Below are 120,312 nucleotides of genomic sequence, written 5' to 3' on the forward strand. Positions count from 1 at the left end.
CAAAGCAATTTTTTCAAGGGTAAAAATGTTGACTCTGGTGGTCCTGGTCAAGTTAGGTAGCTACATTCTGTCTACCTACATTTCCACAGAACGTTTAGTATTATATTTCATTTCCCTGATTTAAATTGTTGTGTAAGTGGGGTGAACTATAAAATAGCAAGTGCCTTCCACCCCCGAAGTGGCTGAAATGGTTCATTATATATCCACAAGAATGGATTACTCCCATTGTCATTATTTGATTCCACCAGAGGTCACTAGCAAGCTGTGCCCTGTTTCTCTGCTAGAGACACAGGCCCCTTAGGGGCCCCTACTGTCTTCTCCATGGCACCGGGAGGAAAAGCATCATTGGACCATCAGAGATATGACTAACTAAGGTGCCACAAGTACTCCTTTTCTTTTTGTGAATACAGACTAACACGGCTGTTACTCTGAAACCAGAGATATGACTAAGTCATATAAGCGGCATCCAAGTAATCCCACTGCACCACCAACAAAACAGTGAGGCCAGGTTCCTACAGGGAAATAACAGACATAGCACTATAAAGATGGGATAATTTATCCTGCTGAAATTGTAGAGCTTTCCCATAGAAGGTCACTGGCAGGTATCACTCACAAGCAGAAAAATGGAGGGTATTTTTACAAAGGAAAAAAAGTCTCATGCATAAAGTTTCTTTACCAATGAGTACATGGAGTGTACATAATAGCTAAGACAGTCCTACTTGGATGACTATAAAGGCAACTTCTAGATGACTGTTGCTTCAACATCGTGGTGGCAAACTGATTAAAAAAGACAGAACTGAGTTGGCTGTTGCCCAGGTCTTCACAGCTCCTACATAACAATGCAGGGTGAGAAGGAGTTAACAGGGGGTGTAAAATAGAAAAACCTAATAGTGACCAAATACTATGAACTTTGTTATATCCTTTGCATCTGCTGAAAGGGGACATAACCCTCCATGTTTCTGAATTTAAGTCAACCGATAATTGTTAAGAGGAAAAAATTCTTGGGGTTTGTTTATCCCCAAAATGCCTACTGTAGAGTTTGTTGCACCTCTTCTAAAGCACTGCAGGTGAAAATATACTAGACTAGATGGACTACTAGTCTGATGCAGAATGCTGATTCCCATGTTCCTACTTGGATCCCTTCTTCAGAATAGTGATTTCTGATTTTCAAATAGATTCTCCAGTTGCATAAATCAGTCCTGTTATACTTTGAGACTTCTATATGTTGGGAGCTGAAATTGAATGCCATTTTTAAGGTGTAATATTAGGTCAGCATGTTATTAGGTGTTTTTTTAAAATTCCTCCATAATAAGAATGTTACTCAGGTTAGTAGTGTAATGCAAGAAGTATCTCACCATATGGCTTGAATGATAGCACAATGCTGGGGGGCAAGCTGGGGACCTATGGAGGTGACAGGCATCTTCTAAGGGAAAGTGTGTAATGAATGTACTCTATGACCACATTGCCACAGGACTTAATTCAAGCTTTCATTAATAGATTCTGGCCTTCTTGGGTATGAAAATCTGACTCAAGGGTGGGACTTTGAAGAGCACCTCAGGGACTCAGGAGCACAAGTCCCACTGAAAGTCAGTGTGGGCACTTAGGCACTTTTGAAAGTCTCACCCCAAGTGTAAGTCAAGGCAGTGCAATCTTCCTGGCTCTACAAACGGCTTGAAATACTGGAGCTGAATTCACCCATTAATCATACTGGCAAATTAACATGGACAACTTAAAATATTAGCATTAGCTCTTGCATTGCTGCTGGGATGCAGAGAGGGTGGAACCGAGCGTTGTTGCAGAGAAGGAGGTGAAAAGGGAAGAAAGGAGGAGAGACAAAAAGCCAGGACAAAGGGAAAGACGCAGAATAAGAAAGATGTTCAAGTAATAGGAACACAGGGCAGAAATAGCAGTGGTCTAGAAGGGGAGCAGACTTTTCCCACTGAGTGATACTGAATGCAACAATATAGTACTTAACAATAATAAATAACGATAAAGACTTACAGGTGTGATTTTCACAGTCACTTAGGGAATTCAGATGACGATTTCTAAAGGGATTTGGGTATCCAGTTCCCATTAAAAACTGGGTGTCCAAAATCTTTAGACACCTTGGAAAGTCTCATATTAATAATGTAGCTCCTGCATAAAGACCAGATTCTAACCTTGATGTTTGTGCAAACCTCACATTGACAGCAGTGGGAGCAATGCTGTGGATTAAGGTTAGCATGTACTCCTCAATATGTAACCCAGGAACTGCAATTAAAAGTAGTATTTGGCCTTTTCCACAGAAGTTTGATGCTTCTGCAATTGCTCATTGCTACACTTTGGTTGGTTGGTTTTTTGCACTTTTAAAGTAAAAATAATGAAAGAACATATGGAATGACAATGATCAGTTTGCTAGAGACCCAAATGGAAAAAGAAATCAGCTTGCTTGAAAAAAGACATTTCTTTCTCTTCTCTTCTTCTCCTTCATCAGAGTGGATGGCTTCACAAAGCAGGAAAGAAATGCTTCCTGAAAGACAAGCCATAGTCAAATGCTCAGCTTACCATCTTCAAAACTTATGGAAGATCCTGTGCATCGGAAGCGTACCTTGGAAGAAGACATTTAGGGATTGTCTATACTCAAACTGGAACTGAAATAACTAAGTCAGTTTTAAGACACCCTTAATCTACAGGAAATGCGTCTACATACAGACTTGCTCTGAAATGAGTACAGATGTGTATTAAAATTGACTTAATTATTTCAGTGAGACAAGGTGGGTGAGAAAGTATCTTTTAATTGTACCACCTTCTGTTGGTGAAAGAGACAAGCTTTCAAGCTACACAGAGTTCTTCTTCATGTCTCTTTCAGCAATAGATATAAAAGATATTACCTCATCCACCTTGTCTCCCTCATATCCTAGGACCAAATGCAAACAATGGAAGATATTTGATTATTTCAGTTCCAGTTTGTGCGTAGACAAGCACTTACTTTTGGAGCCCCAGTGGGAAAAATAAAGGAAACTTGGCTCCAAACAAGATAGCCAGCAAATATTTAGATATGCTCAGGATCCTACTAACCTAGAAGATCTGAAACCCATGAGGCAGAATCACTTACCTCATGCAAATAATAACAGGAAAAACTCAATGACGTTCATCATTTTCTTTTAAAATGTCAAACAAAGAATGCAAGACTGATAGCCCAGCAACGTTGCTGCTGCCATCTGTCAGCAACTCATTTAATCAATGGAGACATTCCTTCTAATAATACTCCAGACTCCATTTAATTTCCATTACATCATTGTTTTCTCTTGGTAAAACTACACACTGCTTACGTCTACCAAAAATACTTTAAGAATGAGATTTCCCTCTCATTCTCCATTTTGCATCTTTCTCCTACAATTTATACTTTTAGTTTCACAGAGTTTAATGTGTATCTTTTGGGTGAGAGCTTTAAAACTAAAGTCCTGTCTGCACTATATGGATCCTGAAGATCCCATGGCACATTTATTTTTGAGTAGCAATTTGCGCGAGATTGCTTGGCTAGGATTCCACCCATGCGCTCTTCTCAAGGTGTGCTGGTTACCTAGCACCTTTCCTTCCCTCCTAAGGTGGCGGCATTTCAGGGATACTCTCTAAATGTGCAGTATTACTATTTTTGACACGTCTTCTATTCTTGTGTTCTGAGATTCTCCCCCCTACCATTTACACACCTTCTTTACCCTAACACCAGGAATCCAAGTTAAACTAAAGTCTACATCAAGAAGAAAAATAACTCTAGGCTGAAAATAATAAAAGAAAATAATCTATTTGCTGTTTTGGCATTTCAGGCTTTGGTGGCTTGTGTGAAAGCAAATAAAACAATCTCCTTATTATCTGAAGCATGGTAGGTTGTTCCCGTCAGGAGATGAGCAGTGGATGACTGGTATGACGATTGGAATGATGGCTTCTCTTGAAAGGTTATCAGCCTCTTCAATTACTTGCCCTGTATGAAATGGATGCGAAGCAAGGGATGAGCAAAAGCAATAATGGATCTTGATTGTGTGGGTGATATCCTCTAATACACAAACAGTCTAAAATATGAGGCTAAATATAGGAGGAATCTAAATATAGGTCAGAAGGGATGGATGGCAGAGAAGGAATTAGAATAAGCAAAAAACAAACAAACAAGAAAGCCAAATTGAAACAGATGTATTATTCATTGAAAAACAGCTTTTATGATGAATTCAGGACTTCTTATCCATTCTGACCTTATCCAAATAGTTATAATTTCTTCTGGAGAATTGAGTCACATGACTGCAATTCCCAACTTCGATAGCCAAACTTATAAGTAGCCTACTTATCAGCCATGGATTTTTCAGTGTTTAATCCAGTAATTAAAGAGTCAATTATCTCCCATTATATAGACACAGATTAAACTGGATTCCACATATAGCTGCTGTGTTCCCACTTGCTAGCACACAGGTAGTTAATATGTGGACCGTAGGCCAAATCCAGACCACCAGACGCTTTTGGTTGATAATCAGCTGAACATGAGCTCCCAGTACAATGCTACAGCCAAAGGGCATTATTCTGGGGGAGCTCTCTGGCCTGTGCTGTACAGGAGGTCAGACTAGATGACCACAATGGTCCCTTCTGACCTTGGATTCTATGATTCAGCCTCAGCAGATCACCAGATCATAGATTGTAAAGCCAGAAAGGCCCATTAGATTGTCTAGTCTCACCTTCTGTATATCTCAGCCCATTGACTTTCAGCCATTTAACTCTGCATTGAGCCCAATAACTTGTGTTTGGTTAAAGCATGTCTTCCAGAAAGACATCCAGTCTTCATGTGAAGCAGTAGGTTGGCAGTGCTGGGGTTTAAGAGCTTGTCCCAAATGATGCTGTTCAACGGATGTCAAGTGCATGATGACTGGTATAATGTGTCTTATAAAAGCTGTGTGCTGGTCTCCATTATGGCTCTGGCTGGACTTGGTGAAAGATGCCCAAGGAACACAGTGACGTTAGCTTTGTATCAGTGTCTCTTAGAGGTGAACAATTCCCCTCCCCTCCACTCCACCCCCCCCCCCCCGAGTTTTGGCAAAGTTTTGTATTTTAAGTAGTTTTTAAAAGAGGGGTCTGGCTGCCCATTAAGAATGATTGGTTTTAGATTACTTACTGTACAGCATGCAGTCCACAGGGAAGGAGTGCTTAAATTATTAATCACTAGGAATACATTTTTTTTTCCTGTGGCATAATTTTATTGTTGTATAACTTCATACCATTGCAGCTTTAGATACCTTCTATTTTCAGTTTCCCAGGAATCAACTCCATCCTTCATTTTTCTAGAAGGTGCTCCCTGAACTCCACATTTTGAATGCCTTCTCATTCTTAAAGTTCAGCAAGGCTTAGAAGATCTGAACCTTTCAGACTGCAGGTAGAATTGGTGTATGACTTTGGGTCGTGTTTTTCTTCTTCACAGTAAGTCCTTAATACTGAAGGAAGCAGAAAAAGCAGATTTTTTTTTTCTCAGCACCATTGAAGCTGCCCACAGCTCCCAGATGGACAGTTGCAGACATCATCAGTCACCATCAACCGAATACACTCTATCACATAACAGCACTGACATCCTGAATAGCTCAGGAAGCCTAAAGGTAGGGTGGGGAGAGAAAGCATTTCAGGATAGTTTGATCTTTGTCATTAAGATCTTTACCTTTTCCCTGCTTTATATGCCCTAGGAGGAGCACTTTGGTTTGTTTTTTTTTTTTTTACTGTATGCAAAAGTGTGTTGTGCAAGGCAAGAAAGCCTTTGGTGGCAAAGGCCTAGTTACAAGTGCTGTGTGAACTGTAAGGTCCTGGAAAATCCCCTTTTCGATGCCAGAGCCGGACTTGGAACAAACCCAGGTTTTTGCAGCAGCCACAGTAAAGGGCTTTTGGAGTTTAGTTAGCAGGGTGCAGATACACAGATAGTATAGACATGTTCAATAAAGCTGAGAGACCACTTGAATTCAAGAAGCTTACCGTAGCCCACAACACTTGATTAACTGCTATAAGATTCTGTGAAGACGACAATTTTCATGTGCATGCCGGGGGGGGATGGCTTAGCAGGCTAAGCCACAGGTTTGCAGTGTCCTGCTCCCAACAACATCCATCCTTCCTGAGCTATTAGCATCTATGCTATTTACTGGATGGGGATTTCTGGAGGAGACCTTTTAAAATAAGAGACATTCTAGCTGTTTTGCCAAAAAATTAAAGGCCTTATTACCCCCCACTCTCACTGAAGTCACTGAAAACTACATCCCATGAAGTGAGCTGTAGCTCACGAAAGCTTATGCTCAAATAAATTTGTTAGTCTCTAAGGTGCCACAAGTCCTCCTTTTCTTTTTGCGGATACAGACTAACACGGCTGCTACTCTGAAACCTGAAAACTACAAGTACTAATTGATCATGAAAGCAGGTCTTGTTCCACACCAGCATGCTTCTTCTCATCTCTACTATCTCTATCTCTATCTCTACTATCTCATGGTAGTGAGATTCTTTTCTTTGTGGCCACAGGTCAGCTCTCTGTTCAGCAAAGAAACTGTTTCAGCTGCAAACTGCCATCTGGGATGGAGAGTGTTGCTGCTCCATTGCCATCAGCATCAACTTGGCATTTACCCCTTCAGCTCTGAACTGATCTGGGACCTTCCACAAAACCAGTAAGTCTACAGCTGTTGGTTCCTTTCCAGGCCCCAAAAGCCAGCCCTGGCTTGCTGTGAATAACCCATGCTCTTTGGAGAAGATCAGCAAGAAGCCTTCAACCCTAGTCATGGGTTTGCATCAGTTACATTTCCAAGGTTTTTGCGGGGGGAGGTATGAAAACTCAGATTATTTTTTACATTTCTAGGTTCCTCAAATGAGGAGCTCTCACAGCTGTGGGTGTGCAAAGACTTTCAACAAAAGTATTGATATTTCTGCAGGGTAGCATCTTTGCCCGAAGATTTCTCTACTCCCAGCGTTGAACAGCGCACCATGCATTTTCAGATATTACATTTACAAGATCAACTTAGATGAAAATGTACCAATTTCCTTTTCTTCCCACATCTTCCTCGTCCTTATTGCTGGCTAAGGCCGTGGCACCTGTTATATGCACAACCCAGAATAACTTTGTGTGGGTTCATTATTGTGAACAAAAGTCAGTCATCACTGAATCTCTTCTTAGTGATCACAAAACAACATTAATTTCCCCTCCATCACTATTCAGGATTTGGGTTAGAACCAAGAATGCTGTAAATATTATGGAGGATTTGTTTCTCTGGATGTCATATACAGTAAACGCTGTAACAGTTGCTCCCTGGTGATATGAACTGGACTCTTCCTGACCTTCTGATTGTACTGCTGCTCCGTGCATGTTAAACTTGGGGCAAACTCTGTTGCAAGGTAAGTGCCTGAGCTGCTCCATAATAAATTTGCTTCAAGTCAGGGTGGCCATGTGATGTTGATGAAACCACAAATTCTTCTGTAGAGTCTCACAGACCTGATCAGTCCTTAGTCACACCAGACGGATCACCAATAATGGAGCTGAATAATGAGTTGTGGGTCAAAAATATTGTGTGTGAAAACAAAATTTGGAATATAAGATGAATTAAAAGTACAAGTTTAGTGCCAAACATCACTCTAATTACATTAAATAAAAAGCAGACTTTATTTTGAACTTATTGGTAGAGCTGGAGGGGGAAAAAATTTTCATCTCATGAAAATTTTCAAGGTTTCAAAAAAGTGTCCCATTCTACATCAGGATGACACAGAGTTGTGGGGTTTTTGAGGAGTGGAGGGCAGAGGAGAGTGTGGGAAGGGAGTGAAAGGAGAGGTGGCACAAGAGAGAGAAATAGTCTGCTGGTTAAAGCATGCACCTAGGATGTAGGAGACCCAGCTTGAAGTACCTACTCTGCCTGACTCAGAAGAAAGACTTGAACCTGCCTGTCCCCTGTACCACTAGGTTCTTGGCTATATGGGGGCAGGTCTCTCTCAGTCTTTCCTGTTGGAGCTGTTCCACTGTGTATAAATAATTAAATATTCTCTGGGTCAGACCCACCCCAGAATAACCTATAGCCCAGTATATTCAAAACCAGAGAGAGAGAGAGAGAGACTGTAAACCACTCACCCAGACCCGGGAGACACAGGTTCAAGTTCTAACGCCACCTGAGTCAGAGCAGAGTCTTGCACCTAGGTCTCACACAGCCCATGGGAGTGCCCTGACCACCAGGCTATAAGGCAGCTCACTCTGGTTCCAACTTGGACCCGAGAAATTTTCCAGATGAAAGTTTCATCAAAACTGATAACGCTTCCACAAAAGTTTTGTGTTTGATGACTCAGCAGGGTTTTTTTGGTGGGGGGTAGGGAGAAAAATTTGTTGAAAATTTCCACGCCAGCTCTACTGATTTAGGATGTTTACATAAATCATTGTTCATGGATCCTCTACTGCACTATAGTAAGTCTGTGTTTAATGCAGAGTTGAAGTTACTATCCTGCAGAGTGCAGGTCTAAGGGCCATGCGAGTGGGGATGGGAAGAGGGGAAAGGAAAGAGAAGGAAGTAGGTGCATGGTTGACTATGTGCATGGAGAGCAGTTGTGGGAGAATCAAGCTACATGAGCTAGTTTTGCATTTAACTCTGAAAGTGGAGAGGTCCATAGTCATTCTTATTTCTTTCAGGAGCAAGTTCCATAGTCTACGTCAGGCTCCCGTGAAAATTCTGTCTATGTCTCCCTGTTAGACTGACAGTTCTAGGGTAGATATATGTCACTGGAACCGTAAGAGTTCAACATCACAGAAAGAGATGACCTCAGGCAGCTAGGGCTGAATAGATGAATCAATTTGAAGATCAGGAAAGAAAGACCTTGAACTGGACTCTATATTTAATAGGGAGCTGTAGTGAGCCAGTGTGGTTCCCCACCACCCTGGAGAGGGACGAGCCCATCCAGAGGCTGGGGTGGGCGGAGCTAGGGAGCTCTGAGCCCACCCCTCAGAGGGTCAGGCGGCAACCCAGAAGTATAAAGGCTCGCCCTCAGAGCTCACTGGAGGGCCAGACGCTGGGGAGGCCAGACGCCTCCAGGGAAGCCCCTGTAGCCCAAGGTGCATACCAGGACTGGCCTGACCTGCCTTGTGCCTGCTATCCGGAGGAGTTGCTGGACCTGCCGCTCACCTGAGGAACCCATGGTGCTGGACCCCCTGGAAGACACCACCGTGACTCAGGGGGAGTCAGGAAGTAGCCTGGGGGCAGCCAACCCTAGTCTGGCTGCAGCACCGCCAGAGCCCACGTCAGTGTGTTGTGGCCAGGAACCCCACTGACACAACAGCGGGTCTTCTACCGCTGCTAGGGCCCCGGGCTGGGATGCAGTGGAGTGGGAGAGCCTGCGTCCCTCCTGCCACCCAACTCAGGCTCACTACTGTTTGTACTGTCACTGCTCAGCCCTGCCTGAGGGCCTGAGCTCCTGACTCAGTACTGCCCCGCCCTGACCCAGGGCTGGGGTTTACTACTGTTTATATTGCTACTGCTATCGTATTATTGCGCAGCCCCTGCCTGAGTCATTGTTGCCCCGCATTGACCTAGGGCCCCAGCATAACTGTACTTATTTTCTGCCTCCACAAGAGCCGCCAGGGAAGACTTCTGCGGCTGAACTAATTCCCCAATCCTCAGCTGTGTGTAGTGAGCCGGTGTGGCTCCCCGCTGCCCCGGAGAGGGTTGAGCCCTGGCTAGCCCCTTTACAGGAGCCATTAGGGCACTGGGGTGTGGTGTTGAGGGTGACTTATATTACTAGGTAAACTGCTGCATTTTGTACTAGTTGGAGCTTTTTCCAGGTCTAATGGCTTCATTCCTAGACTGCAGTTTCAGGTCATGAATGCATAAGTCAGCTGGCCAAATCTGTATCTCCCAAGGTAGGTTGTTCTGGCCTGTTGCAAGTGGAATCTTTCTGGAGCCTGGCTGTTTGAGTGTCCAAAAGCACTCAGGAGTTGAGAAAGATGCAGAGGCTATGAATGGATAATAGTTTCATAAACAGGATACTTCATATAAGATAGGGGACAGATCTGAGCCCTGTAGGTCAGAAGGGATGCGAGTGAGGGGATAGGAGTGCTTGGCATGGTGACATAAAACCCTTCTGGTCTGCATCACTTTCTATCCCATTTATAATGGTTCCAGGTATCAATGAAGAGTAAACATCTTCATTGATCTAACTATTCATAATGACTGCTCAGTCTTTCCTTAGAGGATACTGGAAGCTCAGAGCCCATTAGCATACTGCACATGAGAAGTTTAGATTATTTTTACCTGCACATAATACTTGACACTTCTTCTTTTCATCCTGGAATGTCTTTGCAGACACAGAGAATAATACAGAATCACCATTCATACCTACCCATGGCTTGTTCTGTCATTAAGCCCAGCCTGGTCACATCCCTACTTATAATGTCCCATCATCTAGTCAGTGGTTGGCCTCTAAGTCAGACTGAGTTGTTTTGTTTGCTTTATTTTCTTTGGTATCCTATCATCTGTTTGTCTTCTGCTGTGTCCCCACCCACATAGTATTTTCAATTGTAGCCAATACCAAGCTCTGGTTTCAGACTCTACTCTCCTTCTAACTTCTTCATTTGTCTTAAAATCATTCCTCTTTACATCTGCCATCTTTTAGAGAACTCTCATCTCTACTGCCTTCAGCCTTCTGATGCAGGTCTATCCACACCACAGACTAATACCATTTGTACACCAGTCTGATAAATTTTCACTTTGGTACCAAATATAATGTTTCTTATCAGTCATAATTTTGTCCATTTCTGTGCAGCACTTGTAGCTAAAGCATATCTTTTAATCTCATTCTTAGGGCCCTACCAAATTCACAGCAACAACATGTCACAGATGATGAAATTTGGTCTCCACCCATGAAATCTGGTCTTTTGTGTGCTTTTACCCAATACTATACAGATTTCATGGGGGAGACCAGGGTTCTCAAATTGGGGATCCTGATCCAAAAGGGAGTTGTAGGGGGGGTCACAAGGTTATTTTAGGGGGCTTTTGCAGTATTGCCACCCTTACTTCTGTGCTGCCTTCAGAGCTGGGTGGCCGGAGAGCAGCAGCTGTTGATTGGGTGCCCTGCTCTGAAGGCAGCACCCCACCAGCAGCAGCGCAGAAGGAGGGGTGGCAACACCCTACCAGGCCACCCTTACTTCTGCGCTGCTGCTGGCAGCGGCTCTGCCTTCAGAGCTGGGCTCCCGGCCCGCAGCTGCTGCTCTCCAGCTGCCCAGCTCTGAAGGGAGCACTGTCGCCAGCAGCCACGCAGAAGTAGGGTAGCAGTAACGCAACCCCCCCTACAATAACCTTGTGACACCGACCACACAACTCCTTGTTGGGTCAGGACCCCTACAATTACAACACAGTAAAATTTCAGATTTAAATAGCTGAAATCATGAAATATATTTTTAAAATCCTATGACTGTGAAATTGACCAAAATGGACCATGAATTTGGTAGGCCCCTACTCATTCTTCATGGAATTGCAGGCACTGATCAAGCTCCTGAGGTACACGTAAAATTCTACTTGTTCTGCTTCACCACTGCTCTATTTCAACACTTTATCTATTGTCTCTTTTTCAAGATGCAACCACTCAGGCCTGGTCTACACTGGGTGTGAATAACGTAGCTGAAGTCGACGTACTTAGATCTACTTACCATGGTGTCTTCACTGCAGTGAGTCGACGGCTGACGCTTTCCTGTCGACTTCGTCTGCGCCTCTCGCCCTGGTGGAGTACTGGAGTTGACGGGAGAGCGCTTGACGGTCGATTTATCGTGTCTAGACTAGACGCGATAAATCGACCCCCGCTGGATCGATCGCTGCCCATTGATCCAGCGGACAATGTAGACAAGCCCTTAGTCTTCACATTTATTGTAAGTCCAATTTTCCAAAATAGTGAACAGTATCGGCATTAATTCAAATGTGTGCCAGTTATCTGTGTAAACTAAAGAGCTTAACTCTAGATCATCCAATTCCATGCTCTTCTACTCATCTAACATTCTGAATGTCCAGTTTAAGAACAAGATGAAAAGTGATGGTGATTCCATGCCAACTTGCCTTGCAGCAAACTTTGACTTGAACCAGCCAGTTAATTTTCCATCATTTCTTATGGCACTACAGGAGTCTTCATACACAGTTGTTATAATTGCAGTTATCTTATCTGGAACTCCTGTGATTTCACTACTTTTCATATTTCTTTCCTCTACAGCAAATCAGATGTCTTTGTGAATTTGATGAAAACTGCAAACATCTTTAGCTCCCTATTCTTGCTCCCCTCCCTCTGCTCCTCCCCGCAAATCAACTGTCAGAGAGTGAATATCTGATCAATGCAACTTCAGTCTGGTCTGAAGCCACATTGTTCCTCACCTACTACTTCCTCTAAAATTTGCTTTAATCTGTTGATAATCTTAATTTTAATTAAAGTAATTAAGTTAAAGAAAAAAAAATATGTGCAACTGAAGCCAAATTTGATCGTGATAAGTTAATGGATATCTGTGAGGGAGGCATACAAGGTGACGTGTGGAGGGCGTTTTCAGGCCATTAATCTGTGATGACAGCAAATGAATTTAATATGTTGTTATAATGCTTGGCCTTCTGATTTACTTTGTCTAGTTGGGTATCGCAACCCCCCATAGCTTCAAACCCACATTCACCCACAAACTTCAAAACTTCATGTCCATTTCCTCCAAGCCATTAGTCTATTTAAAATGCTAGTCAACACCCACCCCTAGGACACACAACTATTGTCTTCACTCTACTTTGACAAGAAGCCATTCACTATAACTATGTTTCCTACTGCTTCACTGGTCCAGAAACTACAACATTTAATCTTTGAAGAGAAAGCTGTCAGACACAGGTATATGTCTGTGTCAAAACATTAAAAATCAGACTTTCAAGACAGAGATCAGCACTCAAAGTCAGGCTGAGTTCTCTCAAAAGTCTGTCCTTGAATTTGTGTGCTGGGATCTCTTGAAAATCTGGCCCAAATTCTTTTGAAGATCTATAAGGATGCAGCTGTTCAAGCTACGAAGCTGTTCAAAAGGGAAAGCAATGAAGTGGAGTTGATCTGTCTGGTCACGATCAGAAAAGCTTCATGCCTCAGAACCATACCTCTAACTAACAGAGGTTAGGGAGAAGCTCTCCACATGAACAAATTATTCCTTAATGGTTTACTGCAAAGTTCTTTCACCTTCTTTTCCAGGGTTTCATGTTGGCCATGGATGGAGACCGAATATTGAACTAGATAGATCCATGGTCTAATCCAGCGTGGGAATGGGGAGTTAGGCACTAAATACCTTAGAGGATCTGAGCCTAAGTGACCAGCTGGCACACCCTTGGGAATGTGAAAGGCATCTTTGAGCCTGACCACCTTTGGTGATCACTGCACATTTGGAGGTCAGAATTAATAAAAGGTCTCTCTTGTTGCAGCTCAGCTGCCCTCCTTGTCTCAGACGACTTACCGTCGGTTGCCTTTTCTGCTGCAGGCTGTTTTAGTGCTCCCTTCTGTTGGTTCAATGCGTGATGAAGCCAGCTGTCAAAATGATACTGTTGTGTTCTCTCCAACCTTAACTGGAAGTATTTATTTTGAGGCGGTGTGAAATAACAGTGGCACCAGATAGACGGCCAAAGTGTTCCCCTTTGCCCTCTAAGAAGATTTTTAGATCGATAGTAGCATGGGCAACAAACAAAAAATAATTGCTTGGCATATTGGATCTCTGCTTCCTATTTTGGAACTTACAGCTGCTAAGCATTTGGGAGGCAGAGAGAAATCTAAGAGTTACATACAGTGCAAAGCAAATCAGATTCACAGTGTTTAGTGCACAAGAGGGAGAAAATGATTTATTTAATTTATTTATTGTAGAACATCTCAAGAAGCAATATAGAAACATGATAGCTTGGAGTGGGTTGGCTGTTCAATTTGTCAAGTTTCCCCACCTCTCCTCCACAGGATACATAAATGCACACCTGGGAGCCCTCATTCAGTGATGGGGGACCAAGTTGGTTGTTCAGGACAATCCATTAAATTGTAAGCACATTACTGTGACAGGACAGACTTCACATTGCCAACATGTTGAAGGAGGAACAGGTGCTGGTAGGCAGCATAGAGACTAGCAGATTGCCAGACATTCAGAAGTAGGGCTTCACTCCTTTTCCTCTGCAAGCAAAGGACGCCCTCTTCCCATCCGTGGTGAGATGAACATCCCCCACAAGGCCTGGAAGGGTTAAGATGGCTCAGACTTCACCTGGAGAAGGAGACAGGGAGCAGGGATTGAAGTAGAACAGGCCCAGCTGAGGAGGAAGAGGTGGGGCCTATATAAGATAGGAAGGTGCCACTAGAAGGGAGCTGAAGTCACACCCTGGAAGGATGGATCTGTGCTGAGGACTACAGAGGCAGTCCATCTTTAATCCCTGAGAGGAAGAAGTTGGGAGGCTAGCAAACCCAGAGATGGGAAGCCAGGAAGACAGGAGAAGGCTCAGGGAAGGAGCAGCAAAGTACAACAGTACAGGCCTTAGCTGCTAACTGGAGGGTCCCTAAGCTGGAACCTGGAGTAAAGGGCAGGCCTGGGTTCCTCTACCAGCCACTGGGGATGTGGCACAGATGAGGCAGAGGACAGTAGACTGCCTGCGACGATTTGTGCTGAAAATACTTTGATACCCTGGAAGTGGGGGAGGGGTATATCTGGTGACCTGGACAGAGAGCCAAGTCATGAAGAGGAGGTTGCAGTCCCTGGAGTGAGGGGTCTACAGGGTGAGAGGATAACAAGAGAGTCACCACCGGGGAGGGTGCAATGCCTGGCTGGAATTAATTCCCCAGGATGGCCCGAAGGAGATGCCACCAGCAGTGAGTGAACCCTCTGAGACCACCCCAAAGGGAAACCAGGATACCTATGAAGCAAGTAAATAATCACTCCTTATAACCAAGTATCACTTTCACTAGCTGGCTACCCAGTGAAACTGAAGTGTGTCCACGTATGCAAGTGCACTTTAAATCCATTTACCTGCCCACCGTGGGTGCTTTCCTTTTCAGCACCAGGAAGTAGCCCCTTTGCCTCAGGACCTGAGCCCACCACCTCAACAAGGAACAAAACGATAACCAACCCACTGTGTCACCCACGTCCTCATGAACGACTCATTCCTTTCACGTACTGTCACTGCACTGTAGGCTTGTGGTAACCAAACGCCAACTGCCCTGGACGGACGCATGGAAGGCTCACAGATTAATACTGGTGTGTTGCTCATCCCCCAACATTTTCACTGCTAATCAAACCTGGTGCCAGAAGCCCTGGCTGCTATTTTATCTCCCTCTGCATCATTAAAATGAATGGTAGCCTTAAGAAGAGGGTAGTTTCTATTGACAAGTGCATGGTAAAAAAGAAGTATAGCTACTAAGCAAAGTTAGATACAGTGTCCATACACCATGGCTGGGCTCCTTTTGCTCATTCTGATTCATTCATTAGTGCAATTAAATGTTCTGTGTGGTTTAAAAAAACATGCACAAAGCAAAGAACTAGTACAAGAAAAGCCTCAAGCAGACTGTAAGCCAGCCAAGATTCTTAGATTCTCTATGACAGTCTACTGTACTGAGAGCAGAGCAGCACATACCACTCAGAAGGAAGGGCACATTTGCGGAACACTGAAATACAAGTAGAACCCACTTCTCTCTAGACATCTCCATCTGCTGGAGCAATAAGTGCAAGGAGAACACTGCATGCTATTTGTGGCCTACTGCTAGCAAGGGTCTGCCATCTGCTGAGCTGAACATCTGTGCTCACAACCTTCAAAGTAAAGCAGTCATCCATCCTCTCCCACAGCCTACATTCGCTTCAGAATATACTGACATATTAGCTTATGAAGGGCTGTGACAGTTCTGGTAATGCATAGTTAGGAGCAAACAATCAAGACTGCAGAATATCAAATTATAACTGACCAATAGATCCAGGCCTATGGAGCCTGGTGAAAACAAACACTTTTCATAGTCACAGCTTCTAACTAAGGAGCCAAAAAAGTTAGCTTGCCCTGAACGCTAAAGGGGCCTAGCCAAAATAGTACTTTCATAAAACAAAGGATGCTGGCAAGCAGAGTTCCACCCCTCAGAACACATTTCTTTCACAGGCTGCTGAGGTAATTGCTTAATTTACTGCAGCTGGCCTACTCTGGCACTTGAGGCATGCAGCTGTTTTCTTTTCCTGCTATGGGAGAGTGTTAACTCCCCTGCCAACCTCTGGGGCCTAGGCACAAATGTCTGTAGAATGTGTTCGTATCTCTCCATTCAGTACACTTAGCTACACAGTCCATTTATGCAATGGTGCAATGCTAATGGCTTCTTTGATTAGTACTGTTCACTACAAAGAGCGAGAGAGCTTTCCATGCTACTCCAGGAGTCCTCTTCAACTTTGATGGACTATGTATTTAGTATGTGCTAGTTCTCTTTGCTACAAGCTTCTTAGTTCTCCAAGGCATTGCCTCATAGTTAGGTTCTTTCTAGTGGATGACTTTGTGTGATTTCTCTTCAGAGCACATCAGCATCATTCCTTAATTGCCCAGAGAAAATGCCGCAGAGATTGGAGGTTCAAAACTGACATACTTGCTGGGCTAGGACCCAGAAGAGTTGTGTTCTATTCCTGGTGCTGCCACTGGCCTGCTGGGTGACTTTGGATAAGTCCCCTCACCTCTTCGTGCCTCAGTTTCTCCATTTATAAAATGGAGATGATAGTGACCTCTCTTTGAAATCTACTGATGGAAAGCGCTATGTAGCACCTAGGCATTAATATTAAATAGTGGGGGAGCTGCACATCAGTATTGAGTTGCAAGTACAAATCTAGGGCAGGGGCAGAAGGAAGGGAGCTTGTAAGGGTCTTACTGTGATGTCTGTGTCCTTCATCTTAAAACACCTGGCTCAAGACAGTGCTCTCTGACCCTCGAGTTTTATCAGCCCTAACGTCACGCTTGTGATTTTAAGGGGACAAACAAAACCCTCTTACTTTGTTATGAACTCTAGAACATGCAGAGATTAAGGGAGACCAATGGTTCAAGCCCTGTTTGCTCCAGAGTATACTGTGTTCAAAAGGAGCAGAGCAGGGACAACGAGCGGGTGATAAATTAAAGCAGAACATCTTTTTTTTTTTTTTTTTTAATTAGTGGAAGTATCTGCATTTTCCAAGCCTGCTACAAGAAAATAAAAAATTGGAAACCAGCACAGCCACTGCATGCCCCAATCTGCAATGCAAAGTACAAAAGGAAGGGATAATAGGAATGCAGTTCTAAAAAAACTCTGAAACACAAAGGCCTCTGGGGACTTTTTAAAATGACTTGTATGGGTGTGAGTTTAGAGCAGGTGTAAGATGCCAGAAAGGTGCCAGTCAATTAGACAGCTGGAGTGGGAGGTAGAGCCCCAGGAGTCTCCACCCACGGGGATGACAATGACCTTCCCCTCAAAGGAGGGCAGAGGCCAAAACAACATGGAGTTCAACTAAGTCCTGGGGACAAACAAAAGAGATAATTGGAAATGGAGTGGGGTCATAAGATTTAGAACAAGGTAACCAGAGCGACATCGAGTAGAGAACCGTGGACAGAAAGATGCCAACCTAAGTACCCTGGAGACTTTAGTTTATGTATTCACCAGACAGGTACACCATGGACAGCAGCAAGGGAAGTTTCCCCAAACATGTGTCTCAGCCCTGATCTGGAGGGGCCAACCATATGTAGGGAGAAGAGGGCATGTCACTCTCTGTCTATTCAGTCCTATTCCTCACTGCTTAATTTACCCATATGTGTTCCTGCTAGGATGTGACCAGAGTTCTCCTAGGGAACTGGACTGTGACCCACTGAAGTATATGGAAACAGACCCCGAGAAAGCGCTATCAGGGTGAAAGCCATCCTTTGCTATTGATGTAAGTTGGGGTTAAGCTAACAGCATAGCAGGGTGAGCATCTACCTCCTAGTAACAAGCCCAAAGACATCTCATCCCCCTTATTCTGACAGTTTTAAAGGTGTAGAATTTATTTTTATCCAGGTGTAGAATTTATTTTTATTAAGCCCCTTTTCTTCTCTCCTACCCAGAAATCTGATGGGAAAGACATTTCCCTAGTTTACTTTGAAACATCAAGCAGTCTGTTCTAGTGGTTAGACCAGGGGACTGCAGCCCTGCCATAGATTTGCTATTTGATCTCAGCCAAGTCACGTTAACTCCTCTGTGCTTTGATTTCCCAGCTGGTAAAATGGGGGTAATACCGACTTAATTGGAAAGTTGTGAGGCTTCATTCATGAATGCTGTAAAAAACTTTGAGGTTCTTGGGTATGAGCAAAAGAGGGGGGCAGAGAAACAGACTTGCCCACATGTAGAGGGCTTGTGAGCCAGTGTTTATAGTTACTGGACACCACCACTGGATTTATTCACCAGGAGCTAAAATTAAAACAGGACAAGCTTCCCTACAGGCAGGTATTGGGGGTTTACTTAATTAATATTTTCAGGGTGTGGAGAGAGGGAGTGGAAGTGGCAGAGGATGTTGCAGACTTTCACTTGCAACTATTAAAATGTGTCTTGCTGGCAGCTTCAGGTGGGGGAAAAATATGAATCCCACCCAAAGTGATTTATCATGATGACACATCCCAAGGCTACGCTCAGCACGTGCCACTTAGTGCACACACAAAAATGAGGTGAGAGAGACAGAAATGTGGCAGAGCCCGAAAACAAAAAACCCCTTTGCATTGCTGATTCCTTCAGAAATGACAATGTGCCCCCACAATTAATAAATATCTCTCTCCCTAGGAAACGTGCTCAGAGCTCGAAGAGGAGCTGTCAATTCACTCCTCTTTCAGGTGGCTCATTCATTTATTTTGGCAAATTTGCATTCATTTTTGTTTTGTTTCTCATTATCTGCCTGCTCCTCCTTCAGCATCTTCTTTCTAAAACCACCATGGTGAAATTAGGATATCAGTCATTTCCATGGCAACAGTCTGTGATGTCATACATGTGGTTTTGGATGGATTCTGATCTCAGCCAAGAAAAGGAGAGCCAAGAAGACAAGAAGTTACTTTTGCACACAGAAGAATCTTGCTTTTGCTTGGAGGCAGCTTGGTCCAAGACGGAACATGCTGAGTGCTGGAATCGGCAGCCCATACCTGTGTGCTGATAACATGGGCACCACAGACCATCTTGCAGACCACGTGGACCATGCGATAGCGATCTCAGCTTTAATTCTTTAAAAGTGAGGCTGGGTGAGGGTCATGACTTTCAGTGACACAAATTGTGACTATCTGAAGTTTTTCATCTACAGTCACAATTTGTGTCTCATAGACTTTAAGGTCAGAAGGGATAATTGTGATCATCTTCTCTGACCTCCTGCACACTGCAGGCCACAGAACCTCACTCACCCACCCCTGAAATAGATCCCATCACCTCTGGCTGAGTTACTGAAGTCCTCAAATCATGGTTTAAAGACTTCAAGTTACAGAGAATTCACCATTTACACTAGTTTAAACCTGCACGTGACCCGTGCCCCATGTCATCTCATTCACCCTGCTACTGAGCAAGTGCTTAATTCGTAATGAAAGAGAGTGCCAGGGCTCCAGTAATTTTTTTTACTTTTCATAACTGACACGGCAAGTCCAGAGGTGCTGGAGCTGAGCCCTGGCACAAATTAAGCACTGTTCTGAGCAAAACTCCTCAATGAATTTTAAAAAACATGGCACTCTCTGTATGATGTGGCCAGTTTAATGGGGTATGGGTTTAGCAATGGCTTTAAACAATTAGTTAATTATTAAGGGTGAGATTTTCAAAACCTTAAATGACTTCAGAACACAAGTACCATTTTAAAAAACAAAAGGATTTGTGTTCTTAAGCTATTTAGGCCCAGATCCTCAATGGTGTTTGGATGTCTATCTTTCATTTCCCATTCAATGGGAGTTAGACACTTAAATGCCTTTGAGGATTTTCATTTTTGAAAATCCCACTTTAAATTATTTAAAATCATTTTGATTGCAAAGGATGTTTACCAGGCTTTTACATGATTTCCCATAACAGTTTAATGCTGTGTGCCATTATAGACTGCAAGCTATTTGGGACAAGGACTGTCTTTTTATTACATGTTTGGACAGTGCCTAGCCCAATAGGGCCCTTATAAGAACCCTTAAGCACTATAGTAATAGAAATGCAAAATAAAAATAACTTTCAAAACAATAGTTGTCACTTTTGCATTTTACCTATAACTTTCCCCACTTTTTGCTATGATAAGCAATCAGCCATAATGACCAGAGAGCTAATAAAGCTGCTTGTATGGTAGGTGTATCTTTTTTCTATGTAGAGCTGGATAGAAAATGGTTTTTTTTCCCCCCACCTGGAAAATTTCAACAAAAATGAAAAAACAATCACTGGAAAATAATCTATGGAAAATTTTGACTTTTCATTGAAAAAGCAAAAACCAAAACTTTTTGTCCAAAAACTGAAACATTTTTTGGTTTTCAGGTTTTGGGGTTTTTATGATAAATTGAAAATTTGTGAAGAAAACAGACACTTTCCATAAAAAAATTCATTTAGGCCCAGGTCCACAAAGGAATTTGGGTGTTGTTATGTCCAGTGTCACAATACCTAATTTTTAAGGGCCTAGCAAATCACAGGAACAACACTGTGATCCACAAAGTCTGAGTTAGGTGCTTAGCCTTCCTATACAGTGAATGGGGAGAGAGGTGCCTAAGGGCAGGTCTTCACAACCTGCTGGATCGTTGGGTAGTGATTGATCTATCGGGGATCGATTTATCGCGTCTCGTCTAGAACGCACTCCCCGTCGACTCTGGAACTCCAGGTTGTGAGAGGCGGAAGCGGAGTTGATGGGGGAGCGGCAGCAGTCGACTCGCTGCTGTCCTCACGGCCAGGTAAGTCGACCTAAGATACGCCGACTTCAGCTACACTAGTTGCTGAAGTTGCATACCTTAGGTCGAACACACCCCCACCCACCCCCGTAGACCAGGGCTAAGAATGCAATCCACAAAAGCCAGTGTGCTAGGCAGGGAGCCACCTAAAGTAGCCTATGCGAGATGCCAAGAAGAGGGATGTGTCCTAAACCCCACTGCTCCCAGAGCTCGGTGCTTCTATCCCAGCCACAGGGAGGTGCCTATCTCTGCTAGCAATCCACAAATGGGAACCCCTCTCCTGGACTCAGGCAGCTTCAGCATTTAAGTAATTTTTTGTGAGAATGAATTAGGTGCCTACTTCATTCTATGTGAAACAGCCAGAGGAGGACGCACTGGCCTTCACCTTATAACATTTAGCCCCGTAGTAGAGTACTTACCTGGGATGTAGGAGAGTGAGGGAAGTCCTCTTTCTGCATGATGGGGAGAACAGATGTGAACTTGGGTCTCACACACCCTGCGCGTGCTTACTCTAACCACTGAGCTGAGGGATACTCTGATGTGGGGTTCCCGAATCCCTACAGGTGAAGGTATTCCACTTTGCCTAAATAACTGTACTAGAGAGGGTTTAAAGACTAGACAAGGCCTGGGTTGTACTTTCCATGAGAGAACAAATTCATAGAAGTAGTGTTCAGTATCCCTCCCCAAAAAACCTGAGGAGTCAAATTCTGCTCTCAGTTACACTGGTGTAAATCTACAGTAACTCCACTGATTTAACTGGACTGATTCCCAGTTGGAACAATTTTAAGAGCAAAATCTGGCCCCATGGTGAATTTTTGTGGCTTGTTAGCAATCCGCCCTGGTGCCAATCTTTCAGTTCCCTTGAGAAAGCTGGGGAAAGGGTAGGGAGGATAGAAAAGGTTTAAACACGTATTTCTTTCTCTACTGGTTCATTTGATAATTACAGTGAGGTCAGGCACTTTATTGCTCCAGAAATTAGAGAGTTTCTCCTTCCGGAGATGACTGATGCTGAAAGGCAAAGCAGAGTGAAGAGTTGCTTTCACAGCAAACTCCTTTCCTATGCAGAGAGGAAGTTTCCTAAGGGACATTACAGTGCAAAACAAAAGACCATCAAGATAAGAAGTAATAGGAAGGGGATTTGACTTTGCTTCTAGTTCACAGGATGAAAGTGGAACAAAACACATAAATTAACCCAGAAAATTAGCACTGTGTTAGGGAAAGAGCTGCTTCTTGAATATTCTGCCTACCTGTTTTCATACTATTTTAATTGGGAGCATAATAATATCTCCTTTTGTGTCAAATAATATGTGATGGATAAGATAAAAACCAAGACCTAGTTCTTCTAATAAATACATTTATTTAAAAGCATCTAAGAAACCTTTTAAATAAAGGGGAGAGGGATAGCTCAGTGGTTTGAGCATTGGCCTGCTAAACGCAGGGTTGTGAGCTTAATCCTTGAGGGGGCCGTTTAGGGATCTGGGGCAAAAATTGGGAATTGGCCCTGCTTTCAGTAGGGTGTTGGACTAGGTCTAGGCAGAGCTTTCCTGGAGTAAACTATGCTAAGCCGTGTTAGGTGTGCAGGCAGAGTGGCTGAAGCATTAATGCACTGAACTTATGTAGTGTCAATCACATGAGGAATTCAAAGACATTCGGCCAAATGCTAGTTGACCAAAGCAGCCCCATTGACTTTAACAGGAGAACGATCAGGGCCCATGGGCTCCAATGTGATTAATTACTTGAATAGGGTGAGTAGGGTTTGCCCTTGTTTCTCATAATACACCTCTGTGGTAGGTAAATATTATAGCTGGGAGAAACATAGGCACAGACAGGTTAATTATCTCACATAAGGCGCACAGCAAATTGATGATAGAGTCAGCTATAGAACCCAGGAGTCCTGACTCCCGCCCTCCTGCTCTAACTGCTAGAAAAACACTTCGCTCATGGGTGTGAATTTCCTCTCTTTCTCTCATTTGGCTGGGTGAACATTAATGATCATGGATGCACTCTTTGTAATTTCCTCCCCTCACTTCTCCTCCTTTCCACATCCTTTATTAGGTGGTGGACTGAGCGAGACTCCCTTTGATGCAGCTTCTCCACCAACTGGCGGAGTTGCTGCATTGAGGTGTACCCTGCCAGGGGGATGAATACACCAGAGCGGAACTGAATCCAAGTCTCTTGCATGTTAGTAAAGACCATAGCCATAGGGACATTGGGCTAGCCTGCAAAGGGATTTACTTGCCAAGTTAAATATGTTTTGTGTCAGGAGGGTTGGCCTAACTAGGATTAATTATATAAGAACATCAAGTGGAGCCATGGGAACCCCAGCAGAGGAGATTCTCAAGGACCTTTCTTTCATTACACTTGTTTCTCTTCCCATTTTTAATCGCTGAAAACCCTGTGGTGCAGAGCAGTGAAGTGACTTGCTAAAGGTCCTATAGGTAATCTGTGGCAGAGCCAAGAATAGACACCAGGCCCCTCGAGTCCCTGTCCTAACGACTGAACCACACAGTCTATCATATGGCACCATCCCACGCTGAGAGAGCCCATCATTGTATCTGAACCCAGCAGGAGGTTCAGGCTTAGCTGCATGAGCTCTGTGGCCTACGGGTTGCTCCCCTAATCTCCTTCTTAACTGTTAAATGACACAAACATGCGAAGTAGCTGGTTTTTTTGAGAGTGCAGCTGGCTATTTATAAACTCTTCTCACCCCTTTTTTTCAGACCCTCCCGGTTGTTTATTATTATAATTAGACATGGGCTCAAGAATGCCAAATACAGATCATGTTTTCAACCCTCCCCCATTATATTGTTTTATTGCATTGTTTTTCAGTACACCAAGCTTTACTGTTAGGTAAGGGGGCCCTTCGGCAATAAAATCATTGTTGTGACCCGTGTATATTCTAATTTGAAAATCACCTATTGTTTACCTCACAGCAAGAAAAGGCTCCAAGGGAGCCAATGCATTACCTGGTCTACCCCACTGGTTCTCAGCCAGGGTTACACGTACTGCTGGGGGTACACAGAGGTCTTCCAGGGGTTACACCAACTCCTCTAGATATTTGCCTAGTTTTACAACAGGCTATGTAAAAAGCACTAGCAAAGTCAGTACGAACTAAAATTACAAAGACAACGATTTGTTTATACTACTATACACTGAAATGTAAGTACAGTATTTATATTCCAACTGATTTATTTTATAATTATATGGTAAACGTGAGAAAGTCAGCTTTTTTTCAGTAATAGTGTGCTTGTGACACTTTTGTATTTTTATGTCTGATTTTGTAAGTTTTTAAAAGTGAGGTGAAACTTGGGGGTACACAAGACAAATCAGATGCCTGAGAAGGGGTACAGTAGTCTGGAAAGTTTGAGAGCCCCTTGTCTACCCTATAATTCCTTACTGGCTTGGGCACGTTTGGCTCAGTGATCTGAAGTGATCATTATGCTGTGCTGTAGAACCATGAAATGTGTCCACTGTGTGGGCAGGGTTTATAAGGTAAACTGATTATTTCATCCCATCTGGTATGCAGGCTGTAAAAGTGGCTCAAATACTTACGCACCTAACAGGTTCCTGTTAAGAGTTTCAGCAGCTACATGGTTCCAGGACGGAAATGATGTCCAATATGACACTAGATAACATCTGCATTAATGCACTTGGTCTTTTCTCCAGTTTGTCAGAGACTAGGACAGCAGAATTGAAGAAGCAGACTATAGGTTAGAGATGAGCAATAGGCTCATCTCTACAGCTGCAATTAACAGTCTTTCCTTCAGCTTCTCCTATGTGATTCTAAGAAGGGCTGCATTTTCCTCCTGCTGATGAAGGTTGATTAGCAGTCAGGTGGGGAGAGACTCTGGGGATGGCACAACACATTAATTAAATCACTTCTACCAGCTAAGTGGTGACACTGTGATTTATAGCAGAGCTAACTCAACAAGACATTGGCATTTGCTGGGCACCAAGAAGAGGAACAGCCAAGCCAGGAAGCAGGTGGGACTGGGGGATTGTACACTTTACAAAAAAGTGGGGGGATGTTAATACATGCTGCTGATGGGGGGTATTTTCAGAGCGGTTCAGGAAGACCTGAAGGGCTGCAAGTGGAGGATCAGAAACTCTGCCTTGCCCATACAGAAAATGTTTTAGTATGCACCAACAGCTGGTTTTTTTTTAAATTCTTTAATTTAATCATATGATAACCTATATTTATAAGCCACTTTTCATCCTGAAATATCCCAAAGTGCTTTATAAATTATAGACCGTATATGAAGGAATCACTGTGACTGCTGCCTTCAGACGAAATAGCAGGAATTTTTGAAAGGCAGAGTGTATGTCAGAGCAGGAGTATGGGCCAATGTCTGGGAACCAGGAGTTCTGGCTTCTATTCCCAGCTCTGCTGCAGACTCCTTGTGTAAGTTAGCTCAACTCTGTGTTTGTTTCTCCATCTGCAAAAGAGGAGTTAATGTTACTTAACTTTTGCATTAGGCTTTGAAATTCTCAGTAGGTATTAAAGAGAGAAGACACACAGCATGAGAGATTTAGGGTGGACATTAAGAAAAATTTCCTACCTGTAGGGTAGTTAAACACTGGAACAAATTACCTGTGGAGGCTGTGGAATCTCCATCACTGGAGGTTTTAAGAACAGGTTTGTTAGACAAACACCTGTCAAGCATGGTCTAGATAATACTTAGTCCTGCCTCAATGTAGGGGACTCAACTAGCTGACCTGTTGAGGTCCCTTCCAGTCCTACATTTCTATGATTCTATGACAAGGCTCAAGGAAACTTTGCCTCTATCCAGCTTCTATTTTGTTGAGGATTTCAATATTCTAAGGTACCAATTTAAGCAATCTGTCAGCTAGGAAACTCTGCTTTCTGGTAATAGAGCTGTGACTTGTTCTTTATGAAACCAGGTGAAATTCCTGTATCTGTATAATGGAGATATTTACTTGCTTTTGAAAATACTTTGAGATCCTTGGGTGGAAGGTGTAATAAGTGCAAAGCATTACTATTACTACGAGCAGTACTTCAAGATCATTTTAGTATGCATCTTTGCGTTGGTAATTCTTTGATTTTTGTTTCTCCTTAGAAGCTTTTAGTAAACATTTTAAAGCAGTGTGGGTATTAAGCCCAACCCTCCCCTCCCCCTTTTTAAAAAGAGATATCTCTTGTATACATAAAAGGGAAAAAAGTAATAATGGATTATCCCGTCATTACATTGTTTGAGGAGCGAGCAGGTGAACTTTAAGTTAAGAATGCGTTGTAAGTTTGTGAAGCTTTTCTAACTCAGTCTGTGACCATGGCAGAAGCCAGAAGCTAAGAGAGGGTCAGGCTTGGTCACTAGGTCAATGGGAGACAATGAAGGAAAACATTCAGTGGGAGATATTGGTCCCTCTTAGTCAATAGTATCCATATTATTAACTGGTGTTGCACCAATGCCTAGAAGCCTCATTCATTATTGGGATGACGCTGTGCTAGGTACTGTACATGCACATAATGAAAAGATGGTTGCTGGTGCAACTGATTCACAATCTAAGAAAGAAAGAACCTATCCCCCTGCACAGTGATCAGTGGGAAGGAGATCCCAGCTACAAGAAAGCCAAGGGTGTTCCTCATTGTTTGTGGTCACTAAAGATTTCACAATTCTCTTCACATAAGGAGATGTGTATGACTCATTGTTCTGGCCATCTTGTGAATTAGGTTATTATACTTTGCTGATCTAACTTCAACTTTCCATTTCAGCTGAAGACAATATTTTCTGTTTTTGTCCTAAATGGTTTGTTGTGTGCTATTCACGTAATTGCCACGTTTCTTCAGAGGTGATTGCTTTTTACCAATAGATGAAATGGTTTGAAGTAGTAATAACTTGCATTTCTTGTATCTCCCCTATCCAAGGATCACACAACGCTCTATAGACAATAAATTGATCCTCCTCAGCATTCACTTTAGGAAAACGCTATAGCCACGCAGAAATGTGGGTCATAGAAGAAGCCTGTGGTACAACAAAGACTAGAACTCAGGTTTTCTGCAGTGCTTTACTAGCAAATTCCTCCTTCACGTTGTAAAGTTTGTAAAGTGCGTTGGGGCCTTCCGCATGACAAGCGCTCTATACATATAAAAGATGATTTAACTCTGGATTAACTGGATGGCTGGCCTAGTTTTAAATGGATCCATATGCATCTCCTTTTCATCATGACAATAAATTTCCAGCACGGTGAGCAGGGGGTTAGCCGCATGACTCCCATTAACGTTAACTTTATTTCGGTAATGAGGTGATAGATGCAGTACAATCACTGAAGCTCACATAATCACAGCGATGAGACAAAAGCAAGCTGCAATAAATACTGTTCAGGATGATGACACTGACAACACTGATAGATTACACTGAGGATGGCAAAACCGGTGTCAGTGGCAAAATGATGGAGCGAGGTTGAAGATCATGCTTCAGTGTGCAATAATAAAGGATTATAAGGGACAGTAATATACTGCATTAGCATAGCTATGAAGGACAAGGACACTAGTCATAGGACAGGATGCAGTCAGCGAGAATACTCAGCAGTCTAGGCTCCCATGAAAGTCACTAGAAATAGAGAGTTTACAAGATTGGGCCCTTACAGATAATTCAGGGAAGATAATGAGGAATTACACAGGGATCACCCTGGGGATGTTGTGATGAAAGCTACGTCTACCAACTACAGCTGCACAGCTACAGTGCCGTAGCATGGATGTTTCCTATGTCAACAGAAGGTGTTTTTCCTTCGATGTAGTTGATGCATCTCTCCGTGAGGTGGTAACTAGGTCAACGGAAGGCTCCTTAAATGCCGTCGACTTAGTCCTGTCTACAGCGAGGGTCAGTTCGACTTAACTACAGTACTCAGAGTGCAAAATTTTTCATAGCCTTGAGCAACATAGCTAGGTCAACCTATGGTTTAAGTGTAGACTAGGCCAAAGCCAACAGTAGGGAGAGAACTGTAGGAGTGGGGGGGACAACGATGGTGTGGGAAGTAGGAGGGAACCATGTTACCATTGCAGCTCTGTTACTTTACATAATAAGAGTTTTCCACCTACAACTAGAGTTGGAAAGATTTGAGGGAAATTAGCAGATCCATTAGCATACAACTCCTTCCCTCCAGCACAAAACCAAAAATAAAGCATCCATTGTTAAGTGAAATTGACTGGAAGGAACAGTTAGATATGTTGCACTTGCAGACAACTTAAGGGGCCCTTTGTCAGTTGTTAGTTAATAAAAATAGTTGTGAATTATTATGATCTCATGTGATGACTGTAGGCTATTTTATTGTTAAAAATCACAGTCATAAAATGAAACCCTAAAGTTAGGCTTCTAAATAAATGTCCTCATTTTTCAGAAGTGCTGAGCACCCATTGACTGTAATGGGAACTGCTGAGAGAAAATAAGTGAGAGTGCTTATTTAAATAGCTAAATATTAACTTAAAAGCATAAATTGTCAATTTATGTAGATCATAAAAATTCCAACCAAAGAATACAAGATCCTGGGTGCCTTTGACAGTAAATTTAAGAAACACAAGTTGAGTCAAGTTAAAAAAAAGTTAACTTTAGCCGTCATTTTTTGATTATGTAACAACTAGCGTCTAATGTGTTTGGTTTTTTGTTTCATTTTTTTTGCTTTTAAAAAAGAGAATTTAAAAATTCTATAAAGAAACCACATATCTTAGAATAAAACATCCTGTCAAAATATATAATAGTCCATTCAAGCTGCAATATAACTACTGTAGACAGTGCAGTATGATGCAGCACAAAACCCATTTTACAACTCCCTTTGAAGTGCTCTGGTAACTCCTAAAACTGCTTAATGTCTTACATAAAGTATACCTGACCTGGACTGACCAAAGCATAAACTACTTGATTTTATTTTAGTGTCTGGAGTCACCAAATGTGGGGACTCTTTGGAGAAGCCAATCTGCTCTAGCCTGTCTTTAGCGAGCCTCTGATTTTAACACTATAGCTACTATATCTGAGACACATTCATGACATGAACAAGGTGTCTTTCACTTCACTTGGATTTAGCGTCTTGGGGGAAAACGCTTGAGGATGGGAGCTGAATTGTTTCCACACTGGTGCTGCTCAACACTGAAGCTACATGGCCTGTCCCATCATGTCCTTGATCTTGGGACACAATGTTTTTTGTTCTGCCATCCCTATTTGCTGCGCTATCCATTGCCACTACAGATACTCAAGCATAGCATGGAGAGACCTGATCAATATTTCTTTGTTGTGCAGCTCTGTATTAACTACATCTCACTTTCCTTTTGACAGTGACACAGATCACATGCTGCTGCTGCAACCATCATGAGAAACAAGCAAAAGCATATTCATTATGTTAAAAGCGACAGAGCACGCAAACCTCACCCTGACTTGGTTACCTGAAAATCAACATCTCCATCTGATTAAGCAACTACCAGCCAGTCGCTTTCCCCCTCGAACCTTGATGTGGCATGGTTGTGACAAGTGCACACAGTGGGACATCAAAAACATTTCATCTGTGCTCACAAATAGCTTAGTTTGTTTTAATGACCTTGTCCCTTGCAGAGTTTCTATCACGAACCTTAGTTTTCAGGAATGAATCTCTCAGCTGTTTGAAATGGGATCAAGCTGAAAACGATGCCAGGGAGAATCCCAGTTCAGTTTAAAACCTTCATCCCCCTACCCAACCAAAACACTCATTAAATTAGCCCTAAATCCTGTCTTCTGGATTTGGCCCTTGATGGGTCAAATTTGTTTAAGTCATTTTTTTGAGTTGTAGGACCCGAAGACCTATTATTAGGGTCAGAAAAGTGACTTTGTGTAAGTGACAGCTTATTTAACAGATCTGCTCCTGGTGCGTGTTCCAACGATCTTCTTATTGAATGACAATTTAATTTATTCCTATTAGCCCTACTGAATCAGCACAGAGCTGAGAGAGGAAGCTGGGTTTTAACTTCATTAATCTGCAGAACTAACTTAGGTCTCAGTGGTGTCACCTCTTATAATCTTATTGTGAGTCTTATGATAGTTAGTGTTTCTCCTAAAGCCCCAGTTTCTGGAATTAGATCATTACCTGACACACCCAGCTTTCCTTTAAGAAAAAGATTGTAGACCTCATAGTTGCAGAGGAAAGCTTGAAACTGTGAACCTTAAATGTTCCAACGTCAAAATGCAAATAAAAATAAATATTAAAAAAAAATCTTATGATTTAAGTCAATCTCATGAGTTTTTGACTCATGATTGACTGTTCAGGTGTGTATATAAAGTCTGCTGCAGTTTCCACGGTACACATCTGATGAAGTGAGCTGTGGCTCACGAAAGCTCATGCTCAAATAAATTGGTTAGTCTCTAAGGTGCCACAAGTACTCCTTTTCTTTTTGCGAATACAGACTAACACGGCTGTTCCTCTGAAACCTGTTCAGGTTCAGTAATACTGAGCTGGATTTTAGTCTGGCTCATGTATCAGCAGAATTGTTAACTCATTTCCAATTGCAGAACCTTTATGATGGGTGATTACGCATGGTCCAGAAAGATCCTTGCTTGACTCTCCAATCCCAGTTTGGGTTTGCAGGACAGGCAGTTCAAAAAAGCATCTTTCTACTTGTACACTGAGAAAGACTTGCTCTGGAGTCACCAGAGACACAGAAATCACAAACCCTCTTGATATTCTTAAAAAATAACTTTTCAACCTAAAGCTGCAGTTATAAGGAAGTGAGCTAGCTCCAGGTCAATTGTTTGTAAAGCTCTAACCCCAAAAGAGCGTTTCAATTGATCATTCGCAAGGATTTAGTTCATGTCTCATTACTGAGTCCTTTCACCATTTAAAAAAATATTGAAATAGTCAAGTGTCAAGAGGCACTACTGAGCCCACATAGTACTTTGCCCCCCCCCCATGTCTTATTCCCCTTACAAACAAACAACATGCAATAAACTGTGCTGGCATTGAGCCAGGATCTCATAACCAGTGGCCCTTCTCTTTCTTTAGCTATCTAGAGGTCCTCAGTAAGATGCAGAAAGAATAGGACCTATTGACCCGGAAAAAATAAGCGTAAACCCTTTGGGGCAGGGTCCATCTTTTTGTTGTATGTCTATACAGGGCTAAACCAGACAATCTCTACGCAAAAGAATAAATGGACACAAATCTGACATCAGGAATCATAACATTCAAAAACCGGTAGGAGAACACTTCAACCTCTCTGGCCACTCAGTAAAAGATATGAGGGTGGCCATTTTGCAACAGAAAAGCTTCAAAAACAGACTCCAACGAGAAACTGCTGAGCTTGAATTAATATGCAAACTAGATACCATTAACTTGGGTTTGAATAGAGACTGGGAGTGGTTGGGTTATTACACATATTGAATCTATTTCCCTAAGTTAAGTATCCTCACACCTTCTTGTCAACTGTCTAAACGGGCCATCTTGATTATCACGACAAAAGTTTTTTTTTCTCCTGCTGATAATAGCTGATCTTAACTAATTAGCCTCTCACAGTTTGTATGGCAACTTCCAACTTATCTGCATGTGTGTGTGTGTATATTATATATATATCTTACTATATGTTCCATTCTATGCATCCGATGAAGTGGGCTGTAGCCCACGAAAGCTTATGCTCTGATAAATTTGTTAGTCTCTAAGGTGCCACAAGTCCTCCTGTTCTTTTTACAGGGCTGAGGGGCTCCCAGGGTCGACAGAAGTACAAATACTAAGATCCACATTCTGCATCCCATCCTACCTCAGAGCACTGGTGGCTGAGCCGTTGCTTGCCTGAAAATACCATGGACTGTCTGGGTGCTGACAGGTTCTGTAGATACGACAACATGATGCTTTTGCATCCCACCCTCAAAAGCATAGGTGGGTGGAGGAAGCCAGTTCAAAACCACTGTGCTTTCAGTGCTGGCGTGTACTGCCTGTGACACCAGATCTAAGATCAAAGGCGGGAGGAGCTTAAAGCAAAGAGAAAGAAGGTGCAGCCCAGCTCCCCATCTCAAAAGCAGAAGGGAGCCCTCCATCCTTCCCCTATCTTGGAAGAACAGAGCTCCCCTCGTGCAGTCAGAGCCCCCTCTCCTGTTTCAATCCTCTAACAGTAGAGGAAATACCCGATAAGTGGGGGTGGGGAGAGGTATAGAGCCTGAAGGAAAGGCAAAGAATCCAGAAAGGAGACAGTGGAAATGGTGATGGTGGGTGTCAGGTAATGAAGGAAATAAAGGAATGGAAAGAGCTGGAGCAGACGCACAGCACTCCAGTGTTCTGGAATGGGAGAGGACCTCACAGGGCTTGCCTAGGCCCAGAGTTGCACCTTTTTAAAGGCGTGATTTTAAACCGCTTTAATTACACGGGTGCACAAGGCCCTCTGTGTGCCCGCTTGTTTCGGTTAAAACCGAGCTTATGGGGGTTTAGCTTAAACTCCACTAGAAGCAGGTTTAAACTGACTTTAAATAAGCCCCTCTTAGAGCAGAATAAGAGCGTCCCTGCCGGGGTTTGCGCCAATTTAAGTGTGTGTGTGTGTGGACAAGGCCTCAGGCAACCATGACGTGGAAGGGGGCTGCATCTCTGAACCCTCCTTTTGCCAGTCTGAGCCCTGAGTATACGGATACACAAGTGGGTGGAGGGGACTTGAAAACCAAAAGGACGCTCAGAACTCACCCACTGTCCTGAGGCAGGTGATAGCTGGGGGAAAAGAGGGGGGCTTTGCTCTCCCGTCCCCTCCTAGCAGCTGCTTTTCTCAGATACCAGGGTGTCACCCTTCTTCTGTAGCTGCTTCTGTCCCGGGGTCCAGGGCTGGGGAGCGCTGAGTACGTCTCCACTCTCCCTTGCTACCCCACTCGGTTGTGTGGAAAGGGGCAGCTGAGGGGTTGTCCCCTCCCCGCCATTTGTCTTTGCACTAGGGCAGGAGAGAATTTTCTCAGCGGTTCTCCCGCTCCCTGAGGCTGGCTGCCCCCTTCTCGATGAGGCTCCTGGAGAGGGGAAGCAGGTCTCAGCAGCCTACCCACAGTGACAGTGTGGGGGCAGAGGGGCAAGAAAAACGCGGGAAGGCTGCCACCAACGCTTGACCATCATTGGTCAGAACAGGAGCTGGGGGCGGGACTCTTGCTGGTACATCTCACTGGAATTTGAGCGCGTCCGCTCTCAGCTTTACTCCTGGAGCTGCGTTCCTGTGACGACTCCTCCAGCCCTGCCCGACCAGACAGTTCTGACCAGCGTTCGCTGCACCGAATCCGCACAGGACTTGCAGTTGCTCTGCAAAAGCAAATCAACAGACTGGCTCGGTACTGCGGATTCAGTCCTTGCTACCTCCATGCACACAGGTCAAGTCAAGGAGACTTTGTGGGCATGACAAGCTCGAAGAGACAGTTATACTGGCAGTTATCCATCAGAAGTAAGTAAGATCGCCTCGGAAAGTTACTCATTGTCTGTTTGGGGCTTGATCGGAGGGGTACATTTGTCATTGCTGAGCTGTTGGCAGTTTGCTGTGTAGTGCGATACCATCTCTTTTGTTTCTCCCAGGGTCAGGTACTTTTCTTTATTACAGTGGTTGTGAATTAGGCTGCCTCAAACCAGTGACTTCTCTAGTTGACACACTCTGTATGACAACACCTAAGCATGAGGGTGAAATGTTAAAAACCCAAGCAGCCTTAACTTTTTGGGGGTTTTGTGGGTTTGTTTGCCCTTTGACTGCAGTACTGTTGAAGAACAAGAGTTGGCAATACAGGAGGAATTGCACATTTCCTTGAGGAACATGGATCACCTTTGTCCCCTGCACTCAGAAAGCGTTTCTGTTTTTTGCCAAGTGAAGTTTTGTCTCAATAGCTCAAAGGGACACATGCCAGACTTCATCCTGAATGGGAGAATGCTACTTAAGTCTTATAGTAACCTCTGCTGGCTGATCAATGGTGTTACATTGGTGTTAGCCTCAGCCTGCCTTCCTGGCAGTTGATCTCAACAAAAACTGATCAAAGTAAAGAGGGGGTGAAGAAAGTAAGAGGTGTGTTGAATTGATTACTCATAACTGCCATGGACTTTTTAAAAGATATGGGGATTTCAAGTTTATATATTATGCAAACTATGAACTGTCCATCCAAGTATGAACGAGTTTACTTGCTGGGATGACAGAGCCATGTAAATTACTACAAAGGGGCCCTGAAAATGTGATTTGGACACATTAATACATTTGAAATAGGATGTAATTTTCCAACCTCCATACAGAGTGGCAGTCTACACAGTTGGAAGCTTCATTTTTCATGCCGTGTGTGGATCAGGACTGTGTATTTGCAGAACAGTTTGGGCTACCCAGACAGTCTTCCAGGAAGTTATACCCTCCCTTATCACCCTCTTATCAGAGTGTTGCACTCTCTACTTATAAATCTACACAAGAGCTAGGTATAATTTGTATTAAAATAAGACCACGAGCACCATCTGAAATGAAGGCCAATAGTACTAGGCACTGTACATAGATGGAGTCCTTGCCCGAAAGAGTTTACAATCTAAATAGAAAAGGGACACAAAACGGGGAGGGGAAACAGAGAGATGAAGTGACTTACCCAGGGTCACACAGCAGATCAGTGACAGGGCTGGAAATAAAACCCAGGTCCCTTGGCTCTCACTTCAGTGCTCTATCTGCTGGTCATACGGACTGCACCTTGTGGTAAAAAATATTTATTGTATGTGAGGAGAGCTGGGCCCAATCTGAAACTCCCACAAAACTGGCAGAAGATCAGATATGATCTGTCTCTACAACTAGCTATCCGCAATCTCAGCTATGTGCATCACATACATCCAAAAATACTTTGGATCTCCTTTCTGCTGCTCAGTCCCATCTGTAACAGTAATGTGTGGTCTTCCCTGTACACAAGAAATTCTGCTTTCTCAAACCACGTCGTGCTTGCTATCTGGTTTTCCTTTTCAAACAGCAGGCTCTCAACAGCCAGGGAGAAAGTGTGCCACATTACCCACTCCTCTCCCCTCTGCAACCTTCATATTACAGTTTGCACCAGAGATATCCAAGCTACCGCAAGTGTCCTTCATTTTAAAGCCATTTTAATCATCCTTGAAAAAAATTCATATTTCCAACCTAGCTGAAGCTGTGGTTTAAAAACTACACTAGCTGCCAAGTGAGTCAGACCAGTGCAGTGTTAGAAAGCACAATATATAGAGTGCAGGTTGCTAAGAGCCAGAAGCGTGTGGTTGGGAGTCCTTAGTAATGAGAGACAGAAACCAACACCATTTTGCCTTCTGCTTTCCCTTCATCTCCAGCAGATAAGGCTGTGGGTTGTTGTTTTTTTCTTTTTCGCCGCCTACAGTAGTTTCCCACTGATATAATGGGAATGCACAGGGCCCTTTTATAAGACTCCCACAATTTACTGAACTTGTTAACCCCTTGGAGATTACTCATTAGGGGAGAAGGGATTCTCCTCCCCACAATTTGCCAAGATTGAGAAAAAGTATCAATCCTGCATGCAAATTTGATAAAGGAAATTGGCATGATTAGACTGGAACTGAAGGAGCAAAACAATTAGCCCACCACAAAACAAATCCATGGGCTAATTACGTAAAAAGCTCAGAGTCAGCAAAAAGAAGACAGAAGGCAAAGAGAGGGTAGAAGGTTGTCAGAAGTAAAAGGATATTAGCAGTTGCTGTATCTAGTGCTTTATAGTCAAAGCTTTTCAATTCTTTAATCCTATGACCACATGTTAACTACTGCAAGGGTCCAGAGCCTAAAAACTTATCAATAAGGGAAGTGAAGTGATAAATTTGCACTGTAATATAGTCAAAATACCTAAGAGACTCCGCGAGATTGAGAGGCGAGAATGCTAAAGCCATGGTCATCCAATGTTCAGTGAGGGTCCCAAGCCAGACTCTGCATTTGCCCATTCACCGTTTCACTCTATTAAGCTCAGAAAAAAAAGAGGTCCCATGCTTCTCTTCAGCCCTGGTCCCTGCACAGTTTTTACACTACCCTTTTCCAAGTCATCACGAGCTGAGGATTTGCAGGAAAGGAATCGTGCACAAGCTCTTCTAAGCACAGGACAAGTTTTCCAGGAATCTTAACTCTGCTCAGCTGATTGCTTTGACAGGTAGAATCACTAGATGTCATATAATGCAGCTGTCACTTTCATAACCAACATATAAAATTTAGTCACGTGGTAATAAGTTGATACTTCGAATGGAAGAAGGATACGTTTCTGGCATGTATTACTATACCCCACTGCAGGAATCTTCTGTTGGCACTCAGCTACCTCAGATTTCTCAACGGAGAATAAGTTTCTATAGGCTAGCTCTCACACTTTGCCTTTTTCAGACTATTAAGAGAAACCATGTTATTTCTCTTTATGGAACGGAAAGAAAAAAATGGTTTCCTGTTTGCCCACACCTGCTTTCCTTGATTAGAATATATTTACCTTCACTGTCACGTCTCACCCTATTGCTTTATCTGGATTTATTGTTTTGCTCCATCTACCCCATAGTACAAGGGCACACAAAGACTAGGAAAACAAGTGAGGTTTTAAAACACATTAGCTGACTTTTTACATACCCTTTGGCCCCTAGCATAGACAGGACTTAGACACCTTTACAGATGCATGAGCTGGACACGGTACTCCCAGAATTGACAATGGTCCCCTAACACGTTTCTAAACTCCACCTATTTCACGAGTCTAGACAGCGTCCAAGAGATTCCCCTATGGTTGTATAGGCTGAGCTTTTCTTACAATTTCCTACCACCGCCATTCTACCAGTGATATCAGTGACAGGGGGTCTAGTGTAGACAAAGCATTAAGGTATTTTACAACCACATTGTTTAACCTAAAAACTCAGTCTAAGTAGGAAGACACGGAAGGAAGAAGAGCCAGGGCCTGGTGGTGCCGCACTGTACTAGAGCTGTGCTGGCATGGTTGTGCACTTGTGAGAAGTGTTAACATACAGCTCAGCATTGACAAGGCCTTAGACAAATCTGACTGTCCTCTCTGAAAAGACAGGTTGGGGGTGGTGGGGTGGTACAGGGACAAAGCACCAGACACCTTCTTTGACATTAAGATGATCACATTGGCTCTCTCCTTAGACTTCATGCTCCATTGTTTCTCAAAGTCCTGGTCTACATTTGTTTGCTGGCATAGCTATGATGGTTAGGGGTGTGATTTTTTCACACTCCCAACCCACACAGCTATGTAGGCAAAAGCCTGAGGCTATGTACACATGACACATGCTACCAGCTGACGCTCTAGCACTGTAGGGCAGACACTTGCTATAGTGACAGAAGGAATTGTTCCCTCACTGTAGTAAATCCACCCCCCACCAAAGGCAGTAGTTAGCTCAATGGAAGAATGCTTCTGTCATCCTAGCTGCGTCTACCATGGGGGTTAGGTTGGCTTAAATACATCTCTCGGGGTGTGAATTTTTCACGCCTCTGAGTAACGTAGCTCAGTCAACTTAAGTTTTAGGAATAGATGCAGTTTTACTGGCAACACAGTCCTTTTGCCAGTATAAGCTGCATCTCCACTGGGGGGTCTGCCAGTAAAGGTTTATCAGCACAGCTATATCTGCCCATCAGTAGGCAGCTGCCATGCCTTAGTACTATGCTTCTCCAAGCCCACCCAAAAGCACAGACATACAACTTTATGTACCATGATGTTTCTTCCAGCAAGTTGCCATAGAAGGGCAGCAAATGGGAGAAAGGATTGTGACCAGATAAAATTCTGCTGTCACAGCTCCATGAGATACAAGTTTTTAAGACTTTCCATAGGACGTGCTGGCCAGGGACATTTTATTTTCCAAGACCTTCTCTCATTTGAAAACTTTTGGGAAAGGATAAGGAAAAAAATGCAAGTGAGTTTTCACAATTTCACGTATCAGAGATGGCTGGCAACTTTTTAATTCTCGCTTATGCCACATGCAGTTTAACTATAAGTACACCAGAACACCCTGCAATGGGATAAAGAATATTTTAACAACGGGATGTCCTAAAATACCGGCCACATTATTCTAATTTCTTAATTGGGTAAATTGCTTTATCCCAAGGGAGGAATAAGAGGTATTTATATACATGAGCACAAACTCCAAACCATGGCAATACACAAGGTGCACAGATATGGTAGAGCCGAGAGCGGAAGAGAACAGGAGTGAGGTGCTGTATACATCAGAACTGCCCAGTTTGGCTCAGTGCCAGGGAGTCTGACTTTCAGGAAACAAATTCTCTCTGCATTTAGAAGGACGGGAAAAACATTTCTCCCAACTCCCTTCTTTCAGACTGGCCTCGCGGAGGCATCAGAAGGAAAGATTTAAACTGCAGCCTATGAGAGAGATAGGAAACTGCAGGGGGAAATCAACATTGTGTTCAATTAGCACGCTAATTAGATTGAAATCTCAACCCAGAGAGTCCTCCCAGCAGCAGGTCAGAACCCCATGCTGGAACGTCATTAATAAGCTGTTAATAGAACTACTGCAAAAATGGCTGCTAATCTAACTTCAGAGGAGGGCTAGAGCCACGTGACATTTTAGTCTAATTACTTACTACATCAGGATCTCACTACAATCAGGATCCCAAAACACCTCAGTTCTTCTGCTTTCTGCCCCTGCACAACCAGGAGCGAAGCATTTTGGAGCGACACTGATGTGCAGCACCAGCAGTAGAAGCCTCAGTTCTTCAGGCAAGGAGATCTGAATAATCAAGAGTTGGAGGACTTACAGGTTACCCTGCGAGACTTTCTTTAGTTAAGGTTTCCTAGCTAGGATGGCATATGTGTCCATTCACAAAAAAGCCCCAGCCCTTGCAGAGCTCTCCCTTCTCTCTCACGTTATGGGAACTGAAGGCTCCATGAATTCCAGAGGGCACTTTGCTCTGCCAGTTTAAAGTGGGAGGCACACAAATACTATGATGGTGGGCTCCAGTAAAAAAAAAAAAAAAAAAAAAACAAACAACCCCTGACAGAAGGGAGAGATGAGTTATTTTGGTCAAGATGAAGGATGACCTTTCTCCAGAATAATCTACGGATTGGAAGGAGTCAGCCAATGGCTACAAGAAACATCAATACTTTCAACTATTCCATATAAACCCAATAAATAATTCATAGTTACATATAAAGTCTGCATCGTGGATGCTGAAAAGTCCTCCAGGAAATAAGCTCCATAGGCATTCTTTACCTTTTAAGCACAAAAAATCCCTCTTCATATCTACAGCAGTCGGTCTAAAGTCCATGTTCTTTGGAAATATAATTTAACTTCTATGTATAGATGAAAGGCTGTATTATGCCCTTTTCTAGGCTGATCTATAGTCTAAATCCATTGCGTGTATCCTAAATGGTAACTCTTCAGTTAGATTAAACCATTCAAAGGATTCCCCCTCCCCACCCATCCATGGCAGGTCTGTCCTGTTCTTCCCTCTTAATAGGAGAGGTTTTCCCACAGAAATAAGTCCCAAGCTGAGATTGCAAATCACTCTGTTTGTCTTTGGAAATCTCAAGATGAGAGTTTAAGCTCTTGTCTTGCTGTTCCGGACGCCAGTCCTCAGTTTGTTTTCCCCATGTAAGTTCATATTTTGCAGCTTTCAAATAGGCAGGAGCTCAGGGGGATACTCGCCATAGCAGTACTTTGCAATGGGGTCTCTGTAGGTGTTTTCGTGCTGCACGCTCTGTTGGAAAGAGAGGGAAAAGCCCTTAGGAACAACATGTGCTATTAAAAAGCAGCTCTCCAGTGTAAAATACCTCATTCCTCTCCCACAAAGGGAAGGCGGCTGTAGTGTTTATATGGCAATGGCTGTTTCACAGACACACCATCATAGTATCTACGGAGCATAGCTTAAAAAAAAAAAAAAATTTACTTGCAACATTACAACACACAGTCGCTGAACTGTAGCCAGAAGCTCCTTTAGAGTAAATACCCAAGCAGGCTGGAGTCAGACCGCTCCAGTTCCTGTGCACACATTCTAATCAAACTCTATTCAAAAACAAACAAACAAAACAAGTCAGTGCTTGAGATATAGAAGTGTATAGCAGAGGAACCTAGAGTCAAGACACTGGATCTCCCCTTCCCAAAGACCTAGAGACATTTGGAGCTATCATCCCCCATTTATGGTTCAGGCATCATCTCTACTTTGTAATACGAGCTCCTGCTTAAGTACACCATAAGAAGGTGGGGGTATCACCTCACCACCAACTTCCAACAGGTACCGTGTTTGCTTAAAACAAGACTTCTGCTAACCAAACAGGCTTGAAATGGTGGTGGTTTTAATTATAAGTACCTAGCATTGGTTTGGGTATTTTTAACATCACTTAAAATTTCTACAGTCAGCAGACTTACAGTGATGATTACCCAGATGTATTGTTTCCTTTACAGTACAATATAGGATTACTAAAGCTGCTGGGGAAACAGGCAGACTAATGTACTTGGTTGGCCGCATTTCAGTCTAGTAGTCCCTTTACAGCATGTCTCTAGTGCTAAGAACAAGTCAGTGTCCATTTCTGTACTGCTCTAGCAGGGCATTATGCCCCTAGTTGAGTGAGAAAGCTACTCACTTCTCTCCCAAGACTGGCTCCCAAGGACAACCTCAACGCGTACAAGTGTTGGCTCACATGCACTCACATGTGCACATATAAGAAATATAGGGCTTGTCTTCACTACTGGGGTAAGTCAACCTAAGTTACGCTACTTCAGCTATGTGAATAACGTAGCTGGAGTTGATGTAGCTTAGGTCGACTTACAGTGGTGCCTTCACTGCTCTGCGTGGATGGGAGACACTCTCCAGTCGAGTTCCCTTATTCTTCTTGGAGAGGTGGAGTACCAGGGTCGACCGGAGAGTGCTCTGCCATCGATTTAGTGGGACTTCACTAGACCCACTAAATTGACCCCTGCTGCATCGATTGCAGCAGCATTGATCTCCCCGTAGTAAAGACAAACCCATACATTTAGAGCATCAACACCACCTTCTCAGATATTTTTGGCACCTCCCTTCCCTCCTCCACTTCACATGCTGCAGCATCTGACCTGTGATGAAGTCCTGCACTTGGCCAAGCACAACTCAAAGTGATCTTCCACAGCCGTGAAGAGGTTCTGGAAAGCGATAGCTGCCCTGTTCAGGAAACGCTCCAGGAGAAGTTGCTGAGAGAGGCAGAAATAATAAGCACCTATGTAAGTTAGTTACGGAAGGGGAATGGAGAAAAGTGGATTTCTTTGTTAGCATACACTGAGAGTTTGACAATTAAGGTTACAGTAGAACAATTTCACCAAACTTTTCTTCTCACACTGTCTTTTGAAAGGTTTATTAGCAATGCTTTCTCAGTGCTCCATTTCTTAATAATAATGTTCAAAGTAGCTTTGGACTGTGCCTGCTTAATGGAATGTAGGGAAGTGCTGCAGTGCTAATACTCAAGGACCAGGCAAGATCGTTGAAAAGGAGAGCTTTGAGTCATGAAGAAAGATATTCTTGTGGCCGCAGCTCTGTGATGCAAGAAGGAAATCTGGGCTCATTTCCTGATTCAGAGTCCCTTAATGCCTCGGTTTTCCCTGATGTCTCATCAGTAAAATGGGGATAATACTTCCCTTCTGTACTTCATGAGAAGCTTCATCAATGTTTACATGGCACTCAGACACTACAGGGAGAGGGGTTTGTGTTTGTCCAAGCCAACATTCCCTGCTACCAGGTATCAACCTCCCCAAGCTCATTCAGCCTCATGCCTCTGCTGTTCACATACACAGTGCTGCCCCCAAACCAACACCAAGGAGCAGGCACGTAGTGCTTAACCCGACATGCTGGCAGCAGCAGTCTTCTCCGTTTCACTCTAGTGCTTCCGCCACCAGCATCTTGGGTTAAGCACCCTAAGTGGCAAAGGAGCAGTCCTTCCCCCTGAAAGTCTGATGCCAGTTTTGTTGCACATCTGATCCAATCTGCACCTCTCTAGGGGAGGTATCTGAATGTCAGAATAGTCAACTGGTATAAGCTTGCAGTCTTAGGGTGACATCTGTTGGCATCCTACAGACCTGACACTTGGTTATTATTAAGCATCCAAAAATAAGTTTACAGGCAGTGGAAAGTTATGAAGGATCCTCTGGGATAAGAGGTGTAATACAAGTATAAGACGTTGTTATTACAGCGGGTTGAAAAAAACTTTGACATTTTTGCATTCTCTGGAAAACGGTTCCGTCAAAATCAGAATACTTAACAAAAATGACGCCAGTTTGCCAAAATTTCATTTTGGAGAAAAACCAGGAACAGAGTTCCAAGGACATCAAAACATCCAAAACAGTTGGAACGAAACACTGATTTTTTTCTGTTTGGAAATAACTTTTTGTTTTGAATTTTTTTTTTATTTTGTATTACATAAAAAAGGTGCACTGAAACATTTCAATCTTGTCAAAAGGAAATGTACTGATTTAACTCAAAATAATGATGCAGAGTGGCCTCCCTCTCATACAAGGAGGGTTACCGCCCCCTGGTGGGCACCACCAACCTCACCCCACCCCGCCCTATTTGCGGCTCAGTTGTGGCTACACCAGGAAAGGAGGCAGACGTCCCTCCCAGGGAGCTGAGCCCTCAGCGGAGCCTGCGACAGGCAGCAGGGAGAAAAGGCAAACCACTGCCCCAGGAGATGGAAGACCCTGGGGAGAGACCAGAGGAAGGCCTGCCTGACTGTGAGATTGAGAGCCAGGTCCCAGCAGTGATGGAGTAGCGACAGCAGGAACTGCTAGGAAGTAGCCCAGGGAAAGAAGATTTTGGTCTGGTTGTGCTGCCGGGATGTGAGGCAGCTACCACATGTTTCCCTGCCAACCCAGTGGCGGGATTGCCTGCCACTGCTAGGGCCCTGAGCTGAGACCTGGTGGAGCAGGGTGGGCCCGGATCCCCTACCCCCAGCCCTGTGTGAGAGGCTAGCAGTGCACTAACCTTTAGGCCAGAAGGCCAGCAACATAGATAATTGTTGCTGTTTGTTCCATCGAGGAGGCTGAGAGCTATAAACCGTTAATTGCTCTGCCCATGCTGAGCAGGCCAGAGCTCTAGCCTATTGCTACTGGCCCCAGCCAGGAGGCAGCGGGCCACAGAGTGCTGAAGTGCTTTGCCCACACCCAGAGGGTCAGAGCCCGAGACTGTGCTGTGCCCACCCTGCCAGGAGGCCAGGGCTACCAGCTGACTGCAGGAGTGGTTGACTTCTCCTTGTTGGAGACCTGAAATGATATCTGGGTGATTATGTGGCTATAAGGTAGAACAGCCAATGGACACACTGACTGATGGATGCTGCCAAGAGGGCACCCGGACTCAGAGGGAGGATGGCGACAAATGGATTTTTCAAAAATTTTCTTTCATGGAGAATTTTGAAATTTACTGCCTCTCTTTCTTAACTGGAATGAAGAAATCTCAAAATCCCTCGCAAAATGGACTTTCCATCCTCCACAGAGCTCAAGCGGTTATTGTGAGACAATTTCTGACAGGGTCCTAGCAGGCTTTCCCCCATGTCCAGGTCCCCTCACCATGAGCGTACACACGTGGCCGGCCGTCTGAACAGGCTAAGTAAAGAGGCGCTCCACGCACCTTGTTGGGCTGCAGGCAGCAGGAAACGCAGTACTCGTACACGCTGCAACAACCGTTGGGCAGGCAGCTCTCACAACTATAGAGCTTTGCGCTAGGCACATTGACGTTACAACAGCCGTTCACCAACACGTCCTTCCTTTCACAGACATAGCCTGAAAAACAGAGGAAAAAGGAGTAACTTATAGAATCCACTCTGCTGCGCCTCCCACTGGAGCAGGGGCATGGAACGTAACGGGGCTCTCACAAGGAGCGCATGTACAAGATTAGGACCCTATCATTTGAGAACAGCCAACTTTGAGGAATGCTGCTGTACACCAATGACTGATATGACCAGGTGGCCCAGCAGATGCTATTTGGAAATACTGAATCTTACGGCCAGTCTGTACTATAATAATACTTTGTAGATAAATATATTGGACTAAAATACATTCTAAGGACCAAAACTTACACTCTTCCTAATTTGCCATAGTGCTTTTTTTTTTTTTTGGGGGGGGGGGGGGGGGGGGGGAAGGGGTTACAGTAATTTCACCCAATACTTCTCCAGATAGATCACTGCCCCTCTCAATCTGAAAAAGAACCCTGTCCCAGATACACACTGTTTAGCGATTGCAGTAATCCCCGGGTGCGATTGTCGCTTGATCCAACATACCCAAACTATCTTTAATCTTGCTAGTTTGGCTACCGGAGTAGCAAAGCCGTGGCAGTGTGAGCTGCACAAATCCAACTGAAATCCTGGGTAAGTACTTCTAAGGCTAGCCGGCACTGACGTTCACATTGCAGCAGCTTCATTGCTCCGGGTCCCATATTAGCAAATTAAAGCTATTTTAGGTATATCAGCTTGCGCTGCAATCATGCCCCATGATTACAGTCTAGATATACCCTGCATACGAAACGGACTTGTCACTTAGGAGGAGGCTTAACTGCGTAGGTCCATTATGAACCTTTCTGAAGAAGTAGCATCGCCTCAGTGTTTTAGGGAATGTGTAAACTAGGAACTTTGGGGACTGGCATTCAAATCCTAGCTTGACTCACAAGTGACAGCGAGTTTAGTAAACCAGTGGTTCTCAACTGGGAGTCTGGGGCCCCCTGGGGGCCATGAGCTGGTTTCAGGGGGTCCGCCAATCAGGGCTAGCATTAGACTCGCTGGGGCCCAGGGCACAAAGCTGAAGCCCCACTGCATGGGGCAGAAGCCCAGGGCCCTGGGTCCCACCACCCAGGGCTAAAACTGAAGGCTGAGCAAAGTAGCTTTGCAGGGGCCCCTATGGCATGGGGCCCCGGGCAATTGCCCTGCTTGCTGCCCCCTAACACCAGCCCTGGCTTTTATATGCAGAAAAAAAACAGGTGGGCTGTGGAGTTTTTATAGCCTTTTGGGGGGGCCTCAGAAAGAAAAATGTTGAGAACCCTGCAGTAGATCTCAGTTTAGTCTCTACTTGCATACATCACAAAAGCTACTACACAATTTTTGCATGACTGATGACGACCTCTCGTCAAGAAAAGCCCAGTGCTGGAACAACAAGAGCAAGGTGCATTGCAAAGCTGTCTGTGGGAGAAGCTTGTACAAGACTCCTTGCTTAAAGTCATCCTGGTTAACGTTGTTTCGTTGTTACATTGCTGATCACTTAGGGAACATACTCATTTAAAGTTGCACAATGCTCCCTTTTAACCTCGTTTGGCAGGCGTCCGCTTTGTGCACTGCTTGCAGGAAGAGCAGCCCGTTGGAGCTAGCTGGTGGGGGCTTAGAACCAGGGTGGGCTGGCAGCCCCCCTATCAGTTCCCTGCTCCCCTAAGTTCCCTGAGCGGCAGCCGCCCAGCAAGCTACCAATTGCCAGCAGTTCAGCTGTCCCTCCCCCCCGCTGCCATGTGCTGCTCCTGCCCTCTGCCTTGGAGCTGCTCTCTGGAGTCTCCTGCTTGCTGGGGAGGGAGGGGGGCAGGAGGGAAGAAGACGGGGGCTAATGTCAGGGTGTCCCCCTCCCCCTTGCTTCTGAACCCACTTACCCCATCTCCATAGAGCAAAGGGGGACATGACAGGGCTTGGGACAGAGGGAGCTTGCTGATTAACTTAACAAGGCAGTGTACTCAAGAGTGAGTCAGAGAACTTAAAGGGGAACTGCCCTTGTAAGTATCTTAAAAACAGATTTGCAATAATAAAACAATGAGGTTAGTTGAGCATTTGAGCAAGTCGTGAATCATTTTCACACAAGCCAAAAGAAAGAAAGATGATGTTTGTAGTGTACCTTTAAAAGAAAAACTGCATGTATTTTACCTCTAATGGATGCCATTATGAAATATGCCCTCTGCATTCCTATTGGGGCAGACCAGTTAGATACATTCAAACAACTTTAAAATGACCATTTGATAAGGATGGGTGGCCAGTGATCTTAGGGTTTTGTTGCAATAAAACATGAAAAGGAACTAGGGTGGAAATGTCGCCTACACTTAAGCCATCTCACATTATGAACCAGTTAGATCTCAGAAGCTAAGGAGGGATGGGGTCAGCTTCAGAATTTGGATGAGTCCATTTAAGTGCTACAGAAGGTGAATCCTGCAGAAAGCATTCTACTCACTTCCCCAAGTCAACACTGAACCAAAATTCCAAGCATGGTGTTTTTAAAAATACGTAAAACTGCAATGACTGGAGTTTTTACTGTCCTGGCTAAATTCAAATTTCAAGTAGCAATCCCTCCACTTTAGTGCATTCCCACTAGAGTAAATTATTTTGTTATGGGAAATGTCTCAAATGCTACTTCCCTATAATAGAAAATGGTCTCCAGATGAAGTGAAGGGTGATCAGGAATGTATGCAACTACCTCTGGCGTGCTGTTAAGATAGTTGCTGCATTCACCCCAGAAGTACCTACAGCCATTACTGAACATCCCGTGCTTCAATTCAAGGGGGTGTCCTATTGCAAGGAAGCTGAAAATAGCCATTATATGAACAACGTACCCGCATATCTCCGTGTCTGTACTTTGACCCGTTAACCTTTTAACCCCAATAGGGGATATTGCAGATTATGTATTCCTTAAACTGAACTTCACACCCCTTGATAATCTGTATGTTATTCCCTGATAACCAGAAACTTCTATGCTTAAACTCTGTACCTTTTTTTTTTTTTTAACATCTTAATAAAATTCTTAAATCTGAGTCAACATTTCTACAACAGAAGAATTTACTCTAGTGGGAATGCATGAGAGTGGAGGGAATTGCTACTTGAGGGTCCCAGCAAAGATCAGAGGGTACAAACAGTGCTGAGCATTATGGTTTGCAGGAAAGGCTCTTATCAGTGGCCTTACCCAGCTCATCCGTAACGAATAGCTTCCCCTGGACAGAATTTCTGCACTGGTTACTCAGCTGACTGCTATTTCCCAGGCTGAACTGCACCTTCCACATGATGGGCTCATGTTCCTGTACCTGGAGAAGATTCCGATCATGTACTGTCCTCTCTTCCTGCAACAAACCACAGCAATGCAAGTTAACACACAGTTCCCTTCTCTTACTCAACTCTGCGCTCCATTCCCTCAGCTAAACTCTAATTCAGGGGTCTCAAACTCACGGCCTGCAGCATTATTTTCTGCTGCCTGCCAGCTCCCCGAGACCCCCGCGCCCCCTCCAGCATTTACCTAGAGTGGCTCCGGCCCAGTGCGCACCGGGGGCAGGGCAGGGAAGGGGTGGGAAGAGGCAGGGCAGGGGTGGGGCCTCACAGAAGGGGTGGGGTGAGGGCAGGGCCAGGGCAGCGGGGGGTTGGTCAGTGGTGCGGCCCTCGGGCCAATGTACTAGTCCTCATGTGGCCCTCATGGTCATTTGAGTTTGAGACCCCTGCTCTAATTGTTGCAATTCCCAAGACAGAAGGAAACTGCAAGAAACTAACATAGTATGAGATATCACACCGACAGTCAAAAACAGTGGTTTACCACATATTGCGTGTAACATTAAACCAGCATCATAAAAATTAAGGGGGCTGTAGATATTAAGTGCAGAACTATTTAACACAATGTTCCTCAGACATTATTTCAGGCCATAAAAGTAGCATTCCCTTCTCTAAGTAACCTACATTACAAGTTGTTTCACCCTCTTCCTAGTAACACAAGGAATGCTCTCTCCTTTCCATCCCCCATCAGCCATCTTTACAAAGCAGGGACACTAAGAACAATAAAATGTGTACTTCTGTAGTACCTTTCATCCAAGGATCCCAAAGTACTTGGTCAGTGTTCACTTTGAAGTAAGCCTTGCTACCCACTTCTGGAGAGGTTAGCTGTGTTCCCAGTTTAAAGATGGGAGAAACTGAGACATATAGCACTGAAAGCCTACATTTTCCAGAAGTATCCGATGAAGTGAGCTGTAGCTCATGAAAGCTTATGCTCAAATAAATTTGTTACTCTCTAAGATGCCACAAGAACTCTTTTTCTTTTCACTAACTTTGGGTAACTTGAAACACCTAAGGTCTAATTTTCATTGGTGCAGCCCTTCCAGGACTTCAGTTTAGGTCAAAAAGAGCTGCAGTTTCTCGGCACCTCTGAAAATCAGGTCCTGCAGATGCTCGGCACCCAAAATCACTGACCACTTGTAAAAATTTGGCTTAGCTTAACTGATTTACTCAAAGTCATATAGGGAGTGGGGCAGCCAGGGCAGAAACCAAGAATCCGGACACCTGGCCCCCATGTTCTAGTCACTAAAACACACTCCCTTGCAAGATCTACTATCGCTCCAGACAGGTCAGACAAACAAAGCTGCTTTTTCTACCTCACCTCAAATAAAGATGTTGTGATATATGATAGAGGCAGTTCAAGACCAGCCAGGCGAGGTCCATTTGAGGATGGACAGATACTCAAAACATTTCAAGATTGCCTTTGGAAACCCATCTTACACATGCACCTTTAAAGCAGCTCTGCAGACCAAAAGAATAGGGTTTTATGTGGGTGCTGCTTAAGAAAATACAACAGGCGTCAAGAAATTTAGGCCTCATGTTGGACTTATCCTAAGATTGTAACAATTCTAGAGCAAGTCTCACCAGCAGGAATCTGTATTTTTCTTTAAACAAAGACCTAATTTCAGGGATATTTTTAAACAAAGCTCATTTACAAGGGGGGAAAATGTCCTGACCTTTAATAAAAGAAGGTTAGTTCATTTAAGAAAATAATGAATTTACACATGTAGAGATTTTCATGGTCACCTAAGGGAGTTAAGTATTCAGCTCCCATTAGTTTTCACCATTTATGATATCTGCTCTCTTTCGGCAGCTCACTGAGGTCCCAATCCTTCAACCAGATTTACAAATACAGGCCCTTTTGCCTGCATGGCTCCTAATGTAGAATTAGGGCCTTTGCTTGGAGCAGTTAGTTTTACTTTTTGGCCCTTATGCACAATGCTGTTATCCTGCTTGGAATGGCATTTCACAACATACATTACAAGAGAATACTTTGATCCCATAAAACTTTCCAGTTGCCCTTTAGATCCCACGAACACGTTGCTATAAGGTATTAGTGATGTAAAACGTTCACTTGACACAAAGTTTCAGGTTCAGGCTCCTAACTTACTAACAGTACCCCTTAAATCTTACTGAAGATGTTGGTGGAACAAAAGGAACCTATGATAAGATTTTGAGATCCATCATTAACACAAGTTTTAAAAAAAAATCTTAGTATTTCAGCATATTATTTTTAGGTCACTCTGCTAAACACCACAAATAATTTACAACCTGCAAGAGAAATCATTTTTAAAATCTCTAATGATGTGCTGCAAGTTTACACAGGGTAAACTTACCCTTACTTAGGGCAGGGTGGGGGGATGTTCTCTATTTCAAGGAGCTTACAGACAAGGGGCCCAAACCTGCAGCCATCACCAGATGCAATACTTGTTTCAAATTTGTAGTCATACGATGGGAGCGCTTCCAGCAGTAATAAGCACCATATTTGACATTAAGTGTTTTTGTAGGGCTGGGCCTTGACTTACAGAGAAATGGGGCAGTGAGGGGGGAAAAGACAAAGAAGAAAAGCAATACTGACCTGTTTGAAGGTACTGGTAAGGAAATAGATGAGGGAGAGTCCAAATACAATACCCAGGACCCAACGCTTCCTCAGCAGCCTGCGCCACACCATTGACAGAAAGTGCACCATTCCCATATGCACCTTCACTGAGACTGCTCTGTTGGGTTTTTCCCCTTGCTGCACTATCTGCATCAGGTTCTGATTCTCCCTGGATTTTTCTCATTTATCCTTCAGCCACTGCACTTGCTCCATTAGGCGGGGAATGTAAAGAATTCCTAGAGGTAAACTAATGTTTCCAGGAGTGCATCAATCAGCTGCACACTGAACCAGCCGGAGAAGTCTCTGGAGGAGCTGGAAGAACACTAAAAAAACAAAACAAAAAAACCCTTTGAACATAAAAGCTATCGCTTAAAATCCTCACCAGGAGTTTGGGACTAAACACAGAGAGAAAAGCCGCAGCTTTCCCTGCGTGAGCAAATGTTTAAACCGAGCTGTTTAGGGGGGAACACACTTCAGGAGGGTTCTGTAACCTTAAAAAGCAAAGGGAAGTCTCAGCTGCAGCCAGGTCCATCTAACTATCTTTACGCACAGATTTAGCCTGAAATAGAGGCACTCTAACAAAAGACACTAGTTTCGAGAGGGAACCTTCGCCAAGCCAGCATGCCCTCCAGTCTCGGTCCAGCCCGCTCCTCCCTGACCAGCCCCATTCCCCCCAGGGCATGCTCCTAAAACAAGGGTGGTGTATGGGGACCCCAGGAGCTTCCTGGGCCTGTCTACATAGAATCATAGACTCTCAGGGTTAGAAGGGACCTGAGGAGGTCATCTAGTCCAACCCCCTGCTCAAAGCAGGACCAATCCTCAATTTTTGCCCCAGATCCCTAAATGGCCCCCTCAAGGCTTGAACTCCTGGCTTTAGCAGGCCAATGCTCAAACCACCGAGCTGTCCCTCCCCCCATATCCAACGGGGGGGAAATACCCTCGCCTCCTTTCTCAGAAAAGGATCAACCAAAAAAAACCCAAACCGAGTCGCTGATTCCGAAGCGCCGAATCGGAAGCTACAGCGCCGCTAACCCGCCCCCTCCCTGCTCCTGTCACCTGCACCAAAGGAACCGAAACCCACCCGCAACGCGCTCCCGATCCGGATCCGGATCCGGATCCGGATCCCGCTCCGGCGCAGGACCCGCGGCGCCCGTCGCCCCAGCCTGACAGGCCGCGGGAGAAGAGGGAGGGAGGAAGTTACTTTGTGTCCCTCCTGGAAGCGGGGGGGGGGATCGGAAGTCACCAGTCACGTGGGTGGCTTTGTTTCTCCCCGTTGGCTTGGCAGGGTTTGGGCGATGGAGCTTGTGATTGCTGGATTGTGAGGGTAGGTGAAGGGGCTCGGTGCTGTCTGTCCTCCTGTCTAGCGTGGTGTGTTTTTCGAGAGTGAAATCCTGCATTTTAAAAGGGTGGGATGGTGACTCTGTGGTATCCGTGTTTATTGTGCTGCTGCGTTCAAAGAAGGGGGAGATTCCTCTCCTCTCCTTCCCTACCCAACCCCCCCCCCCCCCCCGCAATTGTTTAGCCACCTCCTTCATCACAAGTTTCATTTGTCAAATCTCGTAATAGCTGGGGAAGCCTGAGCGCAGCCAGAGAAAATAGCCGGTCATCAGATCAAACACTCTGCAGCCTTCCCCTTGTTAGGTTAGCTTCAAATTGCAGCGTATTGTGAGGCTTCGGGACAGGCCTGCCCTGTTGTGTGTGTGCATAATAAACAGACAAGAAGGTTTGCAGGTCTGCTTTTTATTCTGTGTTTGTACAGCACCTAGCACAATGGTGCCTTAGTCCTTGACTGGGGCTTCTAGTTAGTACTGAAATACAAATAATAAAAATAAAAACAATTTATTTTGCAAATATGACCCCTTAGAGCATGCTGTTCTTATACCTAATTAGTATGGTACTCTTTGCCTGTGATGTGAACATTGGAATACTGTGCAATCTTTGACTATCCAAAGTCCTCTGTTAGCAAGAAGTATGTAGCCTGATTCGTTTTTTCCTGGTATAAATGCTAGTGAGCATATGGCACAGCAGGTGCAAAATTACCATATGTCACAACAGGATGTGGAACTGCCAAATCCAGACACAACTCAATCATTCAGTGTTTAAGTTAGGTATCTTTTGAGATGGTATCTACCCCAATGGTATCTGGCCTTCGGTTTGTAGTACTGGGTACAAGGCCAAAGATCAGCTGTCCTATTGGATCCCGAGTTAGTCTTGGTTCCTAACACTTTGCGGTTCTCTTTACTGCCCCCACTATGGCTGATGCCTAAAAGGACGTCCCTCTGCAAAGGACCATGCTTGCCTTTGGTAGGGGAAAACATCTGCAAAGACAAATTGATGGATAGTCACCCTATAGCACAAGCTAGTGGTGCCCCAACAGACTGAGCTCAGGGCTGGGAGAGGGGTCAGGAACTCCTGAGTTCTCACACTGACTTCTGCTCTCATCCTGCGATCAGACCTGCATGGGCAGATCTCTGCTATAACGTGGAGCCCTGTGGCTGTGCATAGGCACAGGAATCTGCTTGCATGGATCAGACTGAGGCCTTGGGCAAGTCACTTAACCACTCTCTGTCTCACTCCATTTATAAAAGGGGGGTAATATTGTGTATGTAGCTTGCAGGGGTGTTGTGAGAATGGGTTAACATTTACACAGCATCGGGGGGGAGAAAAGGTAAATTATTGTTAAAATGCTAAGTACTGTCACCATGATTGCAGCTTCAATTTTATTTGCGGGGAGGGGGCGGGGTATCTTTTATAATATATTCTGAACCCTAAAACACAACCTTGGATTCAAAAATGTATATAAACAAAGGGCTGCCATGAGTTACAAAGAAGATGTTTGTAATCAGAACAGTCCTTGTGGTTTAGAGAGTCACCAAAGCTCCTGAATGGAATTACTTTCTTGAAGCTCACGAGTCTGTCAGCCCATCTGTGTACTCTCTGTATAATGTAGTTTCAGCCATATTAGTAGGCAATTTGTGGTTTTCCCAACTCTCTCTCTCTCTAATTATGAAAATATTCAGTAAAAGAATGTCAGATGGAATGGCTGTTTGAAATGCTGAGATCCTCTTCTTGCTATTGACTCTTATCCAGCCCTTCATCCTTCTGAGGTATAGGACAAAGACATGCACAGTAAACTGTAATCTTCAGGATCAGGCTTTACAAACCAAGGTCCTCTCTGGGTTTTGTAGATATCAAAATCCTTTGGTACTCTTTAATAGTACAGGCATCTGCTTGTGTATTCTAGCCAAAATATCCTTCTCTCCTCATTGGTTTGTCACTTAGCTCCACCTTTGAGCTGGCTGCATTTCAGCCTTGAGATGTATATGGGGGGGGGGGGGAATATGTGTATCTTTATGTGTATATATATAATCTTGTGAAATGCTTTGGGAGGAAAGGTTCTATGTAAAATATTTATTTTGACCCTGCTCCTGCATCTTACAATATGCAGATGGACTCCTTTGCCTGCACCTAGCCCCACTGACTTCCCTATATGTGCATCCGTCGGCTCACGTGTTGTAAGTTGGAGGACCAGGATTTTTTAATGTAATGGATAAAGTCTGTATTTGATACAATTTGCATGGCCTTTTGCTTCTTGGCCAAAGAAATGTTTATTCTGTTTCCATGTGTGGCCTTAGGAATAAAGAATGAGGGATGAGGAATATGGCAACAAAGGCAAAATGAGCAGAAAAAATTTTGAAGTTAAATCTTTTTTTTTCTTCTATAGCTTCCCACGAAGTATAGGCTACACGTCAAACAAGCTTAGGATATTTGAGGGAGAGTTGGGAAATATCACCAGAATAAAGGTATGTCTTTACTAGGGTGGATTGAGTTAAATCAAAGAGATTTAAGTCAACAAGCAGAATGATTATTTAAGAAAAATAGTTTCATGGACTCCAAATTGCTGCCTGAAAGAGAATAAAAAATAAATAAAACCTCATCCCAATTCTGTGAAAGGCTACTATAGCCAAGGGTCTAAGGTTATTATAATCTCTGTGTTTATCTTCTCCTACGCCAGACCCTAGTTTATTAAATAACTTGACAGTGCCCAAAAGAAGATCTGATCTTTCATATATGCACATATTTAAGGGAAGCCTGGAAAGTTTGCTAGTTTGAATTATGTGATTTACCAGGGATGCACTATGTAGCAAAAAATAAAACTGTGTTGTCCTGATATGACTGCATTTTTCATAAAATATTACTTCTTTCCCCCGTCTCCTGTTGTGCTTTACATTGCCCTGAAAACTCCTTCAGAAGAAGAGGAGGAAAAGATCTTATTCCTAGACAGAAAACAGCCAATTTGTATGTCACATCTAGGGTTACTGTCGGTTGTCCTGGAGTCCCTTCTCAGGTCATCTCATCGTAGGATTCTAAAGTCCCTGTGACTTTCAACTTTGTTACTGGTGCTATAGAATGTGATCTGGCTCCTTCCTGCCCCGACTGGAGAGCTGTTTCTGTGCGCTACCGAATGTCAGCGGAATACCTTTCAAGAGTTGTTTTTTGCTAGTGTGCCAAAAAAACTGATACACTCCTGAACCACTGTTCAGAGAAGCAGGTGATTTTTGCTAACCATGTCACTGGGTGAATGGGTGTCACAGCTCTCTGACCCTCTGGGCCTTTGTTACTAGTCCCGCTGGGGATTGCTGATCTGCAACGTTAATGTTGAGTGTGCTGTGTTTCAAGGTGTTAAGGAAAATGCAGAGACGGCACAGCAGCAACACTGATAGCCTTCCTCCGGAAAGGTAAGTCTTCTTTCCTCTCATGTTTCTTCCACATTCCTCTCCAATAGGCAATATTCTGATTAATTTGTTTGGTGTATCTCATACCTTTTTAGAAGGTAAAAGCTTCAGGGTTAACGGAAGGTATTCCTTCTTTATCTATAACATGGCAAAGCTTGCTGATGCATTGGGAGGTAGTTGATGTTTCATAGAAAAGTGAAACCATTTGTCATGACCCAGTGCAGAATATCAGATCAGATGACCCCATGGGCCAATCCACTATTGCAAATCCTACGCCATGGTTCCTACAGTTTGTTTATTAAAGAGACATGGTCAACATAGTTTAGGCCCAACATTTAGTTTTGTATACATACAGTTAAACATTTTTCAAATTCGGCCTAGCTCAAACTCCTGATAACCAAATTTCAGATAAGCCAGAGTTATGTCCATCAAGATTTTACTGACCGAGGCTCTACTTTTGTGGAAGTTCTAAACTCCATAAAAGAACTTTAGGCTATTGTCCTGTGGGGATCCTAAGTGCTGAAGATTTGGAAGTAAACTCTGCAGGATTGATTTCAGAGTAACAGCCGTGTTAGTCTGTATTCGCAAAAAGAAAAGGAGTACTTGTGGCACCTTAGAGACTAACCAATTTATTTGATACACTGTGTGTATGGGGGTGGGGGGGTGAGAAAACCTGGATTTGTGCTGGAAATGGCCCACCTTGATTATCATGCACATTGTAGGGAGAGTGGTCACTTTGGATGAGCTATTACCAGCAGGATAGTGAGTTTGTGTGTGGGTTTTTTGGAGGGGGGTGAGGGGGTGAGAGAACCTGGATTTGTGCAGGAAATGGCCCACCTTGATTATCATGCACGTTGTGTAGAGAGTTGTCACTTTGGATGGGCTATTACCAGCAGGAGAGTGAGTTTGTGGGGGGGAGGGGGGGAGGGTGAGAGAACCTGGATTTGTGCTGGAAATGGCCCAACTTGATGATCACTTTAGATAAGCTATTACCAGCAGGACAGTGGGGTGGGAGGAGGTGTTGTTTTATGGTCTCTGTGTGTATATAAAGTCTGCTGCAGTTTCCACGGTATGCATCCGATGAAGTGAGCTGTAGCTCACGAAAGCTCATGCTCAAATAAATTGGTTAGTCTCTAAGGTGCCACAAGTACTCCTTTTCTTTCTGCAGGATTGGAGGTCCTTTACAGCTATGTTCTTGAAATGTTCTTGTGGAACTCCTTAAGAACTTACCTGCAACTCCTTGGAGCTTAGGTGCTTCAGTAGACTGAAACTCCCGGTTAGCACAACCCCAAATTTTATGAAGATTTTGGATGGTCCCTGAGACCTTCTTTAAACCAGGGTTTATCCCTTTGTACATGGTTAGATAAAGGTATGCCTCCTCTATTTTTAATCTTTTTTTATATCTTCAGTGAACACAGGTTTATTGTGGTGGTGGTTTTCAATGTTAAATTTTTCTTGAGCTAGTGCATAAGAATGGGAAATGAAATTAATCAGAAACAAAAGTGAAACTAACCAGTCTCATTTTTCTGTGAAGTTGAGGGAAATGTCTGTGAAGTGAAATGTGAAGCAAAAGATCCTGACCACTTATGGAATACTTAATGATCATAATACTTTTCACAAGAGCAGGTTAAATCTGGTCTCCTGGTCAAATTCTGACAGGAGAGTAACTTTTCTTTTAGAAATACATGGCCTGTCTCTTCTGCACTGTTAAATTATTTTCATGTTCTTGGCCACCCTCTAGTTTTGTCACCTCACACTTCCCATGATCCTACCTGGCATATAGTCTGGTGTGTGGGCTGAGCACTGGAACAGAGGTTTTGGGAGCTGAGTGGTTAATAGGATGTTGCATGGACCTTCTGACATGAGGTGAGGCTTGCCCCCAGTCAGTAAAAAATGTGTAAAGCACTTTGTGATTGATTAGCATGAAAGGTGCTGTACAAATTCAGGATTTGTATCATTATCAAATACAAAAAGTAAGCAATGTAAAGTAAACTGGACTTTAAAAACTTTCATTTTTAATAGAATCAAATATTTTCACTAACTTTCACTAACTAATGGGCAAGGGTTATTTAAATATATATATGTATATATAGAAATACTGGTCCCATTGAAGTCAGTGGCAAAGCTCCTATTGACTTCAGGAGAGCCAAGATTTCACCCATAATGTTTACCTTCACAGTATCCCTTTTTAACTAGTGGCTAGTTAACCTCTTCCCTGCTGGAGGAATAATCATGAGTCTTAATAGCATTGTTCCAAACAACATCAGTGTACTTGATTGGCATATGGAGCTGCCCCAGCTATGTTATATTGTCGATGTTTATGTTTTTGGAGATAAATACAGAATTGCTACTGGTGTCCCACCCTGATTCAAGGCATTAAGTGTGTCATCCAGTATGTATCTGGTTAATTCTGAACCATAGAAAAAGGTACAGTATCTGGTTGCTTTGAGTCTTTGCGGGTGCCTGCACAGAGACTCTGGGAGTGGGGTGTGACTATGAAAAGCCTTGTTTAGAGCTCGCTTAGTGGGAAAGTGCCCAAGAGGGAGCTGGAGCTGGTTCCAGAGCAAGATGAAAGGCAAAGCTGTGTGCCAAGTAAGAGGTCTAGGGAGCGTTATGGGCTCGGGGGGGAGAGATGGGCTACGGGAAGGTGTGGGCACTGTATGCGCCTGTGTAATCTCAGCTCGTGATCACGGTTTCTAAAATTGGAGGCTTCCAGGGATTAGGATCCGGAGAGACTGTAGCGCTGCACTGAGTGTCTATTTGTGGGTTCAACCTATTGCTGATCTTTGTATTTATTCTTTACTCTCTCTGTCAGTGTTTATAAGTGTTTACTTTGCACTGGGCATTTTCTTCGCTAGCGACTTGCTTTGGGAATTGTCTCCTCTGTCACATGGGGTCAGACCTTCCATACATTCACTGTAGAGCCATGCCACTGAGCACAGACAAACAGAGCATATTTTCCTTTGACATGTAGCATTAGGATGAAATAATGAGATTCCTGAACTTCTTTTTGGAAAAAGAAAAGGAGTACTTGTGGCACCTTAGAGACTAACCAATTTATTTGAGCATGAGCTTTCGTGAGCTACAGCTCACTTCATCGGATGCATACCGTGGAAACTGCAGCAGACTTTATATACACACAGAGAATATGAAACAATACCTCCTCCCACCCCACTGTCCTGCTGGTAATAGCTTATCTAAAGTGATCATCAGGTTGGGCCATTTCCAGCTGGAAATGGCTGGAAATGGCCCAACCTGATGATCACTTTAGATAAGCTATTACCAGCAGGACAGTGGGCTGGGAGGAGGTATTGTTTCATATTCTCTGTGTGTATATAAAGTCTGCTGCAGTTTCCACGGTATGCATCCGATGAAGTGAGCTGTAGCTCACGAAAGCTCATGCTCAAATAAATTGGTTAGTCTCTAAGGTGCCACAAGTACTCCTTTTCTTTTTGCGAATACAGACTAACACGGCTGTTACTCTGAAACCTGTCTTCTTGGAAACTCTCTGTAGGGTGGTGGGCTGTATCCCCAGCACAGGAAGGGACAAATGCTGTGCTGAAGTCTGTTTCAGACCCTTGTCTCAGGGCATAATTTATCAGTGAAACATGAAATTCATGTGCACCACCAAAACAAATGCAGGTGGATAGTCTCTTCCCTTAAATCCCCTGTTGGGTCATGTGACAGGGAAGTAGCTCTTTCTGGCTGTTCTACCCCATTGTGAAGGGGCAGACTCACCCCTGCGGCGCCTCCTGCTGGTCATTGAGAATTAGCTCTTTTCCAGCCTGGAGCACCCTCTGTAGGCTGGTGATCCACACAGCTCTGGCCCCCGTGTCCCTCACAGACCCTGGTGCCCCTTTCTCCGGGGTTCTGCCCCCTGGCAGTACCCCCACACTCTGCCTCTGGGTCTCCCCTTCCTGGGGAATCCCCAACCCACTGTTCCCACCTTGCCTCAGTCTGGGCTAGTGCCAGTCATCACCAAGCCGTTGCTCCCTGGGGCAGACTGCAGTGTAAAGGCCACTCATCATAGGCAAGGGTGTTCGGACCCACTGTCTTCCTCTGCCTTGGACTAGGCCCTACAGCCTGCGGAGTTGCCGCCTGGAGCGCCCCACTCAGCCTGCTCCTTCCCCAGCACTGTGCCACCCTCAGACCCCTGTCAGGCAGGCAGCCAGGCCCTGCTCTCTCCCAGCCTGGAGAGAGACTCCTTGGGCCTCTGGCTCACAGCCTTTTTATACAGGCCAACTGGGGCCTGATTGGGGTGTGGCCCAGCTGTGGCTGCTTCCCCAATCAGCCAGCCACAGCCCTCTCCAGAGCTGCTTTTAACCTCTTCTATTTTAGGAGTGGGGTAGCCACCCCGCTACACCCATGTTGTTGTCATTTGGCTTTCCCTCCAGACAGTGCCAGGATGGCAGTTGGTCACCCTTAAATAAAGTGGGAAGAGCCTGGCAAGTGGAGCTGTTAGGTCATTTATTTGGGATGACACAGTTAATTCACTCGTGGGTAGTGTGGCCATCTCAGATTCGTACCGATAAAAAACGTACACCACCGCCCACGGTGTTTTGCACACACTATGTGTTTACTGTCAAAACCATTTTAGAGATGATGTACAGTTTTGAATTGGCCGGTAACTGGGCTGTTTTTGGGAACCCTCCAACACTGATTTAAAAAGCCAGCGAGGAGCTCAGGAACTTTATGACCCATACGGGGGTGGGGGAAGCAACAGTATTTGACCAGCACCATTGAACTGCCTAACGACTCCAGCCATGCCAAGGTGAATCGAATCCAGCCTCGGTGCTCTGGAGAATCAGGAGGATGCTTTTCCCAGTGCACAGCTGGTTGTTTGATGGTTCCCGCTGTGGGGTCTCTCTCCCCATTGCAGAAGCCGGAGTCAGACGGTCAGTTCTGAGACCAGCGTGGAGGAAGGTGGAGTTTTCGAAGGTTTGAAGTCCGAAACTCCCTCACCCCAGCAGCTCTTCTCGGGGCTGGCAGGCATCCCATCTGGTACCATCCCAACTACCCCGTTCCAGTCAGGTTTGGTCCTGGGTTCCTCAGCAGGAGGTGGGGATGTGTTCATTCAGATGCCAGCCCCAAGGGAAGAAGGGGCCAGCCGAACAGAAGGAGCTCCATTCCACCACCGACAGCAGCCCCATCACTATCACCATGGCCACCATCGGGGATCCTCTCTGCTGCACATGGCTAGTGGAGACCGACACGGACACGCAGAAGACAATCCTGAGGACCAGCCTGGGACTCCTGCCCCTGCCCTCTCGGAGCTGAAGGCTGTGATCTGCTGGCTCCAGAAGGGGCTTCCCTTCATCCTGATACTCCTGGCTAAAGTTTGTTTCCAGCATAAGCTTGGTAAGCAGCCAACTCGCCATTTTCATTTGGTTCCAAGGTTGAGAGAGGGTGGTTCAGCAACTGTGTCCTGTGTCCGCAGTGTCTGCTGTGTTCATCTCTGTAAGAATTCTTAGAGGTAGCAAATTCAGTGGGTAAAGGGGACCTAGGCGGTCAGGGGTGAAGCTACCTGTCTTTAGGCATCTTGACTTTTCTTCCCCTTTAATGTCATTACTAGCTGTTACAGCTGAGTGAGGTCCATGTTTTATGTCCTGTCCTGCCATGTGGCAGACTCTTGTTTTGTTCCTTGTCTTGGTCTCTCTCCCTGCCCCTCTCCATTCTCACTCAGACCTCTCCAAGGGACAGATGGGATGGGAATGCTTACAGCAGCCTCTGCTGGTCAGATCTTGTGTGGTACTGAAAGTCTCAGAAGGGATTCAAATTGTGCTTGGCTGGAAGGATGGTAGCTGGGAGATGGGATCTGATGGGATCACCAGTTAAACTTTACAACTGAGATTTTCAAAGCTGCCTAAAGGATTTGGGCACCCAGTTTCCTTTAATTTGAATGGAAATTGGGCATCCAGATCCCTTAGTGGGTCACAACATAGCGTTGCCAGTGCACCTCAGTCTTGATCTGCAGAACCAGCTGCTATTCCAGTCTTCCCTCCTTCCCTAGCTCTGTTCGTGCAACTCGGGCATGCTCTGCAGTGCCTTTGCTATTGTGTTCCTGGGTCTCTCTTGAACAGAGGTTGCCATTTCTTCAGTATTGTATTAGACTGGGTGGCAGCTTGTGCTTCTGGGCATATACGCACTGGAAATGGCCATGACACATTCACGTTAATTTGGCTTGTGATCTGAACCCCGCTCTCCAGAGCTTAGCAGCCAGTGTGTTAGCATCCCCCACTATATCCAACAATTACAGGTGTGGTGTTTGTTTGTTTGCTTTAAACCTAAAACTTTGAGTATAAAATAATTTAACAATGTGAATACTGCCTCCCCAGCTCAACAGCCCTTTGATGCGTGTCTTTCCTTGCAGGGATTGCTGTGTGCATTGGTATGGCCAGCACATTTGCATATGCTAACTCAACTCTCCGAGAACAGGTCTCTTTGAAGGTGAGTACGGTATCTTGCTCTATGGTGTTCCTGAGACATTGCTCTTAATATGCAACATAATGCTGATGCCAGATCTTGTCTTGCACTTTGTGGATGAAACAATGAATGTGCACAGATTTTTTTTACATATATGAACACTCTGTTCCCTCCCTGCCCCACACAGCCTCCCTGTCTTGCTGGAAGCCTGGTATAGTGATTAGAGAATGAAAAATCAGAACTGGTTTCTATTCCTGGCCCTGTCACTGATTTGCAGTGCAACTTCAAGCAACAGCTATGTGCCCCAGTTTGCCTATATGTAACAATGGATAATAATGCCCCTTTCACCAGGATGTGGTGAGGCTTAATTCATTAATGCTTACAGAGAGCCTGTAGATTTTCAGATGAAAGATGCTATAGAAGTATTACTTATTAATATACTTGGTGTTCTGGTTACATCTTAAATAAACCAATTGGCTTCTTCAGGTATCATGTTTAATAGTCTCATTGGGATATCTCAACAGCATGGCAGTGCCAGGTTGGGGCTGCATTTTCATATAGCTGATATGTGAGTGGCATAAATATATAATTATGCACATGTGGTAATGAAATAAATGTGACAAAATGCAGACTGATGGGATAAATTGCCCAATTAGGTATTAATTATCTCTGTCTTGCACATTTGACTGCCAAACCTTACCCTGCCCATTAATACGTTAGCTTGAAGACTCAATCTAGCATTCCTCTGAACAGCTTCACAGAGCCACATTTTTACTAAATAAACCTGCCCGAAAAATTCTTTCTCATTTTCCCTCCCAAATGGGGAATTTCCTTCTCAAAATTACGCTGGTCCAAGGCTCAGAAGAGGCAACCTTCAGACCTTCACACGTGCTGAGTTTAGGATCTAATATTCTGTCATTCATTCCCATCTTCACAGATGTAGAATTTACGCTACTGTTGGTTTTTTCATCTGTTCGGTTGTTTTTTGCTTATATCACATGCTCTGAAACCACCCTGCATCCAAACACTGTCCATTTATGCTCTATGCAGTATGTTCTAGGTATGATAATGGTCTAAAAGAGTCTAGGTAATATATTGTTTTGAAAGCTACATGTTTAGATGTGATAGGTCCAGTTATCAAATGTGTCCCCTGATAAGGCCATCTAGATCCTGCTTATGGAAGCTCAGACCTATGGTACAGCATATCTGCTCCTACTTATCAAGCTGAGTGTAAGCATGTAGGATTTGGATGTCCTGTTGAGGCACCCACCTTTGAAAACTGGGTTATGTGGGTCTGACTCTCCCTTTCTGCCAGTGTAATTCCCTTGATTTCAATGGAGTAACTGTGCTTGATAAAGTAAACGAGAGCAGATTCTGGTCCTGTTTATCTATGTCTGTACCTTGCTGCCTATTTTTATGTCTCACTCCCATGTAAATAACTAATTACTGAATGCTCAGAAGTGTGTGTTTGTCCCCTGGGTTGGTCTCACATTTTTCAGCAGTTAAAGGCTTTGTGCACAATATGCATGTTCCCTTTAGACTTTTGAATATGTCTTGTCTGCCTCTTGTTTGTGCTCAGGAGAAGAGGTCGGTGCTGATTGTCTTCTGGATCCTGGCCTTCCTCCTGGGGAATACCTTATACTTGCTTTACACTTTCAGCTCCCAGCAGCTATACAACAGGTGGGCATGTGGTAACTCCTGCCTGGTGGAAACAGGCAGTAATTGCCAGGGTGGAACAGAGGGTGCCCACCTTCTCTCACACTTTTGTGAGATGAAAGTGTAGTTCCATGGAATCTGCCATCTCTGCTACGGTAAATGGAGGGAAAGCATGCGGGTCACTTTTTGCCCATGGAAGCTGGGATTTTCTATCATGGTGTAACTGAGATATAGAGAGCCTGAGTGCTGGAACCAGATGATAATACTGACATTCATTTTCCCTTCCCAAAATGGCTTCTTTCCATTGCTATGTATCAGGCTTTTTACTCAATTACTAAAGATGGACTTGAGTAGTAACATTTAGATTTGGATCCAGAGCCAAATGTTCCCAGCATTTGGGGGTGTTTGGATCTGGTGCAAATAGGGGCAGTCTCCAAATTTAGTTATGGAGCTCAACTTTTCCGAAGCTGAGGGTTTTGGTTGGGGTCAATCTCTTGTTACAGTGACAAAGGAAGAATTAAATGCTAAAAATAGGAGAAGCTATTGGAGTTAGGCTAAGCAAGTGTAACTAGGATAAATGGGGTGAAATGATGCAAGGGCAAATTTAGGCCAAACGTTAAGAAAATTGGTCTGACAGTGAGATCTGTACCCCTGTGGAATAATTTCCCAAGGGAAGTTTTGGGAGTCCCACTGACAGTGTTGATTGAGACTTGGAACTGTATATATTAAAGAAATCATTGGATTATGCATTGTATTGAACAGTCTTGCATCAGATGAGCAACAATAGCTTAGATGACATCACAGGTAGAGTGTTTCTATTTTTAATTGTGATAAGGCAGCGGTAATAGAACCATCTCTTCCCTGGAAAAAATGCACATTGACTGGTAGAACGTTTGTATGCTCAGAACCATGGCACCCATCTGAATTTGCTTTATTAAACCAAATTTGTCATTAGCAGTTATTAGAAATACCTGTGTCTTTAACTGTTGCTTGGAGAAAAATGAGTTTCATTTGACCCCGACACTCTGAATTATTTTATTTAAAAAAAATATGACTCTCATCTGGGATTCTGCCTGGGTGTTTGGAGTGAAGGGGCTGCTGTAGTATGAATCAGACTGGAAGCAGACGAGTGAAGGGAAAGTTGCAGTTCAGTTCAGAGGCTCTGGAGGGAAGGATTGGGTCAGAGTGGAACAGGAGAAACAGGTTGAGAGAATGTGCTGGAAAGGCTGCCATAGTGGGCAGCTGGGAAACAGAAGGCAGCAAGCAGGCTGCTGGGAGGCTCTGAGCAGCAGCGGGGGTGAGATGGGGGTGTGGGGGATCTGATGAGGATGATGATCGGGGAATGGGGGAGCTGGAAGGTGAGATGGAGGTGTGGGGGAGCTGATGAGGCCAGGCAGATTTGGAAAGGAACAGCAGAGGTGGGCTGGGAGAGGGGCAGGTTAGTTCAAAGAGTTTCAGCAAAACAGGAATATTGTGCCCCTTTCTTTGGGGAGTGGTGTGTTGATGTGAAAGGGTTAAATATATTGAAAAGGCTGACAAAGAGTTCCATACCAAGGCCTGATCTGCCAAGCAGCCCCATGCAGAGTCCCCTGGACTTCAGCAGTGCTCCGTGTGGATGGAGAGGTCTGTCTATGTGGAGACCCTGGCAGCACTGGGGCCCAGAGTCCTGCACAGGCTTGTGAGGTTAGAAATTACCATTTGCTTTTTGTTCCTTTCAGTTATTTTTCATTTCCTGATTTTGCTGCTGTTTTTGTGTATTTATTTTCCTAGCCCACAATAATATTTAAGTCTCTGATTTTGTTTCTGTTTTTAGGGTTTAATTTTACCTGTTGTGCTGTGCCAGAGTTGTGAGTATTTTAATTTCATGCTCAGGCTTTTTGTTTTGGGTTTTTCTTGTTAAGTTTTTGCTTTTCACATGAGAGAGCTTGGTGGACAGTAATAGCGACAAGAAGCCCCTTGTGGCTGCTGAAGAAGGTCCTGATTTAATTGGTACCCCATGCAGTGATATCCTGAAATACTGGTACCCTAGGCTCCTCCTACCTAAGGGAGCAAATATTCAACTCAGTGTCCAGCCCCAGTTGCTGAACGGGGGGGTGGCAGGAGGAGGAAAAAGAGAGGCATCTTTCTGCTGCTCTGTGAAGGCTGTTCTAGCCCATGGCTGAAGTAGACTTGCACATTCCCTAATGTGTCCCCAACGCATGTGAGGGGCTTAATCAGATCATGTGTGCCGCAGTGGATACTCTGACCCTACCCCACCCATGCCCCGCTCCTTCCTGTTCAGTGTGAGCTGCTGGGCTGAATGCCGCACATGGAGCATGTACACCTTGAACAGCCGCCTGGAATCCAGCCTTCTGTCGCTCTGCAGCAGAACCATGCTGGTTTCTGCGGCCCCAGGATCCTTTGCAGCTGCAGGGTCTGCATGCTGAGCCCTGCTGGGTCACTGCTCTCCACCTCCCATTAGTTTGTCTTTGCTGGAATCTGTGACCGAGCTTGGATTCCACTTTCTATAGGTTTGGAATACATGCGCTTCAATCGGCGATGCTGATTCACAGAGCTCAGCTCTTAGTCGGCCTCAGAAGTTTGTGAGCCACTGTCTCAGTGCAATTACCCCATGCTGAATGGCCCCGAGCGTTCTATGTCTAATGCGATGCTGCCCTTGTCACATGCCTGCCCTGCATACCCAGCCAGCTTGGTGCTGTGGAGAATACTGTACCTGCAGTAGTTCTGCTTTTGCCAGAATGTGCTTTTGTGGGGCTTCAAGACTGGTCTACAGAGCACGGTGCTCTTGGATTGGCCTGCGCTGTTCCGACTGAGGAATGGCAACGACCCACAGCGCGGCTCTGAACTGCAGTGGAGTGCATGGTTCAGAGCATTCCCCAGTGTAAAGATGGAGAGATGTAGGTGGCTTTTCCTTCAGGAATAGGATGGAGGGGGAAAACTTGGAGACCAGAGCTGCTGATATTGGGAACACCCCCCTGGAGGGAAGTTTCTTATATTGGCCTGGAGTGCAGGGGTTAACTTCCACCATAGGCTTTGTGGATGACTATGTTCCCTTTATTGAAAATGGGCAAGTCTGAAGCCATTGACCTCAGTGGGGCTGGATAAGAGCAGGCCTGGGTCAAAGGCCTGGAGGGACTATGGGACTAACCTGCTGACCTTACTCCTGTTACACTTGCTCTTAAGAACCTGTGCTCACGTTTGGTGGAGTCCCTGGGCCCATTCTTTGTACTGGAGCTTTGATGAAGGGCAGATGATGTGCCATTCATTAATGTTTGGGTCTTGCTGTCCTGCTTTTCAGCCTGATATTTCTGAAACCCAACCTGGAGAGCCTGGATTTCTTTGACCTGATGTGGACTGTGGGGATCACGGACTTTGTGCTGAAGTATCTCACCATCTCTTTGAAATGCCTGGTCGTTGCCCTGCCTAAAATCATTCTGGCCGTCAAGTCAAAGGTAAAGGACTCCGCTTTCTTCCTGGTCCTTGTCTGATGGGAGCCACACAATGAAACTATGCCTCTGAGGTTAGATACAGATTCTGCTTGGTCCTTGCCTGGGTGTGCAAAGGCAATGGAGTCTCCATTTTCCCAAACCCTTGCATGATTTGTGCAAGGACCAGACAGATTTTCACTCCTATGTTCAAGGTAGGGTGAGGGCTGCTGGCTCCCTCCCTCCCAGAACTGCATATTGCTCCAAAAAGGGAAGGGGGGAGGTGGGGCTATAGCCAACAACAATGGGTGAGAGTGAAGCACTGCCCCTTGCTACAGGCTGTGGGCAGTTTGCACTATGTAGCCTTTTGTGAAGAAACCCCCCCCCCTTCCTCCCACTGCTGGAAAAACAGTAAATTAAAGTGATAAAAATTGCATGCTTTGTGGAAGACAAGCATCCGTATCCTTGTAACTGATAACACCTTAAATTATTAAAATGGAATTTTAAAAATCTGATTTACCATGTATGTAGTAGAACTGGTCACAATTTTTCAAATATCAACATTTTGATGAAAATGTGATGTTAGGGAAGAAAACATCCTGGAAAGTTTTGGTAAAATTTTTGCACCATTTTTCCTGGGTTATTTTTCTGACTGACTGTAGAACTGATAGAAACTTCTCTGTTATATGTACTTATTAATTGATACAATCTCTCTCCCTTCCCTCACCATTCTTGTTTTTTACCCTGAATTCTATCATCACTCATTGTGTACAATGAAACTAAACAGGCCAGTGTCACTTCATGTTTAGAATCCATTTCATTTTATGGACTTGGTTTCCTGATGTGCATGCGGGATCTCAGTGCTCTTGCATTTGAGTTCTTATGGCAGGTGTATGTTTGTTTAAAAAAAGTAGTTTCTAATTTTGGGCACTGAACCTGAGATCTCTGCTCCCTCCCCCCCCCCCGGGGGGCCGGTGGGGGCTGATCTTCAGAGATGCTGGTATTCTTCCTTCTGAGCCAGTACTTATCCAATCCCCCAGCATGTTTAGGGTACATTATGCTGCTGTGATTCTTGGATGAGATGTGAAACTCTGGTTCTGGGCTCTTGTGTTCACTGCAGACCTGTAACACTCTTTTTATTTTATAGTTTTACAAGAATAGATGTGTTAACCCCAGTGTTCTGGGAACATTCCAGCTTAAATAATTACTTTATATCACCCTAAAGGTTTGTCTGCACACAGGTTAAAGCAGCACAACACCTCCTTCCTGTGTGGATGCAGTTTTGTGGGTCTGAAGGTGACTTATATGGGTATAGCTCATTCTTGTAAGGGAAGGGGGAAAGCTATATTGGCACCTTTGCACCCAAAGCAGGTGCAGTACCCATTTAACTATTTCAGTAGAAAATTGCATCCCTAACTGAACCTATTCCATCGATACTGAAACTGTGTGTAGACTAGGTCTCAGTGTATGATGGTTTTTCACTTCCTGTCCTAAACAGTTGTGTAAAGTTCCTGTTCACAATTAGAGCTGTCATGTTCTCTTTGCCCCCACCCCCAACCCGTCACCAGTGATGGATGTGGTAAGTAGAGCTTGTGGATCAGTTAAATTTTGTAAGGAGACACTTTGGTGGCCTTTGGAATGAAAGACACTATATAAATGCAAGATATTACTATCATCATCCCTCACTGAAAGTCTCAGGCAAAGCACTTAAAGGGAATTTTTAAAGCAGGAATAGTTATGCTTATAAATAAGATGGGTGGCAGGGGAGTTGAGCTGTTTGTTCCTGTGCACCAGGGGTACTTGAGATGGTTATTAATTTATCTCTGGCGATTGTCCAGTTCTTTTTTTTTTTCTATTATTGTTATTATTTTATTTTGGGAGATTAATGTGCTGGGTCAGAGCATAATCCAGCTTGCAAAAAAAGTGATGTGAATAGTCATCCCAAGATAAATTGCTGCACTGGAAAAGGTTCACAGCCTTTGCTTGCTAGTCTGAGAGCTATCCCAAGTACTCATTAATCCTTGTCCGGGGAGAAGAAAGAGACTGGGTCTTTATTTGCAGCTACAGTGGGAGGCTGGTAAGATCACATCTGTCAAGGGCCTATAATGGCTTGCAGCACAGATGCTTCATTTTTAATACCTTTTTCTGCACAGTGATATTTCTCCAATTTTTTTTCGTCCATTTTTGTCTTGAGATGTTGTTGATGGTTTCTCTGTCCCTTGACATCTGAGGCTCTGTTGCTATCACTTAATCATGGGTTTGCGCACACACACACACACTGTTCTCTCTGCATCCGTCAAACCATTTGGGGCTGTGATCTGTTCTGATCTCGAAAACTAAGCAGGATCAGACCTGAATGGGAGACCTCGAAGAAAAACCCAGCACACTGCAGGAAGTGCTGTTAGTGATGGAGTCGAGCAGGTTTTGCTGAGATGATGCCCCAGCTTAGTTTTAGGGCGCATTGAGATGCTGGAAGCCCCACTGGCAGAGGAGAACCCAAGCTCTCGTCCACTTAAGAGTATTGAAGATCCTAAGGTTTCAGAGTAACAGCCGTGTTAGTCTGTATTCGCAAAAAGAAAAGGAGGACTTGTGGCACCTTAGAGACTAACCAATTTATTTGAGCATGAGCTTTCGTGAGCTACAGCTCACTTCATCGGATGCATACTATGGAAACTGCAGAAGACATTATATACACAGAGACCATGAAACAATACCTTAATAATATTAAAATATTATTAAAATAATAATTGTTTCATGGTCTCTGTGTATATAATGTCTTCTGCAGTTTCCATAGTATGCATCCGATGAAGTGAGCTGTAGCTCACAAAAGCTTATGCTCAAATAAATTGGTTAGTCTCTAAGGTGCCACAAGTATTCCTTTTCTTTTTGAAGATCCTAAGATGCATCAACCTTGGGGTATGTCTACACTGCAGCTGGAAGCATGCCTCCCAGCCTGGGTAGAGAGCTCAAGCAAAGCTTGTATGTCTAGCACACTAAAAATGGATGTTGCAGCACAGGCTGCCTGCCTGAATACAAGCCCGTCCATAGAATCATAGAATATCAGGGTTGGAAGGGACCTCAGGAGGTCATCTAGTCCAACCCCCTGCTCAAAAGCAGGACCAATCCCCAATTAAATCATCCCAGCCAGGGCTTTGTCAAGCCTGGCCTTAAAAACTTCTAAGGAAGGAGATTCCACCACCTCCCTAGGCAACGCATTCCAGTGTTTCACCACCCTCCTAGTGAAAAAGTTTTTCCTAATATCCACCCTAAACCTCCCCCACTGCAACTTGAGACCATTACTCCTTGTCCTGTCATCTTCTACCACTGAGAATAGTCTAGAACCATCCTCTCTGGAACCACCTCTCAGGTAGTTGAAAGCAGCTATCAAATCCCCCCTCATTCTTCTCTTCTGCAGACTAAACAATCCCAGTTCCCTCAGCCTCTCCTCATAAGTCATGTGTTCCAGACCCCAAATCATTTTTGTTGCCCTTCGCTGGACTCTTTCCAATTTATCCACATCCTTCTTGTAGTGTGGGGCCCAAAACTGGACACACTACTCCAGATGAGGCCTCACCAATGTCGAATAGAGGGGGACGATTACGTCCCTCGATCTGCTCACTATGCCCCTACTTATACATCCCAAAATGCCATTGGCCTTCTTGGCAACAAGGGCACACTGCTGACTCATATCCAGCTTCTCGTCCACTGTCACCCCTAGGTCCTTTTCCGCAGAACTGCTGCCTAGCCATTCAGTCCCTAGTCTGTAGCTGTGCATTGGGTTCTTCCGTCCTAAGTGCAGGACCCTGCACTTATCCTTATTGAACCTCATCAGATTTCTTTTGGCCCAATCCTCCAATTTGTCTAGGTCCCTCTGTATCCTATCCCTGCCCTCCAGCGTATCTACCACTCCTCCCAGTTTAGTATCATCCTCAAATTTGCTGAGAGTGCAATCCACACCATCCTCCAGATCATTTATGAAGATATTGAACAAAATCGGCCCCAGGACCGACCCCTGGGGCACTCCACTTGACACCGGCTGCCAACTAGACATGGAGCCATTGATCACTACCCGTTGAGCCCGACAATCTAGCCAACTTTCTACCCACCTTATAGTGCATTCATCCAGCCCGTACTTCTTTAACTTGCTGACAGGAATACTGTGGGAGACCGTGTCAAAAGCTTTGCTAAAGTCAAGAAACAATACATCCACTGCTTTCCCTTCATCCACAGAACCAGTAATCTCATCATAGAAGGCGATTAGATTAGTCAGGCATGACCTTCCCTTGGTGAATCCATGCTGACTGTTCCTGATCACTTTCCTCTCATGTAAGTGCTTCAGGATTGATTCTTTGAGGACCTGCTCCATGATTTTTCCGGGGACTGAAGTGAGGCTGACTGGCCTGTAGTTCCCAGGATCCTCCTTCTTCCCTTTTTTAAAGATTGGCACTACATTAGCCTTTTTCCAGTCATCCGGGACTTTCCCCATTCGCCACGAGTTTTCAAAGATAATGGCCAATGACTCTGCAATCACAGCTGCCAGTTCTTTTAGCACTCTCGGATGCAACTCGTCCGGCCCCATGGACTTGTGCACGTCCAGCTTTTCTAAATAGTCCCTAACCACCTCTTTCTCCACAGAGGGCTGGCCATCTATTCCCCATGTTGTGATGCCCAGCACAGCAGTCTGGGAGCTGACCTTGTTCGTGAAGACAGAGGCAAAAAAAGCATTGAGTACATTAGCTTTTTCCACATCCTCTGTCACTAGGTTGCCTCCCTCATTCATTAAGGGGCCCACACTTTCCTCTTGTTGCCAACATACCTGAAGAAACCCTTCTTGTTACTCTTAACATCTCTCGCTAGCTGCAGCTCCAGGTGTGATTTGGCCCTCCTGATTTCATTCCTACATGCCCGAGCAATATTTTTATACTCTTCCCTGGTCATATGTCCAACCTTCCACTTCTAGTAAGCTTCTTTTTTATGTTTAAGATCCGCTAGGATTTCACCGTTAAGCCAAGCTGGTCGCCTGCCATATTTACTATTCTTTTGACACATCGGGATGGTTTGTCCCTGTAACCTCAACAGGGATTCCTTGAAATACAGCCAGCTCTCCTGGACTCCTTTCCCCTTCATGTTAGTCCCCCAGGGGATCCTACCCATCCGTTCCCTGAGGGAGTCGAAGTCTGCTTTCCTGAAGTCCAGGGTCCGTATCCTGCTGCTTACCTTTCTTCCCTGTGTCAGGATCCTGAACTCAACCAACTCATGGTCACTGCCTCCCAGATTCCCGTCCACTTTTGCTTCCCCTACTAATTCTTCCCGGTTTGTGAGCAGCAGGTCAAGAAAAGCTCCCCCCCAGTTGGCTCCTCTAGCACTTGCACCAGGAAATTGTCCCCTACGCTTTCCAAAAACTTCCTGGATTGTCTATGCACCGCTGTATTGCTCTCCCAGCAGATATCAGGAAAATTAAAGTCACCCATGAGAACCAGGGCATGCGATCTAGTAGCTAGTGGATCTAGTAGTGCAATCCCCAGGGTCCATGTTTGAGTGGCTAGCCTGTGCCACAATGTCCATGCTGCTATTTTTAGCATACTAGCTCAAGTGAACCTAGAAAGTGTCTATCTCCCCAGGCTGGGAGGCATGCTCCCATTTGCAGTGTAGACATACTCTTTGTGTTTTGGCCAAAATCCATTCAAGGTATTTACAGTCTGACAGCTCCTCTTGCAATGTCAGCCAGATAGGGTATTCTTCACTTTCTGCCCAAAATTATAATTATGGCATTGCTGTTTGCAGTTTAAACAGCTGCTGCTTTCCATTTCCAGTGGTCTCAAGTTGCAGTGGGGGAGGTCTAGGTTGGATTTAGGAAACACTATTTCACTAGGAGGGTTGTGAAGCCCTGGAATGGGTTACCTAGGGAGGTGGCGGAATCTCCATCCTTAGAGGTTTCTAAGGCCCGGCTTGACAAAGCCCTGGCTGGGATGATTTAGTTGAGGATTGGTCCTGCTTTGAGCAGGGGGTGGGACTAGATGACCTCCTGAGGTCCCTTCCAATCCTGATATTCTATGAGTCTGTGATTTCATTGACGGGGGAGGTGAGTCTTATCTATATGTGGCTAATGTAACAAAATGCTTTGGGATCCTTCAAGGTGAAAGCTACCAGAGGAATGTCCACTTAAAATCAGAGTGGAGAGATGGATGCTTATTTCAGCTGCCATGAGATAATGCTGGTGCTACTGGATTCTTCTTCCTGATCAAAGCAGTGGTTTCTAGCTGCCAGGCCTAGGAGCAGGAGTGGAAAACCTCATGCCACCAGTGAAAGAGATGATATATTTCAACACCATGGAGAAGGAAGGGGGTGGGCCGGGATTTTCTCCTGTGTTTGCTGGCAGTGCCTCTCTGGTGTTCGGCAATGGTTATAGTGAAACTTGGTAATTGGGGCCTAATGTACAGGCTTTTATCTTTCTCAGTTTGACTTCAGACCAGTCACTTTCAGATTAGTCCCATCCTTCTGAGTCCAAAACTACTCTGGCTCTTCTGGCCACGCCTCAAGATTTTCCTACCCTTCATCAAAGTTCCCAGGCTTTTCTGAACATTATGTGGCTTTCTCCAATGCTCTCATTCTCCTCTTTCTCTTGGGCATGTTGAAAATCCTTGGGTTGGAAGGGAGACGAGGAATAGAGGTTTGATAAGAGGTATGGAGTAGTAGTCTGATCCAGGCCAGGAACCCAGGAATTCCTGAGTTCTAATCTCATCTCTGACACTGCGTCCTTTGATAAGTCACTTACAAGTTTTCAAAAGGGGATTCTGTCCTGAGTGGCCAACTTTATATAGCTCAGCCCTGACTTTCAGAGGTGCTGAATACCTACCATTGGGACTACTCACAAGGGCACAGACTTGGTGCATGCATAAATCTTTTCAGGACCAGGACCCAAATCACAATGGGCCATATGAAACGCCCTGGACATTTGGGAGTATTTGGGTCCAGATCTTTAAAAGGAGTGATAAATATTTCATTAAAGTGCTTTAAAACAATTGAGCCCTTGGATTTTTTTCCCCTTGTATTTATTTTCTCCCCTCTAAATGGAGCTTCTGGTTTCCGTGATTCTCCTGGGGAAGATGGATAATACGAAACAGGACCAGGAAAGCCCTTTTGCCATGAAGAAAAGTTGCCCCCATCAATTGTTTAAAAGCCTCCAGCAATCAAGATTCCTTGGATGGAAGTTTGTCCCCAGTAGAAGCCTGGTTCCTTTCTCTCTTACCTCACGCATTTTTGCATCTTTCTCTCTTTTTTTGTTTGTTCCCCTTTATTCCATTCCCTGGAAGAGCAGCAAAGATTGTTTAATAGCCACATGGGAAGGGGATGGGGGAATCTCACATGCACCTGGGATTTTCTAAACTGCAATCTTCAGTAAGCGTGTCTCTTCTATTTATTTACTTTTAATTCCACACCCACCAAGCTGTCGTTCCTTAGCAGTGAAGATGAAAAGCTGCCATTTATAGATGTACAACAATGGAGGCCTTCACAGGCCACATGGCTCCTACAGTTTAATTTACTTTAATTCATTTTATATTGAACCAAATGACATTTGTTGGGTTTTTTTTTTTTTAATGGAGAGCTTTCAGCATGTGGGGTGGCAGCCAAGCCCCACTCCTGTGGAAATTAGGAACCCAGCTGCTATTGAAATTTCTGCTCTGCTCCACTGGGCTTTTTTAGGTGGAAAAAGAGGCCTTTTTAACATTGTGGGTAATTTACATTCTGTCATTATAGGCCTGATCCTGCTCCCATTAAAATGCTCTACTGGCTTCAAAGGTGAAGGGTTGGACCCTGTGCCTGAAATTGCCACCCTTCCACTGCTCCATTCAGTTCAGTCTCCCTTTACTCGCTTCCTCCCCGCCTCACGGCATCACCATAGTTTGTCTCATCATCTGTGGCTTCAGCGTTGACCTGGACGCAGTGTGGGAGACACAGGAGGGTTCTTTTGTGTAACTCACATTCCATGACTAAGTTTTTCCCAATCCTCTGCTATAGTGTGACTGAAAAACAATGGTTTGTTCCGATAGCGGTGCTAGCCAAAGGTGTCCGTTCCTCTCCCGTCCTTGATGACACTTGAATCTGCAAAGGAAGAGATGACTCACACATTCACATGTCGCAGTCCGTTGCTGGTAACAAACTATGCCTTGATCACCACAAAGCCAAGTGGTTATGGTGCTTAGTGGTATCTGACAGGTTTCAGAGTAGCAGCCGTGTTAGTCGGTATTCGCAAAAAGAAAAGGAGGACTTGTGGCACCTTAGAGACTAACAAATTTATTTGAGCATAAGCTTTCGTGAGCTACAGCTCACTTCATCAGATGCATTCAGTGAATAAACATGGGGAAATAGTTTTACTTTGTGTAATGACCCATCCACTCCCAGTCTCTATTCAAGCCTAAGTTAATTGTATCCAGTTTGCAAATTAATTCCAATTCAGCAGTCTCTCGTTGGGGCCTAATCACATCAGCCACACTATCAGAGGCTCGTTCATCTGCACATATGCCAATGTGATATATGCCATCATTTGCCAGGAATGCCCCTCTGCCATGTACATTGGTCAAACTGGACAGTCTCTACGTAAAAGAATAAATGGACACAAATCAGACGTCAAGAATTATAACATTCAAAAACCAGTCGGAGAACACTTTGATCTCTTTGGTCACTCGATTACAGACCTAAAAGTTGCAATTCTTCAACAAAAAAACTTCAAAAACAGACTCCAACGAGAGACTGCTGAATTGGAATTAATTTGCAAACTGGATACAGTTAACTTAGGCTTGAATAGAGACTGGGAGTGGATGGGTCATTACACAAAGTAAAACTATTTCCCCATGTTTATTCCCCACCCCACACCCCCCACTGTTCCTCAGATGTTCTTGTCAACTGCTGGAAATGGCCCACCTTGATTATCACTACAAAAGGTTCCCCCCCACCCCCACCCCGCTCTCCTGCTGGTAATAGCTCACCTTAAGTGATCACTCTGGTTACAGTGTGTATGGTAACACCCATTGTTTCATGTTCTCTATGTATATAAATCTCCCCACTGTATTTTCCACTGAATGCATCCGATGAAGTGAGCTGTAGCTAACGATAGCTTATGCTCAAATAAATTTGTTAGTCTCTGAGGTGCCACAAGTCCTCCTTTTCTTTTAGTGGTATTGTTGTACCAATAAAATAAAAACCAGCAGGATCTTATTAAAGGGAAAAAGGCAAAATACCACATTTATTGTGAATACAGAAAGAATCATAGTAAGCAGTTAGTTCTAGTTATAACATTCCATTCAATCTCATATTTATTCACACATTCATTCATACAAACACACACACACACACACACACACAGGTTCTGCAAGGTTGTTATCATAGTTACCAGCCTTAGAGTTGCTCATGCCGAGCCACTGGCCAGGTGGCCTGGACATGAGGAGGGAGCAGGGCCTTGTCAGATGCTCATCTGATGCTCCTGGAAGTTGGTTTGCAGAATCAGACCCCAAAGTTCTCACTTTTTAGAGTCTATTTTTATAGGAATTTCTTCCTATGCCAGTCTATGGGAATTGCTTCATCATGCTGTTGCTGAATCAATCAGCAGATAGCACATTCCTGACGGCTCCAAGATGTTATCTTGTTCTTTGGTTCTCCCATTCTTGAGGCTGTTGGGTGGATTCCAGTCTGCCCTCCGGGGGGTCCTCTGGTTATTTCCACTTGACGCCTTCTTCAGCCGATGGACACTGGATTCTTAGGCTGGCACCTCCCTGATCATTCAGTTATTATCCACACCAAGCATCCATCCACATACATCCTCTATCTCTATTTTAATCACAATTGTTAATACAACAAAAGGGTGGGGAGTCTCTGGGTGCTGTTTCTGTTGTTAGAGTATTGCTTTGAGTCTCTCTCTCTCTGTGAATTGCTTTGAGAATAGACTCTGTCTTAGAATGTACTAACACAATTAGCAGCTTGCAAGTTTCACACATAGAGGGAGAGAAACAGTACCAAAAACCAAGAGACCTCTTAATTAGTAATACCCTGGAATTTAAACTCTGGGGAATCAAACTCATTTGTGATTTTAATACAGAACTTCTTTAATATGATCCAACAGTATCTGAGTGCCTCACAGTCTTTAATGTCTTTACCTTCGTAATGCCCCGTGAGGTAGGGTTGTAGCAGCATTTTCAGAGGTGGCCACTGATTTTGGGTACCTTAGTTTTTTGACTTGCCAACTTGAGAGATCTGGGACCTGATCTTCAGAAGTGCTGAGCACCTTCAACTCCCAGTGACTAGGCAGAGGTCCAATGGGAGTTGCTCACGTTTACTGAAATTGAAAAAAGAAAACCCCTTTTAAATTATTCATAGTTAGCTGCAGTGAATTTTCACCTGCCTTTACATATTGGCAACAGTCTTTTCTTTTCTTTTCTTTTCTCATTCTATCCAACCTGTTTCCTTCCTTGTGCTGGCAAAGTAACCAAAAGCCCTCTCCCTTAGAGCCTATCTCCCTGCTGTCCTGTGGTCTGAAAGCCAGCAGGTTTCTCTTAGAGATTTCATCAGCATCCTCTTCTTTTAGGATATGTCCTAACAATGCTGGCAACTGGGCAAGGGTGACTCAGAACTTCTCCAGGGAATCAATCACACGCAATTTACAGTTGTCTCATTGCCACGCACACCCACCCACCGTTAAAAGAACATTAAGGTTGCAACGTCAAGCGCTCAAAAGTTAGGAAATACCAGAGTTAATGTTGCCCCTACAGCCTCAATTTGGCCCATTTGCGCATATGTGTTATGAAAGTCTTTAACTACATGAGCACCATGCTGTTTTCTCCACAGGACCCCTCACATTCAATGCACTGGCTCAGCCTGCTCTGGGAATGAATCAGGGTTGTGTAGTGAAGGACACTTTTCTCTGTAGGTCCTCTGCTTCATTTCTTGCAGAAGTTGGAGGTGTATAGTGAATGAGGTGAGGATGGCTTCATGGTTAAGGCAGCTGAATGCCACCCTGGAGCACTGGATTCTCTCTCTGCCTCTGCCACAGAGTGCCTGTGCAATGCTGGGCAAGTCACTTGAACAGACTTTCCGCAGGAGGTCAGTAAGGGTGTGTTCCTCGTTTTCAGGGTGCCTGGTTTGAGACTCTATGGGCTGATTTGCTGAAATGCTGAGCACTCACAGCTGCAACTCAAGTCAGGAGCTGCGGTTTGAACAGATAAAGTGCTATATAATGGGAAGCACTCAGAAACATTGGGTGCTAGGTCTCTCAAACTGGGCACCCAAAATTAGTGGATACTTCTGATCTTAGTCTCTCTGTGCCTCAGTTCTGCATCTGTAAAATGGGGATAGCACCTTCTTACCTCTCTCTGGGGTGTTGTGAAAATAAATTAATGTTTGTGACGCATTCAGATACTATGGGGATGAGAGCCATAGAAAAGCCTGTGTGGAAATTAATTCTGGCTTCAGAGCAGGGTTTAAACACTGTGCAGTAAATGAGGCCTGAGGTCATGCATGGAATGACATGAAGACAAAATATTGAATAGTTGTTCATTAAATGAGCACCATCCATCCTGTGCACTGAATGAAGCAGAGGGCTTGTGAGGAAAAAAGTATGTGATCATATAATTAAAGACTGTATCATAATGCATACACACATGGGGTCTTAATTAAGGTTGTACAGGCAACCTTAATTCTGGCATTTCCTAACTTCTCACAGTGCAACCTTCATAATATTTTCCCCTAGTTTTGTGTGTAATTTCCTCTGTTTGCAGGAGGCGGGGGGATAGAAAAAGGAAAGTGAAAAAAGAAATTCCATCATGTCTTATTGCCTTTAGATCTACCACACAGATCTCTGCCAGTTGAGCTAGTGGAATAACTGAGAGCAGTAGTAGGCTGTCATCCACTATGTGGACCAGCACCAGAGGGAAATGAAACACATACTTTGCTAGTTTCAGAGGAACAGCCGTGTTAGTCTGTATTCGCAAAAAGAAAAGGAGTACTTAAATAAATTCGTTAGTCTCTAAGGTGCCACAAGTACTCCTATACTTTGCTAGTGAGTTTCACAGGTAATTGCTGACAGTAGAGGAATGGTGAGACTTTGGGATCTTGGGTTCCATTCCAGACTCTGGAAAAGACTATTCTCTAGTGGTCACAGACCCTTCTGTCCCCTCCAATTTTTCACTGTCCTAGTCCTATCTCTTCCCCATCACTGACTCCCCATCCCATTCTCAGTCTCCACTCCTCAAGCTTTTTATCCCAGATCCTATTTCCTTTTCCAACCAGTTCTAGTCACTGCCCCACTTCAGCTCCCTGTCCCAATTTCTCTTTCTCTCCTTGTCCCCTTCCCTCAACTTTTCTCTACATTCTATCCATGCACTTTCCTCCTCCTCCTCCTCCATACTGGACACCAGCCAGGAGTCAGTGAGAGCACAGGAGAGACAGAAGCTCTGCTCATAGTTCTGGTTCCTTGCCCCACCCTGTCCTGGAGCAGGTGAGAGCTGCAGTTTCAGGAGCCTCCTCAGCCCCTGCAGCCCTGGGCTGGAGCATGCTCATCTGCTCTGTTGGGATGGCACATGTGCAATCCAGTCACACGAAGGAGCAGTGGGGGGCTGGCGAATGCTTGGTGTGGACAGAATCCTCAGGTTTTAGGTGACGCTCTAACAAGTCTCTAAGAAGCATGTACGAAGGGAGATTTTTTTCAAAGGCTAATAGTTTGGCCACATTTGTGAAGATGGTGATGGGAATAGCAAAAGGCATATCCTGACAGAGGCCACTCCTTGGTCCCTGCTCTGAAGTGTAGGGGTGCTGGACCTTCTTAAGGAAAGGGTTGCATTATGACTGATTTATTTTTAACACTGGCGAAGCAATGGACTTTTCCCTCACCTCATTATCAGAAATAGCTGAAACCTACAAATTAATTAAATAAATAACATAAAGCCTGAGGAGGACACGTGGCATGGAAAACTTCAGCCCACATGGTTAAAGTTCAGCAAAGTTTTATAAGCAACTGGAAACAGGGTCTTAGAATGGGACATGTAGCCAACCTTAATAATAGGCAGCACTCACAAAGATGCCTGTAATGAGTTATGGACATCAGAAATGCTAAATTTTTCAGCTGAGGGTAAAGGAAACAATATACCTGGTAAAAGAGAAGGACCTTACTTCTTTCCTGGCTCATATCTCTGCCAGTGTTTTATGGCTATTCTGAGATTTTTCCTAAATTTAAAAAGAGGCCATGTCACAGACAAATGTCCTGGAGGGTTGAGACTTGGTGTACCTGATGGGTACAGGCTCTGTACTCCATGCTCCCAGAAGGCAATGCTTTTAATTTTGTTGGGGCAACATTTCATAGGGCACTCTTTCCTTTTATGAAATCTCATTTCGCTATCTATGTAGCTGCACCCGTCCTGGCTGTGACAATAGTGTATCCGATTGCAGGGTTCTCTTGGATGGTCATTCTGGTGGTGGTGAGTCATCTAGGATGGTGCATACCCATTTCATGCTGGTAGCTGGGGCTGTTAACACATCTCCAGGCTGCTGAGAAGTCCTCCAGTTACCAGTAAAAGCCTGTGGGAAGTGCTAGCCTAGGGGACGTGACTGAGTTGGAATTATATGTAACACTTCTTAGCTTTACAGGAGTGGAGGCACCATAGTTAACAGAATCAGAGTCTTCCATTTGCTGCAAGTACATCTCTGCCTCTTCCTACGCTTCTGCTCCCTGGCCAGAGCTCACTTGAATGTTTCCAAGCCCTGTGCTCCACCCCCGGGAAGCTCAGAAACTCTGCAGGAGCTTAGTTTTAGCCCTGCCAGCTCCCGAGCTTCACAGGAGTGGCACTCCTCTTGTTATCCCATAGCTTCACAGAAGACATCTGAAATCTTTGGAGGATCAAGTGTTGACCTATACCAGGGCCGTCTGTTACGGATGCTGAATTGGATGAAGGAAAAGTCTGAGTCTAGTGGGAGAAAGGATTAAAAAGGAGAGGCAAAGTGGATTGCTTTAGGAATTTGCAGTGCATTTTACTTGCCAGTTGTTTTCATCAGGGTTGGATGCTGGGTGTGTGTATGTGTGTGTGGAGAGCTGCCTATGCTAAAGGAAGTGATAGACTAGTCATTAGCAAACTGCGACCCTCTGTCACAGGGGCTTATGAAATAAATGATGATCGTACTGAAGCGTGAGTCTGGCGAGAGAGCCTTTTGTGCTAATTTAATAAATTGCTTACATTTAGAATCCCAGATTGTTGCTGTTACATTTTTGCTATGTGATGCCACATGGGATTAAAAAGAGGAGGGTTGGGGGAAGGGGAAAAAAAGCCCAGGTCCTTTAGCTGGTGTGACCTCACTCACTGTCCCAGGGGGGATATGAGATCATGAGAATGCCAGAGCTCTCTGAAGGATTCGATTTGTTCAGCACAGCAGGACAGCCTGCCAAGTGATCTCATCTCTGAGACCCAGGGGGAGGGTGCTGGCTGCTGCTTTCTTCCTGGACTGCAGAGGATTGAATCCCTGCGCCCCACCGATGGCGATTAATGACAGCGACCTGTGATGACATCATCAACGATATTGTTACTGTGATGCACGCAGCAAAATTCTAGGGGAATTTTTCCCATCCCAAATCTTGACATCTTGAAATTTAACTTTTCAGAGTGTTAACACCATGACATCTGATCTGTTCGTTTACGTTTACGACCCCTCATCTCACCCCTTTGCCCTGGCATCAATTCTTCCTTCTAAACTATGAGTGACAACACAAAAACAAATCCTCCTCAAGGCTGGGAGACCCAAAATTAGATCCTACTTATGTGACCAGCTTCTCGGTACTGCTATAGAGTGAAAGAAAATGTGGTTAGAAAACGTACTTCTGTTGCAGCCTCCCGGGGTTATGAAAAACCTGGAGGTAATCAATGACGTCTTGATGGTGTCCTTTGTAAGAACAAATGGTTTCCAATCTAGAGGAAATACCCAAGATGAGAGGATTGTTTCAGTAGAGGTTTAAAAAGGGCATAGGGCCCATTCCTGCAAGGTGCATGGCTCCCTAATGTAGAGCAGTTAGTTGGATGAACTCTCTCTCCCAATACAATTCTTAGGAGGATTTAGCAACTCTGAAACTAAAGGTTGTATTTCAGAGCTGGTCTTTGTGTCTCAGAGTTTGTATGTGAGACCAGCACACACTGCGCAGAAGGGAATGCTGGAAAGCAAGGGAGGGCCTGTTGCAATTTGATTCACCAGGATTCTCTGCAAAATAGGGAGGCCAAGCTGATTGTACAATAGTAATTCTCTGCCTTCAGCATAGTGGTGGGACCAGGGAAAGTGAAATATGTCTTTGTACTCCTCTTCCTATTTGTTAGTATTATTGGTCATACAACAATGCCTACAAGCCAGTGCCTTGTGGGCACTATACAAACATATAGCAAAGAGTCCCTGCCCTGAAAATCTTCTAAGTGTAGGACTGTAGACAACAACTGGATAAAACAAACTGCTTGCGGGAGCACAAGGAAGCAATGAGATGATACTTTTCCCTTTCTGGGCACTGAATTAGATGACAGTGAAGAGGGCAATAGTTGCAACTCACTGATACTGGTGTGTGCAACCATTAGCAAAGTGCCTGAGTGGCTAATGGACATGCAGGACTCCTCAAAGCATGAACTCTTATGTCTGAGCCTCTCTTTTCTCCTTTTGGGCCCCTGGCAGTGATGATGATTTGTATCATTTATGCTTTACAGGGAAAGTTTTATCTGGTTATTGAAGAGCTGAGCCAGCTGTTCCGCTCGCTTGTCCCCATCCAGTTGTGGTGCAAATACATCATGGGGGATGATCCATCCAGCAGCTATTTCCTAGGAGGGATCCTGATCATACTGTATAGTCTCTGCAAGGTAAGGGGATGCCTGGTGAGTAAACTCTGTACACGGCAGCAAAATCCCTGATTTTTTTTTAAATAAGCTCTTTTAAAATGTACTAGTTTAGATATAACACTCATGGGGGCCATATAAGTATCTGAGCACTTCATGCTCTTCAAAGTATTTTATCCACCCAACACCCATGAGAAGTACTATTATCCCCACTTTGCAGATGGTGAAACTGAGGCTCAGAGAGATTTAAATGAGTGGCCTAAGGTTCTACAGGAAGTCTGTGTGGAGCTGGGAATTGAATCCTAGTCTTCTGAGAGTGTGCCTACATGAACAATTAGACCTCAGCAAGCTGGGGTATGAATCCTGCCCCTTACTGGCCTGCCACTGTCTGTCAGTGGGCACCGTGCTGATGTACGTTAACAATTCCTCAGAGCACTTTGCTCTAGCTCCGAGTGCTCTAGCTAACTGTTCACACGCCTCAGCAGGGTCCACATGGACAGTGAGACCACAACAGACTCGTGCGAGATAGATTTATAGCTTGCCACGGTCTAAATGTTCATGTAGACAAGCCCTGTGTATCAGGCTGGCACCTTAATTGCTGTATCATCCTTTTACCCGTTACACTTATGAAAGCAGCCATGCTTAGTTATGTGCCTGTGAGGACATCATACTAGTGCAGCCAGAATGAGAGCTCTGACCGATGGACATAGTTTTATGGCAGATACTGGATTAACACCACTGGAGACTGAGGCTGGCATCCCCACCAGCACAATGGATCTTGTCCAGATGGGAAGCTTCCTGGAGTTTGCCGTTGTTCTTAATTACAATAACCAGGCTCTAGGGCAGAATTGCATTTACAAGCATAAATGTTAGGTCCCAGACTAAGAGATGGACAAATGAACTAAATTTCACCCTCTTCTGCAGGCGGTTTCTGGGAGAGGTGTGTGTGTATAAGAGAGTTTCTCATCTTCCTCTCTGCTTTTCACTCGAGGCAAGACGAGGGAAGAGAAGTGAGTTTTGCAGTTAGTTCTGAAGGATGTAAGGTCCTTAGTGTGATTCTCACCATTGCCTTGAGGTGGTTTCTGAGCAATGTGTGTGCCCCGCTTTCATCAGTCTGACCTATGCTGCTGATGGTTTTCTTATTCCTGTGGAACATAACTCCCAAGGGAGGTCTTGCTCTTGGGTAATTGGTCTGTTGTGATGGATGACCTTCAGGATGAGGACTGTGATCGTGGCAGTTACCCAGTTCTGTCTGGGGAGCCAGTGCGGTGATTCGAGTGCTGCAGTGCTATGTTCTTCGTGGCTAGTGTTGCTAAGGAGGCGAGCTGCTGCATTCTGGACGAGCTGGAGTTTTCTAAGGTCAATGTGTTCGAGTCCAATGAGTTGTGGTAGCCAACCCTAGAAATCACAAAGGCATGGATTGCTTTGCCTGGATCCTGGACAGACAGCCCCTGGCCAATTACAGATGGAAAAAGCTGGTTTGAGCAGCTGTAGCTGTCCAAGTATCTAGAAGCAGTGAAGAGGATGGGAGACAGTCTAGGGCCTTGAGAGACTTTGCAGATGAACTGTCTGGTAGCACAAGGAGAAGTTGCCCATCACCATTCTCTCTGAATGCAGCCTCAGAGGAAAGATTGCAGCCAGCTCCGGGTTTCCCCATCAATCCCTGCTCCTCCTGTGAGGCAGAATAAAAGTATAGTGTAATCAACAGTACTGAATACAGAAGGGTCTAGTGCAATGGTTCTCAACCTATTTACCATTGTGGGTGCCCTATGCAGCCCTCTCTGTGTTATGTGGACTGCATCTTGTATGGCCCTGAGGATGTCACATGGGCTGCAGCTGTGTACTGATTGGGCCCGCAGGTTGAGAACCTCTGGTCTAGTAATAGGAGAATAAGTCTTTTCTGCTGCCCCCATGTGGACAAAATGAGTAGTGCCATTTCCATTCAGTGTCCTTGCCTGAAACCGGGCTGATTAGAGATCCAGGGGCTGAGTGGTGGACAGATGTAATTGAAGACTGCTCTTGGCATGCTTTCCATTAGTTTGCTCAAGAAAGGCAGGCTGAATGCTTAGCTTACAGCCTTCTCTAAACTAAAAAGGTGCATCACTGATTAAGTTAAAACAGTGTAAGCCTCTTATGTGGACACTCTTAAACCAAAATCAGTCTGTCCACATAAGGGGGCTGGACCAATTTAACTGGAATTAGTTTTTAAACAGATTTTCTTAAGTCAGTGCAAGTTGCTCAGCTAGATATGGCCTAAGTCTGTAAAGTCCAGAGATAGCTGCTTCTTTGTAATATATTTGTATTGCCTAGAGAGCTCCATTTGTTCTAGGTATTGTACAGACATTAATGAGGGACAGTCCCTGGTCTAAAGAGATTACAAGACAAATGGAGAGAGGGGAAACTGAGGCACAGAGCGCTGAAGTGATTTGCTCAAGGTCATAGCAGGTCAATGGCAGAACCAGGAATAGAACCAGGACTCCTGAGTCCCAGTGCAGTGCCTATCCACTGGCACACACTGCCTGCCTGTGCTCTCCACTGTGCTTTTGGAGGACTGAACTGTTTCATGTTTTAGGGTGGTAGGAAGCTTCCCTACACAAAAGTGGGATTGAGTGTAAGCTTCCAGGAGGGGACCTAAGCGATCTTCTGTGTCCTTCCTGCACCATGTGGGGCATGGCTTTGAGTCACGCAGTGACTCTGATTTCCTGTAGTGTTTTAGGTGTCTCTTGTTGTGTAAATGGGCAGCGCCTGGGAAAGGGGAAGGGATGTTTCCAGTCTTGGGCTCCTCATATGGCTCCTGTTGTCTGGAGAGAGCATCCCAGGTTCAGGTCATTCTTCTTTATGGAATAGGCTGACATTTCTCCACAGGGTGAGGTGCTGACTTCTGAGGTAGCTGGATGGCAAGTTGGATTGATGAAGCCATTGATTGTCCTGAAAAGTTCTCCTATTTTGTGATTTAGAAGCTGCAGTATCGAAGGAGAATAACGATCTACTGCCCTCCACTGTGGCTCAGGAGTAGCATTGCAGGGCTCCCTTCTGTTGAAGTCTCTCTGCATATGTTGTTAGCGTGCAAGTTTCTTTCCTTCCTGCTTTATTCAAGGACCTTGTTGATATACAAGGGCTCTGTGGTGGGAGGAGAGACATCAGTGCACATACTTCAGAAGAGCACCTTTGTAGCAGATCAGGACCTTGCCCCCCTGCCACTAAAGCTGCCCTTCTTTGGCATCTTTTGTGAATTCTTCGCTTGCATAATTCTGACTGCCAATTCTGCCCTGTCCTGCTCATGACACTGCCAACGCATGGCTCATAACCAACAGCAGAGGTCAGGAATGGGAGGGAACTACCCGGCCGCTTCTGCTGTAAGCAAATATCTGCTACCTTTAACCATGAAACACCTGTTTTAATCCTAAATTCCTGCCTGCAACCAAGGCCTCTAGCCTACAGCCTAGTGTTGGGAAAAGCCAAAGAGGTTGGCAAAACGTGGCCTGATTCTCCTCTCATTCTGCGCTGAAGTAAGTTGGGAGTAACTCTGTTGAAGTCAGTAGAGTTAAACCAGTGTAAGTGGGAAGATAATACAACCCAGTGGCTGAGAGTCCGGAATCATTTATGGTGCCCCTAGTGTCTGTCAGCCATACCCCAAATCCTGGACAATCAGGCTAGGGATTTCAGCTCCCCTTTCACTGGAGACACTGTGTGAGAGATGTGGACTGGGAGAGGGAATAGGCTGGTATACATTTCCAATACAGTGCATGGAATATTAGATGCTCGGATCCCATTTACAGTCACAGGAGTTGCAAGTCTAATTCTTTGCCCGACACACTGAAAATATACCCCTAGGAGTCCACATTAGCAAAGCCACAAACCACATTAGAAAAACCACAAAAGCCTATTTGGTGCTCAGACCTTCTGTGCTCTTGGCAGAAATCCAGGGCTTAGCTTGGACTGTATCACCTCTCCAAGGCAAAAGGGCAGGCTCGAGTTATAGGGAGGTTGTGTAGAGCAGCTGGCAGTGGTCACCTCAATGCCTATGGCTGACTTACGTGTAAACACAGGGATTGTTGTTGGTGCGGGAATCCCAGCTGTTAATATGCATGCACGCCCATGTCTTAATGCCCTACCAGAGAGAGGAGTTCTGCCCAAAGTTCTATAGGCTTCACTTGCATAGGAGAGGAGAGGGGTTGGGAAAACAGTTTGGAAGGGCTGGCTCACCGGCCTACAGGCAGGAATTTGTATTGCCAAATCAGGGATCCTGATCTGAGCCCCATCCAGTCTCACTCTCCTTGGACCAGTGGAGGCTGAAGGTACTTGGTGTTGCTTTATGGCTGCCCTTCCAGCTCATTAAGGAGCAGCACTGGCTAGCTGTGAACAGAGGTGAAGCAATTCCTCGGCCAGAAAGATGGTGGCTGCAATTTAGATTTCAGTGGGTGGCAAGGGAAACACACGTTGTAGGGAGGATGCTAGAAGAGACTGTGGGGCCCCAGCAGAGATACAAATAAGCCCCAGAGAGAGAGAATGGGGTTGCGTGAGAGAGAGCTGCTGCTACCTATCTAGGGATCATTAACTTTTAAAGATCCGTAACAGTCCGCAGCCTCAAGCCCTAGGAGCTGACTGGAAACATTATGGAAGGACCTTTGGAGCCCTTTTATCTGCTGACTGGAAGCATTACTGCTGCCTGCATTTTATTCCACATCTATTGCATGGTGATCTCACAGGCATTCTCTGCAGAGAGCCCACTTAGTCACACTAACCAAAAAGAAAAAAAAACCCTCACACAAAAAAATCCAGTGTTTCTGATGTGTGTGCATATCCTGTAAGTCTAATGCAGTTCTTCATATTAGGTCTTTTCCTTGCCCTCCCACTCGCTTCGTATCCAGACAAGCTAGAGATGGAAAAGTCCTGTTATGCCATGCAGCCCCACTCCCTGCTAATGCAGAGCTGTTCCCTATGGGGCCTTTTCTCACATCTTGTCTAGTCTAGTTTGCAGTATGGCTTTCTCTATTTGTCTTGGGAGATTGTCCCACAGGCTGAGAGATTAAACTCTCCGAAATGTATCCCTGATGCTCTGTCAGACTTTTCCCTTTCTTACCTCTACCCTCACTGCTATTTTTATGCAAAATAATTTCTCGGCCTCCTTGAGATATGTAGACAGGTGTCGTGTCCCTCACCACACACACTCACTCACCTTTTGTCACACTTAGCCATGCTGTATGTATTTAGATCCTTTAATCTTTTCTCAGAAATCAGGCCCCGCCCCCATTTTTGTTGATCCTCTCTGAACTCCTCCCAATTTATAATGAAGAGTCCAGAAATGTTCCATGTTCCACCATGTTCCAGATGTGGTCACATCAGAGGTGTCGAGAAAGTGAGAGAGACTATTTTGTCCCCCTTCCTCTAACGTGAAGTCTCTGGGTATGCAGCTTAAAGTTATAGTCCTTTTTATTTACCATATTGCAGTGACCGCTCATGTCTGTTTCTCTGCTCTTTGTCGCCCCTAAGTCTCTTTGGGTATTACTGCTTCCCAGGCTCTTTCTTTCCTGTGAGTATTGGTTTGGAGAAAAAGACCCTAGATGCTCTCCAAGTTACAGGACTCTACGTCTGTTATAACCCTGTGAACAGTGTCTAAAGCTAAATGTTTCTATTGCAGACTTTTGACATCTGTGGCCGTGTGGGGAGTGTCCGGAAGGCACTGAAGGTCCTTTGCACCCCTCAGGTAAGTAGTCAATGTGTGTGGCCAGGTTGACGTGGGAAATGTTGCCACAAAGGAAAGGTTCAGTAAAGCATTGCACAGGGTGCCAGATCTATGGTACTTTTGAAAAAGACACCCACCACCCCATGGCTGTGACGGGTAGCCCTACCTAACTTTTGGGTGGGGAAGCAATTCCTGATGTCTTCCCTTTCCCAACAATGTTAATGAAACAGTGCATGGCGGGTCTATTGCAAGATGCTGCATCCCTTTTCTGGAAACAGATTGACAAGTATGTACGAGATGTGATGGTGAGAGGTGCTGAATAGTATTGTTTGATGCACTGAGTCTAATAAAACGGCGAGTTGCCGTTTGTGTGTGTGTCTGTGTGAGGCAGAGACTTTAAGACATCCCCTGATGTGCAGTTTTATTAAAATAAATACTACCGTATTCGCCCCAAACATGGCAACGTTCAGTAGTGTTATGGTGGTATTTACAGCCACTGCTGGAGAAAACTGTGGTTATTATCTTTTATAGTGGCTTTTCTGCCATGTGGAGTATAGATATGGGACCTAACACCATGGTACTTTCTCAGCACTTGGCATGGGCACTGTGTATGTTTGGAGACAGTGTGGCCCAATGGATAGGGGACTGGACTATGAGTTGGGACACTTGACTCTCTCATCATATGGTTTTGGGCAGGTCACTTCACCTCTCTAGGTTTCTGTTTCCCCATTCGCACAGTGCGGGTAATGACATAAACCCTCCTTTTTATAAAGAGCTTGGAGGTCTGTGGATGAAAAGTGTTTTGGGGGTTTTTTGGAGGTAACTTGTTGATAATAATACTTAGCACTTTCCAAGCACCTTCTATCAGTGCTTTGCAAACGATATTGAACTAATCCTTACAACACCCCACTGAGCTCAATAAATATCATTATCCTTATTCCACAGCTGTAGACTCTGTGGCACAGAGGGGTGAAGTGACTTACCCAACATCCTGCAACAAAGTCACTGTGAAAGCGGGGACTAGGACCCTCATCTCCAGACTCCCAAGTTCTGTGTATCCGCCACAGTGCAGCGATGTAACTTAGTTTCCAGTGGGCTCTTGTAAGTGTAGAAAAGCTGGGCATGAAAAGAAGCATCTGTGTGCGTGTACAAGAACAAACCAGGCAATCTAAATCCTTTTGCAATGAGAGGTTTTTCTTCCCTCTCCCTAACAGACCTATGGAGTCCGTGCAACCAGCCAGCAGTGCAGTGAGGCTGGAGACATCTGTGCTATTTGCCAAGTGGAGTTCAGGGAACCTTTGATCCTTATGTGCCAGGTAAGAACACCAAACTTGACAAACCCGTTGTGGGATCAAACTTAGCCTTGTCACTTCTAAACATAGCATAGAAATAGACATAGTATCTCTGTCTAGTGCCCAGTGGACATCTGTCCAAGCACCCAACATAGCATAGACATAGATACTCCCCTGCAGAGCCTAGATTATAACCAAGATCCCCAAGTCTCTCCATTCTTCTACTGTCAGCAAACATCTGTGAAACTTGCAGGCACTGTGTGTCTCATCCTTCTCTAGTGCTGGTCCACACAGAGGGTCAACAGACCTGGGCTAGAAATAGCTGTGTGGACAGCGCTTGGAAGTTGCAGCTCAGGCTTTGAAGCCAACCGCCGTCCGTAGGCTTCAAAGCCCGAGCTCTGGCTGAAGCTGCAACTTCAAAGTGCTGCCCACACGGCTGTTTTTAGAGCCCTAGCACGAGCCTTGCTGTGACTCACTCCAAAATGTTGCCTAGACATACCCCTAGGTTTGGAGAGCCTGGCCCGCACCTGGAATTGCACTTTGAAGAGAAGAGATAGCTAGGGCAGAGCACAGAGCCCTGCTGTTATGCACCCAGAGAGACATCCCGCACTGAACTATAGTTTGGACAGGTGTGTTTCCATTTCTTCATTAAGAGATGCCGATGTCTGAGTTATTACCTGTGTGGGGCTAGTGTGCTCATGTTTGGGTTTATTGTTCATGCAGATGGGTGAGTGAGATCCTACAGGTTGCTCCCTCCTTCTGAACTTGCATTGCTTCCTGTACCAAAGCTTTTCTGTTGCATCCGGGCACTGGGTGACGGGGTTGTTCCCCTCCCCTCAGCCTGACGAGTCCCTTTTTCTCCACAGCATGTGTTTTGTGAAGAGTGCCTCTGCCTGTGGTTTGACAGGGAGAAGACCTGTCCCCTTTGTCGCTCCATCGCGGTGGAGACTCTGCGCTGTTGGAAAGATGGTACCACCTCAGCTCACTTCCAGGTTTATTAACCACAACACATACCACCATCAGGATGACATGTGAGCAGACAGAAGAAAAAGCTGGGAAACTCCTTGCTTCCAAGTATTTAGTGGGTTGTTGTCCCGGTCTTTCACGCAGCTCTCTCTCTCCATCCAACCAGGGGAGCAGGTTGGCATGTTGTTACGTCTGTAGCAGGGAGCAGAGTCCGTTAGCATGAAGAGTTCTCTAAGGAGAGGGAAGGGGAGTGGGTTTTCAACTCTTCAGAGTCAGAATCCATCCCTGCCACTCTTCACTGCTAACTTGGGGCCGAGGTCCTTGCTGTCTACAGCACAAATTACCCCAGGCTAGCCCCTCTTTGTCTGTTATCTGAGTGTACATAAATGTCTTGTTTGTAGGGAAAACATGATGAGAGTTTCCCATTGTATGTGTGTAGTCCATAATATTGGAGGAAAGCTTTCCTCAACTGACTCATGAGAGGACAGCAGACTGGAGTTATGTCATTAAACAGCCTCCTGACTCCCCAGAATCTGTCGTCATAAAGTTACATGGCCACTATTATATTACCTGGGGAAACACTCCTTCAGTACCACTGGTTCAGAGGTTCATTTAGGGTTTTGGGAGAGGCCGGTGGCCGATAGCCCTGTTGTTGTCATTGATACCCTAAAACATGTGGGTTGCCATCTTGATCTTTCTGAAACCTCAAGAGAAATAGGAGAGGGCCATACTAAAGAGACCACGAGGGGGTGGCATTTTCTCAGTTTTGGAATGTTCCATCTTTAATGTTTGTGGTCAGATTACCTGCTTCCTCTGCAAGTGGGAGAGCATGGCGAGATGGGGAGAGATTAAAGCCAGGTCTGAATTTTACTACAAAAGCTCAAGTGCTAATTGAAGGCCATGTCCGGAGGTGGCTTTCTCAAACACAGCCCACAAACTCTATAGAGTTAATTAAAAAAAAAAAAAAAAGCACCTCGTGCTGTTTCCTGGGGATTGGCTTTATTTAAAAAACAAAATGGCAATCCAATAACATATAGTTTAGCTCAGAACTTTCTTCCTAGGCTTGGCTGTTACGAAGGCTCCTCTTTCGGGGCTGCTCAGCCCACACTTGATCCTCTCTCTGTAGGGAGTCAGCAAAATCCACCTCATTGTTTCCTAGCAGGATTGATGCCTGCTAACAGGGTGGAGCGTTGCATGCAAATGCTACCAGTCTGTACAGGCATAAAGAATTTGGAGTCTTTCGAGCTTCATTTGAGATGTCCAAAGACAGTCCTGTAGCTCATCTTAAGATTTCTCCTAGATGTAGGGTATATATCTGGATGTGGCCAGCCTGCATGCAAACAGACAATATTTCTAAATTCCCTATCACAGTGACAACTCCTCTAATAAAAGCAATTAGTGGCCCCCTCCTTCTATGAGGGCTGTGTGAAATAGATGCAGGGTGCATTTTACTTGAGAGTTTGTTCATTATGAGGACCCTGCAGTCAGGTTCCACCATCCAGGGTAGACTGGGACAAACTTTCTCTATTGATAAACCACATCTCACCTAAACAAGCAAATGCCTCAGCTTCAGAAAAAGCTTTTTAAGGACAGTGGCTTGTACCCTTAATAGGCAAATGAACAGACTATGTGCTGGAGTAGCATGAGTCTGTATTCTGCTGTCACAGTGTCTGTCGAGAATCTTACGCTGGCACTAGGATGCAAATGGATTTGATGTTTGTTCACTGTGTCTCAAGCTGGAGCTTTCTCTTTCACTAGACAATTTACTTTTTGCTGAACGCACAGAGAAATGGCTTGATTAAGCAATCATGGCATCTTCCATGCTCATTACTGTGGAAATGGCCGTAAGGTTACAATCCCACTTGACTGGATAATCAAGCAGGAAGAACTGTATCTCAGGGAAACAGGGCTGCACGTATGTATTGGTTGCTTTCCTCCCCTCCTACTGTAAAGCCTCCTTGGGGGAAAAATTAAAGCAAACAGGAGCTAATGGCAACTGGGTTTTGTCTTAACTTTCCTTGGAAAAAAATAGGACAAAGGAGAAATGATGCAGGCAGAATCTGAATCAAACCTGAATTAAGAGAGAGCTGGGATGAAGGGAGAGGAGTATAGGCTTTGCCCCACAAAATGCGGTGAGGTGCCTTTGTTAAAAGCCTCTTTAGAAAAGCATGGACTAAGCCAAACAGTCCTCTAGTTGTCTCCAAAGGAAAGGTCCCTTAGATTCTGTAAGAAACAGGAGAGATTTCCAACTGGCATAAAATTTTGACATGTGTATCATAGCCTGGGTGAACTTTTATCTGGGTCGAATGGCAAATGGCTGACTCTGCAAGGAAACACAGGTGAATGTAGTATGAATGGGTTCGGCTTCAGTTCTCTTTGTGTAATACCATTGAGTGAAACTTATAGGTTAATATGTAGTTTCTGCTTTCTAGAGTCTCAAGGCTGTTCTGAAAACCTGGTTCCAGTTAGGAGTGACTCTTTGCTTGCCTTTAGGAACTACTGCAAAAATCTGTGTTGTGGGGAACGATAGTGAAGTGCATCAAAATGTTAATAGGAGAAAGATTAAAACTACTGATGGCATTTGACATTCTGATTATAAATAAGATTTTTTTTGTTTAGTGTTTCCTCCCCTGCCATCAATAGGTGCAAGATATATCTGTTATTGGTCTTTTCTCTTCTCTTCCCTTTTTTCCCCCCTGACTATTGTCTTCCAGCTGCGAACATGAGAGTGAATTAGCATCTTAATAGTAACTTGATAGGATTAAAACATTCCACTACTGCCAAAACACTCCAGAAAAGCCTAACACAAGGCTTGATACTACTGCTCACTGGGGGGAATCTCTCCGTTTGGTTGATTTCAGAGGAACAGCCGTGTTAGTCTGTATTCGCAAAAAGAAAAGGAGTACTTGTGGCACCTTAGAGACTAACCAATTTATTTGAGCATGAGCTTTCGTGAGCTACAGCTCACTTCATACACCTGCCATAACACTCTAATTTGCTGGGAGATGTGAGCGCCTTTTCTCCATCTCTGTGCCTCCTCAAAGTGCCCTATTGACTCTTGTTTCTCCCCTCTGTTCCAGGCCTGTATTCTAGCTTCAGAGACATGTGCATGGTTCTCCTATGTTCTATTTCAGTACATTAGGCCATGATATGTGATCAGACCGCCCTGAGGGAGCGAGCCATGCTAAGCTTCCAGTGTCTCTATAATTACAGAAGCACATGAGGGTTTTGGTCTGACGCTCCTGGAGCCTGAAATGGAGACTCCCTTTCGCTACAGAGCAGGTGCAGAGCTAGCCGTAGCAGAGTAACTCTCTTCATGCTGATTGCTGCCAATGGACTTCAGTCCTGATGTGGAAGAGCCATGTCTGGAGGTGAGAGACTAGCTCAGTCTCCTTGGACCTTCCTCCTCCCTCCTGAGATTGTTTAGTGCCACGTATAGTGGTGTTTTTGTACTGTGGGCACTTGTTGCACATGAAGGGCAGAGGTCAACTCAGTTCACATATTCCACCAAACAGCTGTGGGTCAAATACTTTTTTTTTTTTTTTGGTCATTATCAACGTGTGCTGGGCAGCACAGAGGTAATGGGCTCTATAGTCTATTAGCAATTCCTTGAGCTGCCCTGTCTCATATTAGTTGTGGTGATTCTTATTCATGGGGCAAAAGAGTCTTCGCCTCTTCTCAGACATGGCATTTAGCCTTCCAGAAGGTAACACAGGGCCGACGCCTACTCTAGTGAACGTCAATGGCAAAACTTTGATCGACTTCAGTAGGAGCAGGTGCAAGGTTGGGGAAAGAATTCATAGTAAATGATCTTCTCTATTTTGGAGAGAAAATAAAAAGTAAGACCTTTTCTTCCCAGTGAACAATTGATTTTTTTAATAAAGTCATTACAAATATGTACAAAGAGTCTCCAGCATATGAAATTCCTTTTACAAAAGAGGGAAAGAAGCCATGTCCATCTATACACAAGAGCCAGAACTAACTCATTGCATCTGCAGTAAGCACATGCCTTGCCTTAGCTTTGGTGTGGGAAGGAACTTGCACGGTTACTCTGTAGGGTCTTTCCTGTACCCAGTCGATTTGATGCATTTCACGTTTTTTAATCTGTTCGCGGAGTGTGACTGGGAGCAAACTGGAAAACTCTCAAATGTATTCACTCTTTGAAATTCCGGGTGAATTTCTTCAGCAAATAAACCGTGGTCTTCAGATTGATCTTAAAGAGTGTTATGAATATGATTGCAAATTAAGTCAGGGGACATAGTTTCTGCTCTCTGACCGAATGGCAATAATGATATAATATGGCCTGAAATACTGAGAGTCCCTTATACAGTTTGAAATCTACTTTTGGTGAATATTCGAACCTTAAGCTGAAAACTAACTTTTCACAAATATTCGCAGGCCGGTAAAACACAGGTGCTCAAATACCTGCGCTGACGGTGTACGGACATGGTTATATCAAAAGCCGCTTTTGCATTTGAGTGAACAGCGACAGAAAAAAAATGCTGTTGTGTGCTGAGCGCTAATAAATGGCACCAACCTCTTATATTACGGATACACTAACTCCACAGTTTGTAGTAGAGCTCCCAGCTCTGTCCCACAGCTAGTCGTGGGAGATGCTGTTCCTTAGAAGACCTGAGGGTGGAAAGGACTTTGGACTAGGTGGCGGTGGTGATCATTGCAAAGGCAAAGGGAGCATTATTCAAACCAGCAGGAGAGAGGTTAACCATGATGACAAGGGAAGTGCCTCATGCTGGATGCAGAAACATGCTCTGTGTGATGAGAAAAGAGGGCTCTGGAATACGGGGTTGTAAATTCAATCCAGAACAGACTGGGGAAGGGGAATAGACAGCACATGAGGATTCCTCCCCTCCCTTTAGAGTACCTGATATCCTGGCATTCTTTTGAGAAGGTGAAGTCATTGGGAATCATTAAGAAAGGGATAGATAATAAGACAGAAAATACTGTATTGCCTCTATAAAAAGAAAAGGAGGACTTGTGGCACCTTAGAGACTAACCAATTTATTTGAGCATAAGCTTTCGTGAACTACAGCTCACTTCATCGGATGCATACTGTGGAAAGTATAGAAGATCTTTTTATACACACAAAGGATGAAAAAATGGGTGTTTACCACTACAAAAGGTTTTCTCTCCCCCCATCCCACTCTCCTGCTGGTAATAGCTTACTCTGGTTGCCTCTATATAAATCACTGGTACCCCCACATCTTGAATACTGTGTGCAGAAGTTGTCACCCCATCTCAAAAAAAAAGATATATTGGACTTGGAAAAGGTTCAGAAAAGGGCAACAAAAATTATTAGGTGTATCAAACGGCTGCCGTATGGGGAAAGATTAATAAGACTGGGACTTTTCAGCTTGGAAAAGAGACGACTAAGGGTGGGGGTTATAATAGAGGTCTATAAAATCATGACTGGTGTAGAGAAAGTAAATAAGGAAGTGTTATTCACTCCTTCTCATAACACAAGAACTAGGGGCCACCCAATGAAATTAATAGGCAGCAGGTTTAAAACAAACGAAAGGAAGTATATTTTCACCCAATGCACAGTCAACCTGTGGAACTCCTTGCCAGAGGATGTTGTGAAGGTCAAGACTATAACAGGGTTCGAAAAAGAACTAGCTAAATTAATGGAGGATAGGTCCATCAATGGCTATTAGCCAGGATGGGCAGGGATGGTGTCCCTAGCCTCTGTTTGCCAGAAGTTGGGAAAGGGCGACAGGGGATGGATCACTTGATTATTACCTGTTCTGTTCATTCCCTCTGGAGCATTGGGCATTGGCCACTGTCAGAAGACAGGATACTGGGCTAGATGGACCTTTGGTCTGACCCAGTATGGCCGCTCTTATGTTCTTAAGTCACCCATTGTTCATGCTTTAAGTGGGTTTTGACTTTGATTAACATGGTCTTAATCAATCATGCCAGTGTTTTCAAAGCTTCTGTCCCATGAGATGAACAAGATGAACCACATACAGCAGCTTGTATAGATGAGGCTGAACCACAAAGTTTGCCTCCAGAATTAAACTTGTCCAAAACTTAGAGGGATGTGAATGTGGGAACATGTTACAGAGGTAGGGTCTAGCTGTGAAGTGTGGCTCTGTATCCAAAATGCCACAAGGTTTGGTGAGTTTGGATCCACGGTTTTGGTTTGGAGCTCTCCCTAGTTCTGTTACAGTTAACAAGTGGGCTTTAGCCCACGAAAGCTTATGCTCAAATAAATTTGTTAGTCTCTAAGGTGCCACATGTCCTCCTTGTTCTTTCTGCTATCTTCTCTAAGCTGTTCATAAAGAAATCTGGAAATAAATAAAATTGGGTCTGGCAACATGAGACCGGGTCCCATTATCAACACACTTTTTCTACAAGGGAAATTGGCTTCTCAAGAGAAGGGTTTCCTGCTGCCTCACTTTTCTGTTCTCCACCAGCTCCCACAGGGAGATGCTTCTTTCTCTATCTCCTAGGTTTCTGGTGTGAGGAATATGGCTGTAGCAGCCCTTAGTCAAGTGTTTGCGAAAGAACAGAGAAAGTGCCTATCTCTAAGGCCCACTCTACACAATGAAGGGATACCCACTTAACTAAATCTGTTTCTAAACAATTTAGTTAAATACCTGCTGCCCTCTTTCTGGAAACTCTAAAATTGACTTGAGGGTCTTGTCTCTATTTAGTTTAAGACAAGACCAAATTAAGTAACAACCAAATTAAGTTTTTTTAAACTGTTCGAAGGGAGCTGCGCTGATTTAACTACACTGATTTAGGGAAAGATTTAGTTAAATTGGTGCAATTTCAATGTGTACACAAGCAGTCAGTGGATCAGTTAAGCCTCATCAGCACAAAACTATGTATTTTGATGATTTCCTCTGCCTCCAAATGGTAACACTTGTTCTAGGACACAAAAATGTAGGCGAGCACAGATAGTCTTGTAATATAGAAGGGGTAGAATGGCTTCCACACCTTCCCTTTTAGCTGGTGAAAAGCATTCCAAGAAAGAGAGTAGAAATCTAGAAACACTAGATCAGATTCCACCCTGGGTATAACCCCACTGACTCCAAGTCAATGGACTTACACCAGGAATAAATTTGGCCTAGTGATGCGGGGGATGAGGAGGCAGTATTATCCTATTCTTAGCTGCATTTCTAATTTGAAATGTGAAGTTCCAATAAGCCATGGGATCTATCTCATGCAAGTGCTGCTTTAAAAATTAATAAAGACTTTCTTCACAGTCACATTATGCAGCATTCCATACAGACTATGATCTCATAACCTTCTTCCCTGGCTTGCACACACACTGTCTGCTGAAACCTAAGATGAGGCCTTTTTTTCATTTAGAGAGCACTCCCGCTCTTCACAGAGGCTCCTCTGCAGAGCTAATCAAAATCAATGGCTTCTTGGGTGCTGCAAAAAGGAGAGGAGGGGGGAGGGACCGTGCAGGCTTCCTTTACATTCGGAAAGTACAACCCCACCACCACCATCTTGCACAGTCCTTGTAATGAACAAGAACAATGGTGGGGAGTATACAACATGTATTAGTTTCCAAATACAAATATCAACTGGAGTTGAATCTGGTTTTTTTTTTTAAAAAAGCATAAAAACACTCCTTGTCAAAAAATGGAGGCATTCAAGTATAGTCATTTATACCTGAAAATGTAAGGCTTAGACAAATACATACCCTCTAGTAAATCACTGAATTTATCTACAGAGAATGTTGGCTGTAAAGCTTCTGCCAAGAGACTTCTCTAGCAAAGTTTCCTTGACTCAGCTGTTAGATTAAGTCTTCGTAAACCTAACATTCCATTCACACAAAACATCTGATTTAAGCCTACAAAAGCCAGGCAAGTCAGAGTTAAAGAAGAATTCCCATGCCAAATTCTGTTCTCATGTAAACCTGTGAAATGCTTTTGATATGGTTGTAGCTTTCCTGGGCATAATGTGTCCTTTTGTATTCTTGACTGAGTTCTTGGAAACAGCTGAAGAGGTCTCTGTCCCTTTTCTCCCTATCCCCATCCTCGGCCCGGTCCTCCTCCAGAAAATCCTTCCTGGATTTTACATTGAGCCCTGTCTGTACTAAGGGACTTTGCAGGTTTAGTCAATGCTGTGTGCCTCATTGTTGAGTCTCATACCTTGATTGAAGTAGCTCCCACTGACCAGGGACACAACACTGAGAGCAGAGCCTATTCCTTGTGCCCTTAAACTGTCTCACTGTGTCACAGGATTGTGGCTTATCTGTGACTGATTTATGAAAGCCCTAGATGGGGCAAAAGCCACATAAGGTTTTGGAGCTGCAGACCGAGGTAGCCCATGGGTCATAATATAAATAGCAAATGATAATGCAAACTACACATGCTTCAAGGGAAGGGGACCAATTCCTCCCTCAGCTGGGAAGTTATTGACTGTTTAGAGGCAGGAAGCTGATCATTTAAAAAGGGGAGGACATTCCATGGGAGCGGAGGTCCCTGCCTGTCCTGTACAAATAAACATAAACCAGATAATTTGCCACATGAGGTGGCCTAGCCACCTCAGTACGGGATTCCTGTCTGTATAGGATATCATGCTAAAATATATAGAGGTACAATTTAATTTCCTTTATGATTTATTTTCATAAATGTATATGTTTCTCTTAAAGAATCAGCCTGATCCAGAGGAGGGCTGAGCACCCACAATGCTTGTTGAAATCAGCAGGCCTAAGGCTGCTCCCATTGAAGTCAACAGCAAAACTTCCATCTACTTCAGGAGGAGTGAGCTAGGGCCCAAGGGGAGCTAAAGGTGTTCAGCACCTCTCAGAATCATGCCCCAAATGTGGTATGGAAGAGACTGAGGTCCATTCGTAGCCATGTCCCATCCAAATCTCCTCAACAAGAGTGCCATTCTTCACTCACTGTGTGTCATAATTTGAGCTGGGAAAAAAATTATTCTTTACACCCTTTTCCCTGTTCATCAATTGTTCAAGAACCAGTAATTCCCACAGACACGTGTAGGTGTGCCTGAAAATTGATGAATGCTTGACGCACAGATTTCAGCCTAGAGACTGCATCGAAACTCTTCTCTGCAAGTATCCAAAATTCAAGCAGTTCTGATTGTATATAAAGGTCACATGGTATATTTCTGTTCTATGGTGGGATGAAAGTACAGGAAGATTTTCAAAGCCTCAAAGAGCAGGTATGTGCCCAATTCCCATTGAAAGTCAATGAAAGTTGGGCATCTGACATCCCTTTATGTCTTTTGAAAATCTCCCCCATAACTAGTAAAATCAATCTTTGGGTGCAAATACCCCAGTAACAAACTCACCAGTGACTTTCTGTGAGCATTCTGCAATATTTGTTCAATGTTCTGGTCTGGTGAGCATTTATTTGTTTGTAAATTTGAATACATTTCCATGCAAATATTTTTTGCCAGATCTAGTCTTGTTGCTGGTGCAGTGTGTGCTATTCACAACGGTAATACACAATGTTCTCTCATGTGAGTTTACATTCAGTGATATTTTGTGTGTTTGAGTCTTCTTTCTGCTGATCATCCAACACAACATCTCTGAAATAACAGAATGCACTTGTTTAATATGGATGTGTCGGACCCAGTCTTTTAAAAATGTTTAGTGAGAACAATGACCAATCGGATCAGATTTGGTTGGTAAACGTCCAGCCCAGAGCCATTTTTATCGCTGTTTTTATGAGACTTCTGAAAGTAATGGTTTACAATGGAACATCACCTAACGCAGTACTAGTAGGAATGGCTGTTATTGCCCCGTGGCCTTAAAACTGCTCTGAGCACTTTGTAGCTCTTTAAACCCTTATGGTTTCAAAGAGTAGCAAGGACTTAGGCATGCAGCCCTACCAGCTCCCCACCACAGAGCTCTAACATAGCTGATTATTGGGCCAAATCCTTCAGCCTTTTTTGAATATCTAGGGGTGAAAGTAATCGCCTGTTCCGCACGACTGCTATCATATCGCATGGTACTTTCCAGCAAAACAAGAGCTGAGCTGTCCCAAAGTGAGTTGTTTTATAAAGTTCAGGGTTAGATTGGCTGGTGGTTTTTTTGTTTGTTTGTTAATTTATTTACAGGTAGAAAGAAAGGAAAATAGCACCTTCTTAACCTATTTTTTGTGTATAAATATTAATAACCAAAATATATTTCTCCCAGTCTCATGTTTCAGAACATCGTCCTGGTAAAACTGTAGCACCGCAAAGAGACAGTTGAGCCCTAGACAAACATTAAAGGTAGCACCAGAGAAAGTACAGTTGTAAGAAAAGCATATCTCGCCTGGTGTCATAGAGCTTAATATACACACACACACACACTCTGTCTCTTGTCAAAACGGCTAAACACCCCTTTCCCACACCTCCCAAGACAAGCCGATGCCTATTTGCAGCAAATGCACTATCTGCTGGTATTCTTTAACCCTGGGTTTGCAAGTGATTTTTCACACTTCTACATTTAAAGGGGCAGATGCGTGCCGTGCCATACCATACCATAGACAATGCCTGGTGGGGAAAGTTTTAGCACTACAGCAAGGACATCACTAATCTTTTGACTCAAACTGCAGGAGCACAAGCGCTCAGACCACAGTCATCTAAAAGGAATGTTGCTTACGTTCTCAACAAGGCATGCATGTATTAACGTATGCTCTCTATATAAGCATGTATGTGTCTCTGTTTTGCTGCTGGGCACTTGAACAGCTCCTTCAGTACAAATCTTCTTTCACGTTGCTCCAGCCTCTTTTATCCTCCTCCTCTTCTTTCTCCATTCTTCATAGCTGCTGCTCAGACTCTGTACTCCCTGCAGGAAAAGGGGAAATGATTTTCTCCAAGGGTGCAGGGTTTTCTCCAGCCTGAGAAAGCAAAATAATTTGTTTTTCATTATATTGATGCAATGGTTAGCATAAAAGCATCTTCTAAATGCATGCATAAACCTTCCTGCTGATGCAAGAATTTACTGACCAGAGGCGTATGTAATTTATGGGGAAGACAGCTTTGTGGTTAAATCACAGGAGAACAAGAGATCTGGCTTTTATTCACAGTGCTACCACAAATCCTGTGTGGCTTTAATTTTGGCTGTCCCAAAGAAGACACCCAGTCTTCTTGGGTGTCCAGCTTCAGATGAGTTAAATGTTAACTTTTAGAGAAACAACTAACTGTTACAGGAAAGCACTGTGGTCTATTGATAATTGCAGCACTCCTGGGTTCTAGTCCTGTTCTGTCACTGATTTGACTTGCGGCCTTGGGCAAATCACTTAATGCCTCTGTTTTTCACGTTCACTGTAACATCAGGGCAGTGTCATCCTAGGGCACATGTGCTCATTGATAAAGGCATTTGCAAGTGTAAATCCCAGTTCTCAAGAGCAGATTGTGGAAAAACTCTTAAAATAAAGAGTTTCTATGTCATATTTGCATCTCCAGTATTTCAGTTGGCAGAGAGCCAGCACAAGGTCTACACACTTTTTAAGTCTCATTAATACCCGTTATGGGGCCTTTAAGGGACTTAAGAGGTTCATAGCTCTCAGATCCCAGAGCGCTTCCTGCAGCTCCCATTGTCTGGGAACGGTGAACCGCAGCCACTGGGAGCTGTGGGCGGCCGTGCAATTGTAAATAAGCGGTCTGGCGGCTCGCCAGTGGATTACCGTGACAGGCCGCATGCGGCCCGTTGTCCGCAGATTGCCCCCCACTGTCCCAGCGTGATGGGTGACCTCATAAAATCCTCAATAGGTAAATCTATGCTGGCCCTCTGTATCGGATGAATTTCACAAGTGTGAGTAGTAAAATATCCAACGATGTCAACTATGAGAGAGTAATTTGGGTTGACAGTTTGTTATGGGGCAGATTCTGGTCTAAGTTACTAATGGAAATCCAGAGTAACTCCATGGCTTCTGTACTGTTACTTTGTATTTACATGTACATATATATATACACATGATCCAAATCTGACCCTAGATCTTTTCCATTAAGGAAACTGGTCAAATCCTCATGCTGCAAATGACTGCTGAGTAACTCCTGAACTCATGCTCTGTTTCAGCAACAAGAGATTGGTGTGTTTCCACAGAAACAGAACAATTTCCACAAAGTCTCAGAGGTCCCTGTCTACATGGAACTTCAGCAATTACTCCCTTCTCTACCTATCCCTATCCATGGCTCCTGCTGTCAGACTAAAGTATCTAAAGCAACCGTGAACAAAGCTAGAAGGACTAAGTCCAAATTGAATCAGCCAGGACTGAAACACCAGTCAAATGGTTAGGCCACCCACAGGAAGCAATGCAAGTTGCCTGACCTATGATACCTGCGTGTGCACACATACACACAGACACACACACGGAGGTGCCTAAACCTTCACCTTTTCTGCAGATCTGCTTATGCTGTAGGAACTTTTTTCTGGTGGGGAAAAGGGGGAAAGGTGTTTAGTGCTCAAGGGAATGGGAGCATGATAATACTGGCTTAGGGAATGTCTACACTGCAGTGAGACACCGTGGCTGGCCCGGGCCAGCTGATTCGGGCTAAGGGGCTCTTGCTAGGGGGTTGTTTAACTGCAGGTATGAACACACAGCTCACTTCAGTGCTTCTGACCTTGTGAGGGACACAACTGTTACTCCGGCCTTGGGTTCCTACACATGCTGTCAATGCACCTCAGCCCTGGCTTGTAGAACTCCTGTCAATTTTATTTCTAGGCTTCTGCTGAGCAGAGACTAGCCACTATGCAGTGGCTTTTTGTGTGTGTGCGAACAATCACCGTGGATTAGCCTGAGACCACCTCGGCCACCTGCACTGTGATTTAAAACACATTTGAACCCAAGTCTTCAGACGTCAAAGGGTGAACTTCATAGGGGTGAGGAAAAAAATCAAGGAAAAATCTTGGAGGAGATGAGATTCAGAGAAATGTCTGTGCAGGATTAAATAAACTGAAGTGGAATCTTTGCCTGAGTAAAATCCAAATAAGGGTGTTAGGATTTTCCTGAAGTTTTACAAAAGGACTTTACTTGTGCTCTTGTAGCACCTAGAGACCACAACCAAGGATCATTGCCCCACTATGCTAGATGCTGTACAAACATATAGCATGAGACAGCCCATCCCCTGAAGAGGTTACATTCCACAAACATTTTTTCTCTTTCCCCTAAACAGCAGAAAACATTCACAAAGTTTTAAAGGTTTTTGAATTCAAAAACTCATTAAGCTCCAAGGGAGAAATTTACCCCTGTGTAGAGAAAGAACCAGCACAATGCTTGTTCACCACGTAAGCCCTGTTTTGAGGGCTTAAGTGCAACTTAAGTTTTGCATAGGCTTCTTGCTGGCTCTCTGCATAGGGGTGAATTTCACCCAAAGAGTAAAGGAGAGCCCCAGAATCCTGGCCTAAATCCCATCTCTCAATAAAACAACTTTGAATATCAAAGGCTGTGTTGAAGCCATTACTTGGTGCATATTGGCTGCATTGCCAGTATCTGACTCATTAATGGAATATGCTTTGAGCCAAATTCTGATCTCATTTGCAGCACTGTAAATACAGGGCAACTCAAATTGACTTCAGTTGAGTTACTCCAATTTTGCCACAATAGCACTTAGCAAATTGGAATTTAGACCTTTGAGTATGAAAGGGACTGTATAAAGCCAAACTCCACCCCATATGTAATATTGGTGAGGTTACCAGGAGGGAGTGCCAGCATGTCCTCTCTGTAGAGAGGGTCAAAAAATGTTCATAGCAATTTTTTAAAAATGAAAAATGGCTTTTTTTTGACATTTTGTCAAATGTTTTCAGGTTTTTATCGGAAAACCAAAATTTTCTTGGGTTTCCAAAAACTGAAATATTTTTTGTTTTCAACAAAAAAAACCCAAAATTGTGTGAAAAAAATTATGGAAATTAAAAATTTTCATTTCCTTTGATATTTTTCATGGAAACTAAAATGCATTTTTGTCTTGTACCTCCCTGTCTAGCCACTTAAGGATGCTCGAATTCTCGTCAGAACCTAGAATCATAGAAATGTATGGCTGGAAGTGACCTCAAGAAGGCATCCAGTCCAGCCCCCGGCAGTGAGGCAGGACCGAGTAAACCTAGACCATCCCATACAGTTGTTTGTCCAACCTGTTCTTAAAAACCTCCAGTGACAGAGATTCCACAACCTCCCTTGGAAGCCTGCTCCAGAGTTCAACTACCTTTCTAGTTAGAAAGTGTTTCCTAGCGTCTAATTTAAATCTCCCTTGCTGCAGATTAAGCCCATTCTTGTCCTATCTTCAGCGGACATGGAGAACAATTGATCCCTGTCCTCTTTATAACAGCCCTTAACTTAGCTGAAGACTGTTATCGGAGCCCACCAGCCTTCTTTTCTCCAGACTAAACATGCCCCGTTTTTTTAACCTTTCCTCATAGGTCAGTTTTTCTAAACCTTTTCTCATTTTTGTTCCTCTCCTCTGGACACTCTAGTTTGTCCAAACTTTTCTAAAGTGTAGTGCCTGGAACTGGACACAATAGTCCAGCTGAGGCCTCACCAGTGCTAAGTGGAGTGGGACAATCTGCAATTTACCTTCCATGTCTTACATACAATGGTCCTATTAATACACCCCAGAATATTAGCCTTTTCCCCTAGCTGCATCACATTGTTGACATTCAGTCTGTGATCCACTCTAGCCCCCAGAGCCTTTTCAGAAGTAGCACCAGCTATCCAATTATTCCACATTTTGTAGTTGTGCATTTGATTTTTCGTTCTTAAGTGAAGTACTTTGCACTTGTCTTTATTGAATTGAGTTCAGACCAATTCTCCAATTTGTGAAGGTCATTTGGAATTATAATTCTGTGTTCCAAAGTGCTCGCAACACCTTCCAGCTTGATGTCATCCTTAAACTTTATAAGTATACTCTCCACTCCATTATCCAAGTCATTAATGAAAATATTAAATTGTACTGGACCAAGAATGACCCCTTTGGGACCCCACTAGATACACCCTCCCAGTTTGACAATAAATCATTGATAACTCCTCTTTCAGCCAGCTGTGCACCAACCTTATAGTAATTTCATTTAGACTGCCTTTCCTTAGTTTGCTTATGAGAATGTCATGTGGGACTGTGTCAAAAGCCTTACTAAAATCAAGATATATCACATCTACCACTTTCCCCATATTCGCTAGGCCAGTAACCCTGTCAAAGAAGGAAATTAGTTTGGTTTGGTATGATTTGTTCTTGACAAATCCATGCTGGCTATTCCTTATAATCCTATTATCCTCTAGATGCTTACAAACTGATTGTTTAATAAGTTGTTCCAATATCTTTCTAGGTATCAAGTAAAGCAGACTGACCTGTAATTCCCTGGTTCCTCTTTGTTCCCCTTTTTAAAGATAGGTACTGTGTTTGGTCTTTTCCAGTGCTCTGGGATCTCAGATGTCCTCCATGAGTTCTTGAAGATAATTGCTAACGGTTCTGAGATTGCTTCAGCTAGTTCCTTAAGTATACTGGGATGAATTCATTAGGCCCTGCCAACTTGAATACATCTAATTTATCTAAATATTCTTTGACCTGTTCTTTCCCATTCTGGCTTGTATTCCTTCCTCCTTGTTGTTAATACTGTATTGAGTATTTGGAAACCATTAACCTTTTTAATGAGGGCTGAAACAAAATAGACATTAAACACCTCAGCCTTCTTGATATCATCAGTTATTAGCTCTCCTTCCCCACTCAGTAGATGACCTTTACTTTCCTTCATCTTTCTCTTGCTCCTAATGTATTTGACAAACCTCTTCTTATTGCCTTTTATGTCCCTTGGTAGGTGTAACTCATTTTGTGCCTTAGCCTTTCTGAATTTGTCCCTACTTGTGCTATTCTTTTTTACTCCTTAGCAGTGCATCCACTTTTTGTAGGATTCCTTTTTGATTTTCAGGTCATTGAATTGGTCCCCTTTAATTTCTCGTGATAAACAAGAGAGCCAAAGACACAATGAAAAGCATTTAGACTGAGATTTTCAAAGCCAGTGAGATTTTCAAAGGTAGTGGACTGGACAATTAATTCCCATTGATTTTAATGGGATTTGGGCATCCAAACCCCCAGCTGGCTTTGGAAATCTCACTCATAAATCCTTCAGTCTTATCCACAGCATCACTCCACTCTGGGCATTGCTTGGCTAGATGGCGTTTCTACCAGATAGGAAAATTGCTCTGCTGAAGGAGCTAGCCTCACAGTAAAGGGATTCAATCGCTCAGGTAGGACGCCCCGCACCCTTATTCAGCACTTCTTTGGCTCATCTTTATTCAGAGCCACAGAGTCAAGCCAGGGCTGGGTACGCAGTTCTAGTACTGATGAAGTCACGGAAGAAGCTGACTTTTTACTTATCTTGCAAAGCACTGCGTAAGTGGATCCCAATTCACGGCTAACATGGAATTACACCTGCTTACGCCAGTGATTCATTTTGCAGGTAGTCAGTGCTTAATACTGTACATAAAATCATACCTATAAATCATACGTGTCAAAGGAAAATATTGGGGCGGTTGGATTGTCCGGGGAAAGGACAGTGACGGGGGCAGAATGATGCAGAACACCTGGGATTCCAGCCCGATGCAGCAAAGAGCTAGTGAGAAACCAAAGGCCTTACTGAGCCCTGGCATAAGGGAGTGAGACTTCCATTGCATTCCATGGGAGATATATCCCCTTGCATCAGGGCTTTTTGAATTTGCTTGTGCTGGAGGTGGAAGGGATAGTTGGGAAAGGAAGATCAGGGAGTAGGGTGGAGGCAACAGGAAAGAAGCATGGATCCGTTGGAGAGACGCTCAGAGGAACAGCTGATCAGAGAGGTTTGCAGATGGCAAGATCAAGGAGGCCAGAGGCCAAAGGGGAAAGTTGTTGGGGTGACTCCGAAGTCCCAGAAGATATGGGTCCTGTAATCCACCCCTAGAAAGAGGTATTGTGTGGCTGCTCTTTATTTCTTTAACAATAATATGCTTCTTTGCTGCTGGCTTATTGGAGGCTTAGTGATGAGGATTTTCTCTTGTGCGGGTTTAGCAGTGAGGGGCTTTGGGGTTTATGAATGGGGAGCATAAGATGGAGGATTTCTCCATCCTTAGTTTTTCAGGAAAATAAGCAGTAAAGTTTTCTTCCTAGTGTCAGACTCAGGAAGGCACACAGAATACACAGGATGTAACAGGTTGAGTATTCGGTTTGTTGGTCATGATACGAAACTGTAGCCTAGTGGGGAGGGGATAGCTCAGTGGTTTGAGCATTGGCCTGCTAAACCCAGGATTGTGAGTTCAATCCTTGAGGGGGCCATTTAAGGATCTGGGGCAAAAATTGGGGATTGGTCCTGCTTTGAGCAGGGGGTTGGACTAGATGACCTCCTGAGGTCCCTTCCCACCCTGATAGCGTATGATTCTATGATAGTGCTGAATCAGCCAGCCTTGTCCCCTAACTGCCGTACTACCTCTGGTCCTTACTCTTTTCTGGACTTCTGCACAGCTCAGTGTGATATCTCCAGAAATCCTATCAACTCCATTTTAATACAGCTAATTAACTACACTGAGACATTTGACAGAGCAGCTCTGCGTGAACCTAGCGGCAGACAGTGGGGGAAGTTATTGGCAACTCAATGAGCATAGGACCAGGCTGGTGTTGCTGGCAGGAAGAGAGAGGGTTTAATTTAATACACTGCCACTTCTAGACTAATAGAGCAAAATACAAATGACACTGCATGCCAAATTGGCACATGCAAACTACACTTCATGCCCTGGCTGGGTGTTGCAAGGTGATGTCAGATTATATATTACAAAGCTGCCACTTTCAGAGCACTTTTCATTCAAGAATCCCAAAGTGTCCAACAGACATTACAAACTGGTTCCACCCCTTGGGCGCAGTCCTGCTTCCATTGAAGATACGTGGGCCTAGATTTGTAGACGTATTTAGGTGTTGCTCCACTCAGTGCTGTAAGGCCTAAGTGATTTAGATGATTAAGTGCCATTTTCAAAAGTGACTTAGGCACTTAGCATCCCAAGTCGCAGTGAGACTTAGGGCCCTAAATGCCTATGCCATTTTTGAACATAGGATATAGATACCTAAATCTTTCAATGCTGAGTGAGCCAATGCCCAAATACCCTTTAAAACCTGATTCCTGGGAGAAGTGGGAGCAGACCCCAAATACAGAGTGATCATTTCCTACTCTAAACTGCTTTATAACATTGCTGTGCATTATTAAACAGCTACCGTGTTCCACTACAGGGATAGCTGCACATCCTAGGATATAGATAGATACACACACATACACTTACTAGGGTGTAGAGAGAGAGTGAAGAATACCATGCCTATTTGAAACTTCAGTGGGGAATTTAGAGAGGCAGTAAGCAATTAGCCAAGCTGGAATTTTCCCTTGTTCTGACTACTGTTCCACTTCTCTAACCACTAGACCATAAGACTAATAGTGACTTAGCTAGGTATTGGGCTGAGCAGTATTAAGTGGTGCAAGCTAATTCCCCTATTCTTATTAAGTTTGCCATGAAATCCCTAATGCACATGAGTGGTCAGGACCTGGAGTTAACATCTTACTGTACAAGGCGTTTATCACCGAAGAGTTTCTCTGTAGATGTACAGGGGGAGGGGCAAATACATATTTTGTTCAAAAACAAACATCCTACAGAGCTCGTAAAGTACTGCTCATCACATATCTCGTCTATTCTAAGGTCTAGAGCCATGCTCATCACTGCAACATCATAGAAGCATAGAAATCTAGGCCTGGAAGGGACTTTGAGAGGTCATCTAGTCCAGTCCCCTGCACTAAAGCAGGACTAAGTATTATCTAGGTTGTTCCGGACAGGTGGTTATCTAACCTGTTCTTATAAACCTCCAATAATGGAGATTCCACAACATTCCTAGGTAATTTGTTTCAGTGCTTAAATACCCTTACAGTTAGGGCATCTTTCCTAATGTCTAACCTAAATCTCCATTGCTGCAATTTAAGCCCACTACTTCTTGTCCTGTCCCGAGTGGTTAAAGAGAACCCCTTCTCTTTATAACAACCTTTTACACAGCTGAAGACCGTTATCATGACCATCTTCTCTTCTCCAGACTAAACAAACCCATTTTTTTCAATCTTACTTTAAATAATTTTTGTTGCTCTCCTCTGTACTATCTCCTGTTTGTCCACATCTTTCCCCAAGTGTGGTGCCCAGAACTGGATACCAGTTGAGGCCTTATCAGTGCTGAGTAGAGTGGAAGAATTACTTCTCGTGTCTTGCTTACAACACTCCTGCTAATATGTTGAAGAATGATGTTAGGGTATTTTGCAACAATATTACATTGTTTACTCATATTTAGTTTGTGATATGCTATAACCCCCAGATGCATTTCTGCAGTACTCCTTCCTAGCCATTCATTTCCCATTTTGTATTTGTGTAATTGATTATTCCTTCCTTCATGGAATACTTTGCATTTGTCCTTATTGAATTTCATCCTATTTATTTCAGACCATTTCTCAAGTTTGTCAATATCATTTTGAATTCTAATCCTGTCCTCCAAAGCACTTGCAACCCCTCCCAGCTTGGTGTTCTCCGCAAACTTTATAAGTGTACTCTCTATGCCATTATCCAAACTATTTATGAATATATTGAATAGAATCGGACCCAGGACAGATCTCTGCAAGACCCCACTCGATATGCACTTCTGCTTGACTGTGAACCACTGATAACTAGTCTCTGAGTACACTTTTCCAACCAGTTGTGCACCCACCTTGTAGTAGGTTTGTCTCTGGTCTATATTTCCCTAGTTTATTAATGAGCAGGGTCATGTGAGGCAGTATCCATGTGACTTTGAGATACATTTTTTCAGATATTGCATATAGCATATATTAGTGTGAGCAAAATGGTTTTCAACCAAAACTGAGAAAGAAAGAAAGAAAGAAAGAAAGAGAAAGAAAGAAAGACATGGAAGGTATGACAATAAAAGACAGTATATTAAAAAGAGGTATAAATTAAACCCTGAAAGTGAGCTGCTGGTGGTATATTTAATTATCCCTGTGTGTGGATGTGTTTGTGTTCACAGCTCATCACATGTGACTTGGAAGCTCACCAGGGGAGTTGGATGGCTCCCTTGTACATGTGGCATCCAGGAGATTGTGTTATTAGCCAGGATGGCTCCTCACATCTGGACTCTCAACATCATCCCTGTTGTTATTTCAAAGCACAAAGAAAAGTCTTTTTTTTCTAAGACCTACATTTGTATTTTTGTCCTTGAAGCCAGGGAAAGCTGTAGTGGGGAGTCCTGGGTTCAGCTGCACCCACTGAAATCATGAAACCAAGGGTGGAAAAATACCCCATTGGGGGAGGGAGGAGCGAGCTGCATTCGCTCCTTTGAATGAGAACCTCACGTGGCTCCATGGCCCAGGCTCTGTGTCACAGTGACGCTGCTCCCAGCCACATGGCTGTGCAATGATGTCAGAATTGCGTGCGGCTATCGAAGCCCAAAGGGCAAAATCTGCCAGAAGGTGCACTGGGGGATGGGGATGAGGGATGGGGAGCGGGAGGGGCAATACCCCTGTGTGTCCCAGTCTCCAGGTAGCAGGGATGCAGGGGCAGTATAGTTATAAACTGAGGTTACCCACTTTTCATTTGGGCAATATGAAGTTTAGGTTAGGTTACTTTACCCACCTCTTTTTTTAACACTACACCACTGTCAGGGCACTGGGCTCATGGCCAGGCCTCTCCCCACTATGAGTAGCTAGGTCCATATGTTGAGTGGAACAGCCTTCCCCACTGCATCCCGGCTGGGTTCTGTCTCGCCACGGTGAGTAATCAGGACTGGCCCCAGAACAGCTGCACGGAGCGGACTGGGCCCTCACTGGAACACACATTCCCTCCCCCGGGTGCTCACTGTGTCATGCTTTCTTTGTATTTATTGTTCTGTTTTGTGTCATGCTGCGATTACACTAGAGTTTAGTATGGTGCACCCAATTGAAGTGGGAGGCTATATCTGCCCCTGCCTGCAGCATAGGAGCACTTCAAGTGAGCACAGAACCTCTGGCCTTGTGAACCTTAAGGAAGTGAAGAGTATAGAGAGGGAATGTGCACAATGAAGATGGAGCTTGTATCTGCTCAACTGAGAATAATACTTTGCATTTCTATAGCATGTTACCTCAGAGAATCTCAACGCACTTTACAAACAGTTAAGCTTCCCAACACCCCGTGGGTAGGCAAGTATCATTAGGCCCATTTTACAGATGGGGAAATTGAGGCCAGGGTCACACAGGGTCAGTGGCAGAGCCAAGTGGGAACAGAACTCAGGTTGCTCAACTAAGCTATGCAAATATTTGCGATTAACTTCAAACTCAGTTGAACTGAGCCTTGGATCTGAGGTTTGGTGGGATTTGTGGACCTCAGCCTGGTGAGCTTGGACTGAATGTGTTCACACAGCTGAGAGGCTGGTAAATATTCCCTATGTCCCAACCAGTATCACCAGCTCCATCCCTTCCTATAGTTGCATTCTCTACACACTAGCAATTCCCAGCACTTCCATACCCTAAGAAAAGAAGTGAGTTCCTACATCTTATCAAAAAGGAGGGGGCAAATGAGAGGCTAACGTAAAGGGGCCAGTTGTAATGTTCCCCTTGGAAGCTTGAGTTTGTTGAGCTCAAACCTACAAGTGAATCTCAGAGGGAAATTAATTTCCAAAAACTGTGAACCAAACCACACAGCTTGGTTCATGAACCTCTTCACAGATTGAATCCTGGAGGAGACAGTATCAGTAGTGGTTAGAGAAGGGAAATGGAAGTGAGGAGTAGAGCTGACTGCAGTCTCATCCAGCAACCTTAGCTGCGTCCAGTCACACACCATCCCAGCACCTCTCTGAGGGACACACTGCCATTGTGTAGAATTTAAAGTTTCAGTTAAAAAAACATTTTGTCGTCCTGTTTGCCAAGAAAACTTTCTGAATGACCTGACTGAATCTGCAGACAGACAGAATAGCTGTATATCACTCACGTAATCGATAATAATATGACACAAACACACACACAGTGTAAACACACATCTATCTATCTAAAACCTTACTTTAAAACACTAAATGAATAGAGAAGTGTCCCAAGTAATCACGTTTTTATTTATTATTTTTCAGACACCTAAAAATGTGCCAAGCACCTTGCAAACAAGTAAAGATATGATTCCTGCCTCAAAAATCAGTCTTGGTTTGACATAACTGAGGGTCACAAACAAACAAGGGGATTAGGAGAAAGGAGGGAAAGGACAATCATATTTTCTTCTTCTTTGGACTTCCCTTCTGCTGTCCTTCTCTGTGTTGTCATCTCATCCTGTTTTGTCACTAAGGCAAGGCATTGTTTAGGAAAGCATTTAATCACATGCAAGTAACTTGAGGTCAATGGAACTGAATATGGATAGAGTTAAATATTTGCTTAACTGTTGTCCTGAAACAAGGCCTTAGGTTTTAAACTCCGATGGGCAAGAAGTAAAATTTCCTCTTTACTGGAATTGTAAAACATCTATCGTATCTATGGTGCTATATAAATAACAATTCTAATACTATTAGCTCTGAGTGAGAATTGTTCCAGTCATCTCAATAGGAAGTTAACTCTGAAGAATAATTATGTGGATTTAAATGGCAAAGTTATTGACTGTTTCACTGCTGATAATTTTAGCAGAACCATCCAGAATTTAGGTAGTGCAAACTCACACAATGTACAAATCAGGGGTTAAGAAACCAGCAGTTTAGCAGAGGGACTGGGAGGAAGAGAAACTGGTTTCTTTTGTTTGATCGGGCGGGGGGGAGATCACCAATGTGGTATTAGTATTTTTAAAAAATAATTAGTTGTTTATTTAATAAAGAAATAACATATATCGATGAACATAGGAATTACAAAAATCAAGACAAGACTGATGAAGTTGTAGGGCTAGATTCCCACAGGGACGCAGGCGTTGTGACACTGACTTTTAGGTGCCTAGAAAATCCCAGGAACCAGGCTAGGATTCACAAAGTCTGAGTGAGGCACCTAGGCTCCCTATGCAATGAATGGGGGGAGAGAGGTGCCTAAGAATGCAATCTACAAAAGCTGGCCTACTAGGCAGGGAGCCACTTAAGCTAACCAGTGGGAGATGCCAACATCCTGGGATGTTCTAAGGCCCCTCCTCTCAATGAGATAGGTGCCTAAGTCTGGGCTGAAGGGAGGCACCTATCTCTGCTAGCAATTCAGGAACTGGGAACCCTCTCCTGGAGTCCCGTGGATTAGAAGCCTGTGGTGTTTCTTGGGAGAATGTGCTAGGCAGGTGCCTAACTCCACACACAACAAACCAGCCACAGGAGGAGGAAGCAGTGGTTGCGGTCGTGCTCACTTTATAACTTTCAGCCCAGTGGTTAGAGCACTCACTTGGGATGCGGGACACACTGGTTCAATTCCCCCCTCTGCCAGAGGGAGAAAGGATTTGAACAGGGGTCTCCCACCTCTCAGGAGAGAGCTCTAGCCACGGGGCTAGAAGTTGTAAGGGGGGGGCACCACCACTCCAGCCTCCTCCTCCAGCCAAGTTGGGAATGAGACCCAATCTGGTAGCCAGCCACTCAGCATGCCTACCTGATCAGGCCCACGTGTGAGATGGGTAGCTGAACTCCTGTCTTCCCCCAGTTGGTGAATCACTGTAGGGCTTAGGCCGGAGATAAGCATTCAGATGCCTATAGGGAGGCAGCCGTGTGCTTGCTCAGTGGCAGAAACTAGGTGCCTAGGGAACTTTTATGGCAAAATAAATAAATAAATTAGGAGCAGAGTGAGTTTAGGGTGGGGCTGGAGCTGGTGGGGCTGGAGCTTGTGAATCACAGTGGAGCCTAAAACTGGGACTTAGGATCCTGAACCCCAGACTTAGGTGCCCAAATCTGGGGTTTAGATGCCTACGTACCTTTGTGAATCCCACTGGTAGTCGCTCAAGAAATAGATAAACTGAAGTGCTAGGACTGAGAGAGCTTTCTACACAGCTGGCTTAGTCTACAGGGACAATCCATATATTCTGGAGGGAGTGGGGGAAGAGAATATGGTTATCACGGAACTCTTCAGTGTGACCAACCGAGAAAGCAGCTTTCCACTGAATCCGTTTTAGGCATTTTCCCCAGTGAACACGCCAAAAATATTTCTCCTAAGAAAGCATCAGCCTGCCTGGCACCGGGTGGGCATAGGAAGGAGTGGAGGGAAGAAACCAGGCAGCAACTTTCAGGGATTTACAGCCCTGACGCTGGTGGGGCTGGGACCTCTTGTGTACTCAGACTGGACAGGGCTCTGGAATCAGGAGACATCCTACACCCGAACTCCAGCTCCCGATTCCAGGTGGTGGGTGTGAGAGACGAGAATCGTTCTAGAGACCACCCAGTCCCACTCCTGCCCTGCACGGGCCGAGGAAGCAGAGAACCTGAACTTGCACACGTGACTTTCAGTTAAATCAGACGTTCTCAAACTGTGGTCTGCAGACCACCTCCATTCAGGTGTGCACCTGGGTGGCTGCACATGAGAGAATGAAGGCCCACCCATCGCCTGCTTGGCTCCACTCATTAGGTGCCTGGACCCTGCAGAAGATGCACATGTAAGGTGAGGTAGTGGCCTTGGGGGGAATAGGTGGGAGGGGGCAGTGAGGTGAGAAGAGGGGTGGGGGAATTTGAGACATGCAGGACTGTGGCAGCCAGAGAAAGAGGTGATTTTCCCCAGCTCGGGGGCTGCTGCAGTCGGGGAGAAAGAGGGAGAGACCCCCCTCCTTCACAGCCATCCATCGCATTAGAAAGTAAGACTACTGATACTAAAATATGAGTTGTGTGCTTTTATTTGTAGAACCAAAAAACGTTAAATTCTTACTAAGGATTTTGTATATAGCGCTTTTATCCAAAGCACTTTACAACAGCTAGCTAGCGGTACAAACAACATTTGGAAACATCATTAAGTGGTCTGCCGAGACCCTCGGCAATTTTCAAGTGGTCCACCCAAAAAAAGTTTGAGAACCACTGAGTTAAATCATTCCATGAAAACAAACCCACAAGGCTATTGTGGCTTGGCAGGTAAAGTGATCCTGACAGTGGCCTGGGACGAAACCCGCAGCTTTCAGCCCACAGACCTACTCTCGGCTGGGCAGGCGGCTGCGCTGCGTCCCACCCCCGGCTCCAGCTCGGGGCTTGGACCGCCTGGGAGACGGGATGAAGCCGGTGAAGTGTCCTCCCTTGCACAAGGGCCACAGACAGCGAGGTACTAGCCTCCTGCTCGCTGCCGTTTTGTCGCTGTGACGGGAGTCGGGGCTTGCTTATACTCCCCATCTTCAGGGGACTTCAGAGGAGCCGGGGCCACCCGACGGCGTTGCGCGTGTGTGGCGCGCATGGAAACGACCCTGGAGCCCCCTCGGTCCCTGATTCCCTTGAACGGGCTCTGCCACACTCATCACCCCCTTTCTGGGCTGTTGCAAAGACTGGAGCAAACTGTGAAAAACCACCGTGGCAAACACCTTCCGTTTGGCGGAGCAGGGTCAATGAGCGGCCCGGCCCGTCCGCCTAACGCGCCCCCGCGCCCACTTCAGAGTGAGCTCCCCTTTGCTTCCAGGCGTCTGTACCTGCGTTTTTAACCTGCCCTGGAGTTTACAGCTAACATACAACAACTCCCGCTGCATTTCCCGGGGGGAGGGTGGAAGCTTTCAAGCCCTAGACAGCCAAGGGTTTACAAAAGGGAAGAGAAACTTTCGGACTAATAAAAACAGCAACAAGCTGGGAGTGCCAGGGGGTCTCCTAAAAACAAGGTCCCCGCAGCCAGGTGCTGGTGGGAAGCTGGATCCCCAAAGAGGCCTCACCGAATCGCAGGTTGCCCCTGGGAACTTTCCAAGGCGAAGAGTTAAAGCCTTTGGAAGAGGAGAGCGTATGTGGGTCCATGTTTGTACAGGGGGAGATGGGGACTTGCCGTCCTGGATCTGCGCGTAACAGACCTTTCGGGTGATTTGCTCAGTACAAGGTTTGCTACATTACAAGCCAACCTCCCGCCCCCTCCACTATCCTGCAAGAGAACTGATCAATAACTGATGACACGCACCTGCCTGGGTCTCCCCGTGGGACAACACAGACCATGCTGGAGAGTGGCAGAGGAGCAGCTGGATCCCTACCCGGCTGCAAAGGCCTGGGTACCCCAATCCATGCCCACCCCCGCAGTCCAGCTCGTGTCTACCAGCTGTAATTAACCGCGCAGAACGTGCACTTGACCAAATCTGCTGGATCCCGTTGCTGGCTGCCGATCAGGCAGACGGTGAGTTTTGCTGCCGTGCCAAGCGCTGACAGAGAGCCCCTGACATCAGCTTCATCAAACACTCCGCTCCGGATTGCGGCGCGCCCGGGACTCATTCCCAGCCCCCCCACCCGGCTCCCAGACTGATAGACCGGGCGGGCTCAGGTTTCCAACCGGATTCTGCCCCGAGGCACGGGGTGGTTTGGGGCCGAGCCTCTCGCCCCATCTGTGCCTCACTCTCCTCCTTCTGTACAATGGGGCTAAGGCGCTTGGAGCTCCGCGGCGAGTGCGTTGGTCTCTTGGCTCCCCTGCGCTGTCAAGCGCCCTGGCATCAGCACCCCCAAGCCAGGCGAGCGGCGCGGGTCTCTCCCGGACTAGACTCCCCGCGTCCAGCCTGCGCTGCGCCGCAGACCGGGGACTGGGAAGGAGAAGCCGGCGGCAGCGGCTGCAGACTTCAGCCTTTGTCTCTGGACATTTCACACCAAGCCCCCCTCCCACTATCTGTTACCGGCCCCGGTTATTTTGCAAAGCGCCCCCCCGCCCGGGTGGCTGGCTGCGCGCGGGCTGGGACCCTACCTGTTGCGCGTCCCGGTTGCTCTCCGCTCCTGCCCGAGCCCTTGTCCCTACCAGCTCCTCTTGCGGATCAGCCAGACCAGCGCGGCCACCTGCGTGGCGGCGCAGAGCAGACCCAGGTAGGTGGCCAGGCTCCTCCCGGCCGCGGCCCGCCTGCTGCTCGCCCTGCGCCCCGCAGTCCGCTCCTGCAGCTCATCCCCGACCCGCTTCAGGCGGGCCGCGACCAGCTGCGCCCCGGAGCCGCGCTCCCCGCGCCGGGCGGAGCTGCAGCGGCAGGCGGCGGGGGGCCCCCCGTGCAGCGCGCAGGGGCACATGGCGGCGCGGCGCTGCGCTGCGCTGCGCCCGGCCGGTCCAGCCCAGACCCCGGGAGCGGCCGGCGTGGCGGGAACGTGCGCTGTGCTGTTGTTGTGCGGCCAGGGCGGTTATTAATTAAAGTGTCACATGGTGAGGAGGGGGTTACATCATCCGGCCCCATCGGGGCTGCGGGCAGGAGGCAGGAAAGGTAACTTTTAACTCTTGCCGCGCCGCGCAGCCGGCACAAACCCAGCTGTCCTGCCTCCCGCCCCGGCCTCGGCGCAGCCGCGGGACAGCCAAGGGCATGTGGCCCGGGGATGTTTTATCCACCCCCCCCCCCCGGCTTGGGGTGTTTTATCCTCCCCCCCGGCTAGGGGATATTTTATAACCCCGCTGGCTTGGGGTGTTTTATCCCCCCCCCCCCGCGGCTAGGGGATATTTGATAACCCCCCTTGGGGATATTTTATACCCTCTGGCTTGGGGTGTTTTATCCCCCCCCCGGCTAGGGGATATTTTATAACCCCCCTGGTTTGGGGTGTTTTATCCCCCCCCGGCTAGGGGATATTTTATAACCCCCCTGGTTTGGGGTGTTTTATCCCCCCCCCCCGGCTAGGGGATATTTTATAACCCCGCTGGCTTGGGGTGTTTTATCCCCCCCCCGGCTAGGGGATATTTTATAACCCCCCTGGCTTGGGGTGTTTTATTCCCGCCCCGCGGTTAGGGGATATTTGATAACCCCCCTTGGGGATATTTTATACCCTCTGGCTTGGGGTGTTTTATCCCCCCCCGGCTAGGGGATATTTTATAACCCCCCTGGCTTGGGGTGTTTTATCCCCCCCCCCCGGGTAGGCGATATTTGATAACCCCCCTTGGGGATATTTTATACCCTCTGGCTTGGGGTGTTTTATCCCCCCCCCCGGCTAGGGGATATTTTATAACCCCCCTGGCTTGGGGTGTTTTATTCCCGCCCCAGGTAGGGGATATTTGATAACCCCCCTTGGGGATATTTTATACCCCCTGGCTTGGGGATGTTTTATTACCCCACCTCTCCTTCGGCTAGGGGATATTTTATAACCCCCCTGGTTTGGGGTGTTTTATTCCTCCCCCCCCCCCCCGCTGGGGATATTTTATAACTACCCTTGGGGATATTTTATACCCTCTGGCTTGGGGTGTTCTATTCCTTCCCCCCCCCTCCGGCTAGGGTGAGGGGTATTTTATCCCCCCCCCCCGCTTGGGGATATTTTATACCCATTTTATGGAGGGTCGGAGATTTTAAAAGACCCTTCCTGTGACCTGATCTTTATTTCAGATTTTGTACCCTCTGATTTCCCTCCCCCCTCCAAGCGCTGATTTTGTGCTTAAATAATAGGTTCTCCCTTGAAATCCCCGCGGCTCCCCTGAAATGTCACGTTGGGCGGTGTATTGTTTCGCTCCGTTCCGGGCTCCGTCTCTATCCTGGCTGGGATGGGAAGGAGAAGCGCAAAGCCCAGTATTATACGGCGCGGATAAGGAGATGCGGGGGTCCCGCGTATGCCCGTTAGACTCGGAATCCGCGGCGGAAACCAAGACGCGGGTGGAATATTGCGAGCGGGGTGAACATCCCCCTGCTTTAAGCAGCAAGCAGGTGCGTTTAAACGAAGGAGAAAGCGAAGCGTTTCCTCTTTTCTGCTTCTCCTTGAGGATCCGCTAAAGCGACCAGCAAACAAACAAAAACCCTAAATAGCTTCCCCAGAAATTACTGCTCTGGGCGAGAGGGGATCTTAAGGGCATCCGAGCTCTAGTTTAAAAAAGAAACGTGAAAATCAGCCACGAACGTTGTTATCCTTGATTATGAAGCTTGTGGGGGCGGGGGGGGGGGTGTCTCTCGGGACAGGAGCTGGGGATCCGGGAGCTGTTTAAAGAAGAGAGAAACCCGACCCTGTAGCAGCCCAGGTAAACCCTCTCGGACCAAGTCCCAGTGGCTTGTGACACTGTGAACAAGTCACTTCTTTCAACACAGAGCGGTGAGCAGAGGCTGGGCTCGATCCACGAGAAAACTTCCGCTGTCCTGGGTGCAGGATCGGGCCCATCAAGGGGGCCTAGAAACAGTTGCTGGGGTTTTGTTGTTCTCTTGGGGAAATGGGTGGCCTGCTCCTACCATAGCTCGTACTTTGGGTATTACTCAAAGTCTCACCCCCCTGGGTTCACCGTTATCCTAATCCGATCTGCCCCAGAAAACAAGCTCTCACTGGATGGCCAGCGCCTTACAGGACCGAGGAAGTCTCTGCTTATTCTTGGGCAGCCTTAAAACCGGTGAGTAAGTGGAAACTCTTTCCCCCACTGGATACACTCGACTGGGAGGTGTAACTTTTTTGCTGGTTTTGATCCCGCTGTAAAATGCAGCCCTCTCCCACACGCCTTCTTCGGAGACATCTCCTCTTGAAAGGGATCTGCTGCATTGCGAGTAGGAATAAAATACCGGGGGGGCTTTCCTTTACATTACCCCAAAGGGAACAATTTCCCCTACACCTGCCCGTTTGCAATGGGGTGTCTGAGTGGACGTGAATTGGAACGGGGCTAGCCGCCTTGCCCTGTTTTGAGGAAAGCCCCTTTCTATAGCTCTAGCCTTTCTCGGGGACTTTTGAAAGAGCAAAGTGCTCCATTTCCCTGCAGCCCGAGGGCGGCTCCATCCCTGGTGTAAAGCTGCTGATTTCAGTGGGATTAGGCCGGGGTGAATTGGTGCGCTGGTCTCTTTCAGGTGCAGGAGAATAATTCAGGCTCATCCTTAACCAAAAGGATGGGGGAGGGATAGCTCAGTGGTTTCGGCATTGGCCTGCTGCTAAACCCAGGGTTGTGAGTTCAATCCTTGAGGGGGCCATTTAGGGATCTGGGGCAAAAATTGGGGATTGGTCCTGCTTGGAGCAGGGTGTTGGTCTAGATGATCTCCTGAGGTCCCTTCCAACCCTGATAGTCTATGATTCTATGAAAATCTCCCACTTCTCAGTAACAATTTCTATTCTCTAGTAAGAGCATTCTCCTGTTACAGTGGCACCTTTATAATCCCAGAGGCTGTCTCTGTGGAAACACTCCATTTGCCAGGGTTTGTAAAGACAAGACATTTTTTGTAGGCTGAACCTTGCCATAGTAGCTCTCAGCCTGAACATGGGGGCCACCAGGGTAAGTTCAATCGCTTGTGGGGTTTCTGAGTCAGAGGAGCCCCTCAAAATGACAGCTTGGGATCCAAAGGGATTCTTCGGGGGTTGTTCATTCTCTTTTAATTGGGTTTTGTAAAAAGCATAGAAAGGAGCCTGCTGCCGAGAAAAAAGCAGCGAGTAATTGCTTAAGCTGTCAATAGAGCAGAAGGAAGCCACCAGTGGCGAACAAATGAAGGGAATATTGGAGTCTCCCACTCCACAGAGGGAGAGAATGTTGGTACCACCCCATCTATACTCCCTTTTAACGCACAACTTTGCCAACAATTAGTCCTCAGTGCAGAGCCATTATTTTATCAATTTCAACAAATATTATAATTTTGCTAAATTAAAAAAAAAGATTATTTTGCTTTAAAAGTGAAAGGAAAGTGCACCTATGCTGTAATTTGAAATGGATCCAGAGTCAGATTTACCGAGGATTTTTTGTTGTTTTTTTATTTTGTTTTCACCTGGTTTCAGAGGACACAGGCAATGGCCAGATTTACACTAGTCCTCACAGCTGCAGGTCCTGAAGCTGGTAAGTGCCTGGGCCATATTTCAGTGCTAGTTTTCAGTCTGCAACTGAAGAATGTAGTCTTTAAAAAGCAAATGAAGTATGGATTATTAATCACACACAGAGAGCATTTTTTCCTTCCAAAAAACTCAGTTGAAGATGCATTCAAGT

The 120,312-nt window shown here is 44.9% G+C and overlaps 3 protein-coding genes across 8 annotated transcripts; 1 reads left to right on the top strand and 2 right to left on the bottom strand.

The window, feature by feature from the left end:
* Positions 1–37,693: 37,693 nt before the first annotated feature.
* On the bottom strand, positions 37,694–50,597 carry SPRING1 (SREBF pathway regulator in golgi 1). The gene is made up of 6 exons (XM_048821065.2): positions 50,470–50,597; positions 49,368–49,711; positions 46,659–46,812; positions 43,369–43,520; positions 40,833–40,946; positions 37,694–39,480 (listed from the first exon to the last, which is right to left on the bottom strand). The coding sequence occupies exons 2-6, from the start codon at positions 49,539–49,541 to the stop codon at positions 39,397–39,399; spliced, it is 678 nt and encodes a 225-aa protein (XP_048677022.1). The 5' UTR covers positions 49,542–49,711; positions 50,470–50,597; the 3' UTR covers positions 37,694–39,396.
* Position 50,598: 1 nt separating this feature from the next.
* Positions 50,599–93,633, top strand: RNFT2 (ring finger protein, transmembrane 2). 6 transcript variants are annotated; one of them, XM_048821060.2, is made up of 12 exons: positions 50,599–50,712; positions 53,113–53,191; positions 53,640–54,127; positions 59,004–59,482; positions 60,495–60,571; positions 62,127–62,227; positions 65,502–65,655; positions 81,345–81,494; positions 87,112–87,177; positions 88,371–88,472; positions 89,315–89,479; positions 92,628–93,633. In XM_048821060.2, the coding sequence occupies exons 3-11, from the start codon at positions 54,045–54,047 to the stop codon at positions 89,447–89,449; spliced, it is 1,347 nt and encodes a 448-aa protein (XP_048677017.1). In that variant the 5' UTR covers positions 50,599–50,712; positions 53,113–53,191; positions 53,640–54,044; the 3' UTR covers positions 89,450–89,479; positions 92,628–93,633. The 6 variants fall into 6 exon arrangements, with proteins under 6 accessions (XP_048677017.1, XP_048677015.1, XP_048677019.1 ...); XM_048821058.2 differs by lacking the exon at positions 92,628–93,633 and having other exon boundaries at positions 53,703–54,127; positions 89,315–89,946; XM_048821062.2 differs by lacking the exon at positions 92,628–93,633 and having other exon boundaries at positions 54,069–54,127; positions 89,315–89,946.
* A 5,368-nt stretch (positions 93,634–99,001) lies between these two features.
* On the bottom strand, positions 99,002–116,477 carry HRK (harakiri, BCL2 interacting protein). The gene is made up of 2 exons (XM_048821066.2): positions 116,167–116,477; positions 99,002–100,243 (listed from the first exon to the last, which is right to left on the bottom strand). The coding sequence occupies exon 1, from the start codon at positions 116,475–116,477 to the stop codon at positions 116,214–116,216; it is 264 nt and encodes an 87-aa protein (XP_048677023.1). The 3' UTR covers positions 99,002–100,243; positions 116,167–116,213.
* Between the last annotated feature and the right edge of the window lie 3,835 nt (positions 116,478–120,312).

Source organism: Caretta caretta, chromosome 15 (genome assembly GCF_965140235.1).
Source record: "Caretta caretta isolate rCarCar2 chromosome 15, rCarCar1.hap1, whole genome shotgun sequence".
Taxonomy (NCBI): Eukaryota; Metazoa; Chordata; order Testudines; family Cheloniidae; genus Caretta; species Caretta caretta.

Coding starts and splice junctions, on each gene's coding strand:
- HRK (XM_048821066.2), bottom strand. CDS start 116,477: ATGTGCCCCTGCGCGCTGCACGGGGGGCCCCCCGCCGCCTGCCGCTGC.
- RNFT2 (XM_048821060.2), top strand. CDS start 54,045: ATGTTGAGTGTGCTGTGTTTCAAGGTGTTAAGGAAAATGCAGAGACGG. Junction 62,228..65,501: donor TCCCAGCAGCTATACAACAG/GTGGGCATGTGG, acceptor CCTGCTTTTCAG/CCTGATATTTCTGAAACCCA. Junction 81,495..87,111: donor TACTGTATAGTCTCTGCAAG/GTAAGGGGATGC, acceptor TTTCTATTGCAG/ACTTTTGACATCTGTGGCCG.
- SPRING1 (XM_048821065.2), bottom strand. CDS start 49,541: ATGCAGATAGTGCAGCAAGGGGAAAAACCCAACAGAGCAGTCTCAGTG. Junction 40,947..43,368: donor GCTGCCTGCAGCCCAACAAG/GTGCGTGGAGCG, acceptor TGCCTCTCTCAG/CAACTTCTCCTGGAGCGTTT. Junction 39,481..40,832: donor AGTGCAGGACTTCATCACAG/GTCAGATGCTGC, acceptor TCTTTCCAACAG/AGCGTGCAGCACGAAAACAC.